Source organism: Podarcis tiliguerta (genome assembly GCF_965153285.1).
Source record: "Podarcis tiliguerta genome assembly, chromosome: 1".
NCBI lineage: Eukaryota > Metazoa > Chordata > Lepidosauria > Squamata > Lacertidae > Podarcis > Podarcis tiliguerta.
The window spans coordinates 19,289,551-19,419,390 of NC_139534.1; the positions used below are offsets into that span (position 1 = coordinate 19,289,551).

The 129,840-nt window shown below is 45.2% G+C and overlaps 1 protein-coding gene and 1 long non-coding RNA gene across 4 annotated transcripts; both read left to right on the plus strand.

Moving 5' to 3' along the window:
* The first annotated feature begins 18,161 nt into the window (after positions 1-18,161).
* LOC310665405 lies at positions 18,162-121,484 on the plus strand. Its single transcript, XR_014505457.1, has 2 exons — positions 18,162-18,195; positions 120,181-121,484. It is a non-coding gene; the product is annotated as an uncharacterized lncRNA (long non-coding RNA).
* Positions 68,142-114,576, plus strand: TFPI (tissue factor pathway inhibitor). 3 transcript variants are annotated; one of them, XM_083412827.1, is made up of 9 exons: positions 68,142-68,643; positions 89,487-89,609; positions 96,521-96,721; positions 99,161-99,199; positions 99,514-99,690; positions 101,550-101,627; positions 108,621-108,803; positions 111,941-112,123; positions 113,196-114,576. In XM_083412827.1, exons 2-9 carry the CDS (start codon positions 89,501-89,503, stop codon positions 113,279-113,281), a joined length of 1,056 nt encoding a protein of 351 aa, XP_083268953.1. In that variant the 5' UTR covers positions 68,142-68,643; positions 89,487-89,500; the 3' UTR covers positions 113,282-114,576. The 3 variants fall into 3 exon arrangements, with proteins under 3 accessions (XP_083268953.1, XP_083268955.1, XP_083268954.1); XM_083412828.1 differs by having other exon boundaries at positions 68,157-68,654; XM_083412829.1 differs by lacking the exon at positions 111,941-112,123.
* Positions 121,485-129,840: the final 8,356 nt, after the last annotated feature.

Sequence of the window (129,840 nt, forward strand, 5' to 3'; positions counted from 1 at the left end):
GGAGCAGCAGAAAACAATCTTTCTCCCTCCTCTATGTGACATCCTTTTATATATTTGAACATGGCTATCATATCACCCCTTAAACTCCTCTTCTCCAGGCTAAACATGCCCAGCTCCCTTAGCCGTTCCTCATAAGGCAACGTTTCTAGGCCTTTGACCATTTTGGTTGCCCTCCTCTGGACACGTTCCAGTTTGTCAGTGTCCTTCTTGAACTGTGGTGCCCAGAACTGGACACAGTACTCCAGGTGAGGTCTGACCAGAGCAGAATACAGTGGCACTATTACTTCCCTTGATCTAGATGCTATACTCCTATTGATGCAGCCCAGAATTCCATTGGCTTTTTTAGCTGCCGCGTCACACTGTTGGCTCATGTCAAGTTTGTGGTCAACCAAGACTCCTAGATCCTCCTAGATGTCTACTCAGGAGTAAATTCTATTTATTTCTGTAAGGTTTTACTCCCAGGTAAATGAACATAGGATTGCAGCCTTGTTTTTGCTTCATAGGATCATAGAATTGAAGAGTTGGAAGGGAGCCCAAGGGCCATCTAGTCCAATGCCCTGCAATGCAGGAATCTCAACTAAAGCATCTATGGCAGATGGCCATCCAACCTCTGCTTAGAAGCCTTCAAGAAAGGAGAGACCGTCACCTCCCAAGGGAGACATTCCACTGTCAAACAGCTTTTATTGACAGGAAGTTCTTCCTAATGGGTTTTTGTTGTTGGGGTTTTTTTTTGAAATCTCCTTTTTGGTAACTTGAAGCTTCTAATATTAGAAATTTGCAAGATAGTAGTTGGGCTTGGATCTTTCAATCCAAGCCCAATATGACCAAAGAAATTATGAAGGAGTTATTACAATAATTAAAAGGTGGATGCTTCTCTGTATTTTAATACTTTGTTGGAAGCCGCCCAGAGAGGCTGGGGAAACCCAGCCAGGTGGGTGGGGTATAAATTATTATTATTATTATTATTATTATTATTATTATTATTCCCCCTCAGTACACTGTATTGCAGAAGGAGATGGCTAGTGGCTTTATCTGAGAGCAATCACTCATCAGACTGACATCTGAACACACCTGATGTCCTTTTAGATACTCAGCAACTATGCAAATAAATGACGGGCACTCACCTTCCTCAAAATATAAAATTTAAAAGTCCCTCTCAAGTAGTCAGTTTTATTTCTGTACATCGTTTGCTGCCTTGGACTACTTAGGACTACTTTGACTCACCACATGATTCTGTCTGCCAAATGACCCCAAATGACTGAGATAATTTATGATGCATGGAGCTGGTAGCTTCTGCAGGATTTATGGGCTGTTTTTATTATCTGCCTGAAGGCAGGTACACCTAAATGCAAAGCTGTTCATCCGTAGTAACTGGCCACACGTCGCAGCTAACAATCTCATGACTCCTGCACGCACTTGTATGAGAGCTCTGGAAGTTGTTGAACCATAAGTTGCACAATTCCTGACCACCCGCTGCAGCTGCTGGGAGTTGGTTTCCAACAACATCTAGAGGACCAGAGGTTCCCCAACCCTTAGCTAGACCTCAGCCAATCTACTAGGGATCCAGAACTTAGAGATACAGCATTACCTATCTTCAGGTTTAATAAGCCTGCATTCTGAATAGTTTTTATCTCATGGGCAAGCCCTGTTGCCTTTAATATTAATTTGTTCCTCCTGGTTGCCATCTGTGGGAAAGATTTTGGTTATCTGTGGTATCACTTTCATATGTACAGGCCTCCAGCCTTTCTTTCTGCTTTGATAACCTTCTCACATTTATATATTACAAAAAACAACAACAACCCTCAGTTTTTTCAGTTTGCCTTCTCTGGGATCAATTCCCCTCAGACTCCAAAGTATTCCTCCTCCACCACCTCCTCCTCCTCCTTTTACCTAACTGACTTATTGCATTCCTCCTTTACAGCAGAGGTTTTCAACCTTTTAGAGTCCACGGCTCCCTTGACCAACTACAGTGGTACCTCGGGTTAGAAACACCTCAGGTTACAAATACTTTGGGTTACAGACTCCGCTAACCCAGAAATAGTACCTCGGGTTAAGAACTTTGCTTCAAGATGAGAACAGAAATCGTGTGACGGCAGCACGGCGGCAGCAGGAGGCCCCATTAGCTAAAGTGGTACCTCAGGTTAACAACAGTTTCAGGTTAAGAATGGACCTCCGGAATGAATTAAGTTCTTAACCCAAGGTACCACTGTACTGGTATAAATACTCTAGGTCTTCAGATGTAGTGCAGCAGAGTCCTTGCGGTAAGAATTCACCTCTGTACCACCTTGTTCGTTATCCAGATGAGGATCAACCACCTTTTGAATAAACCACAGAACCAAGGAAAATATGTTTAAGTCCAACATCCAGATTTAAGGACCCAGCATTTATTATAGCTATTGCAATAGGACAGAGCCTCACTCAACTCAACATGCCAGTTAAGAAGGTCTGCCCTTATATCATCCTGGATAAAAGTAAGGGTGGGGAATCTATGGCTTTACAGCTGTTGATATATGTAAGGATGGCACAATATTGCCCATGCAGACGACCCATCTAAATAGTTGTCACGATGTATGGCTTCTTCCCAGGATTCAGATACAGTGGTATCTCAGGTTACATACGCTTCAGGTTACATACGCTTCAGGTTACACACTCCGCTAACCCAGAAATAGTGCTTCAGGTTAAGAACTTTGCTTCAGGATAAGAACAGAAATTGGGCTGTGGCGGCACGGCGGCAGCAGGAGGCCCCATTAGCTAAAGTGGTGCTTCAGGTTAAGAACAGTTTCAGGTTAAGAACGGACCTCTGGAACGAATTAAGTACTTAACCTGAGGTACCACTGTACTGTGCTGAATAGGACTGCAACTTGATTATAGCTATTTTAAGCAATTAATCATAGCCATTTGGGTTGATTAATAAATGAATTTGCCAGTCTTAACTGGAGTCAAAACAATGGGTTTAATTCGTTGTCAAGCTAAGGTGATTGTTGAGTCAGTGCAAGTATTTCTGCTTGCCAAATGAAATGATAGTCCCTTTCTCCCTCCTGCAGACTGTCCTGGGGGTTCTCCTACCCCTCCTGAGCAGATATGAGAAGGGTATGGGGGTGTTGCATGAGGAAGAAGTCCCATTGCACTAACAGGACTCACTGTGCTGGCTTCTGCTTGTGCAACTACTTAGTTCAATCTGAGCCAGTATTTCTGAACGAGAAGCATATGTTCTTTGTTTTCGTCTGATGCATGCATGTGTCATAACAAGCATCATGTTTGAAGACAAATTGCCGCCATCTCAAGATGGTGCTTTTCATCTGCAGTTTTTAGAAGCCCGGGGCGGAAATTGCTGGTGTCTGCTTATTCATCCCATGTTCAGAACATAAATCAATCCAGAAAAGATGACTGGGGTTTGTTTCTGTTGTTGCTTTCAGGCCGCAAACAATACATGATTGATTACGTTTTTACCTATCTCTATTACATTTCCTTTGCACTGAAATTAATGGGGTGGAATAACACAATGACCTCAGCACAGCAGACAGCAAGGTAAATTACATAGCAGAAGATGGAACTGCAGCGGAATGGAAACAGTGCTGCCTGCGACAAATACAGAGTAGAATGGAAAATGATGGCTTCTTACACCCTCAGTCGACATCTACTGCCTCACTGGCCTTATCTTCCCATTAGTACATCTATCTGGAAAGTCCCACCTGATGTGGCACAAATTTAATAATGGGTGTACAGCCTTCTCCAACAATTTTCAAATTGATATGACTTACAGAGCAAACATCCAAAGTTCCCTATCTCAGTTTATGCCGAAGTATAATTATGTTTCAGTCCAATTGATTTCAGACACTAAGTAGTTCATCCTTCATTTTCCTTGTATTTGTGTGGCACAGGGGATCAATATAGCACTCATGCGGCTCTAATGGAAGTATCTTTGGGAGGTTCCCTTCATCTGCTATTTGAGTATGCCGCTTTGTAGCATGGGGGGCGGGGAATCCCTAATTTTCAGCCTCATATGAGAGCCTGAGATAGGGTGAGAAAGCAATAAGCTGAGCCAAAATAACAAATACATGTAATCATAGCCACAGTTCATTGGCAGCAGATGGGGACGAGCTTCTGTGACACATAATGCTAGGCAAATAATCCTCTTTTGGACCACAGAATACCAAGCTATCAACCCGTGAGAAACTGTCCTAGAAACTAATTGTGAAGTTCTCCTGAGAGCTGCATGGCCTCCTTTTTAAATAGAGTATGCTGCACTTAACTCCTTCATTGTTGAGGCCAGGGACTCAGCTGTACATCCCCAAATAAAACATTGTAAATGTGTCATAAGTGCAATATATACAAATGTGACGCTAGATGGCTCCAGTGAGCTAAGCCAAATTCAATATATTTTTCTTTTAAAGCATTTTCACAGCGGTTTTTTTTTTATATGTGTGTAGATTGCACCCAGGTAAATTCACATTTGAAGTTAATAAAGCAGGATAGCTGTGGTATTAAAGACATGGAAAGTGGGGTGCAAAGGACCTCAGAAACAAGTGCTGCCAGCCCCTTCTAGATAGATGCTGTTGTTTGCTAGAGGGTACAAGAAATCTCTGCCCCCAGCTCAATTTCCTTCTAGCAACAGCAGTGTGGGGCCATGAGGGTGAGTGAATGGTGGGACTTGTCTTGCCCAAAGCATGACCAATGTCAATGTTTCTTCCTTTCAGGGAGCTGCTGGGGTACCAGCACCCTACCAGATCCCATCAGCACTGTCTATTGTCCTGACTCTCCATGCTAGTCAAATACGAGCCACCATTTTAAATTTCCCAGCATATCCCAGAGCAATGTCCCATTGAGCCCTGAAGCACATGGTTGGAAATCTTAAAATGGCAGTGCACACCACAGCCACCAAGGAAACCCGTCGTTTGGGGGACCTACCTGGTAGTACTGGGGGGAGGACAGTTTGCCAAGGAACCCCTCAAACCCGGAGCCAGCCCTTCAAAGAGAGAATCTGAGGCACAACTGCCTGCAATTGCTTCAGGAATTATTTAGGTCAGTGGTTCCCACTTGGTGGTCCGCAGACCCCAGGGGGTCCATGTCACATAACAAAAACTACCATAGAGATAATCAAAATTTCCCAAAGTAAGACTCCATGTCTTGGCTTTGGAAAAACAGCACTTAGCTAATTGGGAACCGCTGAGTTAGAATATTTTCAACAATGCAGTGAAGCAATGATGACCTAACAGCTGACCACAAGTTTCTAGAGATGTGTCAGGCTTCAAAGAATCGGCTTCCTCCCCCGTGGCAGTAAATAAGATCAAACAAAAGGAACGTGTTACCAGTTAGATTCTTTAATAATCAGAGTGAGAGAGAAAAGAACAAGTCTCCTAGAAATGGCGGTGCTCCCAATTCTCTTTCCTCGCCCCGGTCCCTATTAATCTACATCACTCCTTTGTCTTGTAATCTGAGCTTGTAACGTCTGCGCTTTCAGTTCTGACACTTTCTGAGCTCTCCGTGACTTTGGTGAAGGGGGACGGATGCTGTCCAGAGACTGTGAATCTGTTAACTCACTCTCTCTCTTCTAGTGTTTCTTCTCCTAGCTGTTCCCCATCCAGTATTTCCCAGCTTCTGCCTTCTGAACGATGCCCCTCTGCAAACCACTGTTCCAAATCTATACTTTCCTCCTGCCCCCACCAATTTTCCTCAGCATGGTCCCTGACAATATATGGCCACCATGTGATTGTCATCTAAATCCACCCTTAATAAAGTCACCCCTATATGTGTGTGTATGCACAGATGTGCGGGGAGTGGGATAGGAGTTGAGTACTGGATAGCTCAGTTGGTTAGATCATGATGCTGATGACGCCAAGGTTGCAGGTTCAATCCCCGTCTAGGACAGCTGCATATTCCTGCATTGCAGGGGGTTGGACTTGATGGTCCTCAGGGTCCGTTCCAACTCTACAATTCTATGATTCTGTGTACAAGAATGCTTCTTCAGCAGTTCTTTTCATATGTATATTTGCCTCTTATAGCCATTTTGGATCAAACAATTGCACAGCGAAGGATGTACTGGGAATTGACTAAAAACTCACATCTTTTTAAACTTCTTCTTTTTTTAAAGTGCTATTCAGATAGTTCTACCTAACTGAAGCCCACAAAGGGCTATACAAACGAAGCCAGGAGGTATATTATCTGCTTGATGAGCTGCCAACTCGCATGTTTATGCTTGGTTTGGGGTGTGAGGAACCTGAACTTTGCTAGATGCTGTACTGCCACTCTTGCGTATTTCAAGTTTTGTGACAGGCACCGTCACGATTTTGTGACAGAGTTATTTATCATTTCCATGGTACTATGTCAAACAGTTCTAAATTTATTCAACAAAGGAAAGCACGAAGAAGAAGAAGAAGAAGAAGAAGAAGAAGAAGAAGAAGAAGAAGAAGAAGAAGAAGAAGGGGGGATATATTTTAATGTGCAAAAGGATTCCAGGATTTGTTCTGAAATTACACAGGCTTGGGTTTGCTCACCACTGGCAGAGCCCCTAGTTCTTTTCTCTTTTTAAAAATTGGTGCTAGAAGATTTGTCTCAGCCAGTTCCCTGTGGGTCTGCTCATTTTATTACAAATCCCTACTCCCTTTATAATAACTAAAGTCTTGGGAGATTCTGACATTTTGCAAAGGTCCTAGAGTTTTATTCAGAGTTCACAGATCTTGCTGGATTAACCCATCTGGAATCATAAAGACTCATCATTGCCCATCCTCCCCATGCAGCCCAACACATTTAAACACATGCAACATTGGCTGAGTTAACGATCCTTAAGAAGCTTAAAGCATCTCCCCCTTACGTTCTCTGGTTCCTACTTCTCTTCCCCTGGTAAATGTGTTGCTGGTGTTGAGTGGTAAACGAAAAGAATGGAGAGTGAAATGCATAGCTGTCAACCGCCCCTTATTTGGCGGGAAAGTCCCTTATCCCAGCGCCGTGTCCCGCTGCTGTCCCTTATTGATGATGTCCCTTAAATTTCCCAGGTTTCAAAGGAAGCAGCTCCTCTGCCAGCCAGGGAGGAGGGAGGCTCCAACTGTGCTGCTTGGCTGCGTTACTCACCCAATAAGGAGTCTAAGAATGACTGGGGGGGTGGAGCTTGCATGCCTTGTGCTGATCAAATCAGCTGCATTGCCTGGGGACTCGCCTTTGCTCAGCGCTTCCCAGCGCAGAGGTGATGGTGGTTTTCCTTGAGGCTTGGGGCTTCGTTTGGCTGCTGGCTGGGCTTTCTGCCATTGGCTCAGAGGGGCTCAGAAGTTGAACATACCTATGCCCGGGAAATCCCTTATTTTGGCTGCTGATCCCTTATTTTTGAGGCTGCTGGCCCCTTATTTTCAAATCTGTAAGTTGACAGCTATGGTTGGAAAGTGCACAGCAACCAGATATAATTAGATATAACTGCTGGAACTGCTGGCTTTCTGCTCCTCTTTTTCTCACTATCACAACCCCTGGCTGAACGTATTTTAAACAGCGGATAGAGAGGTGTGAGAGGCCCAGCATTTGGTATTTTATTTTTTGCAACGTTCTGATTCAATTCTCCTCAGTCTGCTGCTCATTTTGCCTCAATGTGACACATGGGGGTGGGGGGCAGTTTAAAAAATAAGGGGGAAAGGAATCTGTGGGAGATTCAGAAATTACCAAATCCAGCGATGCAGAGAGAAATGGTCAGATTTATGCTGGCTTTTCCAATTGACAAGGGTTCAAACTGTGATGGGAGAGAAAACGTAACCTTTTGCTTCTACGCTGCCGTGGCCTGTGGGCTGCCGAATATAACAGGGATAGACATCTGGTTCAAATCTGGTACCTTTTGCCTCTCCATGACTTTCCAGTTTATGGGAATTCATAGTTTATGGGACCAACGTGCAGTCATTTGCTAGAAATGTAATGCGTTTTTGGGGAAAAGACTGTTTTGACAGTGCTACGAGTTAACAGTTTGCGCATCGAGGTCCCCAAGACACCCCAAATAAGAACACAATGACACTTGATTTTTGTTTAAAGTTTTTGGCATAATTTTGGCCACAACTTTATTAAAAATACAGCAATGTGAGTGGTTGCTTAGGCATTGGTAGCGACTAACTAACTAACTAACAGCTCTGACATTCGCACCCCCCGCGAAGTCAGAAAGGGTAAGTCACCTGGGGAGAGAGACGGGACTGGGAACCATGCCTCACCTCTCCCCAGAATGCTCCCAGGGGCTCTTGCATGGCCCTAGCCCCTTGCCAGGGGGTTTGGACAAAAGCATGGCAAGCCCCTGGGTTCCTTTAATGGAAAACCCTTGCAGCAGCAGCATTTTGGAGGGGCAGGCACAGCCAAATCCATACCCCTCCACCAACCAATTCCCAAACCAATGCCTAACCGCAACCTTACAAGTTGTGACGATTTGCTACGCAGTAGGCAAAAACCAAATGGCACCAGCCAATCAGCCAAATGGACAAAATTCCTACCAGGCCCCTGCTCCAAAGCAGACGACCCCATGACAGGCATAGCAAGGTCAGCGCAATAGCCCTAGATTAGGGAGGGTGGGCGGGTGATCCGAAGCACACAGCGAAAGAGGAAGCTCGTCACTGCGTGCAGTGTATTTAACAAACAGGGCTGTCAATCAATAAATGGCAACATATAAATCTCCCCAGTAACAGCCCGCCCCTGCTTAAAGATGGCCAAACTCTTTTGCCCAACAACAGTGAGGTGTCTTGTCAGCCCCCACTGCAACACGTGCTCTCCATGAGGGAGAACACACTTTATGACCAAAGAGTCCTATCTTAATCTGCTTTCACCTTGCCAGGGAAACAAAAAAATGTCAAATAGGAGGCTCTGACTGTTAATCACAGATGCTGCTCTGTAATTCCAGGTGATAGCTGAATCTTTTTTCAGTTCAGTTAGTACTGAGTTTACAATGGCATATTGAGTTCTCAGGTGCCATTTTGAAAATGAGAACTTATGCTCCTAAGTGGTCTGGCTGCAGGATCTAACCTCCACCCCAAAAAGTGCAGGCACAAACTAGGATAAATGATTTAAGTCTTATGATTTTCTCATTTTCAGACAGCACTATCTGCCTGATAAATGGAGCACCCCCGTGCCATTGAATGGAATTCTTAAAAAACAAAACAATTGAATGCTAGCATTCATAACGATCAAAATCAGAGTCCATAGATGTTGAGTCGCTTTATATAAATGCAACATTTCCCTCTGATGGTCAGTACAGTTCAGCAGCGAAGAAACCAAGATTGCAGACTCTATTAACCAATCAAGTCGATGCTAATTATAGATATTTCTGCCTTACAGTGGAAATCCAGCTATTAAGCTATTGTATCTCTTTGTAAGTCTGCCTGCCCCAGACAATGTTATGTTCTTTTCTCAAAGGCCAATTAGCACGAACCGAGAAAGGATGCTTTCTATTGCCTTAAAGAGGAGATTTAACAGTGCAAGTTACTGGAATTGAAGCTAAAATTAGGAGTGAGTCATTTGCAAATTGACATCCAAACTAGTACCCATGAATTAAACTCACAATATTCTCAGGTGTAAATTCTACCTGATAAGAGGCAGTCCAGTGTAAAGGGCAACATGGAATATCTCTGTTCCAGGCCCATTCATTTTTATGTGCCGATCTGTTTATAACACACAAGGAACTAGATCCAGATTAAATTAATCCCAATGGATACCAATGGAACAAGGTAGCCATGACTTTGCTTGGTCTCCATTGACTTAAAAGGGGACTAAGTTCAACTAATTTTATCCAGCTCCAACCTATCAGACACAATCCAGTCCAAGGTCATCCAATATTTTGAGAGATTAGGGCAGTGAACCCGGGGTCGCACTGCTGAGACGCCATTTTCCAGGAAGCCTGCCAGTATGTGCTTCTGAAGTTTTTAGCAGTTGTGAACATGCCTTCTAAAATTCAAATATCTTTAATATGGTCAATGACCAGCAAGCGATTTGTAAAATAAAATATGACAATATAAGTACTATTGTACTACAGATAACAATGGAGATATGGCCAAATCACAAAATTGGTACTTATGTTTATGACCAGGTTACGACTTTTAAGGTTTTAAGGATTCAATTCGAATGTCACTAATGTTTATTATCGTTCCTTCGATGTTTGCAGTTTGCACTCCGTTGCTGTCATCATTGCTCGTCTTATTCTTGTTGCAATGTAACAGTACTTCGCCACAGGCCTGTTGATTTCGGGGTCTTTGTCAGCTAAGAGGTGTCTGATATAGGTGACGTCTGTACTACGAGGTATTTTCCTCAGAATTGGCTCGATCAGCTCTTTTCTTGAGTCTCGATATAATGGGCAATACAAGATGACGTGCCCGATGGTTTCAATTTCGTTGCTGTTACAGGGACATAATCTTTGTTTGATCGGTATTTTGTTGTATCTTCCCTCTAGAAGAGCTGAAGGGAGAGCGTTAAAGCGGGCCCTGGTAAATGCCCATCGGTGTTTAGCATTATGTAGAACTTTGAGATAGTTTGCTAGATGGGGGCTTTGGGAATCGAATAGGAGTTTGTGAGTTATCGGAAGTTGACTAAAGTCATTTTGGGCTTCAATGTCCCTGAGTCTTTCTTTGATTATGTTCTTGGCCCTTCCCCTTTCTAGACTTAATAAATACTCTGGGGAGAGACCATATGTGGCCAATTTTCTGAGAGTGCCCTTCAACCAACTAGATTGGAATTTATCAAGAAGCATCAGGGAAAGTAGTCCAACCGGCGAGTTGTTATGCACTTAGCCAAGTGCATAAGGTTCTTATCCATCATGCCTTCTAATAAAGAGGGTAAGGGAAAGGGAAATCGTTCTCCAGGGACAGGGTGGGCTATGCTGAGAGTTGTTAGACGTCCCCTCACAGTGCTACAATTCCTAGCACCCCTAACAAACTGCAGGACTCTTTGCGGGGGAGAGCTATGATGACTGTTAAGATGGTATAAGATAGGGTTGCCATATTTCAAACAGTGAAAATTGGCAAAATCGCAAAATTCCACCCTCTCCTATGTAGCCATGCAACAGAATACCAGAAATGGTAGTGATTTCTTGGTCGAGTATTATGTATTGATTTGAATAGGATCCTAAATGCAGCTGTACGATGGGCCCTAGAACAATAGGATTCAGAATGCAGCAGTCTGATTGGTCCTAGATCAATAGGATTCAGAATGTAGCAGTCCTAGAACAATAGGATCCAGAATGCAGCAGTCTGATTGGTCCACAGGAGCCACCCAATCCAGCTCCAGGTGGAAGTGAATCCGCAACCTGATTGGCCTATAGGAAAATCCCGGAAGTAGCCAATCACGTGGGGCCCATTGTGTAAATAATGTATATAAAGCAGACATTCTGGGGGAACTTCCATTCCTCCTCACCACTATGAGCTGAATAAAGAGCATGAAATCCACTCTCGACTCTGAGTATATTTCATCGAGGTTAACTTTGCTCACAGATTTGTTACCGTATTTTTCACCCTATAGGACGCACCGGCCCATAGGACGCACCTAGTTTTTTGGGGGGGAAATCAAGGAAAAAAATTTTATTTCCCCCCCAGGTTCGTGCAAGCATACCCAAGCTAGAAGAGGGAGACGGAGCACTCGGTCTCCCTCTTCTGCCTTCAGGGACAGCCTCTCTAGCCTCCGTGGGGCAGCGGCTTGCCCCGCTGTCCCCCGAGGTTGTGGGGCTGGCGGGGGGGGGAGAAGCAAGCTTGCTTCTCTCTCCCCCCCCCCCCCCGCCAGCCTCCAGACCAGGTTGAGGAATAGCGGGGTGGCGGCGCTGCACCTCCCCGCTGTCCCCCGAGCATGTGGGCTGCAGGCTGCTGCCCGCAAGCCTTGGTAGCCCGCGGGACCTCCCGCCGGGTTTGCAAGACTTGCAGATAGCTTCCTGAAGCCTGGAGAGCAAGAGGGGTCGGTGCGCACCGACCCCTCTCGCTCTCCAGGCTTCAGCGAAAGCCTGCATTCGCCCCATAGGACGCACACAGATTTCCCCTTCATTTTTGGAGGGGAAAAAGTGCGTCCTATAGGGCGAAAAATACGGTAGTTAGAAACTTCTTTAGCTGGTATAAGAAAAACTAAACAAGTCTGTGAGCACCTGATGAAGAGTCTCAGCTTGCAACATACTAGAAGTCAGTTAATTACCTAATAAATCATTGATAGCACTTCCACTTTGGGGCTTTGTAGATGTGCATTTGCCCCCATGTTCTGTGGGACGAGTCCCTTCAGAGTGGGATGCCAGAAAAAACGAGAGCTAATTAAAATGAGCACTAAGCTTTATACAGATTCCAGAGAACATATTTTTTTTTACTAATTTTTTTACTAATTTTACTAATTTTACTAATTTTTTTTACTTTAAAAATAAAAAAAGCCCTCAAGAAGATTCTAAAATTACCTGTGACAAGTTTCCAAGAAGGTTAGAGAGATAAAAGTTCAGCTTAAAGCAACAGAACACGTGTGGTGGAAATGTACAGTCTCCCAATCTCATGCTACATGAGGGGCAATGATATTTGATTCAAATAGGGACAGAGAAAGAGATGTTGGATAATGTCCTGTAGCTAATGAGTGGAGAGAGAGATGCGTAAGAATCATCAGGGTGTACCGACTGAGATAACTTACATGGTTCCTTCCTCTAATCCAAATGGCTTGCACTTGTCAACAGTAGTACCTTGGGTTACAGATGCTTCAGGTTACAGACGCTTCAGGTCACAGACTCCGGTAACTCAGAAATAGTACCTCGGGTTAAGAACTTTACCTCAGGATGAGAACAGAAATCGTGCAGCAGCAGCGGGAGGCCCCATTAGCTAAAGTGGTACCTCAGGTTAAGAACAGTTTCAGGTTAAGAACAGACCTCCAGAACGAATTAAGTTCTTAACCTGAGGTACCACTGTACAGTGGAACCTCTACTTACCACCGTAATCCGTTCCGGAGGTCCGGTCATAACTAGAAACGTACATAAGTAGAGGCACACTTTTCCATAGAAAGTAATGGGAAAGTGAATTGATCCATTTTAGACGATGAAAAGCACCCCCTAAAACAGCAATTTAACATGGATTTTACTCTCTAATGAGACGATAGATCCATAAAATAAAGGCAATAATCAATGCACTGTACTATAAAATAAATAAGACAGTACAGTGGTACCTCGGGTTACAGACGCTTCAGGTTACAGACTCCGCTAACCCAGAAATATTACCTCGGGTTAAGAACTTTGCTTCAGGATGAGAACAGAAATCGCACAGCAGCAGCGGGAGGCCCCATTAGCTAAAGTGGTACCTCAGGTTAAGAACAGTTTCAGGTTAAGAACGAACCTCCAGAACGAATTAAGTTCTTAGCCTGAGGTATAAGGGTCAAGCTGACTCAACAGCATAAATTCTGCATGGCCTCCTTCCCTGAAATCGCTTGCTGCTTAGGAGGAGAAAAAAGTATCTCAGTAGGCAAGGGATGCTGTTTTCTCCTCTCTCGGGAGCCAGCTAATACTTTGTCTTCCTCTGCCTCTGCCCTCCTTGTCTAGTTTTATTTGCAAAAGAGGAGAGAAAATGAGAAGGGTGACTGTTTCTGAACCAGCTCATTAGGCACAATTAGGAGAAAATGATCCCTGCAGGGTCGATGTTTCGCAGCTCCAGTGAACTGACGCTGAATTTTGTTAGAAACCACACTCTTGGAGCTAACATTCCCTCGAAAACCTTCCCATGGAAGTGTGGGTAAATCGGGGGTCTCGTAGGATTTCTGTATTTTCCTTCCTTCCTTCCTCCCCTATCCATACTTCATTAACTTAAAGGCACTGCTCAGCAGGGAGTTCTGAACATTTTAGCTGCAGGCGCCCCATTACAGTGGTACCTTGGTTCTCAAACTTAATCCATTGCGCAAGTCCATTCCAAAATCAAAGCGTTCCAAAACCAAGGCCCTGCTTTCCCATAGAAAGTAATGCAAAATGAATTAATCCGTTTCAGACTTTTAAAAACAACCTCCTAAAACAGCAATTTAATATGAATTTTACTATCTAACAAGACCATTGATCCATAAAACAAAAGCAATAATCAACGTACTGTACTATAAAATAAATAAGACAGAATTGTAGATGATAAAAATTAAAATTAAATGATAGTCATTGTTTGGATGGGTGGCTTTCATCCATTTCCACTTTCACACAATCAATCAATCAATCAATCAGTAGCTGAACTGGGTTCCACACAGTCACAAAAACAGATCAATTGAAAAAGCCTCAAAAACAAAAACACAAAATAAATAGCAAAAACAAAAGCACCAAACTTAATTAGTTCCAGAAGTCCATTTGACTTCCGAAATGTTCAAAAACCAAGGCACAGCTTCTGATTGGTGAAGGCGCCCGGAAACAATAGCTGACAGCCACATTGGATGTTCAGCTTCTGCAGAACATCCAAAAACCAGAACACTTCTGGGTTTTCGGAGTTTGAGAACCAAGGCATTTGAGAACCAAGGTACCACTGGTGGCGCTCGCACCCCAGCGGGTGGGTTTTCACATTTGGCGCTATCATCATCGTGAAAATCCACCTGCTGATCGTGCAAATACACCTGGCATGCAGTACTGGCCGCTGGGGATGCACCCCCCAGCGGGTGGCATTCACCCCCCCAGTGGGCGGCACCCGCATCCCCGGCGGCCAGCACTGCATGCTGGGCGCATTTGCGTGATCAGTGAACGGCGCTGTCTTTAGAAGAGGAAAACAAAAAACAAGAAAGCAACGCAAAGCCTCTTGAGGAAGATCCCTCTTGCTGTTCTGGCTTCAGCGATAGCTGCGCAGCCTGCATTTGCTCCATAAGACACACACACATTTCCCCTTACTTTTTAGGAGGGAAAAAGTGCGTCTTCTAGAGCGAAAAATACGGTAGGTATGCAACGAAACCTCCACAGTTTTGTTTCCGTTACTCTGCTGCTTTTGAGGTGCTCACAGTAGCAAATGTGAGTCCACTGCACCAGGACCTATTCCAGGGGAATGCTGTGCTGCTGTTCCTGCGTTCCTGTGATCAGAAGGTCAGAGGAGGTGCTCCCGACACCCAGCCCATGCAGGCAGTGAAGACGTGGGCTCTTTATGGGTGTACGGTCACCCACCTGCCTAGTTCAAGCTTAGTTATTATTATTTTTATAAGATATTTATTAAAGTTTTCAATTTATTACAAAAATTAGAAAAAATAAAGAAAAAGAAAAGGAAAATACAAAATAGAAACAGTTAAAAACAAATCAGTCTTTCCATATCTTATCTTTCATTTACTTGTTTCCCTGACCTCCCCACACCTCCCTTTCTTGCATTCCAGTTCAATTGGTTAATTCAGTTCAATCTTTTATCTTAATATATTATAACTTTGAATTATCACCTGTTAACAATCCCTTTTTTCATATTCCTTAACATTGCTGCTAAAAAATCCCACTTAACTTCAATCCAGCATCATTCTAACATTCATTAATTTTACAGTGTTTCTGTAAATAGTCTTTAAATTTCTTCCAATCTTCTTCCATCGACTCTTCTCCCTGGTCTCGGATTCTGCCGGTCATTTCCGCCAATTCCATATAGTCCATCACCTTCATCTGCCATTCTTCCAGAGTGGGTAATTCTTGTGTCTTCCAATACTTCGCGATAAGTGTTCTTCAAGCTTAATTAGGCCTTGTGCATGCCTTGGTTTTGTAAGCATAACAGCACAGTTGCATCTGCAAGGCAGCAAAATCCTTCCTTTTGCATTCCCTCACTGGTAATTTGCCTGGCTGCTCTCGCCCTGGCACCTCATGTAGCAGGTTTAAAATCCCAGGCTGTTGTTACGCATGCGCCTCTTCAGCCTAAATAAGAAATACAAAAATGCTCTGTGCTTATCCAACGCAACAATGGCTCTCTCGCGGCAATGTATCCTCAAGCAGCCCAGCCTAATCCATTCTAAACAAAGCTGTCACCTTTTCCTTAGAGGCAATTGGCCTCCCCTTTTTCACAGTTTAGCAGATTTCAACATTCCTGAAATTGAGCTCAAATGTTTCTTTTGTTCTTTTTCATGCCACTGCTCCTGGTAATAATCCCTCTGGGAGTAACATGCTGCCTCTCTTGGGGGTATATATTATGCTTCTGTCAATACCCGTCCAAAGGAAATAGGCTACACTTCTGCTGAACTTGTCAAATCCATCCATACTTACTTTGCCATCCTAACGTTCGGTAATGAAGTAATGATTTCTTATTCTCACTGGGTCCCCCAATACATGCTTTTATACACAAAATGATTAGTCCCCCATTTCCTACCTGAAAACTATGGTAACTCCTTTAGTAAGTGGCTTCATAGACTCATAGAATTGTAGCATTGGGGTGGACCGTGAGGGTTATCTTGTACAGTGGTGCCTCGCAAGACGAAAAGAATCCATTCCGCGAGTCTCTTCGTCTAGCGGTTTTTTCGTCTTGTGAAGCAAGCCCATTAGCGGATTAGCGCTATTAGCGGTTTAGCGGCTATTAGCGGCTATTAAAGGCTTAAGGGATTAGCGGATTAGCTGCTAAAAGGCTATTAGCAGCTTAGTGCCTTAGAAAAAGGGGGTGGGGAGCGGAAAAAAACCCCCAGGAGTCGCAAGACATTTTCGTCTTGCGAAGCAAGCCCATAGAGAAATTCGTCCTGCGAAGCACCTCCAAAACGGAAAACCCTTTAGTCTAGCGGGTTTTCCGTCTTGCGAGGCATTCGTCTTGCGGGGCACCACTGTACACCTCAATGCAATGCAGGAATATTTTGCCCAACGTGGGGCTCAAACCCACAACCTTCAGATGAAGAGTCTTGTGCTCTACCAACTAAGCTACTCTCACGTTGTGCCACCTCTGGAAGCAGTAGACTACTCAGTTCTGGCCTTCAGTAAAAAGCCGTCTATAAATGTAAGGCTGATTGCTTGCAAGTAAAGTCACATTTCTATAGGATTGACATATTTTGTAGAGCAAAAAAAGAGAACAGCCCAAGCCGCTGCCAGCCCGAGCTGGGGAAACAGGTTCACAGGCTGGCAGCGGCTGTGGCATGCAGAGCAGCCCAAGCCTGAGCCCCCCCCCCCCAAAACCTGAGATTTCCTTTAAAATGTAAAAATCTGCCCGAATGGGCATGTTAGCCTCCACCAAAAGAGGACATGTTTTCACAGACGTATGACAACCCTCCATTTGAAATGGCTTCCAACTGGGCTCATGAATCCAACTACAGGTGAACATTCAGGTAAAGGCACAAGAAGCTGCGCTCTAACTTATCCCTTGGGTCACAAGGGCTCTTTAGAAATCCTGTACTTCCCTAGAGAATGCATTGCATTTAGATGTTGAAGCCCTCAGTTGTATGCATTCCCAGCTCAACTCCTGTGTATTATTTAGCAGTGGACTAACTCCCATTGGGCTTAAACCACAGAACCTAGGACTTGCCGATCAGAAGGTCGGCGGTTCGAATCCCCGCGACGGGGTTAGCTACCATTGCTCGGTCCCTGCTCCTGCCAACCTAGCAGTTCGAAAGCACCTCAAAGTGCAAGTAGATAAATAGATACCGCTCCAGTGGGAAGGTAAACGGCGTTTCCGTGCACTGCTCCGGTTCGCCAGAAGTGGCTTAGTCATGCTGGCCACATGACCCGGAAGCTGTACGCCGGCTCCCTCGGCCAATAAAGCAAGATGAGCGCCGCAACCCCAGAGTCGGTCACGACTGGACCTAATGGTCAGGGGTCCCTTTACCTTTACAACTCCCATTGGCTTGAATCAGAATCAGCTAGGTAATTGCAAGCATTTTTAATCAGTGTCTTGGGGTGTGGAAAGCTCATCTGTTTCCAAAAGTTCTCTGCTGGGTCTTAATGTTGACGCACACAGTCTGATGCTCCCAAGTGCATGGCCTTATTATATTGCAGGGTTGCCATATTCCCAAAAGTGAATATCTGGTCAAAGTTGTTGTATTTTTTAAGTATTTTTTTTAAAAAAAATCACCCTACTTGCTATACATCTGGGTTTGGTTGATTCAGCGAAAATCCTCCCGGATGCCATTTTGCAGTTCAATTCCCAGATGTGTCTGCAAAAACCTGTAAATTGCCACTTGTAATTCTCAGCACCAGAGACTCCCAAAGTAAACATACCCCAAAATGAGAGTAGGCTCGGTACCTGGGTAGGAGACAACTATCACATAAAATGTTTGCAAGGAGCAACTGAGATCATTGACCCAAAAAGAGAAGTCAGCAAGAGAGAGAGAGAGAGAGAGAGAGAGAGAGAGAGAGAAGTCTGGTCACAGAGTTCACAGCAATAAACAAGCATTTCAGCAAAAGTAAGGCTTTAGCATTAAATAAAATGCATGCTTACAAAGCATCTGGCTTCGGACATCTGGTTTTCTGAACCCTGATTGTGTATGCACAGAATAACATGTCATATTTTATATTCTGAGCTGGAGAAAATGGCACTCCACTTAGAATACTTTGGCCCATTAAGAGATGACTGAAGCTGTATCCCAAACCAGGTAATTATTAACTTTTGCAGTGTGATTAATATTTACATGACCCACAACCTCAATCCATTTTATGCACCTGAAGTAGGCTCCTGCCTAGGAAAAGCTCAGGCCACAATTAGGCAATTAGATAGTTCTAGCCTGGGCACACAGCAGCTAGGAGACCAAGATGGAGATGCTTGTCCCCTTCTTCATCAAAAGGCAACTAAGATCAATGGATGAGCAACAGGATGCAATGAAATTGTATACCAAGACAGGCAGTTACATCAGCTGTGTGTTGATCCTGATTATTCCTAAGGGGAACCCTGATTTTTCCTAAGGTACTAAATCACTTTTGATTACTGTATTTTAATATTTTGTTGGAAGCTGCCCAGAGTGGCTGGGGAAGCCCAGCCAGATGGGCGGGGTATAAATAATAATATCTTTACCATTATTATTATTATTATTATTATTATTATTATTATTATTCCCTCCATACTGTAGAATTATTATTAAAAGATTAATCCATGGTGCAAAATGTTTGGCTATTTAAATTTAAAAATGGAGTCACATGACACCCTCAAAATTAAGTTGCTCTTTTCAAATATCCTCCGTGGTTTCTCATTTTGCATTAAAAAGTAATTTCTATGCAAAGGGGTGGAAGGATAACATAATACTATTTTTATCCTGGTGCAAGAGTGATTTTCTTTTCTTTTTATTTTGACTTCCTTCCATGCCAAGGGGCTTTGTACTTCCAGCTGGAAATACACCTGAGACCCAGCTACACGGCTGCAAATAAAACGTGTGACACTAGATGGCGACAGTGAGCTATGCAAAATTCAATATATTTTTCCCATTTTTTATTTATTTAAAAAAAACATTTTCACAGTGTTTTTTTATATGGGTGTAGATTTCACCCTGGTCTCTTTGAAACACACATTGGCACCTTCAGTAGAGGCTGTTAAACTGTGACATTTATCAGCCTTTGGGGTTGATAAGGGGGACACGCAGATGAGATCTGTAAGTCAATTTTTTTTTGCATGTTGCATTAGAATGGGTAGCCATTGTGGTCTCTTTCAGATATTATCGGACTACAGCTTCCATCATCTCTGATCAATGGTGATGCTGGCTAGGGATTATAGGACTTCATCATCGGGACGGCATCAGCTTCCCCACCTTGGATGTCATAAATTCCTGCTGCTTCTTTGTTCCCTGGCTGAATCATCATTTATTATTGTTTGGGTTTGGAATAAAATGGATATAAAAATTCTGTGAACTGTACTAAATGAGTTTCAGCTGTGGTATTCTTACAAGAACAATGAGCAATCAAAATCAAATAATTAGGAAACCTATCTAAGCTCACCAATTCAACTGAGATACTCCGATACTTCTTGTTGTTCAGACCCTTTTTGCCAATAATTCTCCTTTCTGTAGGGGTGGAACATTGCCAGCAAATAACACAACGTTGGGGTTTTAGAATGAATGAAAAAATGAACTCAATGGACTCAAAGGTTTGCATGGAAGTATAAACTGATGTTTTTCAATGCGGCAGACTTAACTGTTTCTGGTAGCAGCAGTGATAGAAATTGAATTCAATGGCCACCAAGGGGGGCACCATTTCTTGTGGCGGCCGCCATTTTGTTCACAATAAAGTCCCATAACAATCCAGAATCTGAATCAGGAGTGGTCACTTGAATCAGCTCTGCTGTTGCTGCTCCCAGTGGCAATTTATTGAGAAAAAGAAAACAACAAAGATTAATTAAGATTTGTTAATTGCATTAATAAGTGTAATTAATGAACTATGGATATTTATTAATTATAATAATAAATAATGCTTATTAATTACATTAATAAATGCAATAAATTAATGTAATTCTAACAGAGGAATAATGAAAATCTGAGGGTGTTCACTTGAATACACACAGAAGCCTTTTTCATACCTTCCCACTCGATTCAGGAATATTGAGGTGGAGTGGGAAGAGATTGAGATATTGTGGCTGGGGCTGGCAATTCCCCCACCAAGACATTTTATGTGCATACATATTATTTCAAGTGAGCCAAACCCTCTCAATTTTTTCAATAAAAGTGGGGGGAGGATTTCACCATTCCCCCATCGGCCGGCCACAAGAATATTTGACAAAATGTTTTCTGGGTTTGCTGCTCACAACTAGCATGAAGAAATTTGCAAGCCCAGTCTTCACTCAGCTTTAAGATACAGCCCGGCATGCATCATGAAGCATGTTTGGAAAGCTGCTGTTTTTGCCAACACTCTTTGATTCTCCTTGTGATAATGGACGGGAGAAAATGAACAGGAAAGGTTGCATTAAAATCAAAAGATGAATTTCTCAGAACCTACCAGAGAAACTGTGTAAAATGGCAAACAAGATGGGGTGATATATCAGGAAAACTGTAGGATATTAGTCACAGCATAGCATACAGATGGAAAGCTATACAGAACTGAATATTGTGAGGTAAGGGAAAGACAAGGGGGAAAGTAAAAACCAGGATACCCTGAAAGTTGTTGGCCTTTTTTTTTTTTTTAAGACAACCCCCAAAGTTGTTGAGCAAAGGTTGAAACGATGACCAGGAGACAGTTAATCTTACAGCTCAAAAAGCGAATCTATCACTATACTCTTTCAAAAGTATATTTTTAGGAAATATAAATTGTGACAAGAGCCCATGAAAATAACTGCTCACGGAAATTATTATTTTTTATTTCTCTTGCTGGAGGAAATTCCAAGTCTGACATTTTATAATCCATAGAGCTGAATCGCCCCTCAGAGTGTCTTTTGAACTTTGAACATAACACTCTGACAGTATTACTGTCAAAAAGATATCCGGCGAATTAAGAACAAGTGTCCGCTTTGGTACACCAAATTAATTTTGAGTAGAAAGAAGGGTGGCTACCACTTTGTGGATAATAAAAAGATTTAAGTCACTTTGTGGGGAGTGGGGGAGAGAACAGGCTACATTTTAAAGAACCTCATGCCCCCCTCAAAAAGATAGATCTGAGTACACAGTGTGATTCAACATCGTAGAGGCATAAAATATAAAGTAAGAAAAATTACCTGGCTCGTCCCTGCATTTATTGGACTAATTGTAAGAGATGTTACTGAGGTTACATTTCTTGTTTCAGAAACTTGAACCATACGTGATGAGACATGTGCCTCAGGGTTCTGTCCTCTCCCCCAAGTTTTTTAACATCTACGTTAAGCCACTGGGGGAGATCATCAGAGGGTTTGGGCTGGGTGTTCATCAATATGCAGATGATACCCAGCTCTACCTCTCTTTCCAATCGTAACCAGTGAGGCGGTGAAGGTCCTGGGTGAGTGTCTGGAGGTGGTTGGAGGATGGATGGCGGCTAACAGATTATGGTTGAATCCTGATAAGACAGAAGTACTGTTTTGGGGGGACAAGAGGTGGCCGGGTGTGGAGGACTCCCTGGTCCTGAATGAATAATAATAATAATAATAAATTTTTATTTATATCCCGCCCTCCCCAGCCGAAGCCGGGCTCAGGGCGGCTAACACCACTAAAATAGTACAACATTATAAAACATTATAAAAAATTAATTAAGATCAAATTGAAAATTGATGGCAACCATAACTAAAGTTTTGTAAAGATTGCCAAAGGAGGGAGTCAGGCTGCACCCTGACCAAAGGCCTGGTGGAACAGCTCTGTCTTGCAGGCCCTGCGGAAAGATGTCAAGTCTTGCAGGGCCCTAGTCTCTTGTGACAGAGCGTTCCACCAGGTTGGAGCCGCAGCTGAAAAAGCCTTGGCTCTAGTTGAGGCCAGCCTAACCTCTCTGAGGCCTGGGACCTTCAATATGTTTTTATTTGAAGACCGTAAGTTCCTCTGTGGGGCATACCAGGAGAGGCGGTCCCGTAGGTACGAGGGTCCTAGGCCGTATAGGGCTTTGAAGGTTAAAACCAGCACCTTAAACCTGATCCTGTACTCCACCGGGAGCCAGTGCAGCTGGTATAGCACCGGATGAATGTGATCTCGCAGCGAAGACCCCGTAAGGAGTCTCGCTGCGGCATTCTGCACCCGCTGGAGTTTTTGGGTCAGTCTCAAGGGCAGCCCCACGTAGAGCGAGTTACAATAATCCAGTCTGGAGGTGACCGTCGCGTGGATCACAGTGGCTAGGTCAGGGCGAGAGAGGTAAGGAGCCAACTGCTTAGCTTGGCGGAGATGAAAAAATGCCGCCTTTGTTGTAGCTGCAATCTGCGCCTCCATGGAGAGGGAGGTATCGAAGATTACACCCAAACTCTTAACGGATGGTGCTGGCACTAATTGCACCCCCGCAAGAGATGGGAGTTGCCCCCTCAATCCCATATCGTCCCGCCCCAGCCAGAGGACCTCTGTCTTCGAAGGATTTAACTTCAACCGGCTCCCACGTAACCATCCAGCCACAGCTTCCAAGCATCTGATCAGTGGGTCTGGGGCCGAGTCAGGATGACCATCCATCAGCAGATAGAGTTGGGTGTCATCAGCATACTGATGGCAGCCCAGCCCAAAACTCCGGACAAGCTGGGCGAGGGGGCGCATAAAGATGTTAAAAAGCATCGGGGAGAGTATCGCACCCTGGGGCACTCCACACACCAAGGAGTGGCGGGATAACAATTCCCCCCCAAGCGCCACCCTCTGTCCCCGACCGGAGAGAAACGAGCGCAGCCATTGAAGGACTGTGCCCTGGATCCCCACGTCGGCAAGGCGGTGGTCCAGGAGTTCGTGATCGACCATGTCGAAGGCTGCTGACAGGTCTAGAAGAATCAGCAGCCCCGACCCGCCTCGATCCAGCTGCCTGCGGAGATCATCTGTTAGGGCGACCAGAGCCGTCTCGGTCCCATGACCAGCGCGGAAGCCGGACTGGAATGGATCCAGAGCCGATGTTTCATCCAGAAACCAGCAACTGTGCCCCTGAAGGACCAGGTGAGCAACCTGGGAGTCATTTTGAAACGCAGGTCAATTCTGTGTCCACGGCAGCTGTCTACCAGCTCTATCTGGCACACAAGCTGAGACCCTACCTGCCTGCAGACTGTCTTGCCAGAGTAATACATGCTCTGGTTATCTCCTGCTTGGACTACTGCAATGTGCTCTACGTGGGGCTACCTTTGAAGGTGACCCGGAAACTTCAACTAATCCAGAATGCGGCAGCTAGACTGGTGACTGGGAGTGGCCACCGAGACCATATAACACTGGTCCTGAAAGACCTACATTGGCTCCCAGCACGTTTCCAAGCACAATTCAAAGTGTTGGTGCTGACCTGTAAAGCCCTAAACGGCCTCGGTCCAGTATATCTGAAGGAGCACAGTGATTTAAAACCTAGCATGGCCAGACTCAGCCCAGTATACCCGATGGAGTGTCTCCACCCCCATTATTCATCCTGGACACTGAGATCCAGCTCCAAGGGCCTTCTGGCAGTTCCCTCCCTGTGAGAAGTGAGGTTACAGGGAACCAAATAGAGGGCCTTCTCAGTAGTGGCACCCGCCCTGTGGAATGCCCTCCCATCAGATGTCAAGGAAATATCTGACTTTTAGAAGACATCTGAAGGCAGTCCTGTTTAGGGAAGCTTTTAATGTTTCATCTTTTATCATGTTTTTAAATATTTTGTTGGGAGCCTCCCAGAGTAGCTGGGGAAACCCAGCCAGATGGGTGAGGTATAAATAAATTATTATTATTATTATTATTATTATTATTATTATTATTATTAGTTTTGTGGATCATGTTGGGAGTGATCATAAACTGCTTCCGTAGGTTACAAATACTCGCTGGGACCAAAAGGCTATCTCCTAACCATTTTAAAGCAGAACAGGGACACTGATAAACGGCCAGAAGTCGTATAATTTCTCTCCGTAATTACTATGCCGTTGAAATAATTATATACTTCTTCCAGTGGAAAGCTTTCCCTCTTGTCAAGACAAGATGAAAGGGGACCCACAAAGAAAAGAACAATAGCAACTGGAATAGCTGAGGAGGGAAATGGAATGGTTACCCAGGGTGAATTTGTGCAATATTCAGAATGTTTGCTCTTCACGCCTCTTGTGAGACATCATTCCTATTTTGTGTTGTTATTCACAATGCCTTACAGCAGTTGGATCCCTGGAAATCAAAGGCACAAGCTTGAACAAATTTGCTTGGTATCCAACCCCCCTGATGGTGGTATGAGGCATATCCCTTTGATACAGCCTGAAGACACTTTGATGGAGTGTTATTGCTAATTAAATGGGCCTCAGTGTCTAGAGTAAAGTTTATTGCTTTCATAAAAGCAGAAAGGGTACAAGCAAGGTGGAAACAACCCCGTTAATGAAGAATCAAACTGAAGAAGATGAAAAGACGGGAAATGTACAAATCCTTGTTTCTTGTGCATCATGGATTCCCCCTCCCCCCATACCTCAAAAGTAACTTTGAAAGGGAAGCCATACCAGTTGTAACACATATAAACCTTTGAATCAGCTTCATTGAAGATGCATAAGAAAGTATTGATCACTTTTTTGCTGGCAGAATCAACAGAGAAAATGCAGAACCCAGCTCTTCGCCCAACAACAAACGCACAAAGGATTTTATCTACTTGGGGCTTTGCATAAATGTTCCATGTTCATGAAGGTTAGAGGACCAATTTGCACAAAGTTTCTGCCTCATTAAATGAGAGACTGTAGTCCTATTCTGGCATTCAATTTCTGTGTTAAATCAACACAGGAGTGCAAGGGATGTTAGCACCCTCCCTGCCTTCTGCTCTGCTGCTCTTCATGAATTGGAGCAATCCAGAACTCTGGAAAATCAGGATTCTAAAATTTATGGGCAAGTAGAAAAGGTTCCTCACTTTAGGAATTATCTCTCCAATTCATTGAGGTTCCCCACCCACCCCTTTGCTTTCCTGATCTAACACAGAAGCAGAAACCATTTGCGTTACCTTCATAGAATCATAGAATCATAGAGTTGGAAGAGACCACTAGGGCCATCGAGTCCAACCCCCTGCCAAGCAGGAAACACCATCAGAGCACTCCTGACATATGGTTGTCAAGCCTCTGCTTAAAGACCTCCAAAGAAGGAGACTCCACCACACTCCTTGGCAGCAAATTCCACTGTTGAACAGCTCTTCCTAATGTTTAGGTGGAAGTCAGGAAGTTCTGTCAGGAAGTTCTTCCTAATGTTTAGGTGGAATCTTCTTTCTTGTAGCTTGGATCCATTGCTCCGTGTCCGCTTCCCTGGAGCAGCAGAAAACAACCTTTCTCCCTCCTCTATGTGACATCCTTTTATATATTTGAACATGGCTATCATATCACCCCTTAACCTCCTCTTCTCCAGGCTAAACATGCCCAGCTCCCTTAGCCGTTCCTCATAAGGCACCGTTTCCAGGCCTTTGACCATTTTGGTTGCCCTCCTCTGGACACGTTCCAGTTTGTCAGTGTCCTTCTTGAACTGTGGTGCCCAGAACTTACATTCAGTAAGGTTTCACACTATAAATTTAATTTCACCAAATTGGAATGGATGTGTCTCAGTTTGGATAGGCGTACAAAGGAAAAACAACAACAAACAAGTGATTCCATGTACAGTGGTACCTTGCTTTACAAACTTAATCCGTTCTTAAACCAAAGCATTCTTAAACCAAGGTGTGCTTACCCATAGCAGCGGCAGACTCAATTTACACTCAACAGGAAGTGGAACATGTTCTTCTTCCAAGGCAATGTTCATAAACAAAAACACCTACTTCCAAGCTTACAGCTTTCTTAATCCAAGTTCTTCATAAACTAAGCAGTTCTTAAACCAAGGTAAAGGTAAAGGGACCCCTGACTGTTAGGTCCAGTCACGGATGTCTCTGGAGTTGTTGTGCTCATCTCACTTTACAGCTCACTTTACAGCTTCTGGGTCATGTGGTCAGCATGACTAAGCTGCTTCTGGCGAACCAGAGCAGTGCACGGAAACGCCGTTTACCTTCCCTATTTATCTACTTGCACTTTAACATGCTTTCGAACTGCTAGGTTGGCAGGAGCAGGGACCGAGCAATGGCAGTTCACCCCGTCGTGGGGATTCGAACCGCCAACCTTCTGATCGGCAAGCCCTAGGCTCTGTAGTTTAACCCACTGCGCCACCCGCGTCCCTTAAACCAAGGTACCACTGTATAATTAAATCCTTGGGAAGAAGGATCATGCAGAAATTGAAATATATTTTCTGGAAATAACTGTGACAATTTATGAGGGAGGGAGATTATTTAAGTCAACTGGCAGATTTGAAAATGTGTTAGCTCGGGGAAAATGCCTACTCTGTAGATTTATTTTCGTTTGATATTTGATACCCCCAAAGTCTAAACTGTATTTGCAGGTTGATGTAAGGCAATAAATGCTGGTAGGCATCATATATTTGGGTTTTGCCCCCAAAATAAGAACATTTGGACGCTCATAAAAAGAGAAATGGGAATCACATCAGGATAGGAATTACCAGCAGTTCCATTAGCCGGGTTATGTAAAAGATTTAGTTTCATTGGAGGGCAAGGAAATAGTGACACCTCTTTTAACAGCCGCTCACATAATGATTTGTGCAACTTTAAAAAAATGCAAGGACTCTGACATTAGAAAATTAGATCCTACAGGTCTGGGAAGTAAAGTGAACGCATATAATTAGATCAAGAGAAGGTAGACAACCTAATACTCTTTTTATTGAAAATTGAGTGTTTTTCATTATGTATTGGTGTAATAAAATACCCCAAAAAAATGCTGAGACGTATCAATTGTTGGGGGAAATGTAATTGTAACGTCATTACATATTGATGTAACTTGGAACAAATATTGTTATGAAGGGATATATATCTATAATGAAAAAGAAGTAAAAAGTCTGAATAGGGCTTGTGCAAATCAAATTTACGCACATCTGAACCTATGCATGGTGTTCCAGACTCACGCAATGTCTTATACCATATTGGACCGAATATAAGCTCCACCCACAAATAAGCCGCACCTTTAAAATTCGGGGGAAGGGGGGAGACAATACCCAAATATAAGCCGCTCACTTAAAATTGTGTCTTATGCTGGTGCTGGTGGTCCTAGGAGCTACATGCTGCCATGGCGCCCACCATCTTGCCTCACGAGAAGTCCCGAAAAAGCCATTTTTTATAAGGTCGCGAGTTTAAGCCACATTTTAACTTTTCACGGTTGGAATTTGGAAAATAAAATGCAGCTTATATTCAGGCCGATACGGTATATATGGGAGAAAGGAGATTGCACTGCACCAGCTAAGCTGGATGAATGCATGAATTGCCCCTATAATTATCATTCATTATTTTTGTACCTCGAGGGGCAGGCCAGGTCTCCCTGTTATATACCTGCCGGGATTGACAAGGCATATGACCCTCACCTAGATCTCATAGCTCTCCTGACGAGTGATTTGGTCTGCAGCCACAGTGTGGAAATAAAGGATGAGATTGCCCACCAGATACCAGGCACTATTCAAAAATACTATTCAAAATAGGCTCCAGTGTTTTTGTTACAATCCCCTTCTCAATTAAGTAATCAATCTTAATCTAGAATTTAAATTCTCAATACTTTCTTATTTGTTAATTCAGTCAAGTAAACTACTGCTCTCACTTCATTCAAACAGTATTTCTACCTGCAACACACTTGAGCAAACCTGCTCCTCTTGCTTTCACAGATATTTTGTTGCCATTTACAACTGTAGCTGCCTCTGATTAGTTATCATTTAACTCTTGGGGGGGGGAGGAATTAGCATCAGATGTCATGTGCATGGAAGTTGCCAAATCAATTAAGCAACTGGAAGGGTTACTGTTAATAGAACCAGTTTTCCTATAACTTGATATTGCTGGATAGTTCTGATGAACTGCAAAAGCATTTTTAGTTTGCTTTCTGTTGCCACCCTGGAACTTTTCTGTATTAGTGCCACTTCATTTTGTACGATTCCTTTCAAATGAAGAAAACAACTTTTCTGCTTGTATATGTTGATGATATAATTTTGGTAACTGAGAACAAACAAGATTGTACAAAAACAAGACTGGGTGCAGGCCTGTCCAGGACATAGGCGTCCTGTGACAAAGGTGACCTGTGTGCTTGCTTGCTTAATAGCTGTTGGGAACTTCAAGGTCCCTGCTCTCCCTTCTTATGGTCTTTATATTAGACCAGGAGACTCCAATAGAGAGCATTCCATGTCTAGAAGGAAGGCAAGTGGGCACCCTATCAAATGACAGCACAGGAGCTACACAGAGCAGGGCCTTTTCACTGGTGGTGCCCATTGTATGGCTCGCTCTTTTCAGACCTGCTCTCTTTTGGCCTGTATTTTGGAGCTTTATAATTTAGGAAGACTTTGGAAGAACTGGTTGACAAGTCTTATCAGTCACTGATGTATGAGCGGATTTTATTTGCTGCTATCCTGGGCTCCTGGTGTACCAGGGTTTACACCAACGTAATAGAGTTGGCCAGGATGCCAGAAGGGATACAATTTATGAGCTTTCTCCATTATCTGCACAGCAGGGGGTGTTCGGTCAACAGTGCAAAGGCTGATCTAAAACGTTTTCTGCTGGTTACCTGCTTTCAGCAATAGGGGTCGCTGTTTGGTAGTGCCTGATTGGTTAGCTGTCAGATTCTAGAGCTCTCTATTGGTGGCTCTTAGGTAATTCACAAAATACAGAGTCCATTAATAAAACACAGTGTTCATTCATAAAGCAGTAACATAAATTTCCATTGCTACATATTGGGTGTGTATTTCTGCAGTTGAACGTACAGGTTTATGGCCATGCTGTAGTCTAGTGCTTATGCGACTGTGAATAAAAAGTGGCTGGGCTCATTGTCTCAGAGTTTGGGGCAGGGAGAGGTGACAAAACTGATTTCCAATAAGTGCCCCCCTTTATTTCCATAACAAGGCCTTGAGTCTGTACTCTGAATAGTGACACAAGAGACCTAGAAGGTGCAGGGGTTGTCAGTCCAACCCCTGCACAGTCTCATCAGGGCTGACCTTAAGGCAATTGGAGCAATTTGGCTAAATTGGCTAAATGATAGATAGATAGATAGATAGATAGATAGATAGATGATAGATAGATAGAGATAGATAGATAGATAGATAGATAGATAGATGATAGATAGATAGATGATAGATAGATAGATAGATAGATAGATAGATAGATAGATAGATACATTGGTGATAGATGGATAGATGGATAGATAGATGATAGATGATAGATGATAGATGATAGATAGATAGATAGATAGATAGATAGATAGATAGATAGATAGATGATAGATAGATGATAGAGATGATATAGATAGCTAGATAGATGATAGATAGATAGATATAGATGGATGATAGATGATAAATAGATATATAGATGATAGATAGATAGATGATAGATAGATAGATAGATAGATAGATAGATAGATAGATAGATAGATGATAGATAGATAGATGATAGATGATAGATGATAGATGATAGATAGATAGATAGATAGATAGATAGATAGATAGATGATACATAGATGATAGATAGATGATAGAGATATGAGCTGTTTCTTTAGAGATGCTTTGCTGCTGTTAAAAAGGGGGAGCTGGGGATAATGCACCAGTTTTTCAGAAAGCCATCTGATAATTTCACTCATATGGTCCACAGCTTTGCTGCTGGCTGCAAAACACATCTTGGAAGCATGACTTTCAGGCAGCAGTTGGCCAGCGTGGTGCTGGAGTGAGGAGGAAAAAACCTCTCTTTTTTTGCCACTAGTTAATTGAGCTACTCTGCTCTGGCTACCCTTTCTACTTCTCTCCCTGGCAAAATTATTGATGCTTCAAGGTCCTTGCAGTGTTCCCAGGAGGAAGAGACGGGTGTGGAAGGCAGAGAGTGTGCACTAAGAGCTGGAAATATATAAGTGAGCAAACGGGAACTCTAGGAGCTGGCTCTGGGCACTCCACCTGGACAAATGTCACCTCTCCCTCCCTTTATTTTCATATTGTGGGTGTAATATTTAAGACCGGAGCTGCTGACAGGGTGTGAGAGATTTGCCGCTGCAACCCTGTCCGCAGCTGAGGCCTTCTGAATTTATGGAGGCAATACGACTGAAAAATGCACTTGTAGCTTGATGTGGATTACTGTCTTATGAGGAGTGGGGCCATATATTTTGCCTATGACTCTGGAATATGATTGTAAACAAATTCTAGTTATAGATGGGTTTCCCTTGTCAGGGGATTTTTATTGCTTCTAGTACAGAGGCTGGTATCGATCAAGCTCTCTCTTGTCAGAAGTGGAAGGTCTGAGGGGTACAGGAAAACAGAGGAAGATAAATGGGGAACGTGTCACAAGTCCTGAATTACAGCAACCAAAGTCTGATTGAACTCGCTTTCCTAAATGCTGAAGGCACCACTGTCAGAAGTCATTAGTCTTAGACCCCTGGCAACTCAGGCCTATTTTGTGGAATATAAGAAACAGTAGCTTCCACGGACTTCAATATGTGGAGGGAAAATTCAGACGTCTCTCCACAGAAAGGATGTGTGATTTCCCCTCTTTAATCCACTACCACATAAAGAGAGGGAAAGAGGAAGCAGGAAGGATCATTTGTGCTTCGACTTTCGTTGCTCCTCATCAATTTACATATGATTCTGAAGGCTGTTAATCTATGGATTTCACATTGCTCTAGAAATGGACTCATCTGTCAATTCTCTCAGTTTATCAGTTTTCCAATCTTAGGTGGAATCTACACACATATTTAAAAAACGCTGTAAAAATGTTGTTTTTAAAAAAAGAGGTTTTGAAAAATACATTTAAATTTTCATAGCTCACCATCATCATCTAGTGTCACATTTGTATATTGTGCATTGCAATGCACTTAAAACGTTTTATTTGCAGCTGTATAGCTGAGTCCTTAGTTTCAGATCACTGCATTTCCAGGTCTGTTTGGTGTTTGGTTGGTTGGTTGGTTGGTTGGTTGGTTGCTTGCTTGCTTGCTTGCTTGTGAAAATAGAAGGCCACATGAAAATCCAACAGCATTTTACTGTGCATTTGGATTGTGTGTTTGCATGTATGGGTGGATGTGTTAGAGGTGTGGGAATAGAATAGGATGGATGATATTGTCTGAGAAGTAAGTATTGTAACTGTAGATGGAAGAAAAATTGGGTGTGATATATATGTTTGGGCAATGAATATTGTGAGTCAGACTATGCCTCATCAGTAGGATAGCTGAAGAGAAAAGGGATCCAGGACTCTTAAGATGTTTTCAAAATGTGCTTTCAAGGGGTGCTATTGCTTTATATGGCATTGCATTTTATTTTTGCTACTGTTTGTTATAGATACATAATTAATTTGTTCTTTTGTGCACTGCTTAGTGGGACGCGGGTGGCGCTGTGGGTTAAACCACAGAGCCTAGGACTTGCTGATCAGAAGGTCGGCGGTTTGAATCCCCGCGATGGGGTGAGCTCCCATTGCTTGGTCCCAGCTCCTGCCAACCTAGCAGTTCGAAAGCACGTCAAAGTGCAAGCAAATAAATAGGTTTGGGCTCCGGCGGGAACGTAAACAGTGTTTCCATGTGCTGCTCTGGTTTGCCAGAAGCGGCTTAGTCATGCTGGCCACATGACCCGGAAGCTGTACGCTGGCTCCCTCGGCCAGTAAAGCGAGACAAGCGCTGCAACCCCAGAGTCAGTCATGACTGGACCTAACGGTCAGGGGTGCCTTTACCTTTATTTTTACACTGCTTAGTACAAAGGAGTATCTCAATATATGAAATAAACACATTTTTGTACGCAATTTACCCATCCTTGCAAGCTGTTTCCCCTAGCACAATGCATTTCTGTATGTTAGGGTTATCATCTTTCAAAACGTATTTCAAAAGAATACTTCAAAAGCTTTTTTTTTTTTTTTTTTTTGCAAAGTTGTTGAGCTTGGGGGGGCAAAGTGGTTGCAGAATCTCCCCCCCCCCCCAAAAAAATGAACTTCCTGAACTATTTTAGGAAATTTGAAAAAATAAAATAAAATAAAATAAACACTTCTGACATATTTTGCAATATGCCTGGGACTTCCCAGACATTTTTACCAATTTCTGGAAATTCCGCACAGAATCTATTTCCAATGGACGAATCCCAGATGTCCCGGAAACATATGGCAGCCCTACTGTATGTTATTTACACTAAATATATGCACAGTTTCTCCTCATACAGTGGTACCTCGGGTTACAGGTACCAGTGAGAGGCAGCGTGGTGTAGTCGTTAAGAGCAGTGGACTCGTAATCTGGTGAACCAGGTTCGTGTCTCCGCTCCTCCACATGCAGCTGCTGGGTGACCTTGGGCTAGTCACATTTTTCTGAAGTCTCTCAGCCTCACTCACCTCATAGAGTGTTTGTTGTGGGGGAGGAAGGGAAAGGAGATTGTTAGCCACTTTGAGACTCCTTCGGGTAGTGATAAAGCGGGATATCAAATCCAAACTACTACTACTACTACTACTCTTCTTCTTCTTCTTCTTCTTCTTCTTCTTCTTCTTCTTCTTCTTCAGGTTACAAAGGCTTCAGGTTACAGACTCCACTAACCCAGAAATAGTACCTCGGGTTAAGAACTTTGCTTCAGGATGAGAACAGAAATCGTGCAGCAGCAGTAGCGTGGCAGTGGGAGGCCCCATTAGCTAAAGTGGTACCTCAGGTTAAGAACAGATTCAGGTTAAGAATGGATCTCCAGAACGAATTAAGTTCTTAACCTGAGGTACCACTGTATATACATGTTTCTAGCTTTTTTTTGGCCGGACAACTGTATTGAAAAATTTGGAGAAGCTCCAGTTTTGAAGTATAGTTGTGTTTCAGGTCATGTATTGTTTCAGGATGTGCAAACTGGGTCCGTACTTGCACCAAGCCTGCCCATTAAGCTCAGGCTGTGAAGACCCCTTGAGAACATTCCCCCTTCTGTTTAGATCCTACCCAATGCCATTTCTGCCCTAGTTGTGAAGATGCCCAACGATCACCTGACAACCCTGATCTACCACCGGTATCAGAGACAGTGTATCTCCTATGCTTAGGAACAACCGTGGGGATTGGCTGTTGCCCTCAGGCATCTCATAGACCAACCAAGGTGAAAACTGGATCCTGGGTTAGATAGGCCATTGGTCTGTGGCAGCAGAGCTCGTCTTCTGCTCCTAAGGGACCGAAAAGTTCAAAATTGAAACTTCATTCCATTTTGGTACTTCTCCAAGTTGCCATATTCTAAGAAAGAAAGAAATGTAGTATCACACTTTCCGCCGAAGGGACTCTCCTAGGATAAAGTTCAGAGTAAATGTGTTACAGCAACAGATGAATTATAGAAAGCGAAGAATGCTTGCAAAATTTATACATTTGTGCCCAAAATAAATGCCTGCTTTCCATCTATATTGGTTTGTGGGGAATGTAAGAGAGAATTTTAATTCTCATCATTCAGCCTGCTTGGATCATAATTTAATAAGAGTATCAGCAGTCGTGTTCTGTAAAAGACAGTTTCTGGAATCTCAGCACTGGGGGGGATATGGAATTGCTGAGTTCACTGTGTTTCCCGATAAAGGCTAAAACTCATTGACAAACAAAAGGATTTGCGTAATTGTAGTACTGGCAGTGCTTTGTTATCATCAGCCTAAGCTCTTTTTAATTATTTGCATAATGTTTTTAATTGCCACTGTTGCCTTTGTGCATATTGGCTTTCATTATTGATGTCACACAACTGCATTTCGGGTTTTTTGCTGGGTGTTTTTGGTGCAGGGTAGCATTTTAATTTGGTCAAGGAGCTAGAAAAGAAAAGTTACTATTTTGCTATTTGAGGCGGGGCTCTGATAAAGCGGGATATCAAATCCCAAAATATATCTTGTCCTCTGTCGTCCCCTTCTCCTTGTGCCCTCCATCTTTCCCAACATCAGGGTCTTTTCCAGGGAGTCTTCTCTTCTCATGAGGTGGCCAAAGTATTGGAGTCTCAGCTTCACGATCTGTCCTTCCAGTGAGCACTCAGGGCTGATTTCCTTCAGAATGGAGAGGTTGGATCTTCTTGCAGTCCTTGGGACTCTCAAGAGTCTCCTCCAGCACCAGAATTCAAAAGCATCAATTCTTCGGCATAAAACAAAATGAAGTGATAAAAAAAACAAGGTGATAACGCATTATGAGTGTAAAAAGTAGGATGTCATAAGTCCATCTGCATTATCAAATCCATTCCTTAACCCTTCCTTTACATTAAAAAGCATGAGTGTAGATCCGTCCCTTTGCCCAGCCTTGTTTTCTATAAACAGTGGCTTTCAAATACTGCTTCTTTTCTGAGAAATTGCAAGGAGCGAAACTGGCTTTTCAGTTTTCAGTGGACCATAAAAATTGGGGCACATGCTCAGTGCAGCCACAGCATCACTTTTGGAAACTTACACATGTAACATAATCTTCCCCTTAAGCATCGCTGTGAAAAGTTATCGCTTATGCTGTTTCTTTTATGCTCTGCAAATAATTACTTAATGCTAGATGTTGCTGTGTGAGACTTGCTGGAGGAGAACATGATAGAGATCGTTTATCACTCCCGCCAATAGCCCAAATATTTTCCCAGCAGACGATAAAACAGAAGTATATGGCTTGTAATGCAGGTAGTGGTTTATGCGAATAATTTAAAGAATGGCAGTGCCTTTCAAACCGCTGAGATCAATCACCTGGAACGGGAGGCATTTTTTATGATTTTAATAATCCTCATTTGGAAGCAGCCTATAAAAAAAACCCAGAGGCGGACAAACACAGAATTTCATTGTCAATCTTTCTGCTGAATTTTAACACGGCCTGGCTCTGAGCTCATTTATTTTTAAGGCACTTCCCACAACCCAGCACATACGTATATGCTCTCCCAAGCATAGAGATGTCCACTTGGACCAAGCTAGGACAATCTTCTGCACAGGGAGTGAAGATGTCCTGAGAAAGCATCACTAGGTAGAAGATCGGTGCTATCAGTTCTGGCTCCAGCGATCGCCTCTTCGATGCAATAAACCAGAGGTGTGTGTCAAGATCCCGAGGCCTCCCCCTTATGTTGAATAATAACACCTGGACACAGTATTTTCGGTTAATGGGCAAATAAAGGCCACAACTTTATTGGTTACAGAATGTGAGCGGCATTGGCTTAGGCAGTGGAATTGAATCAACTATATCTGACTCCTGTCTGCCATGCAGGTAGTCCAGTAATGGTCAACCACCAATAGGGAGGAGCCCTGTTGATGTACATCAACAAAGAGCTACCCCAGGGTCTCTGTTGGGATCATGGCATGGCCCTAGCCCCTACCCAGACTTCAGACAAGCTCCACACCCCCAGATCCCTTTAATGGAATACCCTTAAAGCGGAGGGGCAGGTGATGGCCACAACCTTCCCTCCCCAAAACCAGGTTTTACCAATGCCTAACTGCCAAACCTTACAAAGTTGTGACGATTTGCTACGAGGTAGGCGAAAACCAAATGGCCGGTGTCAATTTGCCAAGTGGAAAAATTCCAACCAGGCCTCTTCAACAGGCGACCAACCAAGGGCCATAGCAAGGTCAAGGTGTCGAACGCATGAAAAGAGGGCGGGAGGGCGGGAGATCCAATGAAGTGGGAACCAGAAGGGAGATCCCCCCCCCCCCGCGCCGCACAGCTCCTTAAATGTGCCAAGCCATCACAACTGCAGCTAGAATTTTGTTAGCTAAGAATTGGAAAACACAAGATGTCCCAACAGTGGAGGAATGGCAGATGAAGATGATGGACTTTTCGGAGCTAGCTGACCTGACTGGAAGAGTCCGCGACCAGAAGGAGGAGGAGTACCAGGATGATTGGATGAAATTCAAAGACTATTTAGTTAAATATGCTAAGATAACTTAATTGGAAAACTTGTAAATACCAGCTAGGCTTAGGATTGAAATATGTGATGTTAGAAAATAATATGTTTAAAGTTAAAATGAAAAGGAAGAAAGATGTCAAGTGACTAAGTTAATTTTATGAGAAAATTGGTTTTGGAAAACTGTTACAATGATATACAATGAAACTCAGCCAGGGGGATTTGAGGAAGTCATTTAACAATGTCACTTAGATTGGATTAAGTACAGTTAAGATCTATGGTTGTTTGTTTGTTTAAAATTCTGGAAAATCAATAAAAAAATTGGGGGGGGGGAATTAAATGTGCTAAGCCATGCTCCCCGGTCAGCCAGATTGGCTGGCTGGGGGCCGTGATGTGGCTGGGGACTCCCCCATGATGCGGGGGCTTAGCCCCACCCCCGCTGTGAGTGGGAGACCACATGGCCTGTCCGCAACACCGTCCCACAAGGAAGTGGAGCGACTTTAGCCAACAAGGTGCTCTCCAGGGAGCAACATGGCCAGTGGTCATGGATGGAGAAAGTTGGGAGTCCAACAACATCTAGAAGGCCTCGCATTCTCCCCCAGACATCAATTGAACCTTTGAAATCCCAGTAATGTCCGGGAACATCCAGACGTATGGCAGCCTGTGTCGTTTGCCCTCCTAGGTGGGTCATAAGGAAAGGGTTAAATGAGTGTGAAGTGATTGGCCAGTGGGAACCCAAGGGGAGGAGTTAGAGTTAGAGTTGGAGTTGTGTGGAAGTCAGTTGGGAGTTGGAGAAGGAAGAGGGAGGATAAGTCTGTGGGTTGGTTGAGTTGTGTTGTGAGAGAGTGAGAGAAACTGATAGGAGGAGTCAGATAGACAGTTGGGATAATCAGTTAGCAGTTATTAGGAAAGGTATAAGCCGGTAGAGAAACTAAGATTAAGAAACTGACAAGAAAAATTATCTGAAACCCTAAACTTGTTAAAGCTATTAAAATAAACTTGCTTATTTGATTTAATGTTAACAACTGTCTGGACTCTGTGTATACCCGAGAGAAATGGGTTGGTGGCAGCAGGAAAGCAATCACAGTGGTGGCACAGGGATCAATAGACCGTCAAACGTCTGGGGACCCTGTGTGATCGCCACACAGCCCTAACAAAACCAGGCTGCACGCTGTCTCAGGTGGCTGCCACAGCCTGCCTAATAGTAGAGCCAGCACTGCTATGACCTCAGTGAAAATTCCTCTCCTTGACTTTGGAGCTGGAGAAAGAAGATCCACCGACCAGGTTGCAGAATGTTATTTGGAATCAAGAGGTCTGGATGCTTGGGTTGCTTGGGGTGTGGCTAAATGTGGCACCCACATTTAGAAGCACCAAGAGTATCGGTGAAAATCTGCTGCAATTGTGCTTTATGTACTTTCATTTGCTCCAGGGGTGGCGTGGGGGGGGGGAGAAATAGCATTAATAAAACCAAAACTAATAGAAAATTAATTTCATGTCCCAAACTGCTTTCATTCGATCGCTACTGAATGAAATGTCATGTTGTGTAATGATGAGGGACAGTAAAGGTCACACGGCTCCTTTCGACGCTTCCCTTGGCAGTAGCTCACAGCTGAAGGATTGCTCAAATTGTACAATCTATTTGCTGTGTATCTGCAAGCAATATTCAGACCCCCCCCCCCAATGTAGAAACCATTTCTCCTGCCTCAGAAATGATTGAAAGAAACCGTGTCTATGTTAAACAGATTTGCGCGCAAATGTTACGGGGAAAATGAAGAAGTTGCGTTTCGGATGCTGGAGGAGGTGATGGTTTGACAGACAGGTCTGGGGTCTGCCTCCTGGTGACTCAACAACCAGTGGAAGCTAGGAAGTAGAGGGAGAAGAAAGAGGAAGGGAGGGAGAGGGAGGGAGGGAGGAATTTAAGTTAGATGTTGACCATTGGCAGTCAGAATGGACTGAGGACTGAGAGCGCAAATTTTTTCGGTGACGAAAGTACTTGTCTCGTCTTTCAGGTCATAGAGTCTTTTCTGTAGATCAGTTACATTCTGTGTGAGACATTAGTGTTATATGTAGTATAAGGTTGTGGGGGGAGAGGGGGTGCGGTGGTAAAACTTGCATCCATATACTTTGTGTATATGTGGGGGTTTTGTGTCAGTGTCACTTGGGTAGATTCTTTCTTGTCAGGGGTTCAGGAGCAGAGGCACAGGAAAGGGAGGAAATGGAGAGCGAGGGGGAGGAGTCCGAAGGAAATGTCAGCGATGACAGCGGTCCGAGGTCTCTGAGTCTCTCCAGTGAATCGGAGGATTCACAGAAAGGGGCTCCCATGGTCAGGGCAAGGGGAGTGCCCAGGGGGACACCTCAGGAAGAAGGGGCCAGAGGGGACTCAGAGAGCAGCAGTTGGAAATCCGGACCAGCGTCCACACCAGAGTGCAGTAGGGGGAAGGAGTCCCAGGCATCGGGATCAGGCGGCGCGCTGCCAGAGGGAGAACAGGAGGCAGGGTTGACCACGCCTCCGTCGGGGAGCGAGGGAACGGTCAAGAGGAAGGTTAAAGGCTGCGCGCGCGCGCCAAGTTCAAATGTACAGGAGGGCGGCACAGTTGGCAGCCCGGGTAGGGAGCCAGGTCCTAAAGCCCGCCGAAGAGAGCGGGAGGAGTCAGGGGGGTCAACGTCTGCGTCGGAAGAGTCCCGGAAGGAAGGGACCCCGGGGGGTAGCAGGACCCAGAGGAGAAAGGAGAGAAGGAAGAGGTGGAGTAAGGTTAGAGTCTTAAACTGGTGTACAGGGGGCGAAGATTCAGACGGAGCTTCGCCGATCTAAACCCTAGACGTAGAGCTGGGGGCGCTGGCGCTTGGAAATGGAAACTGTACTTCAATAAAGACTTTTGTACATTAATACCGGCTAGCGTTGGTCCTCTGTGAGCTGGGACCAGGAGCCAGCTCTGACAGTAAGCTCCGTCTCTTCTTAAAAGTTTTGCACCAAGAACCTCGCAACGTGAGTCGAAGCAGCGAGGGGAGAGGAGTGGTGTTTCGCGAGCTCACACAAATCAGGCAAGATGACTACAGAACAGCAACTAACAGACCTGCGAAATGCAGTGACTCAACTCAACGCGGAGGTACGGGCCTCCAGGAAAAGGGAAGAGGAAATGGATACCGCCTGCAGAGATCTCCGAGCCAGGTTGGAAGTGCTTTCTACACTGGGGCAACAGGGACCCGAATCAGAGGGCATTGGACTGGGGAGAAGGGGAGGCAGCCTGGTATCTCATTTTGACGGGAGTTTACAGCAGTACCCTAACTTCCGAGCAGACCTGCTGTTTGCGCTGAATCTGCTGGAAAAAGACTTTAGAGATGAGCGAGAGAAAGTGGGGTTTATCTTGTCCCATTTGCATGGGGAAGCCAAAGCGTGGCTGAGGAATTTGTGGAGAGATAATGATCCGGCGCTCCAAAATGCGGATGATTTCATTAAAGCGATGGATTCGTGTTTTTTATCAAAGATAGACATCGATATTGCCAGAAGAGACATACATGGGCTTAAACAAGGCAGAGCCAGTGTGAGGCAGTACCATGCCCGCTTTTTTGGATTAGTCCATGCGCTGGGAAGGGAGAAGGATTCTGCTCCAGTGGGAAGGCTTGAATGCAAATGTGAAAGATGAGATTGCAAGGGGGGAGAGACCAAAGAGCACTCAGCAAGTGGTCCAGAGGGCGCTGGAGATTGGGGTGCGTCTGGAAGAACGTCCATGGAACAGAGAAGAAGGACGTTGGGGACGTGCGCCAGCGAGAGGCCTTCCCCTCTTTCCCAAAGAAGCAGCGCGTGCGCAATCCACACCCTCCCAGGGAGGGGGAGAAGAACCGATGGAGATTGGAGGTGCCAGGGCTCAGTCAGCTACCAGAGCCCTAACACCGGGAGCAGTCAAAGCGAAGCCTCCTAGAGGGAACAGGAAGTGCTACATCTGCGACAGTGCTCAGCACATGGCGAAAGAGTGTCCCCAGAGGCTCCACAAGCATACTGCAGCCTCGGCAACAGTTACAGACGCAACTCAGCACAGAGAACCACAGCAGGGAAACGACAGAGTCTGGCTGGAGGAAGAGGCACTGGGGTCCAGCCAGACAAGTCAATGAAGCAATCCCCAGAAATTTTGCAGCCCACAGACCCCCTCCCACCCAAACCAGTGGTGCAGCTTACAGCGTCCCTCCAACTGCCCAATGGACTCACCATGGAAGTGCCAATTACCATTGACTCTGGTAGCAACGCAGACTTTATAGGATTGGATTTCATTCAACAGCACAACATAGCACTACTGCCAGCCACGCTGCCTCTGAAGGTTGTCACGGTGGATGGCAGGGAATTGCTGGGGGGGCAAGTAGTGCGGCAAACACCTCCGATGGTGATGCAAATTGGGAATCACTGAGAAGTCATCAGCTTCAATGTCACCCACCTGTCGGACACGCCTGTAGTATTGGGCATGAGTTGGTTGCACAGGCACAGCCCAGCTTTGGCGTGGTACCAGCGCCAACTGACCTTCGGCTCCTCCTACTGTGCGGAACATTGCATTCTGCCTAGCCCGGAAGGGGAAGAGGATGACCAGCAGCTACAATTAGGCACGCTGCAAGCAGTGCCACTCAAGTATGCAGCGTTTTTGGAGGTTTTCTGCGAGAAAGAAGCGGACAAGCTGCCTCCCCACAGGCCCTATGACTGCAAGATTGACCTCCTGCCAGGGGCGACGCTGCCAACCGGGAAACTGTATTCCATGTCTGAAGACGAGATGCAGGAACTCAGGGAGTTCATAGACCTCAACTTGAAGCGCGGTTTCATCCAGGAGTCGAAGGCAGTAGGGGGCAGTCCTGTATTCTTTGTGAAGAAGAAGGACACGCCCCAAAAAAGGCTTGTGGTAGACTTCAGGCTCTTAAATTCCAAGACCAAGCCCACGGCCTTTCCTATGCCCAAAATTGACGACCTGCTCGCAACGGTGAGGAAAGGACGCGTTTTCACGAAGTTGGATCTGCGAGGGGCGTACAACCTGATTCGCATACGGGAGGGCGACGAATGGAAGACGGCCATGTTCACGCCCCTGGGCACCTATGAATACAGGGTCATGCCCTTTGGATTACAAAATGGCTCCCACTGTTTTCAAGCCTTCATGCATCACGTACTGGCGGGTCTCCTCTACAAGAAATGCGTCTGCTTCTTGGACGACATCCTGATATTCTCAGAATCAGAGGAGACCCACGAGGGAGACGTCAAGGAAGTTCTGCAGAGACTGCAGGAGCATAGGCTGTACGCCAAGCTGGAGAAGTGCCAGTTTGACAGGAAGGAGGTGGATTTCCTGGGCTACAAGTTGTCGGACAAGGGGCTCGCCATGGACAGCGCCAAGGTTCGCGCAGTGTTGGACTGGAAGAGCCCGCGCAATCGGAAGGAGGTCCAGCGGTTTGTGGGTTTTGCCAACTTTTACCGCAAGTTCATCAAGGGGTTCGCGATGCAGACAGCGGCCATTACCGACACGCTCAGCTCCAAGAAGAAGAAGTTCATCTGGACGGAGCAAGCGGAGCAGTCCTTTCGGAACCTCAAGCGTCTCTTCTCGTCCGAAGAGCAGCTACTGCACGTGAATCCCAGCAGGCCGATGAGAGTTGAAACGGACGCCTCGGACAGAGCAGTGGGCGCAGTACTGTTGCAGCAGGACCCGCATGGGAACTGGAGACCGTGTGCCTTCTACTCTCGAAAGCTCAGCAAGTCAGAGCAGAACTACACCATCTGGGACAGGGAGTTGCTGGCCATTCATGCAGCATTCAAGGCGTGGCGGCACTTCCTCATCGGAGCCAAACACACAGTGCAGGTTCGCACGGACCATAAGAACCTGGAGTACTGGCGTACGGCAAGGTTCTTGAATCAGCGGCACATACGATGGGCGGAGTTCTTTGCAGATTTCGACTTCAGGATAGAGTACATCCCAGGCGACAACAACATCATGGCAGATGCACTGTCCAGGAAGCCGCAATACCTCGAAGAGGAGGCACCGGCGGCGGCCAAGCACATTTTCGCACCGGAAGCGTGGGCGTGCGCCTCAGCAACCGTGGACCTGGAAGCTGTCCGTCGAGCGCTGCAGGAAGACCCCTTTGCACAAGCCAAGATGGAGGAGGTGCACAAGGGCACGGCGAAGGACGACGAGTTCCAGATACGCGACGGATTGCTCATCCGCAGAGGGGCCCTCTACGTACCGGGAGACGACCTCCGCGCGAAAGTACTGCAGCAGTTGCACGACGCACCCACCGCTGGGCACTTTGGCAAAGAGAAGACGGCAGAATTAGTAGCCAGAGATTTTTGGTGGCCCAAGATGCGGGTGGAAGTTGCGGATTACGTCTCGAGGTGCGACACCTGCCAAAGGGCCAAGTCAGTGCACAAACCTCCGGCGGGACTGCTCGAACCGCTGCAGACACCGCTCGAACCGTGGGAGAGGGTGGCCCTGGACTTTGTCATGGATTTACCCAGCTCGAGGGGCAAGACGGCAGTGCTAGTGGTGGTGGACATGTTCACCAAAATGGCCCACTTCATTCCGTGCGCGAAGGTGGCCACGGCGGAACAGACCGCCAAACTGTTCATAGACCACGTCTTCAGGGTTCACGGTCTGCCACGGTCTATCTTGTCCGACCGGGGGCGGCAGTTCATCTCAAACTTCTGGCAGAAGCTGATGGGCTTCCTGAACGTCAAGATCAACCTAGCGTCGGCGAGACACCCGCAGACCAACGGACAAGCGGAGCGCGTCAACGCCATCATGCAGCAGTACCTGAGATGCTATGCAAATCAGCAGCCGGCAACATGGGTGGACTTCCTGCCGCTCGCTGAGTTCGCCTACAACAACACGAAGCACGTGTCCACGGGGGTGACACTGTTCTTCGCCAACAACGGGAGGCATCCCAGAACCTTCCCCGGATTAGAGAGACTGGGGGAGGGGGAGCCACAGGCAGCGGAAGTCTTAGCGTCAGAATTGCAGGAAGTTCACGAACAGCTTCGGAGGCAGTTAGAATTAGCAAAGCACGCTTACAAACTGCAGGCTGACAAGTACAGGAGGGTTGGGGAGGACATACAGGTGGGAGACTGGGTTTGGTTGGTAGCCCAGGCAGTGCCGACCAGATCGTTAGCGAAGAAGAAGCTCGGGCATAAGCAGCTAGGACCTTACCAAGTCGAGGCACGGATCAATCCAGTGGCCTTCCGGTTGACACTTCCGGAGGGCTCCAGAATGCACCCAGTGTTCCATAGGTCAGTGCTCACGCCCTACAAAGCACCGCACAGATTTCAGACGCAGGGCACGGCACCAGACCCGTATAGGGAGACGCCCACAAGGAGGGGGTCCCCGAGAGGGGAACCCATCAACCAGGTCACAGAGATTTTAGACTCGAGATGGGGGGAAGAGGGAGTAGAATATTTTCTCGCCAGAGAAGGTACCCCGGCCAGCGCCAACCGTTGGGTGCCGGACTATGCCTTGGACGAGCCTCTTCTCAAGGAAGAGTTTCATGCCTTGTTCCCGCACAGGCCCATGCCAGCCGCGTATTTCGACGACTGGCTTTTCACACCCACGCTTTCAGCCAGCACGTTCCAGGGGTTCACCTCGGACGAAGAACCGGCACTAGACACACGTTCCCCGGAGGGATCGCCCTCGGGGTCTGCCTCAGACCGCTCTTTTTGGTGGGACGATCGAACAGAGGAGCAGTGGAGCAGGAAGTGGCTGGGGGGTCCTTGGCAGGCAACGGCCCCAGAGGTGAACGGGGGAGAGATGGACATGGACGTGCTGGGGGAGGACCTTGGGTTCGAGCACGGCGGCACAGAGATGGAAGCAGAGGAAATCGAGGTCGGCGAGAGCACGGAGGACGAGCCGGACTTATCCGGCTGGATGCACGCCGAGGGGGACGAATTGTATCCACCATTCACCCCCACAACGACGGAGCACCCAGCACCCACACCTGAAGGAGGGGAGGGGGGAAGGGGGGGCTTCGAGGGGGGGATGGATGTCAGGGGTTCAGGAGCAGAGGCACAGGAAAGGGAGGAAATGGAGAGCGAGGGGGAGGAGTCCGAAGGAAATGTCAGCGATGACAGCGGTCCGAGGTCTCTGAGTCTCTCCAGTGAATTGGAGGATTCACAGAAAGGGGCTCCCATGGTCAGGGCAAGGGGAGTGCCCAGGGGGACACCTCAGGAAGAAGGGGCCAGAGGGGACTCAGAGAGCAGCAGTTGGAAATCCGGACCAGCGTCCACACCAGAGTGCAGTAGGGGGGAGGAGTCCCAGGCATCGGGATCAGGCGGCGCGCTGCCAGAGGGAGAACAGGAGGCAGGATTGACTACGCCTCCGTCGGGGAGCGAGGGAACGGTCAAAAGGAAGGTTAAAGGCTGCGCGCGCGCGCCAAGTTCAAATGTACAGGAGGGCGGCACAGTTGGCAGCCCGGGTAGGGAGCCAGGTCCTAAAGCCCGCCGAAGAGAGCGGGAGGAGTCAGGGGGGTCAACGTCTGCGTCGGAAGAGTCCCGGAAGGAAGGGACCCCGGGGGGTAGCAGGACCCAGAGGAGAAAGGAGAGAAGGAAGAGGTGGAGTAAGGTTAGAGTCTTAAACTGGTGTACAGGGGGCGGAGATTCAGACGGAGCTTCGCCGATCTAAACCCTAGACGTAGAGCTGGGGGCGCTGGCGCTTGGAAATGGAAACTGTACTTCAATAAAGACTTTTGTACATTAATACCGGCTAGCGTTGGTCCTCTGTGAGCTGGGACCAGGAGCCAGCTCTGACATTTCTACTAATTTATTATTTTTCCTTGGCAATGAGAGAGGTCATTGCATAGGGTTGCCGTATTTCAAACAGTGGAGATCCGGACAGAAAAGGTGATAGAATCAGAAGAAGCTTTGTTTGTGTCAGCAAAATCAGCACAGCCAACACGGGCTACCATACGTCCAGATTTCCCCCGACATTTAGTTGATTTCCGCCCAGACGCTGCTGACGAATGTGGTATTCTGGAAATGTCTGGAAAATTCTGGACATATGGCAACCCCATTGTTGGGGAGGGGCATTGCATGGTTGGTTGTCTTTAATTGACTGCAGTGATAGTTGTTTGCATGGGGTCAAGTGTTGGGGTCAAGCCATATTGATGCGTGTGCTTTCGGTGGGTTCATGTTGTTCTGTGGGTTAAGGTAAAGGTAAAGGTACCCCTGCCCGTACGGGCCAGTCTTGACAGACTCTAGGGTTGTGCACCCATCTCACTCAAAGAGGCCGGGGGCCAGCGCTGTCCGAAGACACTTCCGGGTCACGTGGCCAGCGTGACATCGCTGCTCTGGCAAGTCAGAGCCGCACACGGAAACGCCGTTTAACTTCCGGCTAGTAAGCGGTCCCTATTTATCTACTTGCACCCGAGAGTGCTTTCGAACTGCTAGGTTGGCAGGCGCTGGGACCGAACAACGGGAGCGCACCCCGCCGCAGGGATTCGAACCGCCGACCTTTCGATCGGCAAGCCCTAGGCACTGAGGCTTTAACCCACAGCGCCACCCGCGTCCCTGTTCTGTGGGTTAGGTAGAGTTTAAAGTTAAGTATTTTCTGTCTGGGTGAGCAGAAGGGGTCTCTGGCTATCTAAGCCTGGTAGGTGCACCCCATTTGATCTGTGTCATGGGAGGAAGCATTTAATGCAGGATCAACGCCTAGGCTCGCAAAAGTATTGTGCCCTGTAACCAAATAAAATTTCATTTCAAAAGTGCCTCAATCTTACTGAGATCCTCTGGATGAGCGCGGAGTTGTAGCAGGCTCCCCTTCACCTCTTGCTGCTGGTAAACAAAAATGCTACCACAAACAGTTAATACAAGACCTCTGTTGGGATAATGGGACAGAATGAACAAATAACACACCCTAAATAGCGGCCATATTACTCAGCATCCTTCGTAAGTGAGGGTGTCAAAGGTGGAAACAGGAAGCATGAGGCAGTTGGGCTTCTTGTCTCCACCTCCCCGTCTCCAAATATCTGAAGCCACCACCAGGAAGGTCATTTTATTCAATCTGCCTCATTTGCTTTCAGACTTATGCCATCCATCTCTTTCCTTGCTTTGACACTTGTGATTTAATACATAACAAAGATATTCCTACAGTCTTGTTAATGAACCAAGCTCTTTGAAACAGTATTGGGAAGGTTCGTAGCAATTATTCCATCTTGGTATAAACATGACCAACAGTCACACTGACTAAATCATTCTTTAGCACTCTCATAAACTATTAAATTTTATATGTACTGCCTGTTTGTATTAAGAATATCATGGAGTTGGAAACGAGGAGGAAGCAAAGGTTAAGTTTCAAAATGTTTTCTTTCTGAAGTGGCAGAGCTTTCACACAGCATGCAGCTTTCCTCGTGATAAAATGTTAATCGGAACAGTTGCCCGACATCTTCTAAATATCTGAACTGAGAAAATATTGGGCACATTCTCGTGCAGGGCTTTCACTGGCAATATTCATTAGGAGAATCCCACCCAAGGACTCGCCATTAGGGATGAGTGAATCTGTCAATTACTGTTTATCTCAGTTTCTCATTTCCCCAATCTTAAATTCATTGTCTACATTTCCACATTTGTTTGTGTGTTTGTTTCTTTGTTTAATCTTCACTTTTCCCTCTCATTCAATTTAAGCTGTTAGTATCCTCCTCTTGCCTTCAACACAGTTGGGAACATCATTTGCCCCAAATGAGTTTAGTTTCATGTTCTGATTACGGTAATGCAATACAGATGGACTTGCCTTTGAGCTCAAGACTTGAGATATTTTGTGTCATCTTATAGGGATGGGCAAATAGATCGCTTTTGGTTCTCTCAGTTTTGTTTTGTTTTTAATAAAAAAAATCTTAAATTCAGTTCTCCACATTTCCACAATTGTTTGCAGGTTTTTTTCCTAGTACCCATGATTTTTCATGAGTGTTTTAATGCTAATTTCTCCCGAAAGACATATGCCTTTTCGTATGCAATTTTGTATGCAATTGCAATTTTGTATGCAATATTGCCTAATATAGTCAAACCTCAGTTTTCAAATGTCTCAGGTGCTAAACGTTTCATAAGCCGAATGCCGAAACCCCGGAAGTGAATGCTTCCATTTTTGAATGTGCCTTGGAAGTCGAATGGCTTCCGAGGCCCGTTCCTCAATTATCCCCATTGAACTTGGTGACAACCCTTTGATCTTCAGTTTTCAAACATTTCAGAAGTTGAACGGACTTCTGGAATGGATTACGTTCAAAAACCGAGGTTCCATTGTATTCTTTTTCTTTTTTTTACAAAGCAGTTTCTCCAAATCTAACGCATTTTTGCGGGTTATTTTCACTAAAATGTGCTTTTCTAGACACACTTTACCCTAGTGTGTGCATTTTTGTATGCAATGCTTGGCACCAGCGTTTTCCACTTCCTGTGTATGTATTACTGTCTCCCTGTTGGGCAGAAGTCATGGGTGGTGTCTAAGGTACAATTCTTACTATTCCCTTTCCTGCCGTATGTATTACTTCCTGCCGTATGTATTACTTACTTTTCCACTTCCTGCCATATGTATTACTGTCTCCCTGTTGGGCAGAAGTCATGGGTGGTGTCTAAGGTACAATTCTTACTATTCCCTTTCCTGCCGTATGTATTACTTCCTGCCGTATGTATTACTTACTTTTCCACTTCCTGCCGTATGTATTACTGTCTCCCTGTTGGGCAGAAGTCATGGGTGGTGTCTAAGGTCTTACTATTGGTCCTTTTAGCTCTCAGCTGTTAACCCTGACCGTCAATGGCTCTCCAAGGTTTCAGGAGATGCCTGGGATTATACCTGGCTCCTGTTTCCTGAAAAGCATGCACGCCTACTACTGAGCCACAGCCCTTCCCCAGTTCTCCTTTTATAACATTGTTGTGTGATCAGATCCCGTTTTCTCCCTGGCTGTTCTCTTTCTCGCAGCCCTTATCTTTCCTTCAGAAGCTTTGTTGACGAGGGAATTGGCCTGACGTTCTTTACCTCTGGGTTATATTCCGAGGAAGCAGGGTCATTCCATTACTGCAATTCATCCTTCTATCTTTACTCACTACGGCCTGTGATAGCAGTAAGGATGGGGAGCTTTGACAGAAGAGTCAGTTGTAATAAAAGCCACAAAGGTAGGATGCTTTCTGTACGCCAGGCAGAGAGACCCCCACAACAAGGTGCTGTTGATTCACACTCCCCTCGGGAAATAGGTGACTTGTAAACAGTTCTCCTCTCTCTTTTCAAGAGAGATAAATCAGGAGAGCGAGCAAAACGGAGGAGCGCCGAACGAGGAAGGGCGGGATGTGATCAGAACTTCATTTCCGCTCAAATCGCTTTTCACATAATGCGGCGACCTTGCCACATTTCGTTAGCAGTCCTGAGACCAGAACCAACCTTCTAGAAATGCACTTTGCTGGCAAAAGTTCTCAAGAGCCTTTCTGAAGAAGAAAGTTTTCTCTGAGTGAATTCTTTTTTTCTCTTGAAATATCGTTGCAGTGCAACAATATGTTGCAGGGGGGAAATCGTGCTATACCGTATTTTTCATTGTATAAGACGCACCAGACCATAAGACACACCTAGTTTTTGGAGGAGGAAAACAAGAAAAAAAATATTCTGAATCCCAGAAGCCAGAACAGCAAGAGGCATCTGGCTTCTGGGATAGCCTCTTGCTGTCCTGGCTTATGGGATAGCCGTGCGCAGCCTCTCCCGGGCTCCCCCAAGAGCCGCGCTCCCTTTAAAGAGTGCGCGGAGCATGTGTGCAGCTCTTGGGGGCTTTTCCCCAAGGAGGGAGAAGGGCAGCCCTTCTCCCTCCTCAGGGAAAAGCCCCCAAGAGCCGCACACACACTCCACGTGGCTCTGTAAAGGGAGTGCTGAGCAGAGCCTCCCGCCTGCATTCGCTCCATAGAGGACGCACACACATTTCCCCTTACTTTTTAGGAGGGGAAAAGTGTGTCTTATAGAGCGAAAAATACGGTACTTTCATAGCAGGGTGGGGGAACTTTTTCAGCCTGAGATGCCACAGGACATCTGAGGGTCACTTGCCAGAGGTAAAATTGGACAGTGGAACAAATGTGAAATTTACCTTTGAACAGTAGGCTACCTTACATCTCCCATGCAAGCAAGAGTTCAAGGATGTAGTCCAGCCGGGGGAGGGGGATCTCCTGGAGGGTGCAAAGCAAGGGAGTGAGGGATGCAGCCCTGGGACAGGGCGTGTGGCCTAGGAAGAATCTTGAGGATGGATATAAGACTGAAGGGCTGGTTTAGAACTTGTTTGCCTTGCTTATCCAGAAACATATTCCTGAATGGTACCTCTACGATTGTTTCAGCCACCTCCATTGTTTCTGCCCTTCCATTGCACTTAGGCAACATTCGCTACACTTAAACCACTTTGCTAAATTATTTGTAGACTAGTGGAAACTGATAGATCTTGATTCAAGAAGAGTCTTGGACTCTCTGAGAATTGTCGGAGGAAAACGTTGCAAAATATCGATAACGGCTAGTCATGCAGTTTCCCGGCAATGTCAGCATGAAACCCACAGCCATCTAGCTCTGGGTTTCCCAAACCTGGGTCCCCAGCTGATTCCCATCCTCCCTGACCACTGGTCCTGCTAGCTACGGATGATGGGAGTTGTAGTCCCAAAACAGCTAGAGACCCAAGTTTGGGGGTCTAGATGATCAAGGCTGCAATCTTATGCACTTTTTATCCTGCTGAAGTCAGTGGGGGTTTCCAATACGGAAAGTGGTTTTACTGTTGGAAGTAAACCTTTTACATGAAGGTACTGTGGTACCTCTGGTTAAGAACTTAATTCGTTCTGGAGGTCTGTTCTTAACCTGAAACTGTTCTTAACCCGAAGCACCACTTTAGCTAATGGGGCCTCCTGCTGCCACTGCGCTGCTGCTGCATGATTTCTGTTCTTATCCTGAAGCAAAGTTCTTAACCCGAGATACTATTTCTAGGTTAGCAGAGTCTGTAACCTGAAGCGTATGTAACCTGAAGCGTATGTAACCCGAGGTACCACTGTAGTCAACAAATGAGGCATAGGCCGTATCTGTCTGCTGTTTAGTGTGATGCCTGCAAGAGCTAGACATTCTAGGGCAGTGGTTTTCAACCAGTGTGCCTTGGCAGACTGGGGTGACTTGAATGATGGTCAGGGATGCCATGGGCAACCCTGACCTCTGTCCCTCTTTCCTTCCCTCCTTCCTCTGATACCCTCTTGCATCACTGCCTCCCAAAAGCTTTCACAGCTGTTTATTGCAGCAGGCCTGGCTATAAGCTCCATAGGTGAATGGTGCCTCTGGGGTTGACCAGGAAGTGCTTCCCAGGCCCCCATGGGGCAGTGTGGGGCACCTCTCTTTGGGGCAGGGGGGCAACTCAGAGACCAGGGGTGGCAGCTGCAGCTGCTCAGAGGACTCCCAAGGAGAGGTGAGAGGAAAAGAGGCTGAGGGAGCCCTCCACAAAGGAGAGTGTTCAAAAAAGGGTGAGAAATTGCCAGCTCTGCAGGCAAGGGGTGATACAACTGGGCTCCTGAGCCCCACAGGGGTCCTGCAGAAAGACTGCAGTTGGTCAAGGGAGCCATGGACTCAAAAAGGTTGAAAACCTCTGTTCTAGGGGAGAAAGTAGGAGAAGCCTTAGTGGGTCTAACTGCAGCTTGAGGTGGGGCCAATGTCACCCTGTTTTGTTTTAAATACAAGGGTATGACTGGATCAATCTGGTTTTGCACTGAAGTGGTTTACAAAAATGATCCACAGGACTACTTTAAGACTGCACAAGGATTTGGGCATGCCCAGCGAATCTTTGGTCTTTTGCTGTGTGAATAGCACAACATCTTCTCTCTTTTAATGGTGGCTTCCCATGGGATATTAGTAAGGCGCTGCTGTTTGAGAATCACATTCTCATAGTCCCCTGCAAGAATGCAGAACTAGTTCCATAGATCTTTGGATTTCAGTTATAGTACTTACTAGAAAAGATAGTGGTGCACATGGTTTTATTGTAAAATCTGATCAGCTGCAAACTTGTACTTGAGCTCCACCTTTAGGACATTTGAGAGATAGAGCCAGTCAACCATTTGCCTAATGTTTGATTAAAACAAGGGCATTTTAATGGAACTTTGAGCCTCTGGTTACAATTCTCATTTACCTGTTTGGATAACCTGGCTGTTTACCACAGAAATAATCCAATCTTCCTCTACATAGACTTGCCATAAGGCAGACTGGGCTACACACCAGCTGTGATAGGAACCCTTTGAAATGCAGTTTCTAAATGGCTTTAAAGGTTGGCTAATGTATTTCTAAAATCTTAATGGTTTGGTTGTAAAATAACACTGGCATAATTCTGCAGATATGCCCCTACTGTTCCTTAATGAATATGAAACTCTAAATCAAATTCTCTCTCTCTCCCTCCCTCCCTCTCTCTCTCTCTCTCTCTCACACACACACACACACACAGAGAGAGAGAGAGAGAGAGAGAGAGAGAGAGAGAGAGATGCACATTTCATTTAGAGTTTCAGGTGAAGATTGGAGTGGTCTATGTATTGAGAATCCACAAAAGCAATTACTGCTGTCTCGTTTTTTTCCAGCAAAAAATATGAGATTTCCAACTGCTACAGTCTTGACTTCTAGCTGCTACAGTCTTTGAGAAATAATGAGTTCACTGCCTAAAGAACACTTTCTGTGGAAGTGAGGAAAAAAATAATTTGCAGGAATGTGTTTTTTTTGCTGAGAGTGATTGAAAAGTGTTTCCAAACTCCATTGTTGACTCAAACCGCCGTTTCCAAAGAGCCATGTAAAATATTGAAACTTGAAATTATATTGGTTCAGATAAGAGGCAACACCTGGAGAAGCGAAAATCTGCCCCCGCCAAAGAAATGATCAAGTCATTTGCCTGAGGAAGAATATCTGTATATGCATAGAATTTCATTTTGCTGCCATTCCTCCACAACTTTAAGAAATTTTGCTAGGTTTTCTTAAAACTCTTTTAGCCTTCCCTCAGAATTCTTCAGATGAAAGCAGAAACTGCAGATGGCATCTGGCAGCAACTTCAGATAATTTTTTTGTTGTTGCTTAGTTGTTTAGTCGTGTCCAACTCTTCATGAAGCCATGGACCAGAGCACGCCAGACACTCCTGTCTTCCACTGCCTCCCACAGTTTGGTCAAACCCATGCTGGTAGCTTCAAGAACACTGTCCAACCATCTCGTCCTCTGTCGTCCCCTTCTCCTTGTTCCCTCCATCTTTCCCAACATCAGGGTCTTTTCCAGGGAGTCTTCTCTTCTCATGAGGTGGCCAAAGTATTGGAGCCTCAGCTTCAGGATCTGTCCTTCCAGTGAGCACTCAGGGCTGATTTCCTTCAGAGTGGATAGGTTTGATCTTCTTGCAGTCCATGGGACTCTCAAGAGTCTCCTCCAGCACCATAATTCAAAAGCACCAATTCTTCAGCCCTATATGGATGTAAACACTCATACATCAAATCTGCATGTGAGTTGAGTGTGACCATGTTGTCTGTATAGGGCCTTCAACATGGGATTTTTCTAAGACCAATGGTTCTCATCACTGGCCAGCATGTGTCAAGCTGTATGCCTGCCTGCCTGCCTGCTTGAGGGCAAAACTTAATATTACAGCAGGAGAAATGGAGATGGTCTTTTCATTATGCTTTAGATTTCAGCCAATGCAGCAGCATACCAGGTATGAAAGCCCCATAGGAATCTAGTTTCCCCAGCATCTAGAGCAGCCATACGTCCGGATTTCCCCAGACATTACTGGGATTTCAAAGGCGGAATTGACGGCGGGGGGGGGGGGGCGATTTCCGAAATGTGGCGCTTCATCCTGGATCTGAGGCAAGTCAACCAAAAAAATCACATTTTTGTAACAATTTTTGAGGAGGAGGAGAGGAGGAGGAGGAGGAGTTTGGATTTGATATCCCGCTTTATCACTACCCGAAGGAGTCTCAAAGCGGCTAACAATCTCCTTTCCCTTCCTCCCCCACAACAAACACTCTGTGAGGTGAGGCTGCAGCAGCGCCACTGGCAACCCGCTATGTACAGCGTATGTGCGGTGTCGCTACGTACGGCACATGCATCGTACGTAACGACACAACATATGAGCCCTACGTAGCGCCCTGGGTATCACAACGCCTTTGTTCACCCCTGGATGGGTTGTGCATTGTATTGTATCATATTGTATTGAATAAGCAGTTCCTATTTTCATCAGAGAAATGTTGGAGGGTATGCTATCCAAAACATAATGAGTCTCTGGCTAGGAGTTAAGGAAGGCATTGCTTTCTGCTCTGCCCTGTATCCTCTGCAAGGAACACACTGATAAATCAGCACCCAGCGGGACTGAACCCAAAGGGAAGACATTGCCAAACAGCACCCAGCAGGATTTAATCCACCAGCTGATAAGTGGAGAGTTCAGTCCTGCAGGCTAACAAGCTCTGCTTCATCCCAGACGGGGAACGCACGAATGAAGCAGACCCCAGCAGAATTGGATCCCGCCCATCACTTGACATGGGCAAGGTTTGGGGGAAACGGCCTAGTAAACTAACTTGGACTCCTTAGTGAGCTAAGGTTGTCCAGCAGACCATTATTGGCCTGTAGGCTGGAGGTCTCCCCTGCTTTTGAGTATGCATCTCATTTAAAAGCAATGCAACAAGCATGGGCATGCCTTCTGTCGCATATCCAGATGTGAGGGTCATGCTGGATGTTCCTCGACGTTCTGACCCAACTCGTCAACTGCATACAACTGGATTTCGCTAGCCCTGAAAATGGAAAGTGAGGGAGGTCCCTAGCGAGGAGGATCAGCAACTTGAGATGTTAGAATATGCAGAGTTAGCAGGTCTCACAAGTAGAATAAGGGAGCAAGAAGAACAGGTATTTAAGGAGGAGTGGGATTTTTGTTGTTGAGCTTATCGAAAACAATTGTGTGCAGTTGAAAACTCTAGCAGTATTAAAGTGAATTCAACCACCAAATACCAAAGTGATGTGAGATAGGAGAACAGAATTAGGTGCATATATCAAAATATGCAGGAATGGTTGGGAAAGTCCAATGAACCTTGGAAGGGGAGGGGGGATTTAATAAGTGTATGGTATAATGCAAGAGGTTTCACCTGTAACGCAAAATATGAAAATTTAATAAAAATTATAAATAAATGAATAAACAACTGGATCGGATAGGGAATTTAAGTCCAGAAGTGGGTATACATTCCTTTTCCTTTCCAACACTGCCCCCTGCCACATCCCCACTGCAAATTCCATCGCAAGGGATGCAAAAAATAATAATAACCAAAAGGGTTTCTTTTGCTAGAGGTGAAAACATGCTGTGAAATTCTCCCGTCTCATTTTGTCTTGGCAGCTTGAAGAAGCTGAACACATCTCATATAAACAGATACGACTGTACACTTAGCATGCCTTTTTTCCCTCCCTTCTGTCAGATTTTTACTGTTTCATATATTGATCCCTGAAAACATCCACAATGCCTGTCTAGAGCAATTTGCGTCATACGCTTAATACAATTATAGTGACTTGAGAGAGCTTCTGAGTTCTCTTTGAGCAGGACAGCAGAGGCCTCTGCTAGCTGTTCCAAGCCAAGCCAAGCCTGCCTGGCGGGTGGCTAAAATATTTGGATACAGCAAACCTTAAGGTATACTGGACCAAGGCCATTTAGGGCTTTAAAGGTCAGCACCAACACTTTGAATTGTGCTCGGAAATGTACTAGTAACCAGTGAAGATCCTTTAGGAGCTGTGTTATATGGTCCCAGCGGCCATTTAAGGGTGTCTTGGGGAGAAATGGTCAAAGTTGTGCATGTTTTGTACTTTCATAAAAATCTCACAAAGCTACAAGCACATGGTTCCTTCATCCCACATGTGCAGCCATTTCAGTGCCCTCTCCACCCAACCAGATCTTCAAAATCAGCACAGCACAGTTCCCATAAGTGTAAGAGTCACAACATTTAATTAGCAGGCACTGATGGAAGTAGCAATAACAGCTTTTGTAACCTGTGCTTCCTTCTGCGTTACAAATGAAATCTATTTTTACCCATTCAGCAAGTGTTACAAGTTCTTAATGTCATTTGAGGACTCATGAAACGAAGTTCAGCCAGGTCACTTCTTCATCACATCAGACTGTAATTGACTTCTGATTAACATTTTGCCTGCCCTTTCAAGCTCCTGAGAATAAGATCAGGGTGGTGAAGTTTAATTGAGAGGTCTTTGTTGTTCAAAGTTTTGGACAATGAGAAGGTTGGCACACATTTTGCAAAACATGCCCCAGCGCAGATTTAGCATGGTGTTTGGTTCCATCACCCGCCGTTCTTTCAAGGTGATTTGGTGAAGTCAGTGGACTTTATATGAATGAAAAAAGGGAGCTGTGCTGGCACATAAGAAAAAATCCCAAATCTGTATTAGGGTGATATCTTTATCAACTTTATGGGAAGGAAACAAGGCAAAAAGCTGGGCACTCTCTGATGCACCTCAGCGTATTTTATTATTAAGGTAAAAAAAAAGGATAAAGGACAACTGGACGGTTAAGTCCAGTCAAAGGTGACTATAAGGTTGTGGTGCTCATCTTGCTTTCAGCCCAAGGGAGCCAGCGTTTGTCCACAGACAGATTTCCAGGTCATGTGGCCAGCATGACTAAACCACTTCTGGTGCAATGGAACACCGTGACTGAAGCCAAAGCACACAGAAACGCTGTTTAGCTTCCCGCCGCAGCCATACCTATTTATCTACTTGCACTGGCGTGCTTCTGAACTGCTAGGTTGGCAGGAGCTGGGACAGAGCAACGGGAGTTCACTCCATCACGGGGATTCGAACCGCCGACCTTCTGATCGGCAAGCCCAAGAGGCTCAGTGGTTTAGACCACAGCGCCACCCGCGTCCCTCCCATCTTGTTATTAGCATAGGCTGACTCAGTAATGTGAAATACTACACCAAATCGCCCCAATTTATTCAGTGTATTGAGTTGTTCATTACCCTTAGCAAATAGGACAATGTTACTGTCTTCTGCTTCCATCTAGCTGGGTGACCTAAAGGCACTGCCCTAATACAAATGTTGGAATCTTCGTTTATATTATTAACCAAGCCTTCATTAAAAGGAAGAAAGATTTTGGCCAAAATGAGGGAGAGAAGGGGATTGTAAAGCATTCCTGCCAGCCAATGACATGCTTTTACATTGACTGCAGGCTCTGTGTCATCTCTTTGCAGAAGGATACAGTCCCGATAAAACAGGCAGGCACAGCCGATGCAACGAGGCACATGGAAGAAATTCTTCCATCTAAGGTGAAATTAAAATGATATGACTGCTTAACCAAGAGAGGCGATGAATAAGAGATAACCTGACAGAGGTACAGTATATGAAATAACTAATAGCAGAAAATGAAGGTCACCTGGGGGTATTTGTCCTCTTGTGAAGCACCAAATGAAAGGAAGTGAAAACTGGCATGAAGTATGGTGTCAAAACAAGACTGTGGGATCTGATGCCAACCACGGTCCTCCTCTTCCCCCCAGGCCAAATGCAAAGGACTTCCATACTGAACCACCAGGTGACTTTCCATCTCAGGGTTTGTATATTAGGAGTTGGCAAACCTTGGTGGGGAAGAGTGAGTTAGGTGGGGGCATTCACCATCCCCAAAAGGCTCGTACCCTCCAGAACTTACTTCTGCACATCTTACTCCTTAGCTCCTATCGATAGGGAACTCTCAGTCTTTTCCCCCAACATGCAAGATGGCTGCCAGAGCATAGCCAGCATTCATAACCATCAGAGGCTATTCCATGTTTTAGGGGACCGTGGGGAAAGGTTCCTCTGCCCCCAAATTCCACATCAATTTTTATCCCCCTGCTCAATAGTAAAGAAGAGGAAGGGGAAATTCAAGAGCACTTGTTTACTGGTGTTGGTGAACATGGAACTACTTATGTGGTACCGAGTTATAATTACAGTGGTACCTCGGGTTACATACGCTTCAGGTTACATACGTTACAGACTTCGCTAACCCAAAAATATTACCTTGGGTTAAGAACTTTGCTTCAGGATAAGAACAGAAATCATGCTCCGGCAGCGCAGCAGCAGTTGGAGGCCCCATTAGCTAAAGTGGTGCTTCAAGTTAAGAACAGTTTCAGGTTAAGAGTGGACCTCCAAAATGAATTAAGGCCTTAACCTGAGGTATCACTGTGTATGTAACTTAGGGTTCCCATATTTCAAAAAGTAAAAACCAGGGCACCCTGGAAGTTGTTGAGCTTTTCTTGAGAAGACACCAAAAAAATTTAATTAGGAAACAGCTGTTTTGCATAGAAAGGTGTCTTTTTGTAATAGGACTGCTATTCTAAAAGGGAAAAAAGTGACCTTCTCTTAGGGTTGCCGTATAAAAACCAGAACACCTCGAGAAAAAAATTGGAGACCACCCAAACTGTTGAGCTTTGTTTAGGCAAACCCCAAGGTTTTTTAAAAAATGGAAATGCCAAAGAAACACAGTTTTTGGGTTGGCTTCTCTATGATCCGCCTTTCGTGACCATGTCACTTCTGCCTTTGAAATCCTGGTGATGGACGAATGGCAGCCCTATGTCACAGAAAGAAAGACACGAGGTCCATTCATAGAGGCGCTCTACAGTGGACACAGATGGAGAAAGCTGGAGTTCAACATCTAGAAGACCTCGCATTGCCTACAATTTTCTGAACATCTGAAGGCAATTTGGCATAAAAGTAATCCCTTTGGCAGTTTCTGCATTCTTGAAACTACTTGCCCCCCCCCCCCACCACCACCAAGGATGTTGTTCAAGGTTTTTTTAGGGTTTGTTTTTTTTAGCTAGTGGAACAGGTGAGGAAATGGATGAAAGTAAAGAAGAGCTGGGGTGAGATCCTCGCAGGGCAGATCAATACTTGCTTCCCACCTAAGGAGGCAGGAAAAGAGATCAAAATTGGTTTTGTACGGTGGGGTGGGTAGAATTTAATTTTGAAGAGAGGCATAAACTCATGGGGGGACGGACTTGTTTGTGAGGAGAACAGCTGCCAGCAACCAAGAAAACAGAGCAGGCAGAAGGCTTCCCAATAACAGCACTGCCTAATTATTTTTAATCACACGTTTAGGATGAAATGCTGTACCCACCCACCCAGGACAAAACGTTTCACCTCATTTTTCAAACTCCTGAGCCACGGGCCATGTTTTTGCTCAGGTTGTTGGCCCTCATCCGGCCCATATTGTATCTGTGCTCAATTGTTCATTTAGGGATTGAGTAGATGCCTCTGGATCTGATGGAAATAAAAAAAAACAGAGCTGGTTGCTGTCAGTACATTGATTTGGGCTATAAATTGCTCCTTATGGAGCAATGGAACATTTATCTTAACCAAATCACCTACTCTCCATCCCTCATTCTTCACCAGCGAGAAACGCAAGTTGTTTTTGTATGCAACCGAAAGAGCAACAAATCCATTCTCCTTTGTTTTGTCTGTTACAATGACATCTCAGGTTTACTTCATCCAGACCTTTTGTTAATGGATGGGGGGGGCACAGATAAGATGCCATGGCACATTCCCTGACCTGTTTGGTTAACTCCAGATGAGCTATTTTAATTATCTAATGGGCTTTGAAAAATCTGCTTGAAGTTCTGGTTGCATTGCAACACTTTAACTGCTGAACACGCTGCTATTTACACCATTTTTACCATACGCTATTTTACCATATGTTTCACCGGTTTCAATTTATAACTTACTACAGGACAATTAAAAAGTTTGAGAAATTAGCATAACCTGCTACAATACTTTAATCTGAAATATGTTTACACTTAATTCTTCCAGCACCGTATCGCCATCCAACCAATTCAGGATCTGCTTTGATGTGATAAACATCTCGACTATAGATTAAGCAAGGGACACGGGTGGCGCTGTGGGTAAAAGCCTCAGCGCCTAGGGCTTGCCGATCGAAAGGTCGGCGGTTCAAATCCCCGCGGCGGGGTGCACTCCCGTTGCTTGATCCCAGCGCCTGGCAGTTCGAAAGCACCCCTAAGTGCAAGTAGATAAATAGGGACCGCTTACTAGCGGGAAGGTAAACGGCGTTTCCGTGTGCGGCTCTGGCTCGCCAGAGCAGTGATGTCACGCTGGCCACGTGACCCGGAGGTGTCTGCGGACAGCGCTGGCCCCCGGCCTCTTGAGTGAGATGGGTGCACAACCCTAGAGTCTGTCAAGACTGGCCTGTACGGGCAGGGGTACCTTTACCTTTATAGATTAAGCAGTGCGCATTTTTGAGTCTGCAATGTAATTACTGTTACATCCCTATAATTTCCTGTCTGACTAAACTATCTATAAGCATCAGTCAACAGCTAGGCTGCAGATGTCCTCCAACTTCATCCAGATATCCTATCTTCAGGTTTAATAAGCCTGCATTCTGAACAGTTTTTATCTCGTGGCCAAAGCCCTGTTGCCTTTAATATTAATATGTTCCTCCTGGTTGCCATCTCCTGGAGAGATTTTGGTTATCTGTGGTATCACTTTCATATGTGTAGGCCTCCAGCCTTTCTTTCTGCTTTGATAACCTTCTCACATTTATATATTACAAAAAAAAAAAAAGAATCCTCAATTTTTTTCAGTTGGCCTTCTCTGGGATCAATTCCCCTCAGACTCCAAAGTATTCCTCTTCCTCCTCCTCCGCCTTTTACCCAACTGACTTATGACATTCTTCCTTTACAGCAGAGGTTTTAACCTTTTAGAGTCCATGGCTCCCTTGACCAACTACAGTGATACTTCAGGTTACAAACACCCCAGGTTACAAACACTTCGGGTTACAGACCCCACTAACCCGGAAGTAGTAGAGAGCCAGTGTGGTGTAGTGGTTAAGAGCGGTAGACTCGTAATCTGGTGAACCGGTTCGCGTCTCCGCTCTTCCACATGCAGCTGCTGGGTGACCTTGGGCTAGTCACACTTCTCTGAAGTCTCTCAGCCCCACTTGTTGTGGGGGAGGAAGGGAAAGGAGAATGTTAGCCGCTTTGAGACTCCTTCGGGTAGTGATAAAGTGGGGTATCAAATCCAAACTCTTCTTCTTCTACTACTACCTCAGGTTAAGAACTTTACCTCAGGATAAGAACAGAAATCACACGGCGGCAGTACAGCGGCAGCAGGAGGCCCCATTAGCTAAAGTGGTGCTTCAGGTTAAGAACAGTTTCAGGTTAAGAACAGGCCTCTGGAACGAATTGAGTTTGTAACCAGAGGTACCACTGTATAATCTTTCTGCGACACCCCTGTGGAGCCCAGTTCTGTCACCCTTTGATAAGCTTCACCTATCGAACTGGCAGCCTCACCCTTTTTCAACCACTGTCCCTTGTGGGATGTTCCCTCAGTCGCTTCTCCTCCCCCCTCTCCTTGGGAGTCTTCTGGGCAGCTGCTGCTGTGCCCCTGGTCTCTGAGCTGCCCCACCCCTGCCCCAAAGAGAGGTGCCAAAGAGACACTGCCCCATAGGGACCTGGAAGGAAGCTGCCCCCAGCCTTAGCGGCCCAATGGAAACTGGCCAAACATATGAGACAAACATATGTTGGAAATGTAAAGAAAAAGAAGGGACTTTTTACTATATGTGGTGGGAATGTAGAGAATTTTTTTTAAAAAATGGGGAATGGTATATAATGAATTGAAAAGAATGTTTAAAATGACATTTGTAAAAAAAGAACCAGAAGCATTTTTGTTAGGGATTGTAGGACAAGACCTGCCAAGAAAAATAAATAATTTATTCATGTATGCTACAACAGCGACATACATCCTTGCTAGCACAAGGATGGAAGAATGAGGAAATCCCAATGAAAGAACAGTGGCAAGAAAAATTGATGAGTTATGCAGAGTTGGCTAAATTGACATATAAACTGCAAGGCAAGGACAACTGTGACTTCAAGGAGGAATGCGAACTTTTTACAAATTATTTAAAAGGAATGAATTGGACTCCTTGGCAGGTTTTGAATAAACATACACAAATTTATTTGTTGGTTATATGATAGATAAGGTAAGGATATGTATAATTTTATAACTTGCAGAGAACAATATGTGCAGAGAAATCAGAGAGAGGAGCTGAGGGAAGTCCTTGGGGGGGGAGGGATGAAGGGGGGGGAAGGGGAGGGAGAATGTATGTGATTATATGGTTTGATAATTTGCCATGCCTGTATGGGGGAAAGGCTCCCCTTCACCACCAGGCACTCAGCTCCCAGATGGGCCTTGCACACAGCAAGCACAAGAAAGGCCAGGACAGTGCCTGCCTGCCTGCCAGTCTGCCTGGTCTCCTGTTTGTCTGTCCATTCCCAACAGCAAGGGCTGCGGACTGGCTGGCTGGGCTCCCACAGCCACTTGCTTGCTTCCTCCAAGGCCACCTCAGCCCCTAGCAACCAGCATTCCCTGGCCAGTCCCAGAAGCACCAAACAAAAAAACAAGCCTCTGAGAGGCAGAGATGCAAGGAAGCATCAGAGGAGGGAGGGAAGAAAGATGGAGAGAGACTGGTGTTGCCGGTGTTTGATCGCCTACTGTGTTCACAGCCTAAAGTTGCAGGGGGCATTTTGCAGGTTTTTGGCACAATTTTTGAGTGAATCGGACGATGTCAGAATTTGGGCGAAAACCACGGGTAAGGGCACCAAGGGCTCAGTTTTTGGCCTACCTGGAAACGGGGCATATGCAGCGCAAAACATCACACCGTGCAATCAGCAGGTGTTTGGTGCCGTTTTCAAGTGACTTTGACAACGTCAGAATTTTGGTGAAAAACGTGACCCGTGAGTAATGCCGAGAAGGGGACGACAGAGGACGAGATGGTTGGACAGTGTTCTCGAAGCTACCAGCAGGAGCTTGCCAAACTGCGGGAGGCAGTGGAAGACAGGAGTGCCTGGCGTGCTCTGGTCCATGGGGTCACGAAGAGTTGGACACAACTAAACGACTAAACAACAACAACAATCTACCAGCAGTGGCGTAGCGTGGGGGTGCAGGGGGGGCCGGGCACACCGGGCGCAACATCTGGGGGGGGCGCTCGCACTCGCAGCTCTCTGCCCCTACCTGGCTCACTCACTCTCTCTCACTGCAGTGCTGGCTGTGCAAATCCGACCCGAGCCGCCGGGTCGCCGCCCACTGTGTGTGGGGGGTGCCAGGCATGCGCTGCGGTGCGGAGAGAGAGCGAGGGACTATCTGGGGGAGGGACAGTGCAGCGGGGGGCGCAAATTACTTGCCTTGCCCCGGGTTAGGGGGCACAAATTACTTGCCTTGCCCCGGGTGCTGACAACCCACGCAACGCCACTGTCTACCAGAATTGCACATAGGATTCTGTAGCATACGAAATAACGCATCTTGTTTTGTTCTGTCGTTACATTACTTGCGGCATTCTAACACTTCGGGTGAAGTCTCTTCTCCTTTTTCCCTTGAAAAATGAGGGTCTGTGCTTTACATTCAGCATGAAGATCCATTTAAAAGGAAACAGGTAGTTGTTTTACTGCTGCTTTTTTGTGTTCTCAGGGTGTCAAAAATAGCCTCCTGGCTCTGCCCCTCAGCAACATTCCCCTCCATGAATCCCTGCTTGGGCTTTCATTGACCATAAGCAATATCCCATGGAGCTAGGTGGTGACACTCCCTGGAGAGAAATTGCATTCAAGGGCTATAGCCTCTGTGCATGTACAGAGTTCATGATTCAGCAAATCTATTAGACCATTTAAAGAGTTGCATCCCCTGATTAAATTACCAAAGGGGGAAAAAGCCATGATTAGCTTTTCTCACAAGGGACACAAGCTAGAGATTTAAGAAATTATTCTATTGCCTTGGAGGCTCTTCAAAGAGCTAAGGCAGGATGGAAAGGTCTTAGAAATAAATCAAGCCTTATTCTCAATTAAACAAATACCTCTTTCATTTGCAGCTGTGTAGCTGAGTCCTTATAAGGTGACTCTCTGTGCCCTGACAGGCATAGAATCACCAGTATCACTCAGCAGCAGAAAAGGGGAGAATCTTAAATACCTTTAAATGAACTTTTTTTTTTAAAAAAAGCCCCTGTAATTTTGAAAGCTGGCAGCAGAAGGCGATATAAGATAACTAATGTCGTTGCCTATTAAGGCACAGAACCATGCTGGAAGTTAGAAGCAAACTATTCTGTATAGCACAATTATATGTAACAAAACCTTAACGGCACAAGAGGGAAGGGGGTAATTGACCCCTGCAAGGAATAGGCAAGCTTGTCCGTTCTGGTTTCTCTCAGTCTCTTATTTTTACAATCTTAAATTCAGCACCCCACATTTCTGCAGCAATTTGTGCTTTTGAGGTGTTTGCTTGAAAATAAATCAGCATTTTCGTGCAAGTTTCTCTCGAGGTTGGTATTTTTGCATGCAGCTAATTAACCATCATACCCATTTTATTAGGATCAGCGGACAGTCTGTGATAGTGAGCTGGCAAAGGTAAAAGGTAAAGGGACCCCTGACCATTAGGTCCAGTCGTGGCCGACTCTGGGGTTGCGGCGCTCATCTCTCTTTTCTGGCCGAGGGAGCCAGCGTACAGCTTCCGGGTCATGTGGCCAGCATGACTAAGGCGCTTCTGGTGAACCAGAGCAGCGCACGAAAACACCGTTTACCTTCCTGCCGGAGCAGCACCTGAGGTGCTTTCAAACTGCTAGGTTGGCAGGAGCAGGGACCGAGCAACGGGAGCTCACCCCGTCACGGGGATTCGAACCGCTGACCTTCTGATCAGCAAGTCCTAGGCTCTGTGGTTTAACCCACAGCGCCACCCACAACCCTGTAAAAGGTTATCTATATGCTGGCTGAGGAGACCTTTTCTCAGAAGGTCAAGCCAGCTCACTCAGTGGTCAGGGATGATGGCAGCAACTTATTTAATAGAAGAAGGAACACATTATTAGCTTTTGATATTGGTAGATTAGGACTGCCACACATCCGGATTTCCCCAGACATTACTGGGATTTCAAAGGTGGACGTCCAGGGGGTATTTTCAAAAGGCGACATTTTGTCCTGGATCTTAGGCAAGTCAATCGAAACATCAGAAATATTGGGGGGGGGTGTTTTGTTGTTTTTTAAAGGTGAACAACTTTGGGGTTTGCTCTTTTTTAAAAGTGCATCAATTTTGGGGATTTCCTAAAGGAAGTTCAACCATTTTGGGGGGTTCCTAAATGAAGCTCGACAATTTTATTTTGGGGTGTCCTGGTTTTCACTTTTTGAAATATGGCAACCCTAAGCTAGATGCCTCTGCTAAGGGAAGGAGAGTCTGAGCTTTGCTAATTACTTCTATGTGCTAAAGGCACCTTGCCGGCCCCTGGAAATTTGTTCCAGAGTTTTGGGGACCCTCCTTTACAGCAGGGGGATGCTGAGAGAAGCGGGGAGTGGTGAGAATATCCTTCCTCTCCCTTACAGTAGCAGAGGCATCTTGCTGAATCAACAGCTGTCCCTCAGAGGAGGAACGGAGACACTGGATTCCTCCCTGTGCTTCTACATAAGCAAACTGTAGAGAGGGCTCTGGCCCCAAGCAGCCTACAGTCTGCAACTGATAAAAGGGAAGACAATGGATGAGGAGAAAGAAGTGTGATGCAAGGATAGCAAGGCCTAAATGCGAGCAAATGCAGTTACTCCTTACTAGGGTGGAACCTACACACATATAAGAAATGCTGTGAAAATGCTTTTTTAAAAAAAGTTTTAAAAAATACGTTACATTTTGCATAGCTCACTGTCGCCATCTAGTGCCACATATGCATATTGCACTTTGCAATACTTTTTGTTCTGTGACAGTTTATAAATTAAAAACAAAAAAACGTTTTATTTGCAGCTGTATAGCTGAGTTTTTGGTTAGCGCTGTGATATGCTGGCGGTTGAACAAATGTCAAAGGAAAGGTCACGTTTTCAGTATTACTTTCCTCTTCACTCCCATTTATCAACAGTAGAAGTACAAAATGACAGCATGAATGAGCAAGGTTAGGGGTTGTGACCAACTAAGGCCTCCTCAGAGTAGACCCATTGAAATTCGGGGCTCTAAATTAGTTCTATCTATCCATTTCGATGGCTTTATTCTGTGTAGGACTAACATTGTACACAACCCAAGTTATTTTATTCAAGAGCATTTGCATGAGGAACTCTTCCACGAGTGCCTTACAAACACCCTCCCCCCCACCCCCACCCAAAAAAGGTGGCGGAATTGTTTGCATTCAGCTGAGGAATGAAACAGGAACACTGTAAGAAATACATTTTAAATGGACAAAACCTGAACAAGCAGAAAAGCCCTGTGATCTTGAGATATTTTCAGGCTCTTGTCATTTCAGCCAGGCATCTGGATCCTACACACAAACATACACAGAGAGTAAAATGTTTATTTTGATGATATATATATATACTGATCTCCAGCGGTCGTGCGTTCCTGACAGATGAAAGAAAATTATCGGATGAATTCCTTTGCGTGAACATGCTGGGCAGAGTGAAGGGCAAAGGTATTTCAGATCTCAGCAGGGTTGGACGAGAGTCAATGGTTTGCTGTTGGATACAGTTCAAGATTCTATTTCTTTTCAAAGGAAGGACCGCTTTTTAGAAGCATTTGTTAACAAAGCTAATGCACAGGTCAAAAGGTCACATGCGCACTGCCCTTTTTAAAGCGAAGGAGGGGCTGCGTTTGTCACGCATCTCTAGCATACAGGCCATTTAAGAAGCTCTCCTCTGTTCCACTGGAGAGAGGCTGAGAGGCCAGAGGGAGTGGAAGACATCCTTTTTGCAGAGAAGAAGGGGTGTGGCGCAATGGCAAAGCACCTGGTAGTTTAGACCACAGCACCACACGTGTCCCCTAGTCCTGTAATAAGGAGACTCATTTGCACTGCAACCCTACATATACCTAGCAGTAGGTCCCATAGAGCTCACGAGGATTTATGTCCAAGCAGATGACCCGACATTGATGGCAGAAAGTGAGGAGGAATTAAAGAACCTTTTAATGAGGGTGAAAGAGGAGAGCACAAAATATGGTCTGAAGCTCAACATCAAAAAAACGAAGATCATGGCCACTGGTCGCATCACCTCCTGGCAAATAGAAGGGGAGGAAATGGAGGCAGTAAGAGATTTTACTTTCTTGGGCTCCATGATCACTGCAGATGGTGACAGCAGCCATGAAATTAAAAGACGCCTGCTCCTTGGGAGAAAAGCAATGACAAACCTAGACAGCATCTTAAAAAGCAGAGACACCACCTTGCCAACAAAGGTCCGTGTAGTTAAAGCTATGGTTTTCCCAGTAGTGATGTATGGAAGTGAGAGCTAGACCATAAAGAAGGCTGATCGCTGAAGAATTGACACTTTTGAATTATGGTGCTGGAGGAGGCTCTTGAGAGTCCCATGGACTGCAAGAAGATCAAACACATCCATTCTTAAGGAAATCAGCCCTGAGTGCTCACTGGAAGGACAGATCCTGAAGCTGAGGCTCCAATACTTTGGCCACCTCATGAGAAGAGAAGACTCCCTGGAAAAGACCCTGATGTTGGGAAAGATGGAGGGCACAAGGAGAAGGGGACGACAGAGGACTAGATGGTTGGACAGTGTTCTCGAAGCTACCAACATGAGTTTGACCAAACTGCTGGAGGCAGTGGAAGACAGAAGTGCCTGGCGTGCTCTGGTCTATGGGGTCACGAAGAGTCGGATACGACTAAACAACAACAACAGGTCCCATTGAGCTCAGGAGGATTTATGTCCAAGTAGACATGTTGAGGATTCCACTAAAAGTGATGTTACACATCTTTTTTCCTTTTTAAAAAAAATATTTAATTTTTTCAATATAAACAACAACCACAAAAAACACATACAACAAAAACCACAATAACACTAATAACACAATTTAACAATTCAGATTTGAGTACTGATATACCTATAACTACACCTTTTTAACAATATTTCCCCACCTCTCCTCCCCCTACTTCCCACCACTGTCTGCCTTATCGCTTAAGTATTCTCTCCAGAGTTCTTCCTATTTATCCATTCTTAATTTGCGTCGACATGCAATTCGTTCATATGTAGCTGGTCTGTCCATATTGTCAATCCATGTGCTTAATGGAATCTTTTTGCGGCTCTTCCAATTCATCAAAACAAGTTTTTTTGCTTCCAATATGGCACGGTACATCCATTTTTTTGAACCCTTGTAATCTCCCACGTTTCCGGTATATAATTTAGAATTAAATTCAATTCCCCTAAATAACAATTTTTGCTATATATATCCTCACCTCGCACCAAAATGATGCTACATATCTTAGGAAAATCCACATTTCAGTTTCTTGGGGGAAGGACATTCAGCACAAATGACTTGCTACTTTTCGACTTGCCTGTTTGGTTCTAAAACACCATGGCCCTGCTGCATCACCTCTGTTTGCCATCCAGTGCTTCAGTGGCACTGCAGGTTTATGCAGCTGGATGCCCCAAGTTACATCATTTATCTTAGGGAAATCCACATAAGGAGCAAAGGGCCGGAGCCAGAAGAACTCCAGCTGGGTACGTGTGCGTGCTTTTCACCAAAGCCAGACTAAACGTCTTTCCTTCTGCAGTGTTGGATGGCAGGTTGAGAGGAGTTCCCTACCAGGACAGACTTTGCTCGTGTGCTCAAGACATCAATTCCATAAAACACATTTTGTTGCACTGTGCAAAATATGGGCAAGCCAGGGCTGAACTGAGACTACCTTTGCTGGTACCTTTCCCAGGAAAATCAGAGGCTCACTATGTCAGGTTCCTACTGGAAGACCGGACAAATTCTAGAACATTAGCAGTGGCAAAGTTTTTATCGGTGGTTGCAAGAACCAAGGATCCCTATATTCTGAACAAAATGCTTGTTTAATCTGGAGGTAGGCTGTATGAATTGTGCATTGCTTTTGTAACGATTTGTTGGGTCTCTGGACCGTAATAAAGATTGTTGTTGCCTTTGTTTTCAAAGACGTCCCCAGCATCCTTCCAAAAGCCCAAAACAGAGACATTGTTTTACCACTGAAAACTTCAGGCAAACACAAACTGTCTCTGGTAAACAGGGGCAGCCGGAATTCGGGGAATCTGGTAGCGGCAAGCAGCCCAAGTCTGAACATGTTTGCAGACACGGTGTTTCATGTGGGGTTGGACCGAGAGCCATTAACTCTTTGGGGAACCAAAGAGGGCATCTGCGAACGGAGCCTGAACTTTGTCAGACAGTCTGCGTTCAGTCTGTTTCCCATACGTTGGGAAGTGCCTTTGTAGAGATAGCGTTGTTGCGGGGGAGGGTTATCCTAAACGCAGCCGGGGGTCACTGTGCTCTGAACAGGAAGCTCTGCTATTGCTTCATTGCAGCTGATCCTCTGGAATCCCAACGCCTCCTCCGGAGTCAAGAGGGGCAACCTCAGAGCACAGCAGTCACATCAGGCTGTTGCAGCTGTGCTAACAGCTCCAGCAGCGAGATCAGATTACATTTCTCCCCTTGTCTCTCTCTTTCTCTTTCTTTCTCTCTTTGCTTCCCCTCTGCCCCCAAGGCCTTACCTTCTGAAGCGGGAAGGGGAAGGAGCAGGCTGCAAAACTCACTCCGGAATTCTCCCTCTGAGGAAGCCTTTGGCATTGTGAGCTGCTTGGTGAGTAGCTGGTGAGATTCTGTCTTTTTGAAGCTGTTTATTTTGCTAGATAAAGACCGCCACCCTCTCAGGTGGGTTTCACATAGCTGGGTGTTGTTGTGAGGTACGTATCGGGTTATGGAAATTGAAGACTGACAGCCTATTTGTGTTTACTTATGTCCATTGAACTCAGTGGGACTTACTTCTAAGTAGACATCTGCAGCTTTGTCGTGCATGTAAAAGGTAAAGGGTAAAGGGACCCCTGACCATTAGGTGTAGTCGTGGCCGACTCTGGGGTTGCGGCGCTCATCTTGCTTTACTGGCCGAGGGAGCCGGCGTTTGTCCGCAGACAGCTTCCGGGTCACGTGGCCAGCATGACTAAGCCGCTTCTGGCGAACTAGAGCAGCGCACGGAAACACTGTTTACCTTCCTGCCTAAGCAGTACCTATTTATCTACTTGCACTTTGAAGTGCTTTCGAACTGCTAGGTTGGCAGGAGCAAGGACCGAGCAATGGGAGCTCACCCCGTCACGGGGATTTGAACCGCCGACCTTCTGACCGGCAAGTCCTAGGCTCTGTGGTTTAACCCACAGCGCCACCCGCGTCCTGTCGTGCATGTACACCGCAACAAAAAGACAGACTTAGCGCTTGAGGAAAATAAATTTTCCCATGATTTATACTTGGGCTCTTCATTTCCTTGGCTCGGCACAATCCAAAGCATATTCTGCTTGGAAACAAGGCTTTCTGATTCATGTAAGTGTTCATCAGATTCCAGCCTTAATAAAAGCCCAACGCTATTATGAACCCCAGGAAAAGCAGTTTAAACATAATTCATCAGGGGAGTTACTCTGCAACTACTTGCACACTTTAAAGCAGGGGCAGCCAATGTGGGGTCCTCTAGATAAGTGTTTCCCAAACTTAGCTGTTTTTTGGACTACACCTCCTGTCATCCCAAGCTAGCAGGACCAGCGGTCAGGGATGATGGGAACTGTAGTCCAAAAGCAGCTGGAGTCCCAAGTCTGGGAAACCCTGCTCTAAATGATGCTGGACTGCGCCTCCAAATTTCCCTGACCATTCTGGCTGGAGCTGATGGACGTTGTAGTTAAACTTCAACACATTGACTACTTGTACTTTAAAGCAATATGTACCAGAAAGGACTTGGCTGGGCTTCAAGAGAGGGAGCAGCCAAGTATTATAATACCTTTTATGGACAACTTTATAAAGGCAAACCTTTAGAGTAGTGTTTCCCAAACTCCCAATCTCCAGCTGTTTTTGGACTACAACTCCCATCATCCCCCCTTGCTAGCAAGACCAATGGTCAGGGATGATGGGAATTGTAGTCCAACAACAGCTGGAGACCCAAGCTTGGGAAACACTGTTTTAGAGCAAGAATGGGAACCTCTAGCTCTGCAGATGTACTTGTCCCATCAGTCCCAGCCAACTTAATCAGAGATCAGGGATGATGGCATCTGTAGTCCCACAATGCCTGAATAGCCACATCCCTGATTTAGAGAGCAATGAGAATTGGTTGACATGCCCAATATATGCCTATGTAGGTTGACGGAGATGTAAGTCCCACTGAGTTCAATGGGACTTACTCCCAGGTAAACTTTCCATAGGTTTGTAGCCTTAGCTGGAGAGGCATTAATGCATTTCAGCCTGTAAGCCTATATGTGCTTACTTGGGAGTAAATCACATTGAACTCTGGGAAGCTTTGCTCTGAGCAGACGTGCACATACATGATTGTACTGTTAGTATAGTCATCAATCAATGTCTATTCGATTTATACAACCAACGTCTTTCTTATAATGCTATAAGTTTAGTTAGCAAAGAAACAGACGGTGCCTGATCTCTGAATGCTGCAACTCAGGAAACAAGATGCATCCCCCACCCCCTTATCTGAAAGCCACAAAGTGGCCTTGAACTGCCCTATTTCTTGGGAATTCAATGTACAGAACCACTCTCGCAAATACAGGCAAAGGTTAAAATCTGAAAACACCTTGCCCTGGGAAATTAGATTGTGATTCACCCTTCAATATGTTTCAATCGGACATGCCAGAGAATTTTCTCTCTCTCATACACACACACACACAGCTTTTTTTCTGGGGGTATGCAGGGGTATGCATACCCTTAAACATTTTGTGAATCTTTGTACTTTTGTCCATTTACTGTATTTATTTTTCCTGATTTGAACTATACAATGGTGATTTTCTGGAGTCAAAATGAGAGTACCCCTAAACATTTTTTTAGGGGGGAAAGCTGTGTGTGTGTGTGTGTAAATTTTTCTGTTTTACATTTCAAAATATTCACTTAGACAACCTTAAATCAATGACTTCCCTTCTTCTCTTTCTGTGGTTCATTTTGCATACCATGTTGTTGTTTAGTTATGTCCAACTCTTCATGACCCCATGGACCAAAACACGCCAGGCACTCCTGTCTTCCACTGCCTCCCGAAGTTTGGTCAAACTCATGCTGGTAGCTTCGAGAACACTGTCCAACCATCTCGTCCTCTGTCGTCCCCTTCTCCTTGTGCCCTCCATCTTTCCCAACATCAGGGTCTTTTCCAGGGAGTCTTCTCTTCTCATGAGGTGGCCAAAGTATTGGAGCCTCAGCTTCAGGATCTGTCCTTCCAGTGAGCACTCAGGGCTGATTTCCTTCAGAATGGATAGGTTTGATCTTCTTGCAGTCCATGGGACTCTCAAGAGTCTCCTCCAGCACCATAATTCAAAAGCATCAATTCTTTGGTGATCAGCCTTCTTTATGGTCCGTGGCATACCATACATCCCTCCATATTTTACATGAACTAAACCATTCAGTATTCCATTGTTATATCCATCAAAACTTATTCACACTGTTGAATTTATCTTAATGTTACCAGCGTTTTTAAATGTACATAATTTTCACCCGTATATTCAGTAAATATTTTCCAGTCTTCTTTAAACGCACATTCTTCTTGTTCTCTTATTCTATATGTTCAATCTGCAAGTTGCGCATATTGAGAACTAAATACATCACACTAAAATGCGCATGCAGAGAAATAGCAAACCCAGGGTGACTTTGTGTAGCTCAGCATAAAAATATAACCATGTGACATGTTCTTCTCAGTGTTATCTTAGGGCAAAACTAGACGAGACGGTGGAGGTCTGTAATCAGATTTGCCATCTCTAAATTTTGGAACAAAGGAAGCTGCCTTAGTTTGAGTCAGACTATTGGTCCAAGTAGCTGAATGCTGCCTACAGTGCAGATGTGTACCCCGGTTCCCTTGCACCCTTGGCAAGGAGGTGCATTGGTGCCTCCAAAGCTGGGAGAGACTATAAACCAGAAATTCTAAAAGTTTGCTTTTGCTGGGGAGAGGCTGTGGTGGGCTGCTCTGATGGCCCACTCCAGTGACCGGATTTCTTTCTTTATATATAAATTTATTTATTTGGTTTTTCACATTGAAATTTTACAGATATATATCAAACATAAATCATTAAAACAAGATTCCAAGGAATCTCCTGGACTTCCATCCTCCCCTTTGTGAGTCCTAATTCAGTCATTTCCTCCCGCATCTTTTTATGATAACCCTTTACCTCTTCCATTATGTGCAGAATCAACCTTAAACTACAAGTGATATTCCAATCCTACTAACGATTTTAACTGTTTACAATGGTCTTTAAGAAAAGTTACAATTTCCCCCCATTCCTCATTACAATGTTGGTCTTCCTGATTTCTGATTCTTCCGGTCATTTTAGCCATTTCGGCATAGTCCATGACCTGATCTGCCATTCTTCGCTGGTAGGGCCAAGAACATCTGGGCAGCCGTGGTCACAGACATAATCATAGAATCATAGAATCATAGAGTTGGAAGAGACCACAAGGGCCATTGAGTCCAATCCCCTGCCAAGCAGGAAACACCATCAGAGCACTCCTGACATATGGTTGTCAAGCCTCTGCTTAAAGACCTCCAAAAAAGGAGACTCCACCACACTCCTTGGCAGCAAATTCCACTGTCGAACAGCTCTTACTGTCAATAGTCTTTTCTGCTCCATTGGGATTTCGGCACCTAAAATTCCTAAAAAGAAGGCTTCAGGTTTCTTAGCAAAGGTTATTTTAAGCATCCCCCCCCAATTCATTATATATTATTTCCCAAAATCCTTTTACTACTTTACAATTCCACCACATATGATCAAAGGTGCCTGCTTTTTCCTTACAATTCCAGCATATATTTGAGCATGTTTTATACATTTTTGTTAATTTACTAGGAATTAAGTACCATCGGTACATGATTTTCATATAATTTTCTTTCAACCTATAACATGCCTTGAAATTGAAATCCCAGTTCCATAACTTCTCCCAACCAGTGACCAGATTTCTGCACCCAATGGAGCCTTTGCACCTTGCCCAGCCACGCAGAGCAGCTTCAGAGCGGCCCAGGGATTGTGCAGGCTCCTAGCCACTTCAAGCTAGAGTGGAGAGATGCGATTTTTTTGCCCCCCCCCCCACGGGCCTGTGCCCTTGGCGGGGGCAGGGGGCCAACCTGGTGAACCCCTAGACCAGGGGTCAGCAAACTTTTTCAGCAGGGGGCTGGTCCACTGTCCCTCAGACCATGTGGTGGGCCGGACTATTATTTTTTTTGGGGGGGGGCGGAAATGAATGAATTCCTATAACCCAGAGATGCATTTTAAATAAAAGCACACATTCTACTCATGTAAAAACACCAGGCAGGCCCCACAAATAACCCAGAGATGCATTTTAAATAAAAGCACACATTCTACTCATGTAAAAACACGCTCATTTCCGGACCGCCGGCAAGCCGGATTTAGAAGGCGATTGGGCTGGATCCGGCCCCCGGGCCTTAGTTTGCCTACCCATGCCCTAGATGTTCATTCATTCATCCTTCATCATTTTATTCGTACGCTGCCTTTCCATAGTTAAAACAATGCTCAAGGCATAACAAAAGGCATAAACAATAAATAAAACTCATCAAAAAGTACACAACCAAATGGAAAACAATTTCCACATAAATCATAAAATCTAAAACTAAGAATACAGCATTAATATCAATCACAATTTAAAATGACATAGATAAAAAATAAGAGCAATTTTTTAAAAATTGCCCAGTAGCAGCAACAGCAGCAGCGCTCCTTTATGGAGCCTGTCAGGCCCTGCCCCAAGCAGTGTGGAGAGAAGCAGGGCAAGGCCCATCAGGCTCCCAGCAGGTCAGATATGACCCTGAGTGGCAGCAGCTCTCCGGGTTTTCACTGCAATGAAAATGAAGGTGTTCAATATGATCTGGAAGGACAATAGAAATGATGTCGGCTAGATGTGTAATGGGAAGGTAGCACCTCCCGGACGGCACAGATTCCTATGTCTCCTTCAGAAAGCAGGAATAGAATAGCGAGCTGGTCTTTTGGTTAGTCTGGATTAATACGAAGACGTGCCTAAATCTCAATGACAAATGGCTGGCCTCACTCTGTACCGGAAATCATTCATTACCGGGATGCATGACAATAACGATGCCAATAAACATGACGGACCAGGGATTACGAAAAGGAAATAAGCCATAAGGAGCAGTCACACAATAAGATTCAGTACTCTGGAAATTGGTCATAAACCTAAAACAGAGCAAAAAGGTGAAGAAAGGAGCTCTTTCCTCAACTATTTTCCCCAGCTACGAATATGTGAGACGTTCGTTTTAACGTGCGTACGCAATGGGAGACAGAGGCTCTCTCATATCCCTTGCAAACCAGTTCTGTTTTTTAGAATCAGGGACTCGAATCCAGATAAGGTTTGGCTTGCTTACAAACCCTTGAAACGCACAGCTTAATTGTGATCCAAAAGCTCTGAAAAGGGGAAACCATGGGACAGAAAGGAGAAGGTAGCTTGGGTACTTCCCAGTCCTGCAAGCCTGAGAATGTAGTTTGAGTGACTGGTTTCATAGCTCCGCCTAGATGCCATGACCCTTCAGAAAGTTGTACTCAAAGTTCAAGTAGGTAATCTCTGGGTCTTCAGGACATAAGGCTGACTGTAGCAGTCGTCATAGCCAAAGACAACTCTCTCTTTTTCCCAGAATGTTTGTATACCTTTATATCAACATCCAGCTTATCCATAATGTGATTGCCACATATTCCTTGTGGCCAGATCCTTTACTACAAAGGTGATGGTGATTATGGTAATTTATGGGTTGTTGTTTTTACCTGCCTTTCACCACAAGGTCCCAGGGTGAGGGACATGGGTGGTGTTGCGGTCTAAACCACTGAGCCTCTTGGACTTGCCGATCAGAAGGTCGGTGGTTCGAATCCCTGCAACGGGGTGAGCTCCCGTTGCTCTGTCCCAGCTTCTGCCAACCTAGCAGTTCGAAAGCACGCTAGTGCAAGTAGATAAATCAGTACCGCTGCGGCAGGAAGCTAAACAGCATTTCCGTGCGCTCTTGTTTCTGTCACGGTGTTCGGTTGTGCCAAAAGCGGTTTAGTCATGCTAGCCACATGACCCAGAAAACTGTCTGCAGAGAAACGCCAGCTCACTCGACCTGAAGCAAGATGAGCACCGCAACCCAATAGTCGCCTTTGACTGGACTTAACCATCCAGGGGTCCTTTACCCTTTTTTCACAACAATAAACCATATAATAATAAAATATTAAATTCAGCATACCCTCCAGCATCTCTCTGATTAAAATAGGGATGTCCTATTCCATAATAATAATAAGATTAATGATTTTCTTATTTATACCCTGCACATCTGACTGGTTTGCCCCAGCCACTCTGGGTAGCTTCCAACATATACGATAACATAATAAGACTTTTTAAAAAAAAACAAAAAAACCTTCCTTGTACAGGGCTGTCTTCTAAAGTTACTTATCTCCTTGGCTTCGGTGTGTTTGTGTATGTCAAATAACTCAATACCCTCCAACAAATTAGGGCGTCCTAAGTAAAAGTGGAACATTCTGAGTTCAGATCAGAAACTGGGATGGTTTTTGCAAATCTGGGACTGTCCCTGGAAAATAGGACACTTGGAGGGTCTGAATCAGTTAGAACAACTTTCCATTGGAAGAGTACAATAGTTTGATGAAAACTATACAAGGAGGGTGCTGGATTCACTTCTGTGAGGAAGAAATTCGATAGCTTAGACCACACTGGAGTGCCACTGCCAGTCAGTGTTGGCAATATTGAACTAGATGGACGAGTGGACTAAATCGGTATAAGACAGCTTCATATGGGCATTTCTAGAGAGTATATGGAGCTTTAGGGCAGCAATATCTGAAGCCACTTCCAGCTCCAGGGTTTTCTCTGTTAAATTGGAACAATGTTCCCTGATGTAATTGCCAGCAGTATCCTCCTGCCAAGTATTTATTATTACACCATCTGTATGTGTTTTCCCTAACTCCTTTAGACTGGCCTTGTTTGTTTAAAAATTAATCTCTGGAGAGCAAAGAAATGCGCCAACACTTGTTTTCAGAATTCAGATATTAATTCTAAGTAGAAGCGGAAATTCCCCCCCCCCCCCCTTCCAGGATGCTGCTAAACTTTTAAAGTCAATCTAAGTTCAGTATAATATTTAACCAGAGATGAACAACGCGGTCTGTTTCAAAACAAAGGCCTTATTCTCCCCTTGGTTACTCACTCATGACTGTTTCAGACCTCAAGATGAAGGGAGACTTGTCTAGGTTATCACGGAAAAGCCCCACAGATTAACAGTCCCTTTAAACCACATCAAACATGATCGCTGTTTGCTCAAATCGGTTCACGCACCTTCAGCCCCATCATTTGTCAAGCGTATTGTACTCAGATGTAGAGTAGGATGCTGCGGTATAAACCACCAAGCCTCTTGGCATAGATGTCAACCGTCCCTTATTTGGCGGGAAACTCCCTTATCCCAGCACCGTGTCCCGCTGCTTTCCCGGATTGATGATGTCCCTTAAATTTCCCGGGTTTCATGCTCGCCCGGCTCAGGAGGGAAGCAGCGGCTCGGGGTCCTCCACCTCGAGACAGCGAGAGAGCAAGCACGCACGAGCTACCACGTCTCCGTCTCTCCCATTTCCCCCTCAGGGGCGCGTTGTGAAAGACTGGTGGAGGCGGGCAGGAAGGCAGCCCCTCTCTTGCGAGGCTTCCCCTGTGCTGCCAGGGGAAGCCGGAGGCGGCAGTGGCGGGGGTGGCTGAGGGGGCAGCCTGAGGGAGGAGGAAGAGGAGGGGATGGGGAGGGATGCAGAAGGGCGGCGCTTTAGTGGCTGCCGCAGCACCGCAACCGCCTCATGCTGGACTCGCAGTCGGCATGGCCAAGAGTCTCTCTCCCTCCCTCTCAGGTGGGGAAGGGCCGATGGAACTCATAAGCTAAGCAAAATCCCTTATTTTGGCTGCTGATCCCTTATTTTCGAGGCTGCTGGTCCCTTAATTTCAAATCTGTAAATTGACAGCTATGCCTCTTGGGTTTGCCGATCAGAAGGTCGGCGGTTCGAATCCCCATGACGGGGTGAGCTCTTGTTGCTCTGTCCCAGCTCCTGCCAACCTAGCAGTTCAAAAGCACGCCAGTGCAAGTAGATCAATAGGTACCGCTGTGGCAGGAAGGCAAACAGCATTTCCGTGCGCTCTGGTTTCCGCCACGGTGCCAGAAGCTGTTTAGTCATGCTGGCCACATGACCAGGAAAGCTGTCTGAGGTCAAACGAAGACTCCCTTGGCCTGAAAGTGAGATGAGCACGGCAACCCCATAGTCACCTTGGACTGGTCGCCATCCAGGGGTCCTTTACCTTTTTACCTTTACTCAGATGTAGAGAAATAAAGCAACATAAATGCATGAGTGAAACTTTGCCGCCTGTGAATTTAAGACACCAGTTAATTTAAGACTCAGCATTGTGCCCTGAATGCTGCTGGTCACTTGTGAGGCTACTGAAAGTCAGAAGTCAGGCATGTCCAAAGTCCGTTTTCAGGGCCTAATCCAGGGCCTAATCCTATCCTGGAGTAAAATCCTAAAAAAAAAAAAAAAAACCTCAACAACTTCAACCCTAATAAAAAGCTCAACAACTTTGGTCAGCCCTCACGGCCCTTCACTTCATCAAACCTGGCCCTCTTTGAAAAAAGTTTGGGCACCGCTGTCATAAGTGATCAGTTCAAAAGGTCAGTTCAAAAGGTCAAATTTGTCATAAGTGATCAGTTCAAAAGGTCCAATTGGTTAAAAAACAACTGGATGTGTACCAAGCATTGATCCCTCTTTAATGAACTGCCATAATCTCCTAATTCAAAGCAAGATTGGTTATGTTTTCATTTGTGGGAACCACTGACATCTCTGCATATACTCAGATGCTGATTTCCGTAACCCTTTCCTTGCCGAAGGTACTGTCACCGTCCCAGTTTCGGTGCCCAATCTGCAACACTTAAGTGCACAAGTGGTTCATTTATTGCATTGCCTGTTGCTGCTGCCAGCAGTCACGGCTGTTCCCTTTGGCTCCTTTCCATCACAGTTAAAATAAAATAAAATGATTTCAGGATATAAACACAGGTAAATGTGAAGCCAGCCAATCAAAGAAAGGAGCACAGTGATGCATGACACTCTGACATGTGACACAGTGTCAGGATACCAATAGCATGCTCTGAAGTTGCACTTTTTAATATACATGCATGGAACTCAAATACACATTGGTACCTCGGGTTAAGAACTTAATTCATTCTGGAGGTCCGTTCTTAACCTGAAACTGTTCTTAACCTGAGGTACCACTTTAGCTAATGGGGCCTCACAATTTCTGTTCTCATCCTGAAACAAAGTTCTTAACCCGAGGTACTATTTCTGGGTTAGCGGAGTCTGTAACCTGAAGCGTCTGTAACCTGAGGCGTCTGTAACCCAAGGTACCACTGTAGTTCGGGAATGTTGGGGAAATGGCGAATCTTCGGCCAAGAGGATATTGTGGGTTTCCGTAAATAGCAAGGCAGTAACGATTTCTCGCGGGGAAAGTTCATCCACCCCTGCTTCTTAACGCATCTAGAGCTGGAAACAGGTATCTCTTCCACTAGGGAAACTGGAAATGGAGAAGCAGCAAGAGAGTTCTCTGAAAAATCCCAATGAAATATGAAGTGGAAGTTGGAATTGCAGGTGTTTGCTTCTCCAGGCCACGTCTGGAATGGAAATCATTCTGGGAAATAAGATTAGTATTCACGGTTATTGTCGCTTTCAGTCTTCCCACAATATGCAACTCATTATTTTTATTCTCCCATTTGCGTTGTGCTTCCTTTGCATTGAAACGAATGGAGTGGAATAGCACAATGACAACGTAACTTACACAATTTAGATAATATGTAAATTATGTAGGGTACATAATTTCACTGTACCAGACAGAAAGGCACATAATGTAGCTTTCAATAGAACAGTATTCATGGGCGTAGCCAGGATTTTTGTTGGGGGGCAGTTTGCTATGTATTTTTATTGATTTTTATGATGGGGGGAAGCTGCCCCCCCCTGGCTATGCCCATGAGAGTATTGGTTTTTCATTATTTTCTTGAATTTATAGCCCGCCCTCCCTCCCTCCCTAAGGAGCCCAGGGCAACAGACAGATACACGATTTAAAAACAAGAAGCATGCAAACACATTCTAAAGCAGCTAAAAGATTCTAAAACCAATAACAATGGAAAAACAGTTATACAGTGGTACCTCTGTATCATAGCTGTCAACTGTCCCTTATTTGGCGGGGCAAGTCCCTTATGCCAGCGCCACATCCCGCTGCTGTCCCTTATTGATGATGTCCCTTAAATTTCCCGGGTTTCAAAGGAAGCAGCTCCTCTCCCTCCCTCCCTGCCGGCCAGGGAGTTAGGGAGGCTCCAACTGTGTTGCTTGGCTGTGTTGCTCACCCAATAAGGAGTCTAAGAATGACTGGGGGATGGAGCTTGCATGCCTTGTGCTGATCAAATTGGCCGCGTTGCCTGGGGGCTCGCCTTTGCTCAGCGCTTCCCAGCGGAGAGGTGACGGTGGTTTTCCTTGCTGCATCCCCTTTGCTGGGTTGCTGCGCTGTGGGAAACACCGCTTGAGGCTTTGTTTGGCTGCTGGCTGGGCTTTCTGCCTTTGGCTCGGATGGGCTCAGAAGTTGAACATACCTGTGCCCCAAAAATCCCTTATTTTGGCTGCTGATCCCTCATTTTCAAGGCTGCTGATCCCTTATTTTCAAATCTGGAAGTTGACAGCTATGCTCTAGATACGAAAGGGATCTGTTCCGGAGCTCCATTCGCATTGTGAAGCAAACACAACCTGCGTCTGCGCGTGTGCAGGTCACGATTCGCTGCTTCTGCGCATGCGTGTGACATCATTTTGACTGTGCGCATGCGCGAGCGGCGAAACCCGGAAGTAACGCGTTCCGTTATTTCTGGGTCGCTGCGGAGCACAACCCGAAAACGCTCAAATGCTGAACTGCAGAGGAACGGAAACGGCGCTGCATGCGATGAATAAAGTGTGAAAAGCTGCCTTCCTACATCCCTAGGCAACAATCACACCAATACAGATACTACCTTGAAACACAAACGCTGTTATTCAAGACTTCCCCATTGTACTTTACAGAACTGAAGTAAGTGCAAAGGAGTGGTCAAAAGTGCATCCTTTGTGCTCTGATTCGAGAAGAAGAAGAAGACCAGCTGTTCTTTTAAGAGGTATTATCCCACCCTATTACAAAACATTGGGAGAAAAGCAATGACAAACCTAGACAGCATCTTAAAAAGCAGAGACATCACCTTGCCAACAAAGGTCCGTATAGTTAAAGCTATGGTTTTCCCAGTAGTGATGTATGGAAGTGAGAGCTGGACCATAAAGAAGGCTGATCGCTGAAGAATTGATGCTTTCGAATTATGGTGCTGGAGGAGACTCTTGAGAGTCCCATGGACTGCAAGAAGATCAAACCTATCCATTCTGAAAGAAATCAGCCCTGAGTGCTCACTGGAAGGACAGATCCTGAAGCTGAGGATCCAATACTTTGGCCACCTCATGAGAAGACAAGACTCCCTGGAAAAGACCCTGATGTTGGGAAAGATGGAGGGCACAAGGAGAAGGGGACGACAGAGGACGAGATGGCTGGACAGTGTTCTCGAAGCTACCAGCATGAGTTTGACCAAACTGCGGGAGGCAGTGGAAGACAGGAGTGCCTGGCGTGCTCTGGTCCATGGGGTCACAAAGAGTCGGACACGACTAAATGACTAAACAACAACATTACAAAACAGGCTTGGTAGGGATGACACCATTCTCGATGCCAGACGGTAATGTCTCAGCTCAGCATTCTGAGCTGAATTCGTGTCCACTGACTCAAAAAATGAAATAAAATAAATAAATTTGAACTGAAAGCAGAGGAACACTTTCAGCGTCTGTGCGGTGTATAGCTGTCCAACAAAAAGTTCTTCCTGAAGGAACTCATTGCACTGATGGCTTTTATTCTGATATTTGCTATGCTTATTGAGGCATTTTATAACCTACCCTTCATCTCAACGGATCCAAGGGTTGAAGACAAAGATAAAGCCCCACATTACATAAAACACAGTAAAAAAAACCTAAAACCCTTTTAAACAGTAGGAGCAACTAAACCACAATGCAAGCTCTCTGCCAGCAACTGACTAATCTCCTTCTTCTTCTTCGGAGATCACTCATAGCCAAGTAAAACACTGTTTTAACAGTGGATCTGTAAGTGACTGTGGAGGCCAATTCTGGATCCACACGTCCTTCCACAGTGGGGACATAGGTTTGATCTTGGTGAGGGTTTGCCAAGCGTGCCTTCCTCTTAGCATGCTTCTCTCTTTCATCCTAAGTTCAAGCGTCTTCAAAGCCCATGACACCTTTGGTAAACTGACTAATAAACCCCTCAAAATGCGTGGGGGGAAATGAGTAAGTCTTCACTTAAGTCAATTGCAGGAGGGTCTAGTGTGCTTTGAAGAGGGGGGCATTCCACATATGGAGTGCCATTACAGAGGCAACTCTGTCTTGGACAACCACATAATACACTTCCTCAACAGTAGGGTTGCCGTATTTCAAAAAATAAAAACCAGGACATCCCGTTGTTGTTGAGCTTTTTTTTTTCGGGAAACCCCCAAAGTGCCGCCTTTCAGAAATTCCCCAAGGATGTCAATTCCACCTTTGAAATCCCAGGAAAATCTGACAGTATGGCAGCCCTATTCAACAGCAGTACCCTGAGGAGAACTTTCTCGAAATATCTTAAGGCATGGATAGGATCAAATAGGAGTCTCCCTGCCTCGACCTACTTCCATGCCACGTTCTACCTTGTTCTGAAGTATTCCCCCACTTTCTGGAGGTGGTATTTTTGTTTTTGGAGGAGAGTCCTGGAGCTATAGGAGGAGACGGAATCAGCCAAAGTTGCCTCCTCTCCTCTTCAACTAGTTCAGAATGTGGCGGCTAGACTGGTGGCTGGGAGTGGCCTTCGAGACCACATAACACCGGTCCTGAAAGACCTACATTGGCTCCCAGTACGTTTCCAAGCACAATTCAAAGTGTTGGTGCTGACCTTTAAAGACCTAAATGGCCTTGGCCCAGTATACCTGAAGGAGCGTCTCCACCCCCTCATTCTGCCCGGGCAGTGAGCTCCAGTACCGAGGGCCTTCTGGCAGTTCCCTCACTGCGAAAAGTGAAGCTACAGGGAACCAGGCAGAGGGCTTTCTCGGTAGTGGCGCCTGCCCTGTGGGATGATCTCCTGTCAGATGTCAAGGAAATAAACAACAATCTGGCTGTTAGAAAACATCTGAAGGCAGCCCTGTTTAGGGAAGTTTTTAATGTTTGATGCTTTATCGTGTTTTTAATATTCTGTTGGGAGCTGTCCAGAGTGACTGGGGAAACCCAGCCAGTTGGGTGGGGCATAATGAATGAATGAATGAATGAATAAATAAATAAATAAATAAAATAATTGAGTCCCCAAAGAGTCAAAGGTGCTTATATGAAGGTAAGGCCAATGTAGGTAGTTTATATTAGAGGATTGGAGGGATGTTCATGCACAGGGCCTATAGGTACAAGCCAGCCCCCTCCCCATTCCAAATAAGCATTCATTCATCATACTTAGGTTGTTTCAGCCAGGCTTAACTTTTCTTGTGATTATGGACACAGGTTCTCCTATGTAAACTTTGCAAGAGCACAGTAATGACATTTTTTAGGATGATACACAATGACTACCCAAGCTATGTTTTTATTGCTTTTTTTCAAAAGAGGTGTGAAGGCAGAACAGGTCTAGCAAGGCTCTCTAAAAATGTAAGCTGTGTTTGCAGTAGCATCAGCCTTTGCATGTGCAATTTCACCCTTTATCTCCCTTCTGTTTGCCCTTTCCCCGTATCCTTTGTGCCGCAGCCGCAGAAGTGACTCACTCAAAGTGACAGCGCAGGAAATGGAGCAGAGAGGGTTTGGGAGAGCGCAACTCAGTATCACCCTGTGACATTTGCTAAGGCTGTCCGTGGTTGGCTCATAATCCACAGGCTGCCTTCTCTTTTGCTTGCCATTCTGCCCAATAGGAAGCCCACAAAAAGCTAAAGAGGGGGTTAGGAAATGGCTTTAAAAGTCTAATTACTATGGAAATCAAACCCAAACAAAGTTGTCTGAAAGGAAAAAGTGCAGCACACCAGAGAAACGCTCCCTTTGCATGTAGCTAAGGAGACATCTAGATGCTGTTATGTATTTTTTCATCCTGAAGCAAAGTTCTTAACCCAAGGTAAGATTTCTGGGTTAGCGGAGTCTGTAACCTGAAGTGTATGTAACCTGAGGTACCACTGTATTCTTCTACACATTTCCATTCCTGTTTGAGATTTTGATTAGATTGCATTCTAATTGTTGCAGTCATTTTTGCTAATTCAATCATTTCAAAAAAATTATGTTGCCAGTCTTTCAATGTTGGTACGTTTTCTGATTTCCAATTTTTTGCAGTCAATAAGATTGCGGCAGCTGCTGCATATAAAAAGATTCTCTTCATGTCTTTCGGGATGTCATTTGTTATAAATCCTAAAAGGAATGTTTCCGGCTTCTCACCAATTGTTGTTTTAAACATTTTTTTCAGTTCTTCATGTATATTTCAAAAAATAATAATAATTTTATCACATCCCCACCAGACATGATATAAGGATCCCTCTGATACCTTACATCTCCAACACAAATTTGATGATAGTTTATAAATTTTAGCCAGTTTTACAGGAGAGGATTGTGGTTGGGTCTCTGTGTCTGGAAACTTCTCACTTTTGTGTGGCTGGGATGTACTTCAGTCTTCAAAGAAGAAGAAGAGTTTGGATTTGATATCCCGCCTTTCACTCCCTTTAAGGAGTCTCAAAGCAGCTAACAATCTCCTTTCCCTTCCTCCCCCACAACAAACACTCTGTGAGGTGAGCGAGGCTGAGAGACTTCAGAAAAGTGTGACTGGCCCAAGGTCACCCAGCAGCTGCATGTGGAGGAGCGGAGACGCGAACCCGGTTCACCAGATTACGAGACTACCGCTCTTAACCACTACACCACACTGGCTCTAACTTTCATATCCATTGCTCCTTCTACTTTCCCTTCTGAGCCCGCCCACCAAAGGAAGGTTGTCCACAAGAGCCTGAAAAAAAGGTTCTCCACCTTTGACTCTACCAGATTCAGAGCTACAGTAAGGGCGAGCTCTGCTTTTAAACCCAAGTTTTGTGATGTATTGAACACAGATTGTAGCCCGAGCAGTCCTGTATTGCATAAGGGAAGAGGAAAAGTGAGAGCAGTGTGTCTCTGGCATCTTCATCTCTTTGCCCCTGTGATGTAACAGTTTAGGAATCTGAGATACAGAAGGAGGGGGAAATGGAAGTTCTGTACCAACTTGCGTAATGTGAGGAGTTATAGACAGTAATTTCAGTGGAAACACTTCCTTCTCCCACTCACCTCCCTTCAAGGCATGCTTTTCAAGGGAACAAAAATATTGGGCAATTTCTTTGTGAAATCCTGTTCCTTGTAATTAGTGTTGGATCTATTCCATTAATATTGCACAAGTCATTCACTTTTTTTAAAAAAATGTTGCTGCTTGCAAATGTTATTTCATTATCTGCTTCTGTTTCTTAAGCTGCAAGAGTAATGCTCTCTTCAATTATGCTGCTGGTTATTATCAGAAATCTCCTAGGGAGCAGTTTGGGTTTAACATATGCATTGCTAATATTAAAGAGTCGTTAACATTAAGGCAGTACAGTGTTCCATTAGTGGAGAGTTGAATTCTGTTCCTAATTAGATACTTAGGAATACTTGCTCCCAGAATATTTCTTTTGAAACCAGAGCTGACTTAGTGAGATCCTGAAACTATAGAATAATAGAAGATAATCTTACATTCTAGGAGCTCAGTATGATTGGTGTCAAATGCTTCAACTGTAGCAATGTGGTCTAGATATTTGGTCAAGTCATTTACTTTATGATCAAGTCATTTACTTTATGACTAAAACCTCTTTGGAGAAATTGTGAGCAAATGAAAGTATGCAATAAAAGACATAGGTTTGCAGGAAGGCAGCCTAGTGTTGGACTTAGACTTCCTCTCCCATCAACCATTGGCCATGTTGACTCAGGCTGGTGCGATTTGGTGTTCAACTATCTGGGGAACCACATGTTAGCCATGCCACCGATCTAGGACATTCATTGTATATCTATGTTCATGGCCTCCCACAAGGAGGTACTGGGGGCATGCATGTGCCAGGCCCCATGTCAACAGGGGCCCCAATTCTTCCTTAAAATAAAAAAGGTAAGTTAAGTGGACATTTCTGAAGAAAGTTAGAGCACAAAAGTGAAGGCAACTTTACTGTTTCAGCACTCTTAAAACCATAATAATAGAGTCATAGAATCATAGAGTTGGAAGGAATCCTGAGGATCATCTAGTCCAACCCTGAGACAAACCATCTTGTAAAAAGCAAAAATAGCATTTACTCTCTCAGAATACTTGTTGAAGAGTAACGGATACAGCAGCTTTGTTCAGGCAGACTTAACATAATAATCCAGTTACAAAGACATAGTTGTCTAGTTTAAAATGAAGTCTGAACTGTGGCTCAGACTTAGCATATGTTCTACATTGCTGGAATGAGATGAAAGAGCAAAAAGGGAAAAGGAAGAGCCCAGCCCGGTGAGGAGATTATATATTAGGGTTGCCATATTCCCAAAAGTGAAAATCCAGTCATTTCAGGAATCATTTTATTATATAGGGCTATGACCTCCCATTTCAGGAGGCGTGGGTGTCAGAGTTCCCTCTAGCAAACTTACAGGAAAACTCTGTGAGCTTCAACTCCTATCATGTGCCTATCTAGCAAACGTGCATTGTTGGTTTGATTGCATTGTAAATACCCCATAAGTTCAATGCTGGTGATGGGGGAGGTCCTCCATTTCACCTGAGGGCTAGGACAGGCTGGCTGTCACACACAGTTCTGCCCTCCAATACCTCATGCCTTCTGCCTGCCCCCCCCCCCCAATTTGCTGCCTGAGGTGGCGTCCTCGCTCGCCTCATTATTAGGGCCAGCCAATCCGCACTTTGATCCAGCCAAAGTAGCCAGATCTATAGCCCTTCTTTTGGAAGTCAAGAACAGGGCTGCTCTTTGAAGCGAATAGGCTCGCTTTCTGAGGTTGGGTTTTTTGCGTGTGTGTGCCTTGGGCTCGATTCAAAGAGTGAAATAGATGCTTTCCTTCTTGGCTGGAAGCTGTCTGAGTCCTTTACTGAACAACGAGGGAAGGCCTGCCAAGGAAGTGTGTGCTCTTGGCAATGCCAACACGTGCCCTAGTTTAAGAAATTGGATGGCAGGCAGCTACACTCACTTCAACCGTGACTTCAGGAGGAATGAGAGGGCAGTTGCTCAGGACACATGCCTCACTTGAGATTTAAATTTAAATCTTTGTAGCACGAGCACGAGCACAACGGACCGGATGTGTTTGCGTTTTGCAGCACTCCCCGTGGCATCTCGACAAACTGTGTGGTGACAATACCTGGAAAGGAGGGCAAGAAATAACCTCTGTATTGTTTTTGCCCTTTCCTCTCTTTAAGATAAAAATAAACACCGGGGAAGTGCCATTCCGATGACTTTGCATTGGCATCATTTCAGAGGCTCAGGCCTCGCTACACACAGGGGTTTCCCCTGGGAATGGTGCAGGAGGATAAAGGAAACAGCCCTGAAGTTCTGGCCACATGTACAACTATCACTCTGTTAGACAGAAGCCCTGGGTGTGTTGAAGGTGCCACAAGCTCCTGGTTCTCTGGGAACAAGTTACAGTGGTACCTCGGGTTACATACGCTTCAGGTTACATACGCTTCAGGTTACACACTCCGCTAACCCAGAAATAGTGCTTCAGGTTAAGAACTTTGCTTCAGGATAAGAATAGAAATCGTGCTCCGGTGGTGCGGCAGCAGCAGGAGGCCCCATTAGCTAAAGTGGTGCTTCAGGTTAAGAACAGTTTCAGGTTAAGTATGGACCTCCGGAATGAATTACCGTATTTTTCGCTCCATAGGACGCACTTTTTCCCCCTCCAAAAATGAAGGGGAAATGTGTGTGCGTCCTATGGAGCGAATGCAGGCTTTCGCTGAAGCCTGGAGAGTGAGAGGGGTCAGTGCGCATCGACCCCTCTCGCTCTCCAGGCTTCAGGAGAGCCCCAGCGCCAGCCCCACAAGGTCGGGGGACAGCGGGGAGGCGGAACGCCGCCATCCCGCTGTCCCCGGACCTGATCCGAAGGCTGGCGGCGGGGAGAAGAGCGCTTCTCCCCGCTGCCTGCCCCGCAAGCTCCGGGGACAGCGGGGAGACGCAGCGCGTCTTCCCGCTGTTCCCGGACCTGCTCTGAAGGCAGGCGGTGGGGAGAAGAGCGCTTCTCCCCGCTGCCTGCCCCGCAAACTCCGGGGACAGCGGGGAGGCGCAGCGTGTCTTCCCGCTGTTCCCGGACCTGCTCTGAAGGCAGGCGGTGGGGAGAAGAGCGCTTCTCCCCGCTGCCTGCCCCGCAAGCTCCGGGGACAGCGGGGAGGCGCAGCGCGTCTTCCCGCTGTCCCTGGACCTGATCCGAAGGCTGGCGGCGGGGAGAAGAGCGCTTCTCCCCGCTGCCTGCCTCGCAAGCTCCGGGGACAGCGGAGAGGCGGAATCCCGCCATCCCGCTGTCCCCGGACCTGATCCGAAGGCTGGCGGCGGGGAGAAGAGCGCTTCTCCCCGCTGCCTGCCCCGCAAGCTCCGGGGACAGCGGGGAGGCGCAGCGCGTCTTCCCGCTGTTCCCGGACCTGCTCTGAAGGCAGGCGGCGGGGAGAAGAGCGCTTCTCCCTGCCGCCTGCCCCGCAAGCTCCAGGGACAGCGGGGAGGCGCAGCGCGTCTCTCCCACCTTGCTGGCACCCAGAAGCTTGGGGCGCGCTGAGCTCCGCACGCCCCAAGCTTCGGGATTGGTGCAGCGCTCCGCTAGCCTTGGGAGAGCCGCACAAAGCTGCGCGGCTCTCCCACAGCTAGCGGAGACCTTGCCGGCACCCAGAAGCTTGGGGCGCGCTGAGCTCCGCACGCCCCAAGCTTCGGGATTGGCGCAGCACTCCGCTAGCTGTGGGAAAGCCGCGCGGCTCTCCCACAGCTAGCGGAGACCTTGCCGGCACCCAGAAGCTTGGGGCGCGCTGAGCTCCGCACGCCCCAAGCTTCAGGATTAGTGCAGCACTCCGCTAGCCATGGAAGAGCCGCACGAAGCCGCGCGGCTCTCCCATGGCTAGCGGAGACCTTGCCGGCACCCAGAAGCTTGGGGCGCGCTGAGCTCCGCACACCCCAAGCTTCGGGATTGGCGCAGCACTCCGCTAGCTGTGGGAAAGCCACGCAGCTCTCCCACAGCTAGCGGAGACCTTGCCGGCACCCAGAAGCTTGGGGCGCGCTGAGCTCCGCACACCCCAAGCTTCGGGATTGGCGCAGCGCTCCGCTAGCCGTGGGAGAGCTGCACGAAGCCGCGCGGCTCTCCCACGGCTAGCGGAGACCTTGCCGGCACCCAGAAGCTTGGGGCGCGCTGAGCTCCGCACACCCCAAGCTTCGGGATTGGCGCAGCACCCCGCTAGCCGTGGAAGAGCCGCGCGGCTCTCCCACAGCTAGCGGAGACCTTGCCGGCACCCAGAAGCTTGGGGCGCGCTGAGCTCAGCACGCCCCAAGCTTCGGGATTGGTGCAGCGCACCTGGGGGGGAAATAATTTTTTTTCCCTTTATTTCCCCCCCAAAAAACTAGGTGCGTCCTAAGGTCCGGTGCGCCCTATGGTGCGAAAAATATGGTAAGTACTTAACCTGAGGTACCACTGTAGTTCCCCTGAGGCTAAGGTGGCAGACATGGAAAAAGTAAGAGAGGCAGAGACAGTGATGGATGAGACCTTCAGGGACATTATAGCTGTGCCCCATTCCCACAATGATAACTCTCCTGCTGTCAGGGAGAAGGCAAATTTCAGGGAAGGAGAGTATCATTTTGAGGAAGGATGAAACTTAGAAGGCACTCATTCCTTGGAGGACATAGAGCTATCCTCTTGCGCCTTTCTTTATCCTGGGGGGTGGGTACAGGTTCCTCAACCCCGATTTGTCCTCATTTCTATACAGTGGTACCTCGGGTTACATACGCTTCAGGTGACATACGCTTCAGGTTACCGACTCCGCTAACCCAGAAATAGTACCTCGGGTTAAGAACTTTGTTTCAGGATGAGAACAGAAATCGTGCTCAGGCGGCGCGGCGGCAGCAGGAGGCCCCATTAGCTAAAGTGGTGCTTCAGGTTAAGAACAGTTTCAGGTTAAAAACGGACCTCCGGAACGAATTAAGTACTTAACCCGAGGTACCACTGTACTAGGAGATAACTCTGGCTAAGCTGAGAGCCGATAGCTTGTCCAAGGCCATTAAAACAAAATGTGGTATTTCAAAACAAATTTGGGTTTCAAGTGCATCACGTTCTCCGGCGTCATGTTTTCTTTTGCATTATTCAGGAGAGGCGAGCAGAATGAGAGCAGATGTATTTCTAGCTGCCATCTTGTATCTTCTGTCCAGCAATGGGCCATGTCATGGGACTGCACCTTCAGAGGAGGAGGAGGAATATGGAGAGGCTGTCGGTAAGAGATCTGACTACAGCGCATTGAAACAAAGCGCCCCTGTTTAGCTGAATAACATGGCACCGCGTCAGTCCAAGTTGCACATAAACTTTGTGGCTTTCTTCCGTTTTCCCTCATATTTGAGCAATCTGTTTGCACGAGCAATTCTTTGCCCAGTGAACATGTGAATAACTTGAAATACAGTCGTACCTTGGTTTTCGAACAGCTTAGCTCTCAAACGTTTTGGCTCCCGAACACCGCAAACCCGAAAGTGAATGTTCCACTTTGTGAACTATTTTTGGAAGCCGGGTGTCCAAAGGGCTAACACAGCAGGAGCTTCCTGCAGCCAATTGGAAGCCACGCTTTGGTTTCCAAATGTTTTGGAAGTCAGACTTCTGGAACAAATTCCGTTTGACTTCTGACGTTTGACTGTACGAAAACCCATAACCTTGTTAATTTGAGCTAGGGGCGGAGGAGAATTTTGCTTGGTCCACATTTTCAAGTCAACTGACTAAATGCACACATCTTGGACTAATACACAAATCAGAACATCAATTGAATTACGCACTTCTCTGAATTTTGCGATGGAACTATTGGCTCATTCAAAAATGCCCCCAAATGCTTAAACATATATTTAGAAATATGTAAAATGAGATACACACAGGTCTTGCTATCCGAACACAATGCGTTCTCCAAGAATAATTTTTCTGGCAAGTGTTCACATAGCGAGTTGATGATTTCCATTGATTCCTATGGGAACGTTTCCAATGTATTACTGGTCATGGAATTCAGACCCCAAAATGACCAAAACAAAAAAGCCCAGGAAAACCCTCTGAAATTTGCAAAAGGCAAATGGGGAAAGAAAAAATGCTCTCTTATTGTGTGGTCTCTCTCCCTCCCTCACACTTCCCAGCAAAACACCCCAAAGTAGGGCTTGTTAAAAGCTGCTTACAGTGGTAACCTCGGGTTAAGTACTTAATTCGTTCTGGAGGTCCGTACTTAACCTGAAACTGTTCTTAACCTGAAGCACCACTTTAGCTAATGGGGCCTCCTGCTGCTGCCGCGCTGCCAGAGCACGATTTCTGTTCTCATCCTGAAGCAAAGTTCTTAACCTGAAGCACTATTTCTGAGTTAGTGGAGTCTGTAACCTGAAGCGTATGTAACCTGAAGCGTATGTAACCCGAGGTACCACTGTATTTGTTTACAGTACTACGCATAGGTCTGGCTGTTGGGATATCTGAATCTGCAGTGTGTGTAGCGAGGTTTGGGTGCTAATTCCTCGTGTTTGGATAAGTGAATTTTCATACAACAAGCGTTTGGATAGCAAGACCTGTGTGTACATATTTTCTGTTAAAATTTAACAACATATATAAGTGTGAAATTTCTTACAGAGTTTTTTTAAAAAACACACAAATTAACATAAAAATAAGATGGAACAGATTTTTGAATAAGCACATGTGAAGTTGACATGGAATGGCAATAGGTTGATTCCTCTGTCCCTAATCTGGACCAAACGAAAAAACAGCAAAAGATAGACAATTACTATGGAACAGCACTGAGGATAATGCCCAAAGCCACAAAATATGCATGATGTGGTTTTTTTTACAAAAATTCCTGGGCGCACGTTATTTTGTGTGTTACAAAGAGAGCACTGAGGTGCTAGATCATGTCCAGCAACCTTTATCCCACCCCACCCCCGGCTGCATTTCCCAAAGGGAATGAGTCACAGCAGTCAAAATGCCGTTTTCTTGTAAATGGGAAGGCCTGTGAAGTATTAGCATCGCAGTTTGACAATTGGGCTCATCTAACAGGAAAAGCTTTCAGCAAAGTATGCCTGGGTGGCTGGCAAGTTGTCAAATCAAGCTGATGGAGGGGACAAAGAAGAAGGTCATCTTCTCTCTGTGTGACAAGCTGTTTTCCCTTGATAAAGTTCATCAGCAAAATGTATTTGGAAAAAGCCTTGCAATTACAGCTGTGCAGAATGCATATACAGTGGTGTCTCGCAAGACGAAATTAATTCGTTCTGCGAGTTTTTTCGTTATGCGAGTTTTTCATCTTGCGAAGCACCGCTGTGTATTGACGGTTTCCCATAGGAATGCATTGGCGGTTTTTTAAAAAAGGCGCAAGACGTTTCGTCTTGCAAAGCAAGCCCATAGGGAAATCTGTCTTGCGAAGCAACTCAGAAAACGAAAAACTCTTTCGTCTTGCGAGTTTTTCGTCTTCCGAGGCATTCGTCTTGCGAGGTAACACTGTACATGGGAATAGCCCTTCCTATAAAAGAAGCAGCTAGCCGACAGAAGAACAGGCCACAAAAAGATGTAGCGACTCGTACCCATTTGAAATCAATTGTTCCAATCTAAAGCCCATTGTACACAAATGGATGTGCAGAATTAAATTGCTGCCGCATTCTGGAAAGAGATTTGCTTTGGCTAGGTAGTTTTGCTTTATTAGACATTCTCAAAAGAGAGGGGTAGAGGAGATGCGAGGCTGCTTTTCTTGTGATAGCCACGTGTAAAGTCTACTTTTCAGCATTCTGCCATAAGCTCCAGTAAAATGGACCCTCTATATTATATTTCATGAACTGTGCTGTGTATAGTCAGTGGACACTGGTGGCGCTGTGGTCTAAACCACTGCTGACCCAGTTCAGCTACTGATTGATTGAATGTGTGACTGCAGTACATTGTTTATTGCTTTCATTTTATGGATCAATGGTCTCTTTAGATAGTAAAATTCATGTTAAATTGCTGTTTTGGGGGTTGTTTTTAAAAGACTGGAACGGATTAATCCATTTTGCATTACTTTCTGTGGGAAAGTGTGCCTTGGTTTTGGAAAGCTTTGGTTTTGGAATGTACTTCCGGAATGGATTAAGTTTGAGACCAAGGTACCACTGTAAATAAAAGAAGCAAAGGGCTCTATAAGCCTTCCAGAACTTGCAGCCCAAGAGGACCTCATTTTGAGATGCAGCGATGTATCTTCATCTCTTATGTAGCAATCGCTATTTCTTCCATGCTTGCATTATTTCCAGTGTACTCAGTGTCATTCTAGGATGCAGCGAGCATGCTGAAAAGATAGCTCAACCCCCCCAAAAAAAGTCTGAGATTGCTTTTGCAATTCAGTGGAGGCTAAACCGTTGGTGGAATAGTTTATTTATAACATTCGTCTTCGTCAATTTGCACCCCTGGCGTAAGGCATGGTCTCTGTGGGACTTATTAGGACCAGCATCCTAGCTCTGCCTTATTTCCGCCAACATACATGCTTGATTTTCAGTTTCCCTTCCTCAAAATTTACACACTTTCTGCCTAACTTCTCCCTGTGGATTCCAACAAATCTGAACCCACACATGCATAGCAGCCAACACTTCCATAGAAATAAAAGCCACGCGGGGCCATGAGAAACCGGCAAGAAACTGGGTGGCTCTCTAAATGTTGTTGTTGTTTTAAAAAATCTGTCCTGCCCTCCTGAGGACTGAGCTTAAAATGCTGTCTCATGAAGTCATCTGGGAATAAGTTTGCAGAACTTATTCTGCTTCTGTTAGTCATGGGGAAGCTCCCAGAGAAATAAGCTGCAAAGAGGAACAAAACATGGGCCATTTCAGGAATCACTGCGGACTCACTCACAGTGACCCCAGCCCCAGGGAACAAAGGCCTAGACAATTGCTTGCGTACAACTTAAAAATGAAGTAGATTGGTAATTTAGCCTTGAGAGTAGATGACATCAGCTGCCAATTATCCTATAATATTATACAATTCATTGGAAACAAGGCGGTGCAGCGGTCAATTTTAAAGTGCAAGAGTTCATGGTGACGACCTCCACAGACACATTGCCAAGGATAGTCTACAGTCACGTCCCAAAGAGCAATCCAAAAATGCTATATACACACACCTGGCAAAGGGTCTTCTCGGCAGTGGTGCCCTTCCATCAGATGTCAGGGAGATAAAGAATCACTGGCGGAGGAAGAGGAATGTGGGGGGAGCACACCGCCCCCAGCAGCGCGATCCCGGTGGGATGCCATAGCGGTTGTTCCCCTGCCCGCACTTGGCGCCACGCCCCTGCAGGCGGCATGCCACACCCCCAGGACACACACCATGCCCCTGTGGGCGGCATGGTGCCACACCCCCGGGACGCACACCAGCCCGCCCCCACCTGCTCTCCGCCCCCCCCCCCCCGGTGCCACAGCATGAAACTCCGCCACTGTAAAGAATTACACAACGTTTAGAAAACACCTGAAGGCAGCCCTGCTTAGGCATTTTATTATTTTTTATATTTTGCTGGAAGCTGCCCAGATGGGCAGGGTATAAACAATAAAATTATGGTGATGAGTATGATGATTTATTGGGTTCCACACAGTCACAAAAACAAAAGAGCCACAAAAACGCAAAATAAATAGGAATAACAGACAGATCTTAGCGCAACACTCAAAACAGAAGTGCGGCACTCAAATCGGAAGTGTGGTACTCAAATCGGAAGTGTAACACTCAAAACGGAGCACGTTCGACTTCCGAAAAGAGTTCACAAACCGGAACACCTACTTCCGGGTTTGCAGTGTTTAGGTTCCATGTTGTTTGAGAACCAAGGTACCACTGTATTTATATTTGGTGGAATATTCTAATCAATGCCTCTTTTTTAAAATAAGTAACAGCAATTGTTGGGCATCAGGCCCAAACGCATCGCCGGTCGGCATGTTAGTTTTTAAAGGAAAAGAAAGTAAATTGGCATCCATATCTAGCACCAGCTCAAAGGTACGTGAGGCTGGGTCTATGCCTTAGGGATAGGGCCCTGAAGCTATTTACTGAGTAGCGGACAGCCTAGTTGGGTGGAAGCACTTACCCAGGCATAGGCTAACTCAGCCCTCCAGATGTTTTGGGACTACAACTCCCATCATCCCTGACCACTGGTCCTGTTAGCTAGGGAAGATGGGAGTTGTAGTCCCAGAACATCTGGAGGGCCGAGTTTGCCTGTGCCTGCACTTGCCTGACGTCACAGCAAGGGTGTCACTGTTGTTTACTAGGAGTGCAAGGGGAAGACAGCAGCCTGGTCTGTATGGTTCAGACACACCAGCAGAGCCAATGCAGTGCTCCTGCAGGTATGTGTTTGCACCACACAACACTCCCCACCATCTCAACTAGCTCCCCACCACCACTCCTGGTACCATACCCTCCAAGTGTCCCAATTTCCTAGGGACAGTCCCGGAATTCCAGAAGGCATCCCGGTTTCTGATTTGATCCCGGAACATCCCGGTTTTACTTTTTCCTCCCTCCACATCTCAGAGAACAATTAAAAGGTTCGAGAGGCTAGGAGGCTGGCAACATGAGAACGGGCCTTCTCTGCAGTGGCTCCCCGCCTATGGAATGCTCTCCCCAGGGAGGCTTGCCTGGTGCTATGGTTATAGATCTTTAGATACTAGGCAAGAACTTTCCTTTGCAACCAGGCCTTTGACTGACATCTAAGGCCCTTTTAAAATGTGCTGGGGGGGATTATTAAGTTGTTTTTGTTTTTATTTGTGTTATGTATTTTGTGTTTTTATGATGTGATCTTACCTTGTGAATTGCCATAAGACCTGCGGGTATAGGGCAGTATTAATAATAATAATAATAATAATAATATGCAGTTCTTGAAGATTTTTTATTCAAAGGGTGCGCTCACAGAACTCCGCCTTCACAAATCTATAAAGGGACACACAACCCTGGGGGGAATGTCTAAGGTCTATCTAAGAGCAGCTGCTTCCTTTTAAACTGCACCTAATTCCCAAATTGGCTTTTTAAAAACTTGGTCCTGTATCAATTTGTGGCCTGTCAGCTTCTTACTAGGAAACTGCAAAAACTGTGGGTGTTGGCTTTAGATCTGGATGTTCCAGTGAGTCTGTTGAATTTATGACTCCCTGGTGTGTTGTTTTCTGGGGCGATGCTGCCCTCTGGAGAATATTTGGTGCTCATCAGCACTCAGGTATGACGTGGCACATTTTACATATCCGTAACCCCCTGCAAGAAAAACAGGCATGCATTTAGAGCCCAAGTGCCATTTGCATAATTTTTTATTTGTTAGATTTCTTACCTACCCTTAACCAGAAGGCTCCAGGGCAGGTTACGTCAATGAAATGGGCAATCTGGAAACAAAGAAAACGGTTGCAACTATACAACAGAAAAAGTGTAAGAACAGGCTCAATATATAAAACAATTATATTTTTAAAAATCAGTGTATAAAAACAATACAAATGTTGAAAAACAATTCCACATATAAAAACAGTTAAAAATACTGGAATTGGTGTCACACTGTCTAATGCAGGGGTTGGCAACCTAAGGCCCATGGGCCACAAACGGCCCATGGGGGTCATTTCTCCGGCCCACGAGCCACCCCAGAACCAAGCCACCAGCTCAGCAAGTCCCCACACACTGCACTAAACCGGTGCAGAGCAACTTGGGGACTTGCTTTCGCGGTACCAGAAATTGCATCTGCACATGCGCAGATGCTGGAAATTGCGTCTGCGCAGACACCAGAAAAAGTGGGCATGCGCGGTCATGTGCACGTGTGATCCAGCCCACGGAGGGATTTCCACTGGAGTGAACTGGCCCACCCTTGCCGACCCCTGATCTATTGTAATCCACAAATGCTGATCTATAGTTCACTGTTTTGTGTAGCATGGCTTGAACACCCAGGTCTCTCTCTTACCTATCAGTGGTAAAAGGTAAAGTAAAGGGACCCCTGACCATTAGGTCCAGCCGTGGCCAACTCTAGGGTTGCGGTGCTCATCTCGCTTTATTGGCCGAGGGAGCCGGTGTGCAGCTTTCGGGTCATGTGGCCAGCATGACTAAGCTGCTTCTGGTGAACCAAAGCAGCGCACGGAAACACCGTTTACCTTCCCGCCGGAGCTGGAGTTGGAAATGGCGTTTATAAGTGGATTATGATATGCTGAACTTTCCTTCATCTTCCTCCAGGTCCTGCTTGGCCCCCACTGAAACTGGGCATGTCCATCTGTGCCTTCAAAGCGGATGGCGGGCCCTGCAAAGCATTGCATGTCCGGTATCACTTTGACATCCAAACCCGCCAGTGTGAAATCTTTAACTATGGTGGATGCGAAGGCAATGAAAACAACTTCCTGACTCTAGAGGAGTGCCAGCTAAAGTGCATAGTACCAGGTCAGTACATGGCTTCCTCCATTTCTCTCTTTCTTTAGGTTAAATGCAGCACATTTTCCTCCCATCGGATCCTTATAGGAAATGTTATTTCACTTTATGAATTGGTAGCTGGGTTTCCTTTTCTCCCACTTCTCTCCCCTCTTTCTTTCTCCCCTATATTTTAAGACAGTCTTTTTTAAACTGATTGCATGTTAGCGCTTTCAGGAGCCTTTTTGCTGAAGTGAAAATACTTTATATAAGTAAACTGATACATCACCTCATGTCTGGGACATGGGTGGCGCTGTGGTCTAAACCACAGAGCCTAGGGCTTGCCGGTCAGAAGGTTGGCGGTTCGAATCCCCGCGACGGGGTGAGCTCCTGTTGTTTGGTCCCAGCTCCTGCCCACCTAGCAGTTCGAAAGCATGTCAAGGTGCAAGTAGATAAATAGGTACCGCTTGGGCGGGAAGGTAAACAGCATTTCCGTGCGCTGCTCTGGTTTGCCAGAAGCGGTTTAGTCATGCTGGCCACATGACCTGGAAGCTGTCTGCAGACAAACGCCGGCTCCCTCAGCCTATAGCTTGAGATGAGCACCGCAACCCCAGAGTCGTCCACAACTGTACCTAACGGTCAGGGGTACCTTTACCTTTACACTTCATGTCTAGTATTGGAGGCAGCCAATAGGAGCAGCAGGTTTTCAAATGGCAGGACTGACTGCCATGTTGTTTGCATCAGAGGGCATCAGAGGAGGGAGGGAAGGAAAGAGGGACAGAGGCCACTGTCGCCCATGACATCCCTGACCATCATTCAAGGCACGCAAGTGAGCCATGGCACGATGGTTGAAAACCACTGGTTTAGACTCTAGAGGCTGACAACTGGATGTCAGCTTCCTCTTTAGAACTCAACAGGGAAGCAGAATTAGTGCCTCTGCCTCTTGCTGGCTCTGGCATAGCTAGCCATGTCCTCTGTCGCCACCTACGGTGGGCCTCCCTGCCTTTCACCCTACCAGCTCTAATGAGCACACTCATTAGACTCTTACATGCATAGTTTTTAAACTTAATACTTCATCAAAGGCTTATCACGATGACTGAAAAAGTGAACTGCTCCCACTGAAATTGGTTCCCTTGGAAGTGACAACAGATTACCCTGAAGCCCTTACTCTGGTGTGGAATGGGACCATTTCACAAGTGTCGGTCATCACTGTGACAAGCATGTGGCGTGTGAACCAAACCCAGACATTGCAGTGCTCACACAAGTGAATCATTTCAAAGGCAAAACGTCGGCTGTGTTTGGAGCATCCTTTTAGCAAAAGAGGAAAAGAGCAAAGCGAATGTGGTTATTATCAGGCCAACGGAAAGCTAAGAGCTGCTTAAAGCATTTGGCTCAATTCTTGGATATGAAGAAAAGCGTGGGAAAGCCCATTAAAACATAGCATTATAGCACACTGTTTCCTAAACTGATGGGGAGGACTGACAACTTGCCCCCTAATGTGCCAGGAATGGGTACCATTCATGAAGCATCCCACCCACTTTGACTAGCGCCATTATAGCAGGTTGCCCTTTTTCCCTTCCATGTGATCATGAAAGCTGCAACAAAGCAAATACACACATCAACACAAACACACACAGTACTGGCAACACTTGTAGGCCAGCAAATTCAAATTGCAGATTAGCTTTTGACAATCAGCCAGGAAATTCATTGTGTATGGGTTAGGCTCGTGTGTTGGAACACTCCAGCTGGTCTCTGGATTCAGGTTGCAGCTGAAATATCAAATCCCATTACTGATCTCATTCACTTCTCTTCTTGCATTAATCTCAACATGCCTAGTTGTCCACAGCTGTTGGTACTTCACGTGAGCCTTACTCCTGATCAAATGTCACCTCTGAAAAAATTAAGATGACATGGCTGCACATAAGACAATATTCATGCTGGGGCAGATTTGATCAAATCTACTGTTAAATTAGTTAGATTGTTGTTGCAATCCTATGCCTAAAAAAAGGTAAAGGTAAAGGACCCTTGGGTGGTTAAGTCCAGTCAAAGGCAACTGTGGGGTTGCAGCATTCATCTTGCTTCAAGACGAGGGAGCCGGCATTTGTCCACAGACAGATTTCCAAGTCATGTGGCCAGCATGACTAAACCGCTTCTGGTGCAACTGGACACTGTGATGAAAACCAGACTGCACGAAAATGCCATTTACCTTCCCACCACAGCGGTACTTATTTATGTACTTGCATTGGTGCTTTCAAACTGCTAGGTTGGCAGGAGCTAGGACAGAGAATGGGATCATGTGCAGCATTTCTAAAATAAAATATGGAATTTTGGTTAGATAAACACTCTGGAACCATGAGAAATGGTTCAGTGTTTTGGGGTATATCATTATGGGCGAATATATATACATTTCTTTAGTAAATGCTATCCCCCCGCCCCCAGGTCTACACTAAAAACATTTTGTTTCAATTTCAGATGTGCCTGAGAAGAAAAAGAGATCAAAATCTCAGACAGGTAACTGAAAGAAATGTGTTCTATGTGTGTTACCTGTGTTTTGTTTCTTTTTAGCTACTGCTGATTTTAATCATCTTTTTGATACTTTAAACTACATCTTAGCTGGTTTTTCAATCAATGTTTTAGTTTTGTGATCCTCAGCAGCAGAAAATACATTGCATTCTTGCTTTGCCCCTATTTGTCTCCCACGCTTTGCCAAAATGCTTAAATTGAGTTAGATTGTGCCCACTTTTGGTAAACTGCAGTAAGTCCTTCATTAATGGCCATATTGGATTCTCTGACACTTTCTCCCCTCAAACAATCTCCATTCGCAGGGAAGCCTCCTTACTGCCTTCTGGAGAATGACCCCGGTATCTGCCGAGGATTAATTACCCGGTATTTCTTCAACAAGGAATCGATGAAGTGTGAGAAGTTCCAGTATGGTGGTTGCCTAGGAAACCAAAACAACTTTCATACTTTGAAAGAATGCCAAGATACCTGTGAGGACAACCGTAAGTGGCCTTTTCTTCTGTATCTTATTATATCCCTTGGTGCCCGTAGTAGACGGTATGATGGTTATACCATGTCAAGAAGGTCCAATCTCTACCAGAAACCGTGATGTCTGCCATGTCTCTTTTCCCTTGAAGATGGATTTTGTTGTACTTACATCACACATTGTCCATCAGTTATCCTTTTCCTAAAGACTTCCCAGTCCATCTCTCTGTGGCATTCTATGCAAACACTGATCGGTTGCATATCCTGATCTTCCTCCCAATTTTGTCTCAAGTCTTTCCATATTTGATATTATCTGCTGCTCATAGGTTTATTCTAACTTGGAGATTTGATAGAATATTATACCTTCTAAAATATTCTCCCAAGCACTTCCACTCTTCTTTTAGCCTCATCTTTATTATTTCTTATTTTCATGGTCATAGGTGCTGGTTCCGTGTATTCTATCAATTTATTCTGCCACATTTTTTTTGTAGGTACCTCTTTTCCTTTCCATTTTTGGGGCCATTTCTTTTATGCCAACAGGCTTTTGCAATTGTTTAAAATATCTGTCTGAGTAGCCTGTGGCTTTAATGATCACTCTGTATTGCTTTTAAACTTTTGTATGTCACTGAGGTTGTGCAAGAGGGTGGCATACAAATACAGTCGTACCTTGGAAGCCAAACAGAATCCATTCCGGAAGTCTGTTCGACTTCCAGAACGTTCAGAAACTGAAGCGCGGCTTCTGATTGGCTGCAAGAAGCCCCTGCAGCCAATCAGAAGCTGTGGAGGACATTTGGCTTCCGAAAATCATTTGAAAACCGGAACACTCACTTCCGGGTTTCGATCGTTAGGGGGCCGATTTGTTCAGGAGCCAAGGCGTTTGAGATCCAAGGTACGACTGTACTTTATAAGTAAATAAATAAATGGATCGCACTGCATGTTCCCATTCAAATCAGTGGGACTTAAGTCACAACTAACTTGGCCAATGGATTTTAATGGTACCTAAGCTCAACAATAGTGATGTATGGAAGTGAGAGCTGGACCATAAAGAAGGCTGATAGCCGAAGAATTGATGCTTTTGAATTCTGGTGCTGGAGGAGACTCTTGAGAGTCCCATGGACTGCAAGAAGATGAAACCGATCCATTCTGAAGGAAATCAGCCCTGAGTGCTCACTGGAAGGACAGATCCTGAAGCTGAGGCTCCAATACTTTGGTCACCTCGTGAGAAGAGAAGACTCCCTGGAAAAGACCCTGATGTTGGGAAATATTGAGGGCACAAGGAGAGGGGGATGACAGAGGATAAGATGGCTGGACAGTGTTCTCGAAGCTACCAGCATGAGTTTGACCAAACTGTGGGAGGCAGTGGAAGACAGGAGTGCCTGGCGTGCTCTGCTCCATGGGGTCACGAAGAGTCGGACATGACTAAATGACTAAACAACAACAAGCTCAACAAATTGGGGCTGCAGTCCTTCCCCCGTTTACCTAGGAGTAAGCTTTTTCAACTCTGTGGTACTACTTTCCAAATAAACATGGTTAGAATTGCACTGTTACTCTGGATCCAGCCCATTGTTTTCTCTTAGTCTCAGGGCAAGTCGAAGAGGAAGAGGAAGTGATTTAATCCTCAGTGAAGAAGTTGGGGGAAGAACTATAAAGTATCAGAATTCTGCACTGCTGAATTTCAAACAGGAATAAACCTTTTGTAAAATGTAACTGAAACATAAATCAGCCTAAAAGAGCAACTTGTGCTAAAATAAAATAGTAAGAAGATGGTTTTGGGTAATGCACTCTTATTATATGAGTTATATGTCAGTCATTGTTTTCTCTACTAATTATGCACACTTCTTAAAAGCTTCTTTTATCATTGTTTCATCCCTTTTAGTTCGTTCTGCCAATTCATTGCAAATAACCGACATGCTGGTTAGCACAACGAATAATACTACTCCAGTTGTAAAACAAGGTATGTATTCAAAGTTTAGCACTAAGTACGAATTATAGGGTTCTCTCATCAGCGTGAGATGAGATTCAAAGAGGTACCAGTGCATTAAGAATTCTCTATTGTTGTATTTGTCAGTTATGAGCATGGAAATGGGAATAAACTACCACTTTTGTCAAGTGTAAGTGAAATGTAAATGAACCTAAAATAGCATCTTATTTCCATGATACCTTTCTCTCCTGTACGGCACTGATATGCAAATATGTTTTGATAAAACATACCAAAAAAGCTCAGGCTTGATGCGAATATATATGGTTGCATCAAGATTCTTTTTGGTGGAAGATGGTCAATGTGCAGGAGTTTTTCAGTTTTCTAAAGATATTTTAACAATACAAATCCGATGTTACAATAAACATGAATATTTTGACTTCCTCCTACCTCTTTTGAGGTTTCTTATATTATTTTAGTTTCTGACACTGCATTGTCTTCATTATTCCAATTATTAGTTAATCCTTGATTTCTCCTTGAATTTCATTTTAACTGTTTGGTTTAAGTTAACCCTGCTAATCACCTTCTATGTGTACAATAACCTTTCAAATAATCCACACATTTCCCCCAGTCTCTGATAAAGTCTTTCTCCTCTTGGTTCCTTATAGCTCCCATAAACTTTGCCATTTCAGCATAATTCAATAATTTAATCTGCCACTCCTCTTTGGTTGATACACAATCTTCTTTCCCTCTCTGAGCGTTAAGCATCCTGATCTCTGTTGTATCATAAAGGTAAAGAGACCCCTGACCATTAGGTCTACTCGTGACCGACTCTGGGGTGTCAGTATATGGAAACATCACCGCTGCAGACAGCCAGATTGTTGACATCACATGATGTGCCTATCTGTGGGGGGAAAAGAATTTCCCAGGACATTCACAGGCTGGATAAGTCTTTGTGAAGACTATAACTTGAAACCTTCTGACTGCGCATGTTCAGGAAGTTTGTCTGACCTGCTAGAAGAACTGAACTGAAAGGACGTGTTTTTCTCTAGTGCTGTAATGTCAGAAATAAACATCATGTAAATAGATTTCTTTCCCCTGCGGAAGCAGGAGGGAGGGGTTGTGCATTTTACCCACTCTTGGGAAAATGTCGCCTATCAATATCTCCCTGGTCTGTCTGGATGTCAGCCAGAGGAGGTTACCGGTATGCAGGCTGGCATGGTGGCGAGGCTTGGCAAGGCCTCACAAAGCCTTGTCACCCCACTGGGCTGGGGGCAAGCTTTGCAAAGGGCTTCTCCTTAAGAAGTACTTTCCGAAGCTCCCCCCGCTTAGGGAGAAACCCTCATGGAGCCTCATGACACCCCCCTCCACCTCATTACAGTGGCGCAGACACACCAAGTCTATGGGGCTGAGGCCTCTACAGCCCTCTGATGTTCCCTGAAAGGGGGTTCAGGCCCCCCAATCTTGAGGGGGCAGAGGAGGCCTGGTGGGATGTTGCCCCAATGCTGTGTGGCCCGACCGGATGTTGGCCTGGGCCAACCAGCATGGCATGGTGTCTGGTTGGCCTCTGCCAATGCAACAGTCGCCATGTGCACACGCAGCTCTGCAGTGTTGAGCGCAACTCGGCTCCCGAGCAATGGCAGCAGGGAGCATTTTGATTCGAGCACTGAAGAATCTCAGACCACCCCTGATCTTGGGTTTGGATAGTTCCTTCAGTAAGTACCTTAGCTCAATTCCTTTTTATCTTACACCTTTGCTAGTTTCTCTTCTAAAAGCCATATTTTAAGGAGCAAGTACTCCTCCGTGAGCCTTCGCTGTACTGGAGATTGAGGCTTGTCGTTTTTGTGATCCACAGTGGTGCGGAAGGCAGAAAGCAACAGCTGGGGAAAGACGGATCCCTTTCGCCATGTTTTCCTGCTGGCGATCTGCATTTGCGCTCACATGTACTTCTGGGGACCGGCGTGTAATGTGTGGATAGTGGTTAGAAAACAAGGAATGAACATGCAAGCCACACAATAAGATGTCCATGAAACGTTTTGAGTGTGCACATGATTGGAAACCGTTGCATTAGTTTATTATTATTTTTTGCACCGTGGCTCCATTTGCCATAAACTCTGGAAACCACTCAAGCTGTAGCCAAACATCCCGATAATGGAAGAAAGCCATTTGTGTTGGAAATAATTGAGTGGCATTATGATAGGGTTGCCACATTTCAACCAGTGAAAATCTGGACAGAAAAGTTGTTGAGCTGCTGCCGACGGCGGTATTCCGGACGTATGGCAACCCTAAGGTAAAGGGGCCCCTGACCATTAGGTCCAGTCGTGACCGACTCTGGGGTTGCGGCGCTCATCTCGCTTTACTGGCCGAGGGAGCCGGCGTAGAGCTTCCAGGTCATGTAGCCAGCATGACTAAGCTGCTTCTGGCGAACCAGAGCAGCACACGGAAACGCCATTTACCTTCCCACCGGAGCGGTACCTATTTATCTACTTGCACTTTGACGTGCTTTTGAACTGCTAGGTTGGCAGGAGCTGGGACCGAGCAACGGGAGCTCACCCCGTCGCGGGGATTTGAACCGCCAACCTTCTGATTGACAAGTCCTAGGCTCTGTGGCTTAACACACAGCGCCACCCGCGTCCCCATGGCAACCCTACATTATGACAAATCAGTACTTTTCTCTTTTATTTCCTTTTTTAAATGGAAAAGGAGCAATTTCTACCTCCAGTGTGTGTTTCGATGCCTCACCCTTAATTGTCTGCTTTGCGATAGACGTGTTTCACTTCATCCTGTCTATTGAAGTACACATTCAAGAGATAGCCATGAGTAAAAAGCGATGACCAACCAGTACCAGATGCAGGGAAACACTTGCAGCCACGTCTGTAAAACATGCTCATTCATATCCACAGTGAAAAACAAGTGGAAATCTGCATTTTATTTTATTTTTGCAAAACCCTGGTAAGGGATTGTACATAATCAGAGTGCCCAGATCTCAGGAAAGAATCGTTCCACTCTGGTCTGAATGCTGCTTTTACAGCTTTATTAAGACATTTTTCATGATGCAATAAAAAGAAACAAACTATTCTAAAGAAAAAAAGAGTTTAGAAAAAGAGAAGAAAAAGAGCTGGAAGAATGCAAAGTCCTCTCTCACGATATGTGACTATTACCCCATGCGGACAAAGATGCAAACTCTCAGCTCTCACCTGGAAGTGCCCCTTTCTCTGCCCAGCCTCCAACCATGTGAGATCTCCTCTTCCCTGCCTCTCGCAAAGGTCTTCTGCCAACTATCCGTCATCTCCATTGCAGGCAGCACACTGTAGGCAGAGACGCAGGTGGTGCTGTGGTCTAAAACACTGAGCCTCTTGGGCCTGCCAATCGGAAGGTTAGCGGTTCAAATCCCCGCGACAGAGTGAGCTCCCATCGCTCTATCCCAGCTCCTGCCAACCTAGCAGTTTGAAAGCAAACCAGTGCAACTAGATAAATAGGTACCACTGCGGCGGGAAGCTAAACGGCGTTTCTGTGTGCTCTGGCAATTGTTGCACCAGAATTGGTTTAGTCCTGCTGGCCACGTGACCCGGAAAGCTGTCTGTGGACAAACGCTGGCTCCCTCAGCCTGAAAAGCGAGATGAGTGCTGCAACCCCATAGTCACCTTTGACTAGACTTTACCATCCAGGGGTCCTTTACCTTTACTGCAGGCAGAGACATACCAGCACGGAGTTTGCAGGAAGCCCCGGATTGGGAGTGGCAAGTGCAGATCTGTGTGAACGTGTGCCCCCTACTGCCAGGACTGTGCTTTGCTAGCCAATGGCCTGCCCCACCCCAGTATTATTTTTTTGCTGCGTTATGAAGATGTGACACCAGATGGTGCTATAGGGCAGTCAGATGTGTGGGATACAAATAATAAATTATTATTATTATTATTATTATTATTATTCTCAGTGCTTTTTTCTGGGGGGACGCAGAGGGACACATACCCCTAAACATTTTGTGAATCTTAAGTTTGACCTCATTGAGGGTCAGTATTTCAATATGAGTAGGAAAATGAGAGTACCCCTAAACGTTTTTTAAAGAAAAAAAACACGGATGATAATTATTTTTTATCAATCTACCCCCAATGGGATTTTGCATTGAGAGCTCTTACAGTGTTTCTTTTTATAGTGTTTTTTTATTATTATTATCAGTATAGATCCAGCCTTAGTTTGATCCAGGAGGGCCCCTTCTCGTGAGAAGTCTCTCTCCTTCTTTCCACACAAGTATCTGAGATATTTCCGGATCATATGATTGTAGCTGCAAGAGGGTTTATTGCACAAAATGGAGGCCTGTAAATAACACAGGAGGCATGATGCTTATGGATATTGTCGTGGCAACTGCACATTGTATAGTTATATGCACTCTTTCTGAGTTTGTCAAAGTCTGTGATAATAAATAATAATAATAATAATAATAATAATAATAATAATTTATTTATACCCAGCTCATCTGGCTGGGCTTCCCCAACCGCTCTGGTCGGCTTCCAAAAAAATATTAAAATACTGTAATACATCAAACATTAAAAGCTTCCCTAAAAGCCTTCAGATGGCTTCTAAAAGTCTGGTACTTGTTGCTCTCTTTGACATCTGGTGGGAGGGCGTTCCGCAGGGAGGGCACCACTACCGAGAAGGCCCTCTGCCTGGTTCCCTGTAACTTGGCTTCTCGCAGTGAGGGAACCGCCAGAAGGCCCTTGGAGCTGGACCTCAGTGTCCGGGCAGAATGATGGGGGTGGAGACGCTCCTTCAGATATACTGGATTGAGGCCGTTCTTTTACACGAGACCATGTAATTCTTTTATATCATATGAGATATAAAAGTTTACAGCATATTATTCTTTGAAGGAGAACTACTTGATAATGATTTACAACTGGTATTTAACTCTGAGTAGGCTTGCTAAGATGTATAAGGCTGAATCAGATAAGTGCTGGAGGTGCAATGAGGTTGAGGGAACGATTTTTCATATGTGGTGGGCCTTTGAAAGGGTAAAAGAGTATTAGGAAATAATCCATAATGAATGGAAAATAATAAAAGTACTTTTCCAAAAAAACAAACCAGAGTCCTTTTTGTTGGGGATAATTCAGATGGAAATTCCCAGGTTTCAAAAAAAATGTTATTTATGTATGCCACTACAGCAGCCCATGTTTAATTAGCCCCAAAATGGAAAACGAGTGAGGTCCCAATGAAAGAAGAATGGCAACTTATATTGATTGAATATGCGCAGCTTGCAGACTTAACATATAGAATAGGAGAGCAATAAGAACATACGTTTAGAGAAGATTGGAAAATGTTTATTGAATACAGTGGTACCTCGGGTTAAGTACTTAATTCGTTCCGGAGGTCCGTTCTTAACCTGAAACTGTTCTTAACCTGAAGCACCACTTTAGCTAATGGGGCCTCCCGCTGCTGCCGCGCCGCCGGAGCACAATTCCTGTTCTCATCCTGAAGCAAAGTTCTTAACCTGAAGCACTATTTCTGGGTTACTGGAGTCTGTAACCTGAAGCGTATGTAACCCGAGGTACCACTGTATATGGGGTGAAATTGTGTACACTTGAAACCTTTGGCAGCATTAAGACAAATTCAACAGTGTAAATAAGTTTTGATGGATGTAATGATGGAATACTGAAGGGTTTAATTTATGTAAAATATGCAGGGGTTTATGATATGCAAAACGAACCATGGAAAAAGAATAAGGGAAGTCACTGATATTTTACGATTGCTTAAATGAGTATTCAAAATTGCAAAACACAAAAAATAATAAAAATTATATATACAGTGGTACTCCAGTTGCGGACGGGATCTGTTCCGGAGCGCTGGTCAGATCCCAAGGTTTCCGCACCCGGGGGGACCACTTCTGCGCATGCACGAGGCGTGGTAGAGCGCTTCTGCGCATGCGCACCTAGCGAAACATTTCCGGGTTTGCCGCTTTCACAACCCGAAGTTTACATTACCCAAGGGTAACATAAGCCGAGGTGCTACTGTATATAAAAAGAAGAAGAATCGACCAAAGCACAGGACTGTTAGAATTCGGGTGTCAAATTTAATTTAATGAACCCCATTCATTGCGAATTGTTTGTTAGTGCAAAACATTGCCTTGGTTTTTATCTACTTCCTTCAATTCAGTTTCAATTCAATTTAAAATATTTACCTCCATATCGGTATGCATGCTTTGTTTCTCTGCATTTTAATTTCTATAAATAGCAAATGTTAAAGGTCCTAGGCTTTTACTCCTATGATATAAATATGGTTTCTCATATTGTATAATCCAAAGCCTATGCCTTTTAGCATTTTGCAGTGTTGCGGCACCCTGTAGACCCCTACAGTATTGGTATTTAAGCAGCTGCTTAACACTCACCTGTTTACCCAGAGGCGATATAGCAATGTTGATGTATCAGTCCAATCTACTGATCTGTGATGTCTTTTGTACTTCTTTTATGAATGCAATGCCATTGTGTATTTCATGCTCTTCATGGTCTATAAGACGCACCAGACCACAAGACGCACCTAGTTTTTGGAGGAGGAAAACAAGAAAAAAAATATTCTGAATCTCAGAAGTCAGAACAGCAAGAGGGATCGCTGCGCAGTGAAAGCAGCAATCCCTCTTGCTGTTCTGGCTTCTGGGATAGCTGCGCAGCCTGCATTCGCTCCATAAGACGCACACACATCTCCCCTTACTTTATAGAAGGGAAAAAGTGAGTCTTATAGAGCAAAAAATACGGTATATCTTTGAAATAATATTTAATTTGATTTTCAAGAATATAAACATACAACAAAACCAATTCTGAATTCAAATATGAAGATCACTTTGAATCTCCTGACTGTCCACCCTCATCCCTTCCATGGTCCTATTAAGACTTTTTCAAATACGGATCTTCTTTCCAAATAACCTGCTGAGAACTTAAAGGCAGCAAGCAGAGGAGCACATCTTTTTAAGAAGTGCCCAAATGCAATGGGAGCATTAACGATTTGGTGGATCCTTAATGAGCTTCTCCTTCCTCCTGTGCCTAGAATCAGTCCTGCTCCCTTCCCTCTGTGTGATGCGCAGGGACAGAGGCCTTTGCAAAGCCAACGAGAAAAGGTTCTTCTACAATCTCACTACCGGCAAATGTCATCCATTCAGTTACAGTGGCTGCGGCGGAAACGAAAACAACTTTACCTCTAGGAAGTCCTGCCTGCAGATGTGTAAGAAAGGTATAAACACAACAGTCTGTGGTATAAGGGTTAATATTTTTTCCTCCACTGGGGGGGAAAGTAACTATCTGATACACACGTCAAGCAAATTTAGACCTTTAAAAAAATATTTATAGAAATTTGAAAAATAATTCAACATTTAAAATTTAAAATTCCGTTCATCAACCTAGGACTTCCCCTTCCAACCCTCCATGGTTTTCCCCAAATTCCAATTCTTGCAGCATAGTATAATTATTCTATAATCGCGACTTCCGGTTTGCTGCGGAGGCAATGATGGCGCGCTCTGTCTTCTGTCTAAAAGACGACACGGTTCGGGCTGAAAGAGCTTTTGGGGGTGTGCGCCAGGGCTAGGTACCCCCCGAAAAACTCCCCACGGAAGAGTGGGGACTCTAGGGGTCCAGCACAGCATGCAAACTCGCCAATCATAATCCCCCGACTGCCGTTTTTGCGCGGGGGAAAGGAAAAGGCTTGAGTCCGCTCACGGCTCTACCGCGCTCTACAGCCGAAGCCGCACACCGCCACCATAAGCAGTGGATTTTCCAATTAGGGATAAAAACCAAATAAGGAATTAAGAGAAGAAATTAGGTTTAAATTGATTGATTTGGTGAAACAGAAGCCAAAAAGGAAGTCAGCTTCCGATTTCTGCGGGCAGGCTCTGTAAGGGGACTTTTTGTGAATCGGAGCGGACCATAGTACTTGCAGCTATGGAGATTTTGTAACAAGTTGACTTTGGACATTTGAGAGACTCTCTTTCTCTTGGATACATATTGGCTACAGCTGTGTCAAGTTGTCCTCTGGATAAAGGTAGGATGTAAATTGACAGCTGGACAGAATTTGACAGATTGATACTTTGGCAGAGTAGAAAGCAAAAAGACTTACACAAAAGTACTGTGGAAATATAAGCTTTAACTTTAAACCCTTGAACTTGGTGGCACAAAACTGAAGCTAAGCAGGAAAACTCTTCATCATATTGGGGGAGAAATTCCCCAAGAAGGAAGGAGAACCTGGAATAGCTGGAGTTGGATTTGATATTTAGTGCTTACTGAAGACCAGGGAAATTCATGCAATACTACCTGCCAATAAGCAATTAATTAATATCTTTGGACATCCTGGATGCATATTTTTCAAGCCTAAAAATTGGAAGATTTGGATTACAATATATTGCAGAACTGGACATTTTGGATTTACATTTCGGATTTAATTCTGGATTACAATTACAAACTCTCATTTGCCACCACTTTTTTGGAAAAGGAAAAGAATTATTGAAGAGAAGTACCTAACCTTATATTAACTTTATACGAACAGTCTGTACCGGTTTTTGTTTAATATCTGGTTTTAGTTTTGGGGAGAATTGTCCTGCTTGATATATGACATGCAATTTTGAATAAGTAAGATTTGGTTGGGGGTTAAGGGGCCTGAGAGTGATAACAGTCATTTTCTGTTTTTTACAGGTTTTATTGGGTATTTTATGCTCTTCCTTCTGTCTGGTTTTTTGACTGTTTTACAAGGACTGATGGGGGGGGGGGGGAACGCTTTAAGGGTAAAGGGAAAATTTTATGGTTCAGCTTGGGAATGGGAAAATACTTTCACTTCTGGGCTGAACTAAGAAATGCAGTTGTGACCTTGAATAGATGAAAACAAAGGCATTCAATTGTGGGAAGACTCTCTAGCTTAGATATGGCAGGCAAACAAGATACAGGAGCTGTCACAAGGAATCTCCTGACTCCTCATCTCTCCCTTGGGTCCTATTGATCCTATTTTCAACTGCATATCAATACTTCTCCATTTATGTTTATCTTTCTAAGTTATCCATGCACTCTATTATATTACAAGTGTGTTTAAAATCCTACCAATGTTATAACTCACTAACTATGATCTTGTATATAAGGTATAAACTTTTCCCATTCTTTTTTAAACAATATATATATTGTCTTAGTGTTGGCGGAACACAAATCTTTTCACACAAATAAATAAATGAAAAGACTGCGTAGTAATCAGCGCTTTGACCATCTCTTCTGAATGTGGACCATTCTGTCTGTTTCCAGATGATGTCACTGGGTTTTTCCCCACCATCCCTCATTCTGTCCACGTTAATCTGCACTTTAAAAGAATACTCTTTCAGATACGCGTCTTCTTTCCAAATAACCTGCTGAGAACTTAAATGCTGCACGGCTGACGAAGCCAGCTTGGGCGAAACAAGGGATTATTCTGGAATCCTTGTCTTATTTTCTGCATGTGTCCCTCTTCCAAGCTTTTCGCCTGACACCTGCATACAAGGAACGCTAGAATTCTGAAAAGCATCTTCATGTGGAACACTACAAGACTGATAGAAGAATTCCACACCGTGGATATTGCCAATATAAGAACTGAATAGATTGTATTTCCTGATCAATCTGCTGGACTTTAATTTCTCATAATATGTTTTGTTTATATGATATGCTGGTCTATAGAACCATATATTTTGATATGATATGTTGAATCGCATTTTAAAAGAGTGTATATAGTTACATACAGCCTGTTATGTTTTTTTTTGTTTTTTTTATATATAATATTTATTAGAAGTTTAATAATTACAGGGAAAAAAGAGAAAAAGAAAGACAACAAAAAACATTGAAAAATTTAACAATCAATACATCAAAAGAAAAAAGAAAAACAGAGAAAAAACAGTGCAACAAAAAGAACAGAAAAAATTAAAAACACATCCAATGTTTCCATATCCTTACTTTTCATTTACTTGTTTCATCGACCTCCTCACACCTCCCTTTTTTGTATTCTAGTTCATAGCTATTTCAGCAAATCCTTTCCATCTTTCTCAAATTTTTTGTTCTATAATTAATCTTAACACAATCTAACTTTAAATTTTCCACTTTAGCCCATTGCCAATCAGTTTTCACTTAATTCCTTATAATGTTTCTGCTAAAACCATATAACTTCATTCCAGCATTCTTCTAACCAGCATGTTACGTTGTTGTGTTGTTATCAGTTTTGGAATTTACGTGACAAAGGGTTTGGCAGTGTTTTGAGAACTTAAATGCAGGAAGCAGAGGAGCACATCTTTTTAAGAGGTGCCCAAATGCAATGGGAGCATTAACGATTTGGTGGATCCTTAATGAGCTTCTCCTTCCTCCTGTGCCTAGAATCAGTCCTGCTCCCTTCCCTCTGTGTGATGCGCAGGGACAGAGGCCTTTGCAAAGCCAACGAGAAAAGGTTCTTCTACAATCTCACTACCGGCAAATGTCATCCGTTCAGTTACAGTGGCTGCGGTGGGAACGAAAACAACTTTACCTCTAGGAAGTCCTGCCTGCAGATGTGTAAGAAAGGTATAAACACAACAGTCTGAGGTATAAGGGTTAATATTTTTTTTTCCTCCATGGGGGGGGGGGGGAAGTAACTACCATATTTTTCGCTCTATAAGACGCACCAGACCACAAGATGCACCTAGTTTTTGGAGGAGAAAAACAAGAAAAAAAATATTCTGAATCTCAGAAGCCAGAACAGCAAGAGGGATCGCTGCGTAGTGAAAGCAGCAATCCCTCTTGCTGTTCTGGCTTCTGGGATAGCTGTGCAGCCTGCATTCGCTCCATAAGACACACACACACATTTCCCCTTACTTTTTAGGAGGGAAAAAGTGAGTCTTATAGAGCAAAAAATACGGTATCTGATACACAAGTCAAGCAAATTTAGACCTTTAAAAAAATATGTATAGAAATTTGAAAAATAATTCAACATTTAAAATTTAAAATTCCGTTCATCAACCTAGGACTTCCCCCTCCACCCCTCCATGGTTTCCCCCAAATTCCAATTCTTGCTGCATATTATAATTATTCTATAATAAGGTTACCAGATTTTTCTCAAAGAATCCAGGGACACTTTTTTTAAAAAAAAAAAAAGGGGGGGAGTTATTTTTTAAAAGTTATTAAAAAAATAAGAAGTAATATCTTCTCTTCTGTGGTCTCCTCTGTGCAAATCGAAATCCTTGCGCTGACAGAATGAGCTAGTTGGGTACCAGCCAACATGAGAACAGGTCCTTGTTCCGAGGTGGGGTTGTAACCTAGGATTAAACAGAAGAGAATGGGAATTCAGAGCCAGGTTTAGTATATCACATCCATGGGTAGGCAAACTAAGGCCCGGGGGCCGGATCCGGCCCAATCACCTTCTAAATCCGGCCCACAGACGGTCTGGGAATCAGCGTGTTTTAACATGAGTAGAATGTGTGCTTTTATTTAAAATGCACCTCTGGGTTATTTGTGGGGCATAGGAATTTGTTCATCCCCCCCCCAAAAAAAATAGTCTGGCCCCCCACAGGGTCGGAGGGATGGTGACTGGCCCCCTGCTGAAAAAGTTTGCTGACCCCTGATAATTTTCCACATCTATGTTTCTTGTTCCCTCCAGGTTTCCAAGGCAGAATGAAAATTCGCCGGAAGAGAAAGAAACAAGTGAAGCTGATAGATGGGGAAATTGTCATTGAAAGGATATAGCTTCCTTTCTACCATCTTTGCCTATCATTTGCATTTCCTGCCTTATTCACACATATTATTTATCGAGATTTTATGCTGCTGTTTTTGTGTTTCTTCTTTCTCCTGTACATTTTGTAGAGGGCACAAACTGAAGCTTTCGCTGTTAAAACTAACACCGTGAGCCTGTCTTATGCTGGTTGCATAGAAATCAGTGGGCCTCCCCCCCCCCTACCCCACATTTAAATGTTGTCCGGTTTCCATGGTTATAAATCTCTGATCCTGAATTTTTGTATCCTCAGTATTCCCGATTTTCGTCTTTTGATAACCCATGTTAATCTGCAGTCATGACTAATCTACCATAATAATTGCTGCGAAGGCTATAAATTCTATTATATGGGCTTTGATAAAGAAGTGGCTTTGAAATTGCAGATGTACAAAGTAAACCTGTGCCTGTCTGCTCAGAAGTAAGTCCTACTGAGGACTCAAGGAAGCTTGCTTGCAAGTACAGAGGTACCTCGGTTTACGAACTTAATTCGTTCCGGAAGTCTGTTCTTAAACCAAAGCATTCTTAAACTGAAGCACGCTTTCCCTAGTGAGGCCTCCCGCCGCCAGTGCCCTTCCACCATTCAGCTTCCGTTCAGCTTCTGAGGCAAAGTTCGCTAACCGGAACACCTACTTCCGGTTTTGCGGAGTTCGTTCACCAAATAGTTTGTTAACAAGGCTGTTCGTAGACCAAGGTACCACTGTAAGTATATATTGGACTGTAGCCTTGCTCCTTATTATTTCCACTGTAGTGGTGACAGTTTGTGGTCAACAGATCCAAAGACTAGAATTCACATCATCCCTGGCTATTGGTCGTTGCCTGTCTGACCTGGAGCAGATGTCCTGTCACTATTTTAGAAAAAAAGACAACAGGCAGAGGGATTTGTGTTTGTTAGGTTATGGAGTATAAAATTATACCTCATGTGCTTTTATAAAATAATGGCATTGCTATTGTCCAGTTTCATTTTTCTATATACTTTTGATAACTGTGTGATTCTGGAGCATTTGAATGATATTTAGCAAAGGGAATTGGTGTCAATAGCTTTACTAGACACTCAGGAATCTGAGCTTTCTCGTGATTCGTGAATCCTTTCAACGGCTGACTGCAAAACCAGAAAAAGCTCCGAAACAAGGAGGTTTGCCAGAAGAAACAATCGTGAGAGGCTCCCCACCTCATAAAACTCGATATATCCCCCCCTTTTTTTGCTTGTAAATACTTGGTTCCATTTCTGTTTATTATGAAACTGAGTCATTAAAAAAATCATCATAACAAAGTTCTGCTTTTAGTATAATGCCCCTTGAAGATGGTTTGGAAATTGCTTCTAGTGTGAAACATGGAACGAGAACTTTTAGCAGAGCAGCAAGTTGGGCTTGAGTTACGCTGACCCCTTGGAAGCTATCCTGACTGCCTGTTTGCCACTAGGCCCAATTCAAGGTATTGGTTCTGACAGCCAGCTGAGGCCCGTAGGGGAGGTTCTTTGCACGATCCTGCCAAAGGTTTTGGCCTATATGCAATGACCTGGCAGAGAGCCATTTCTCTGTAATGGTCCCCCAATAAGGTAAAGGTAAAGGACCTCTGGACAGTCAAAGGCAACTATGTGGTTGCTGCGCTCATCTCACTTTCAGGCCGAGGGAGCCGACGTTTTGTGTACAGACAGCTTTCCAGGTCATGTGGCCAGCAGGACTAAACTGCTTCTGGTGCAACGGGACACAGTGACAGAAACCAGAGTACATGGAAACACTGTTTACCCTCCCACCACATCAGTACTTATTTATCTACTTGCACTGGCATGCTTTCGATTTGCTAGGTTGGCAGGAGCTGGGACAGAGTAACAGGAGCTCACTCCATCAGGGGGGATTTGAACCAACAACCTTCTGATCAGCAAGCCCAAGAGGCTCAGTGGTTTAGACGCGGTCCCTGAATAGCTCTCTCTTGCCATAGAAATATAGATATTTCTTTGGCTGATGTGGTGCAGCAATAAACCTGTGAGCACATTTGCAAAGCTAAGCAGGGTCTGGTGTGGTTTCAGATTGGATGGGAGACCATGTGTTGAGATGGTCTGCATTGCAGGGGTTTGGAATAGATGACCTTCACAGTCCCTTTTCCAACCCTACAATTCTATGACTCTATGACCTTCCACCAACAGTTCAAGACATATCTCTACATAGAGATGTAGAGGGTAGGCTTCGATCTGCATTCAGGGGTTTTTGGATTTGATGCTGTGGTCTGTTTTGTTTACCTAGTTGTTGAACATGTGGCTGTATGAAAGAACAAAGTGGGTCAGGGATGGAGAAGATGAGCTCCTGATGAGACAACTGCAAAAAACGATGGGTGCATGTGGCCCTATAGATCTCAGCCAATGTTGAATAATTAACGATTGCTCCCTTAAAGGTAAAGGGACCCCTGACCATTAGGTCCAGTCGTGGCCGACTCTGGGGTTGCGGCGCTCATCTCACTTTATTAGCCGAGGGAGCCGCCATACAGCTTCCAGGTCATGTGGCCAGCTTGACTAAACCACTTCTGACGAACCAGAGCAGTGCACAGAAATGCCGTTTACCTTCCCGCCGGAGTGGTATCTATTTATCTACTTGCACTTTGACGTGCTTTCGAACTGCTAGGTTGGCAGGAGCAGGGACCGAGCAACGGGAGCTCACCCCATCACGGGGATTCGAACCGCCGACCTTCTGATCAGCAAGTCCTAGGCTCTGTGGTTCAACCCACAGCGCCACCCGCATCTGATTGCTCCCTTACTATCCAATAAATCAGAGGCTATAAAACACAAGAAAACTTGTTTGTATTAAGGTGTTGAATTGGATTGACTAGACAAAGAAGTTCAATCTAGGTTTCATGCAGACTACATAAATGAAAAGTTGTCTGTATGTTCCAAATAAGTTTGTTTCTACGTTATTTGATAGGGTGATGCTGCCCTCTGGTGGGCATTTGTGCTCATCAGAATTCAAGGCTGATACGTGCTCATTTTAATGATAGTAATCAGTTCTATGCAAGACAAACACGTATATGAAAATACAGGAATCTGCCTCCTACTAAGTCAGGGCCTGGTGCATCTAATTCAATGTTGTATACATTGACTGGTAGCAGTTTCTTTCAGCCCTATCGGGAGATCTCGAGAATTGAACAAGGGAATTTCAGCATGAAAATCACATGCTCCCCAACTGAGCTACTGCCCTTTCGTATGTTTTGAGCACAAGGCATAATTATAATACAAAAATCATCTGGCCCACAGACACAACCACAACTGCAGACCCACCTTGCTGTTGGGTTGGCATAGACACAGAGGCAATCTGATTCTAAGCATTTTTTCCTTCCCAGTAAGTCTCAGTGAATCCAATAAGCATGATTTCCGGATATGTATGGATAGGATCCAGGCACGGTGTTAACGTAGCATTTTGCAACTGAAATATACTCGGAGTCAAGAGTGTATTTCATGCTCTTTATTCAGCTCATTGTGCTGAGGAGGGATGGAAGTTCCCCCACAATATCTGCTTTATATACATTATTCACACAATGGGCTGCATGTGATTGGCTAATTCCGGGATTCTCCTGTAGGCCTATCAGGTTGCGGATTCATTTCCACCTGGAGCTGGATTGGGTGGCTTCTGCGGACTAGTCATACTGCTGCATTGTTCTAGGACCAATCAGACTGCTGCATTCCAAATCCTATTGTTCTAGGACCAATCAGACTGCTGCATTTTGGATCCTATTCAACTCAGTACATAACAGCAACTCAGTGACTTGATGGCTTTCAGGCCAACTGCTTATATTTCCAGATTATACTAGAACTTGGTCTCTGTTCAGGGATGGCATTGTTGTTATCCAGGACTGGTAGGGTACCTGGCACTTTGCAGGGCACAAGAAGACAGGTCCATGTCTAAAATCTGAAAAGTCTGAGGAAGTGAATAGTTGTCAGGTGGCAGAGGATCCGACCCCCACAGGAGGTTGGCAGGAATGGATAAGACAAGGAAAAATCCTTACCATCTGCTTTTTATTCAGTAGTTACAGAGAGAGGCTTGGAAACACAGCCTCTTGGAATAATGGCATTGTCCCGAGTGAGTCTCCACCTCCTCTGTCTCTCCCACTTCCTCATGCATCATCGCTACTGGAGCTGAAAAGTGCCCTCTGCCTTTGAGATCTTTGCTCTCCTACTTTCAAGGCCCACCAGTTTCTGGGAGGGTTTGTGTCTGGAATGCTTTCTAAAGACACCGTGTCCGTCAGCTCTTGCCTTCTTCTTCCTCTCCCATTATTTCCCAGCTTTCCCCCTCCAGAGTTGTGACCTCCCTCAAACCCCTGTTGTAATTCTGAACTGTCTCCTTCTTCCCGGAAGGCTCAGGCTAGGGAGGCAGTCTCCACCATTCCTCCTCTGCCCAGTCCCTGACAATAGTGAGGAAATTGCTGCTGGAAGGTGGTGTCCAGTCCCCGCCCCCTTGTAAGATCCAGAAGCTGTTAAGGATTCAGTGTTTCAGTAAAGAGTGGTCTCAGCAAGAGCAGGATGTTTGCTGTGCCATCAGCTACTTGCCCCCACTGCAGTGTCGGATTTACGTATAAGCTAAACAAGCTATAGCTTAGGGCTCCACTCTTTTGGGGGCCCCCAAAAAAATTAAAGGGGGGAAAACTGGATGTCCAAAATATAAGATAAAAAACAAATAAAACAAACCTACATACAACAACAGTGTTTTGTGTTGTGTAGGCTCCTATGATGTATGTAATGGGCCCCGCCTGCTAGCCTGCTCCCTAAAATATCACTGGTTTGCTCATTTCTATATATAGGGTGCCTACATTCTGCATGTGCAAATGGCTTTAGATACCTATTAGGTCCATAAATTACCATACAGCGGTCCCGCTGGTTACATATGCTTCAGATTACATACACTTCAGGTTACAGACTCCGCTAACCCAGAAATAGTACCTCGGTTAAGAACTTTGCTTCAGGATGAGAACAGAAATCGCGTGGCAGAGGCGCGGCAGCAGCAGCGGGAGGCCCCATTGGCTAAAGTGGTGCTTCAGGTTAAGAACAGTTTCAGGTTAAGAATGGACCTCCGGAACAAATTAATTACGTAACCAGAGGTACCACTGTACTGTGTAGTATATATTCAACCCAAAAAACAGCGACAATGACAATTTGTTGTTGACAAAGGACAGCTGGACATATAAAGGGCCCCATCATGTTCAGTAGCTTAGGGCCTCATCAAACCTAAATCCGGCCCTGCCCCCACTGGTTTGCAAGCGGCAGAGGAAAAGCCCTCACTTCGACATGAGGTAGAAAGGTGGAAAGTGTCAGAGATCAAAGACATGGTAACAAAGTTGGATAATACTGAGCGGTGACGTAGAATGGGAGGGCCACAGGGGTGTTTGGCCCAAGCACAAAATTGTTTGGGCACAACAATTACAACGCCCAGTGCTGCCTCAATATAGCTGCATGTTTCTGTCACTGGGCTCTGCTGAAAATGGCTTCTCCATCATGCAAGCCAGGAAGTGACCTCTCTAGACAACGAAACTCTTGGATCAATCCATCAACCTCTGATGGATGATTTAGTCCAGATTTAGTCCAGCCTCGATCCAGTATACCTGAAGGAGCGTCTCCACCCCCATTGTTCTGCCCGGAGTTCTGGCGGTTCCCTTGCTGAGAGAAGCCAAGTTACAGGGAACCAGGCAGAGGGCCTTCTCGGTAGTGGCACCCGTCCTGTGGAACGCTCTCCCACCAGATCTCAAAGAGAAAAATAACTACCAGACTTTCAGAAGACATCTGAAGGCAGCCCTGTTTAGGGAAGCTTTTAATGTTTAATAGATTATTGTATTTTAATATTCTGTTGGACGCTGCCCAGCGTGGCTGGGGAAACCCAGCCAGATGGGTGGGGTATAAATAAATTATTATTATTACTACTACTATTACTTTTGCTGCATGTGTGTGCCAGTATCCATACTCAGCAGAGTTACATCGCAACACATTTCCTTCCTTGGAAGCGTCTTTGGGGTACACACAGTAGACAATAAATTATTATTATTATTATTATTATTATTATTATTATTATTATTATTATTACCTTTGCTGCATATGTGTGCCAGTATCCGTACTCAGCAGAGTTACATCTCAATGTATCTCCTTCCTTGGAAGCGTCTTTGGAGTACACACAGTAGACAATAAACACTCAGGGCCCCATAAATATTCGGTCGAGTGTAGAGGTTTACTTGACAGGCATAAAAGCATATTGGTAGCAAATATATGCAGCTGTTCACCACTGCCATGGTCAAGGCATGCTTAGAGTCCAACAAAAGTCCAAGACTCTCTCTCTACTTCTCTCACTGAAATATGGAAGGAAGAGACTCAGAACAAGTTACAACAAGTCACACAGAACCATTGTTTATCAGTACTTCCTGTCACGGGACGCGGGTGGCGCTGTGGGTTAAACCACAGAGCCTAGGACTTGCCGATCAGAAGGTCCGCGGTTCGAATCCCTGCAACGGGGTGAGCTCCCGTTGCTTGGTCCCTGCTTCTGCCAACCTAGCATTTCGAAAGCACATCAAAGTGCAAGTAGATAAATAGGTATCGCTGTGGCGGGAAGGTAAATGGCGTTTCCATGTGCTGCTCTGGTTCACCAGAAGCGGCTTAGTCATGCTGGCCACATGACCCGGAAGCTGTACACCGGCTCCCTCGGCCAATAAAGCTAGATGAGCGCCGCAACCCCAGAGTCGGTCACGACTGGACCTAATGGTCAGGGGTCCATTTACCTTTAGCTTTACCTCCTGTCACACTGCACTTGTCCAAAGAACAGTTACCACAGAAAACGTCCTTGTATAGGCAAACGTGTGTGTTTATGTGTGTGTGTGTGTGTGAGAGAGAGAGAGAGAGAGAGAGAGAGAGGCTTTAAAAAGCCCTTTAAAACATATTTTGTTATAGCAGCTTACTTCTTTTGTCATTTGTATGATCACCATAATAGCGAGGAGAAATAAACATTACATTGGAAACCGTAGGGGGACAGACTCCATTTCTTGGTTAGTCAAAAATTCTTAGCATGTAGGGCCGGCTGGTGTGCTGTAAACTTCAGCTGGCCTCTGGATTCAGGTTTCAGCTGAAATAGCAAATCCTGCTCTCCCTGTTCATTCACTCCTCTTCTCAAAGTAGGCTCAAAGTGCCTGGTTAAATTGCAGCTGTTGGCACATCATATGAGCGCTTTGCCTTAAACCCGATCAGATGTGAACTCTGGAAGAATTAAGACGAACATTTCAAAGAGGATGCTTGCATACAGAGAAGCAAATATTTGGCCTAGGTGTGGTTGGGGGAATTTGACTGAATCCTTTGTGAAATGATGGCTTTCAATGCTATACATGTTTCCCTGGGAGCAGGGATGGGTGATTCCGCTCATTTCAGTTTCTCCCTGCTTCTCATTTTTGCAGTCTTCACTTCCCCGCATTTCCACATCCTTTTGCGATTAAATGTCATCTTGAAACCCCCCCCCCCCCCAGCATTTTTGTGTGAATTTCTCCTAAAATAATATGATTTCTGTTTGCAGTTTCCCCTAATGCAATGCATTTTGGGGGTTTCATTTTCATCAACATATTACTTGGCTAAAGAACTGCTCTGCGAAATTCAGAGAACTGTGAATTTTGAAGGATGGGTGTATTTTGGTTCACATGTTTCAGAAAGTCTGAACAAGGTATGTTTGCCTTTAAATGAAAACTGAACTGAATTTCTCCCCCATTGCTACCTGGGGGCAAGTCCCACTGAACTCAATCATCTTATTATTATTATTATTATTATTATTATTATTAGTCACTCCATCTTGCCCCTGGGGCAACTCAAAGTGGCTTTCAACCAAACAACATAACTTCTGAGAAGACATTTATAAGATAACACTGTGAATTATTTTTTAAAAACCAATCTGGATATCTTAACTGGGAAGTGGAAATGTGGACTATGTGTGTTATGCACTGAAGTTCTCACCCTGGGCCAGCAGGGGAATACTGTAGATAGTTATGCAAATGAAGGATCGAAAGTGACATTCAGTGATTGGATAGTTTGTATGCAAATGAAGGATCGAAAGTGACGTTCAGTGATTGGATAGTTTTAGAAAATTACATTGTTCTGGAGCTCTATATAAGCAGGCTGACTGAGCTCCTCAGTTCAGTTCTGTTCCAGCTTACAAATAAAGAGCTGCTTTGGAAGAATCGCTGTGTCGTCTGATATGTTCGCCCACAACTTAACAATGTGGATCTACACAAGGTTTGGCTACATGCTAAAGCATTTGTGTGGCTGCATCAGTGGCGTTGCATGAGCAGAAGATTGCAGAACATCTGGAGAACCACAGGTTTCTCACCCCTCTTCTAATGTCTCTTGACCCTGGACAGCTCTTAAGGAAGTGCCGACTGCTGTGTATGTTAAGGTTCAGATTTGTTTGATTCCACAGGGAAAGGTTAGGCAGAAACTGTTGGACTCCACCATCTGGAAGCCACGAACCACGTTGGCTACCCTCGTATTAGACTAACATGTCCTTATAATTTATCTTCAGCAACTGGGGGGGGGGGGGAAGCAACATGAAAAAGCCAGCCTGCATCTTCAATAGGAATAGACTCAACCTCTCAATGGGTTATCCCTGGTCAGTATCCCACAGATATCTCATCAGCTCATTTTCCACAGATGTTGCACCTGTTTGATGGTCTTCCTGTGGAGGCCTGACCTTCTGCTCCTTGGTTTCCATGATGGTAATACCAGTCGCTCTGCTAAGCTCAGCTGTTACGCCTAATCACCCACAGTGTGCAATGTTTGCTAGTTTTAGAATAGCAGAGATGTGAATATTACCTCTCCAGAGCAGGAGAGCAGGAGTAACCCTATGGAGTGTAAGCTCATTTGCTAAAAGCCACCATGACTTCAGGCTGCCCAGGGTCAAATGTAGACAATAGACAGAATTGGCACAAGGCAACTTTCTATGTTCCATGTGCGTTCCCGGGGATTTCTTCAAACTCTACAATTCTATGATTCTAAGGTGGAATCTACACACATTTTAAAAATGCTGTGAAATGCTTTTTGAAAAAAGTTTCGAAAAATACATTTAATTTGACATAGCTCACTATCGCCATCTAGTGTCACATTTGTATATTGCACTTTGCAACACATTGAAAACTTTTTGTTTGCAGCTGTATAAGGTAAAGGTAAAGGGGGCCCTGACCATTAGATCTAGTCGTGACAGACTCTGGGGTTGCGGCGCTCATCTCGCTTTATTGGCCAAGGGAGCCAGCGTAAAGCTTCTGGGTCATGTGGCCAGCATGACTAAGCCTCTTCTGGCGAACCAGAGCAACACACGGAAACGCCGTTTACCTTCCTGCCGGAGTGGTACCTATTTATCTACTTGCACTTTGACATGCTTTCGAACTGCTAGGTTGGCAGGAGCTGAGACTGAGCAATGGGAGCTCACCCCGTCGCGGGGAATCGAACCACCGACTTTCTGATCAGCAAGTCCTAGGCTCTGTGGTTTAACCCAGAGCGCCACCCACGTCCCGCACAGCTGTATAAAGGTAAAGGTAAATAGCTGACTCCTAAGTCAGGCCACAGAGCAGTTTCAGATGCTGATCTTAATGCTCAGGTAAGCTCCTCAGGGTACAGCTGGCAAAACACAGGGCAACAGCAACCATTAACCCCTCATTCAAGAAGCTGTGTGAAAGATATAGAAGCTGCGAAACAGCCTGCTGGATATGAAGGGGAGATGAACTACTGCAAATGTAGGAGGTGATATATGGAAAATAACACATTTTGTTGAAATGGTATAGTGCAACTGGGGTTCCACCGTTAATTATATGTCAATCACTGCTTTCTCTCCATCTTTCTTTTTTGTAATGAAAGGCTGTGAACATCATTTATTTCCTTTCAGTTCCGTCAGCCAATATGCTGGAAATAGATGATGACAGAACATTCCTTAGCCTGGTGAATAATTACTGTAAGATGGGGTTTACTTTGAAAGCTTTTTTTGCTAAGAATCGACTGTCTCAAGCTCGCACTTGGTGACATGAGCGACGATGACACATGCTTTTAAAGCTGTTGGGTGACGGAAACGCTCTATTTCTATAACATGCAATACAAAAGCATGGTGGGCTGTAAAGAAAAGAAAAGAAAAAGTCCCGCCCCCCGTTTGTGGTGGTGTCTTAAGAATGTTCTTCTGCCTAGCTTTTAGCTTGACGTATATGAAAACATGTGGGGCTTCCTTTGGTTTAGGATGCCTTTGGGGACCAAGTAAATAAAAGGAACACAGGCGGGCAAAATGTGCTTGCTTCCTAGCAATTAGCTTGTGGGATTTGAAAGGAAAAGTCTGCAGCAAATCTCTAGCCAGGCACAATCCACTGTGAGCACATTTTGGGCCTGCAACTTGTCTTGGTCCAGTTATTCCCCATCATTCTTGGTCTCATTGCTGTCAAATTCTGCTCTGCCTATTTTCATGCCCAGCTGAAAGTTGTGGGCTGAAAGTTGTGAGAAGATTCCTAGTCCTGTCACAGAGCTACAATGCCCAGGGTTCCCTGTAAAGAGCAATTGATTGTTAAACCACTCTGGGAATGGTAGTTCCACAAGGAGACTAGAGGTTTCCAAGCAACTTTCAGCACCCTTAACAAACTACACTTCCCAGAATTCTTTGAGAGGAGCCAAGTCTGCTTGTCTCGTGATTGTTGAAGAAATGAACCTATGCTGCCAATTCTATATTCTCAGAAATTATATAATGAATGTTTAAAGGTTAATCAGGTTTTGATTTATATCACCAGTGAATGTATGTAAATACACCAAAATCTAGAGGGAGAATTTCCTGGAGAAAGAAATTAAATATTGTAGCCTAAGCCAAGAAGAAATGTAACATATAGACTGAAAGTATAGACTTTTGCACTTGTCTGTTCAGATATTATTTAGAAATCTTGTTTAAACACTAACAAGTTTTGCTTTATGCCACCAGTGAGTGTTTATAAATATATCAAAATTGTGAGAGAGAATTTACTGAAGAAGCCCGAGACTCTTCATGGGCGAACCAGGTGACAAATGCCAGTACCCTGTCTAATTCTTGTGTGTAACATCACCGACACTTCATTTGATCAAACTTATTGTCAGGGAACTGCCATTGGAGCCAGAGGGAGAGGGAGGGCTCCAGAGGGATTCCGGAGAGCGTCCCGGTAGGGAGAGAAGCAGCACATCTTCTGGGGAAGGAAATCAGCGTAGCACCAGTGGAGAAGGGGGGCAGAAGGGGGAATCAGCGAGGTGGCTCCAAGACTCTTCGCTGGGAACCAGCGGGGAGAGCACGGGTCCCCTGGGGCCCACACCCTTCCTGCGCAGAAGGCTTCCGCGCAGGGAAAGTAGGCGGCGACTAGGCGTCAAAGAACTTTTATGCTGGAAGAAGTTCAAGAAACGCCCACTGACGGATTCTGCCAGCGATTGAGACAGCCACGGGTGAGTGGCTGTCCGGACAGGAAAGGTTCACTCAGGCAACCCAGCCAGGTGTTGGCACTGATTTACGCACGAGCAACCCCTAGAAGCATCACACTTATCTTCGTTGATATCTACAGGAGCCTGGCTAAAGGAACTTTAAAGACTGAATCTTCCTTTTGGACACAGTTTGAATGAATTTTCTGTTTGTGGCTTCTGTAGTAGATCTTGTACATTGTTCTCTCAAGTTTTAGATTATTAATATAACTGTCAGGGGTCGTTTACCTTTTTTTAAAAAAATATTACGGCACTCCTCCCACCCTCCAAATTGTTAAGCTTTCTGATTGACTTGTGTAAGATCCAGGACAAAGAGCAACTTTTAGGAAATTCCCCTCAGACGTCAATTCTACCTTTGAAATCCCGGTAATGTGTGGGAAAATCTGGATGTATAGCAGCGCCGTGTATCGAAAGGTGGCTGGTTGGTGCTTAAACACTAGAGGTCAGCATCATACAACAGACCAATTCTTTTTCTGCATTGCTTTAACCTTGATCCAAACCAAACCATACTTTCAAGCCCCTTCTCTGATCCCTTTATTCCTGGTTTCATGATATGAAAAATCCAAGTCTTATAGGGTGCATATTATTTTTATTTTACCTTATATTCGTTTTTCATCTGATTCAGGTTTTTTAAACTCTCTGATTTGTAACTGGTTTTAACGATTGGATTTGCAATGCTGTTGTCTGATCATTTTCTTCTATATTATCAGTGCTGGGTTTATGTATGAACTAAAGAAGCTATAGCTTAGGGCCCTACTCTTTTGGGGGGGGGGGCAAAAAAAATTTAAAGGGGAAAAAACTGGATGTACATTTCCAAAATATAAGATAAAAAACAAGTAAAATAAAACCTACATACAGCAACAGTGTTTTGTGTTGTGTAGGCTCCTATGATGTAAGTAATGGGCCCCACCTGCTAGCCTGCTCCCTAAAATTTGCTCATTTCTATATACAGGATGCCTACATAAAATATGTATTTTATGATAGAATACATATTTTGTTATGTGCAAATGGCTTTAGATACCTATTAGGTCCATAAATTACCATATAGCATACCTTCAACACAAAAAAACCAGCGGCAATTTGTTGTTGACAAAGGACAGCTGGACACAGGACACCTAAACATTAGGAAGAACTTCCTGACAGTAAGAGCTGTTTGACAGTGGAATTTGCTGCCAAGGAGTGTGGTGGAGTCTCCTTCTTTGGAGGTCTTTAAGCAGAGGCTTGACAACCATATGTCAGGAGTGCTCTGATGGTGTTTCCTGCTTGGCAGGGGGTTGGACTCGATGGCCCTTGTGGTCTCTTCCAACTCTGTGATTCTGTGATTCTATGATATAAAGGGCCCCATTACCTTCAGTAGCTTAGGGCCTCATCAAACCCAAATCCAGCCCTGTATATTATTATGAACATCTTCCTTTTATAAAAAAGAAATGTGGCATAAAATAACTGTTCAAATTTCCCAGTCCATTGTTTTGCAGAGCTGATAGTCCTGTGAAGAGAGGCAGGGCTTATCCATCAGAGCACTGGGTCTCTTTAAGCTCATCCTGGAGGAATCTGCTGATGCTTGCTGGCCTCTGTCTAGCTTTAAGCACCTCTGAGTTCCACAACGTTAGGGTCACCACCACCAGGTTTCAAGAACCAGAGGACAAAGACATGACAGGGAGGGGAACAGGGGAGGGGTTAGGTAGAACGACAGCACTGAAGCTGTGCCCCTGCGGCAACTAGTTGCAGAAAGCTGGAGGTTGTCAAGAGATTTGCACAGATTGGATTGCTCCTGCATTCTCAGATGCCATGGGTCTGCCTCCTTGGCCAAGAATTTTGCACATTTCCAAAGAGGTGCTTCAGGACTGCAACTGAACCATGGGGGACGCTCCCACCGAAAGGTCTTTCCGTGCATGCTAAAAATAGGTGCGTTATGGTATGGGGATTCCCTGCACGGCTGAGACAGCTTCTGCGTGAGGCAAATCTGCAGGCAGGCTGAGATCCACCCTGGGCTTGCGAGGGCTTATGTGCATTTGACACAATGGCAGACCGATCCTATGTGTGTTTATGGGGGGCGGGATCCCAAATAGGTATACTAAATCCCACTAGTTTCCGTGAGGGTGACTTAAAGGTAAAGGGGCCCCTGATCATTAGGTCCAGTCGTGACCGACTCTGGGGTTGCGGCGCTCATCTCGCTTTATTGGCCGAGGGAGCCAGCGTACAGCTTCCGGGTCATGTGGCCAGCATGACTAAGCCGCTTCTGGCGAACCAGAGCAGCGCACGGAAACGCCGTTTACCTTCCCACCACAGCGGTACCTATTTATCTATTTGCACTTTGACGTGCTTTCGAACTGCTAGGTTGGCAGGAGCAGGGACCGAGCAACGGGAGCTCACCCCATCGGGGGATTCGAACCGCTGACCTTCTGATCGGCAAGTCCTAGGCTCTGTGGTTTAACCCACAGCGCCACCCGCATCCAAGGCAGATCTGAGGACGGGGTCAAATTTTCTTTGCTGCTTAGTTCCTTGTAAATTTTCAACCATTTCGGCAAAGCATGTGTGTGAGTATTTAGGGGTTTGAGGGATTAAATTTTCTCTTTAGAGAGAGACAGGTCAGTTAGGCTAAGAGTACTCAATCAATTTTATCATATATCGCCAAAGGCCTTTACAATGGATGGCAGAGAATTAAAGGAAACTTTAATCTAAAACCCTACAATGTAACCTGTAGCAGATAACATAAAAAGAAATTTACAACATTAAAGCTTAAGATTGGCATGCATTCACATAGCTGGAACGGGGCTTCTTGGCTGTCAGCGCAAATTTGGCTACCTGGTGTGTATATAGATGTTTGTCTGCTAGGAGTTGAACTCTCACTTCCAGTGTGAATTGACCTAGAAACCAATGAAGAATTGGCAATATAGATTTTCCTTTGGGCGATGCATACAGGGGGGAAATCAGCAGATAGTTTGTGATGTCCTCTACCTGATTGCATCCATATATACATTTGCGATCCATATGGGCAGTGCCAGATTTACGTATAAGCTGAACAAGCTATAGCAGGAGGAGCCCGATATGTGGAGAAACGTGACTCAAAGAAGTAGGAGGCCCAGGGTTCGCTCTGATTGTCTAGAAATACACAATCGCTTTGAGGTCCTCTCCCCTAGCATGGAAGACGAAGAGCAGACTCCATTTGAGGATCTCTCCCTCATTACAGTCGATCACGTATATGAAGATGAGCAGCAAAGTCAGTCCTCAGGGAATGTGCAGGCGACCTTGGAACGGACCGCTCACGGAAGAACCCTGACCAAACCTAAGAGAAGGCGTGTAGTGGTGATAGGGGATTCCCTACTGAGGGGAACAGAAGCAGTGATCTGTGGGCCTGACAAGATGTCTCGGGAAGTGTGCTGTCTCCCCGGGGCTAAGATCCAAGATGTAACTGAACGACTGCAAGGAATCATAAAACCCACTGACAAATACCCCTTCCTCTTGGTTCATGTGGGAACCAATGACACTGCAAGCAATAGCCTCCAGAAGATCAAAAGAGACTACGAGGCTCTGGGCAGGAAATTGAAGCAATTAAATGCACAAATCGTCATCTCATCTGTCCTCCCAGTTGAACGACATGGCCCAGGGAGAGAGAGGAAAATAGTGGAAGTAAACAGCTGGCTTCGCAAATGGTGTAAACAGGAACGGTTTGGATTCTTAGATCACGGACTGCAGTTTCTTGAGGATGGACTTCTGGCAAGCGATGGGCTGCACCTCACAACGGTTGGGAGGAATGTTTTTGCCAAAAAACTAAGAAACCTCATCAGGAGGGCTTTAAACTGACTAATGTGGGGGAGGGAGACAGTGCTCCTGAAGGTAGGAGTCTATTAATTGATGAAGATGATCATCCAAATGTCATAGACCAAATGGAGCAAACAGCAAGCAGACCTAGTGGTGGGAGGAAAAAATCCTTAAATAAGAGACACGGGGGAATGACTAATGGACTTCAATGTCTGTACACTAATGCACAAAGCATGGGAAATAAACAAGATGAGCTTGAGCTCTTGGTACAGCAAACTAAATATGACATAATAGGCATCACTGAAACCTGGTGGGATAAGTCCCACGATTGGAATGTAAAAATGGAGGGATACAATCTATTTCACAGAAACAGACCAGACAAGAAAGGAGGAGGAGTGGCGTTATATGTCAGGGATGTGTATACCTGTGAAGAGATCCAAGATTTAGAACCTCAAAGCCAAAGTGAGAGCATTTGGGTCAAAATTAAGGGAGAGAAGAATAATAGTGACCTCATTGTGGGAGTTTACTATAGATCCCCAAGCCAAACGGAGGACATAGATGATGCCTTCCTGGAACAGATGGCCAAGCATGCAAAAGGAAGGGAGATAGTAGTAATGGGGGACTTCAATTACCCAGATATTTGTTGGAGGTCAAACTCAGCCAAGAGCATAAGGTCAAACAGATTCCTCACTGGCCTTGCAGACAACTTCATTGTCCAGAAAGTGGGAGAAGCAACACGAGGAACAGCCATTTTAGATCTGGTCCTAACCAATGTCGATGACCTGGTTAATGGGGTAGAAGTGGAAGGATCATTAGGCGCAAGTGATCATGCTCTTCTGAAGTTTACTATACAACGGAAAGGAGCAGCCAAGCATACTAGGACTCAATTTCTTGACTTTAAGAAAGCCGACTTCATAAAACTTAGGGAAGTGCTGGGTGAGATCCCATGGACAGTAATACTAAAAGGAAAGGGAGTTCATGATGGCTGGGAGTTTGTTAAGAGGGAGATAGTAAAAGCACAACTTCAGGCAATACCAATGAGACGGAAACATGGAAGGTGCCTAAAGAAGCCAGGGTGGCTATCTAAAGAACTTTTAACTGAGTTAAGATTAAAAAAGGATGTGTACAAAAAATGGAAAAGGGGGGAAACCACCAAAGAGGAATTCAAACAAATAGCCAGCACGTGTAGACACAAAGTCAGAAAAGCTAAAGCACAGAATGAACTCAGGCTTGCTAGAGAGGTTAAAAGCAACAAAAAAGGCTTCTATGGGTATGTTCGTAGCAAAAGGAAGAACAAAGAAACAGTGGGGT

Coding starts and splice junctions, on each gene's coding strand:
- TFPI (XM_083412827.1), top strand. CDS start 89,501: ATGAGAGCAGATGTATTTCTAGCTGCCATCTTGTATCTTCTGTCCAGC. Junction 96,722..99,160: donor GCTAAAGTGCATAGTACCAG/GTCAGTACATGG, acceptor TTTCAATTTCAG/ATGTGCCTGAGAAGAAAAAG. Junction 108,804..111,940: donor CCTGCAGATGTGTAAGAAAG/GTATAAACACAA, acceptor TCCTGTGCCTAG/AATCAGTCCTGCTCCCTTCC.